The 144,179-nt window shown below is 40.5% G+C and overlaps 4 protein-coding genes across 6 annotated transcripts in view; all 4 read left to right on the top strand.

Annotated features, from left to right (window-relative positions):
• The window catches only part of FMO3 (flavin containing dimethylaniline monoxygenase 3), a 22,696-nt gene extending 6,772 nt beyond the window's left edge, over positions 1-15,924 (top strand). For 2 of the 3 annotated variants that reach the window (XM_060091275.1, XM_060091276.1), the window contains exons 3-9: positions 3,803-3,991; positions 5,003-5,165; positions 5,416-5,558; positions 6,333-6,532; positions 10,758-11,113; positions 13,334-13,406; positions 14,105-15,924. In XM_060091275.1, the coding sequence (XP_059947258.1) occupies positions 3,803-3,991; positions 5,003-5,165; positions 5,416-5,558; positions 6,333-6,532; positions 10,758-11,113; positions 13,334-13,406; positions 14,105-14,447 (1,467 nt within the window). In that variant the 3' untranslated portion in view covers positions 14,448-15,924. Of the gene's footprint in view, positions 1-969; positions 1,036-3,802; positions 3,992-5,002; positions 5,166-5,415; positions 5,559-6,332; positions 6,533-10,757; positions 11,114-13,333; positions 13,407-14,104 lie in introns of those variants that run through there. The other variant, XM_060091277.1, reaches the window with a different exon arrangement.
• A 12,628-nt stretch (positions 15,925-28,552) lies between these two features.
• Positions 28,553-42,597, top strand: FMO2 (flavin containing dimethylaniline monoxygenase 2). Its single transcript, XM_060088585.1, has 7 exons — positions 28,553-28,735; positions 30,761-30,923; positions 32,403-32,544; positions 37,173-37,373; positions 38,954-39,309; positions 41,418-41,490; positions 42,246-42,597. The coding sequence occupies exons 1-7, from the start codon at positions 28,610-28,612 to the stop codon at positions 42,595-42,597; spliced, it is 1,413 nt and encodes a 470-aa protein (XP_059944568.1). The 5' UTR covers positions 28,553-28,609.
• Positions 42,598-63,906: 21,309 nt separating this feature from the next.
• FMO1 (flavin containing dimethylaniline monoxygenase 1) lies at positions 63,907-88,665 on the top strand. The gene is given in 9 exon segments (XM_060088584.1): positions 63,907-64,041; positions 73,976-74,164; positions 76,973-77,135; positions 80,390-80,546; positions 83,289-83,483; positions 85,441-85,740; positions 85,742-85,794; positions 86,460-86,532; positions 88,332-88,665. Coding segments are annotated over 9 exon segments (1,596 nt in total). The 5' UTR covers positions 63,907-63,909.
• Positions 88,666-89,729: 1,064 nt separating this feature from the next.
• Positions 89,730-127,208, top strand: FMO4 (flavin containing dimethylaniline monoxygenase 4). Its single transcript, XM_060091274.1, is given in 11 exon segments — positions 89,730-89,764; positions 93,835-93,893; positions 97,191-97,330; positions 99,100-99,288; positions 99,916-100,078; positions 110,516-110,658; positions 111,549-111,748; positions 112,821-113,173; positions 118,945-119,014; positions 125,121-125,475; positions 125,477-127,208. Coding segments are annotated over 11 exon segments (1,773 nt in total). The 5' UTR covers positions 89,730-89,735; the 3' UTR covers positions 125,549-127,208.
• The last annotated feature ends 16,971 nt before the right edge of the window (positions 127,209-144,179 follow it).

Raw genomic sequence — 144,179 nt, 5'->3', positions numbered from 1 at the left:
CCTTTGTTGGTTTAATTTTATAAATGCTATCTCTAATTCAAACCCCAGGCCATCCCACAGAATTCTCTCAACATGTTTAAACACACAAGGTGTTTCACCAGCTTAATTCTCCTCTCAACTATCTCTTAAAGATACTCTTTCAGATTGTCTTCCTTCATTTCCCTAGGCTAGCTACACTGCTTTACCCTGGGTAACCCTATTTTCTGGAAACCTTATCTTTCTACTATTTTGTTTATTCTCTCATTTTAGTAGACTATATGAGAGTACATCCTCAGTAGTTTTCTGAAAAATTATATATGTGAAGTAAAAGATTGCAGACTTTGAATGTCTTAGAGTAGCATTATTTGATCCAGATTCCCAGTTGATTAGATCTAGTCTTACCTTTCACCTTTCTTTGGTCTGTTAAGTCAGTTATCACTCATGCATCTATGTTCTACTTTCAAAATATTGTTGCTCTTTCTTGTTTGCTTTTACTTTTTTTTCTTTTTTTTCCTTGTGGGTTCATACCTCTGATACCTTTACAGTAATTTTTGTGGAAAAAGAGTTAAATGCATCTACATAATCCTTCATGTTTAATCAGAAGTCTGGATTACTTTAGTAATCAAAAATAAATAAATAAAGCTACTTCCATAAATAACCAAGGTTTGGTTCTTTGTTGAACACTTGCCCCACAAAAAGTTGATATTTGAAAATGTAATTTATGACTCTATAGTCATTCTCTTATGAACTTCTTATATGATCAACTTAAAATAATCAGTCTATAAACATGGGCTCTGAGATACACTATAATACCAAATAGGAAAAGTAAGATGTTCATGACATATTTTTGTGTGTGTGCGTGTGTGTTTTTTTCTTTTTTAAGCAAGTCACAAGTGATGTGGTTAGTTGATGCTGTAACTCCTCTCTCATTAATCATGGCCTTTTCGGAATCCAAGAAAAACTGAAGACCAATCAGCTCAGCATTGCTAGGGGGATTTACTGAATATTATCCTGAAGCAACCAAAGTTGCAAAAGCACCTCAAACCTGTCTCAAAGGTTTGCATCATTTTTATTATCTGAAACTCCTCCCTTGTTGTTACATTACATAATTTTCCCTGACTTTGGCTTGCTCCAAAACCTTACCTTTGGCCTTGTATTAGTTTTCTATTTCTGCGTAGCAAATTACCGCAAACTTTAGCAGCCCAGAACAACACTTACTTATTACTCTCATGTGTACAGATCAGAAGTACAGCATAGTTCAGCTAGGTTCTTTGCTTAGGGTTTCACGAAGTCAAAAATAAGCTGGTAGCTGGGCAGGGCCCTTATCTGGATGCACAAGGGAAGAATCTGCACCCAAGTTCATACAGGGTGATGACTGAATTCAGTTCCCTGCTGTGGTAAGATTAAGGTCTTTGTTTCCTTGCTGGCTGTAAGTTGGGATTGTTCTCAGCTCCTAAAGGCTGCTAGTATTCCTTGGCATATGGCACCCTCCATCTTCAATGCCAAGAACAACAAGCTGAATCCTCCTCATACTTTGAGTGATATATTTACAGGTTTCATCTATACTCAGAGGGCAAATGACTGTACAAGGATGAGGCGCACTAAGGGTCACTCTTAAAATTCTGTCTACCAAATGCCTCATGCTATAAGTTGAGGGAAAGTCATGAAGCATGTCAGCGAACCCTAAAACTCTCACTCTGTCCTGGGAGATCCTCTCCCATTTTCTCCTATGAGTTCTTGATATTTTGCAACGTTTCGTCAGTAAGTAATACTAGATTACTAAGTGTTCAGGTCACTCGTTTATGCCTAGCATAAATAAGACAACAGACAAATATCCAGAATTACATAGAGAGAAGCATAAAAGCATTCTAAGACACAAGGAGTACCCCCAGTTGACACAGCTTAATCTTTAGGTCTCTTCTGGATCAATGCTCAGTCTTTCAGGTCCCCTCCTTGCCCCTCAGCTCTTTCCAAAATTGTATCTGGGCTTATGGAGAAGGAGAACTTAAATGATCTTGTGGTAAAGGGAAGCCAAAGTTTCCCAGATTCAAACACAGGTCTTGGGACTGTCCTCTGGCCTCTCTGGTCTCCTGATGTTTCTATTCTATTTGGTTACCATTCACACTCATCCTTCAAGAGGATAAGACAGCAGTTGATGAACCTGGAGACTGTCCTCTCTTAGCTTAATCAGGAGCCACTGAAACTCCTTGCTGAATAGACCTCACTTGCTAGGTCCAGTTTTCTCACTGAGTCCCTGACCCAAGTGGTCCACTCTGCATCTCTCCTAAAATGTCACTTAGCTTCCTCCATGGCAACTCTCTGGTAAATTACCTACTAAGATTCTCAGATAATTTCTGCATCCCTGTTGGGAGCAAGCAGGACCTCCTATGTTTTGTTCAAACTGAATGGGTTCAAGAGAGCTAAACTAAGGTCCTATCTCTTCCTAATCATTGCTACTTGACTTTCCTGTGTCAACCTCCCCCTACCCAGGTTGGTTCAGGGGGAACCTTTGATATCTATTCTGATATCTTACCAGAATTTCAAATGTTAAAACAAAAGCCCCTCTTCCCTCAGTGTTCCCCTCAATCTATCTAACAGGAGGTTATGTTAATTTCAGAATTCCAGAATAAAGCTGAGGACTTAAGTAATCCACCATTACCCCTTTTTCTGCCTCTATTCCCCTTTCTCCTTACCCAGTTCCTTTAAACCAATGTTTTTCAAACTGGAGATTATGACTCATTAGTGTGCTATGATATAAATTAATGAGTCAATCTGCATGTTTAAATGGAATGTATAGAAAGTATGTGTGCAACTCATCTTGTTGAAAATGATTTATTTCATAAAACTTTTGTCCCCACTGTGTGTGTGTTTGTGTGTGTGCACGTACTGGGTTGCAATATAAAATATATTACTAACTATAGGGTATGGGCAAAAACATTTGAAAAACACTGTTCTAAACATAACCAAACTTCTCTCTGCCCTAGGTACATAAGAAAATATCATGATCTAATCCACCAGAACTACCTCATGACATGCTAAAGGGAATTGTTTTCATTGTGGTAAATAAACCACAATAAAGATTTGCTGTTTAACCATTTTAAAGTGCATAGTTCTGTGGCATTAAGTTAATTCACATTACTGTGCAATCATACCACCATCCCTCTCCAGAACATTTTTAATCTTCCCAAAGAAAAATAATACAGAAATTAAACAATAACTCTCGATTCCCTCCTCTCCCTGGTCCCAGACAACCACCGCTCTTTCAGTCTCTATAAATGTGATCACTCAGGGTACCTCAGCTAAGTGTAATTATACAGTATTTATCTTTTTGTGACTGGCTTATTTCATTTAGCATATGTCCTCAAAGTTAATGCCTATCACAGCATATATCAGAATTTCCTTTCTTTTTAAGGCTGAATAATACTCCGTTGTATGTATATATCACATTTTGTTTGTCCATGCTTATGTGTTGACACATTGAAATCATGCATGGGTGAATTTTGGAAAATACCTATCACTGTATTTAATGGCTAAAAGGAATAAAATTATTCCAGTTACATGTTCTTTAAAGGACATGATGAAATTCAGAATTTGTTTCCCTTAGAAAAGCAAAGATGTTAAGAAAGATATATTTTTCCACATTCTAAGTTCCTTTGATTATCATCAAGTTGTTTAAGTGAAGTTAATTTATGTCTCATCTTATTTCACTTACTTGTGGGTAAAGGCCGACTGAAAATGAGTGGTAATTATGTGGAACTAGCCCTGACTGTGATAAGTATACTCATTCACAAACTCTCTTCCATTTAAAACCATACTTTCACAGGACCATCCCGAGGAAGGCAGGGCCAGCATTTATCAGTCAGTCTTTACCAACTCTTCCAAAGAGATGACATGTTTTCCAGACTACCCTTTTCCTGATGACTTTCCCAACTTTATGCATAACAGTAAGCTCCAGGAATACATCACTGCGTTTGCCAAAGAAAAGAACCTCCTGAGATACATTCAACTTAAGGTAAGATATTATCAAGAAATTAATTCGGAGCATTACTGTGAGGAATTTTCTTTTTATTAGTAGATTCCCATTAGTTCCTTTCAGTGTCTCTTTCTTACTTGTCAACGTTTTTAACAATGTGGCTTCTCTGACCCTAGATTTAGAGAATATATATTCTTCTCAAGAATACATAGGAAATTTACAAAACTTGACCACATTCCATTAATTTAAGAACTCTTTTTTCCTAAACAATTTATGGGTCAAAAAAGAAAATGCAATGGAAATTTAAAAATATTTAGAGCTGAATGATAATTTAAATTCTACATATCGGTATTTGTGGGAAGCAGAGAGAGCAAAACTTTCATGAAAATTATAAGCTTAAATGCTTATATTAGAAAATAAGCTGGGGCTGGGGCTGCTTTCTCCTTTTAGGCTCTGAAACTTCCCCTCCATCCAGTCTAATTTCTCCACTGGTGAGGAGCCTTCCCTAGATGTGGAAACCTTTCCTCCTTCACAGCTCCCTCTCCGGGCTGCAGGCCCGATCCTGATTCCTAAGGTTTTTCAGGTAATCCTTACGCACACTAAAATTTGAGAAGAACTTATGCTCTGAATATAGACAACATCTTTCATTTTAAGACAATAATGTTAAAAATAAAATGGCTAATGAAATACGTTAGGAAATGTTGTTACTACAAATATTATTGGCCACCAGATTATTTACTACACGTGCTACATGCCTCTTGTAAACTATGATTCAATTCACTGTCATAGCTCCAAAAGGAATCACTCTTCTACTGCAGAAAATACTGGTCATACACAAGGAACCATGTGGGGATAAAAAACATATAGACCATTTAATGTTTTGAATTATTCTGAAGGAATTTTGAATTTGTAATATGTACCTTCATAATGAATTAAGTATTTTTCCTAAGCCACTATTAAAGATGTTTTTCATCCTATTTGACCAGGTTGGTGCTAAACCTACCTGTTAGCATAGGAAAAAAGGAGGTTATCTTTCTGTGTTTCTCTTAGACACTTGTATCCAGTGTAAATAAACGTCCTGATTTCTCAGTCACTGGCCAGTGGGACGTTACCACTGAAAAGGATGGTAAAAAAGAATCAGCTGTCTTTGATGCTGTAATGATTTGTTCTGGACACCATGTGTACCCCAACCTACCAAAAGAGTCCTTTCAAGGTAAGGCCAAAATTTAGGGTGCCATCTACAAATCTGACAGGAATGAATAACCTTGATAATGTCTTTCTTACATATATAAAAGTACAATTTATAAAAGTACAAATTAAATTAAAATACCCTTCTATTGTATCTAACATACCTGGTGTGCTAAAATTCCAGATTACTGCAACTATATTCACCCACAAGATCTGTTACAGCAGTTTTTTAAATGAAAATCAAATGATTCATATGTTTCCCACTTTTCACTCAGGTCTACAACTTTTTAAAGGCAAATGCTTCCACAGCTGGGACTATAAAGAACCAGGAATATTCAAGGGGAAGCGAGTCCTGGTGATTGGCCTGGGGAATTCGGGCTGTGATATTGCCTCAGAACTCAGCCACACAGCTGAACAGGTACGCCTCCGAGATACTAAGGGAGTTATTTAAAGGGACAGACACACCACTTGAAAGGTGTGATAACGAAATGGGAGAAGAGCAGGGTGCTTGATAGGAAGCCTAAGTAGTGTTTCATATAGCTCAACTTCCCTGGTAACTTGTGAAATTTTAAATAGCTTGTTATGGCAAAGGCAGAGCATCAGCAAGGAGTGATGTTGTCATTCAACAATCTTCTTCTTTGGGACATTTAGTGTGTAACATGTGTCCAGTAAACTCCTCCGAAACTAATGGGATCATTTTGGGATCATCAGATAAGCACTAGAAGAAATATGACTAGAATTCAGTTATTGGTCATCAACACCAGAGAAGATTTGATTAAAATATGAAAATTTGCCTGGAGGAGTATGACAGAGTATTGATCCTAAGATGTAGATTATAATGCAGGAAGTTTATTTGGGAGAGCTCTCTGGATGAATACCTCTGAGGGAAGGGAAGGAAGTTTTCCTTTACTTACTCTGAAGCTAGGACAGTCCTTTAGAATTGTCTCTAGTTGAAGTGAGAGGCTGGGCCTTTGTATCCTTCCATTTAGCAGTCACTGAATGCAGGGAATCCAAAAAGAGTATAAGTTACCAAAGTAACTGCCAAAGAGGGCTGACAGCTGAGGGTGTCCTTCTGGCAACACTCCCAGAAGCTGTTATAATAACTCCATTCCTAAAGGCAGATCTGGGGGATATATCGCAATATCCAGTACAAATGGTCACCGCTTTAATGGTTGAAATGGTGTTTTTTAAGGTCATCATCAGCTCCAGAAGTGGCTCCTGGGTGATGAGCCGGGTCTGGCATGGTGGCTATCCATGGGACATGATGTTTATCACTCGATTTGAAACCTTCCTCAAGAACAGCTTACCAACAGTCATCTCTGACTGGTGGTATGTGAAGCAAATGAATGCAAGATTCAAGCATGAGAACTATGGCTTGATGCCTTTAAATGGGTAAAGCAGAGTTAAACATGATATGCCTGCTTATTTTTATTTCAGTGTCAACAACCCTAATGTGTGTTGTAACCCCTAAACAAATCAAAGTGAAGTAATCACCTCTCACATTTCAGAGGATAAAGAATTGCAAAAGTTAGGGGTATTTTCCTATTCACAATCTTCCTCACCAGATTTGCACAGCTGGAAAGTTATATAATATCAATACCTCAGGAATTAGTCCCTAGAGTTATGATAATAGTAGTCAATATGTTTCAAGCCCTTAATACATGTCAGAGTCTCTGACACGCATTATCTCCCTTTATCCTCACAACTATGAGGATGGCTCTGTTATAATCTTCAATCTTTCAGAGATGAGAAAACTGTGGTTCAATGTAGTTAACTTTACCAAAGCCGCACAGCCAGGAAGTTAAAGCCATGTCCAGATCTGCTGACTCTAGAGTCCCTCACTCTTAGCCACCTTGCTCTACTGTCTCTTTCTTAATGACAAAGTTAAGTTAAGCAAAGCAGAACTTTCCCTGTGCTTCACTCTCAACACCTGCCCCTTAATGGAGCCCTCGCACTGATCTATGGCCACAATGTTTACATCTTCAGTCTCCTCCTCACTCTCTCCTATAACATCCCCCAAGCCAGTCACATGATAAGAAATTACTTTGACGTGGGTGAAAACCCCAAGTTATAAGCTGTTTACATCAAAGTTAATTCATTAATTCAACAAATATTTATTAAGCATTTATTATGTGCCAGGACCTGTGTTAAATCCTGTGGATATAGCAGTGAACAAACACATAAAATCCTTGTCCCACATTCTAGTAGTGGGAAACAGACAATGAACAAATAGCAGAAAATCCTATGATGACATGTATCAGGGAGGAAAAACAAAGCAAGCAAGGGGAACAAGGAGTGCCATCAGGACAATTTTAAACACTCCGCAGGGGAGGTCTCACTGAGAAAACTTTTAAGCAAATTCCTGAAAGAGATGAGAAAATGAGCCATGAGGATATCTGGAGAAGAGTATTCTGGACAATGGGAACAGCTAGGACATCACCTCTTCAGGGGTATGACTGGTATGTTCAACCAACTACAATGAGCTTCTCTTCCTGGAGAAGAGGGCTCAGGAGAGTAGCAGGAAATGAAACCAGAGACATCAAAATAGCCAGCTGACGTTGGGTCTTGTAGGCCACTGTAAGGAGTCTGGCCTTTACTCTGAATGCAGTGGGAAGCCACTGCAGGCATCTGAGTAAACTGAAGACCAGATCTAAGTTAATTTGAAGAGATCACTTTGGCTGTTATGGTCATCACTCATTATAGATGGGTGGGTCAAGGAAGGAAGTGGAAACACTGGGTAAGAGGCTACTGTCAAAGAGTGTTATTCCTATGTTTTCCTCTAAGAGTTTACATTCTCTGATATAAATCACAACAAGATCTTTTTTGACCCACCTCCTAGAGAAATGGAAATAAAAACAAAAATAAACAAATGGGACCTGATGAAACTTAAAACCTTTTGCACAGCAGAGGAAACTATAAACAAGATGAAAAGACAACCTTCAGAATGCGAGAAAATATTTGCAAATGAATCAATGGACAAAGGATTAATCTCTAAAATATATAAACAGTTCATGCAGCTCAGTATTAAAAAAACAAACAACCCAATCAAAAAATAGGCAGAAGACCTAAACAGTCGTTTCTCCAAAGAAGACATACAGATGGCCAAGGGACACATGAAAAGCTGCTCAACATCACTAATTATTAGACAAATGCAAATCAAAACTGCAATGAGGTATCACCTCACACCAGTTAGAATCGGCATCATCAGAAAATCTACAAACAACAAATGCTGGAGAGGGTGTGGAGAAAAGGGAACCCTCTTACGCTGTTGGTGGGAATGGAAATTGATACAACCACTATGGAGAACAGTATGGAAGTTCCTTAAAAAACTAAAAATAGAATTACCATATGACCCAGCAATCCCACTACCTGGGCATATACCCAGAGAAAACCATAATTCAAGAAGACACATGCATCCCAATGTTCACTGCAGCACTATTTGCAATAGCCAGGTCATGGAAGCAACCTACATGCCCATCGACAGGCAAATGGATAAAGAAGATGTGGTACACATATACAATGGAATATTACTCAGCCATAAAAAGGAATGAAACTGGGTCATTTGTAGAGATGTAGATGGACTTAGAGACTGTCATACAGAGTGAAAGTCAGAAAAGAGAAAAACAAATATCGTATATGAACGCATATATGTGGAATCTAGAAAAATGGTACAGATGAACCAGTTTGCAAGGCAGAAATAGAGACAAAGATGTAGAGAACAAATGTATGGAAGCAGGGGTGGTGGTGGAATGAATTGGGAGATTGGGATTGACATGTATACACTAATATGTATAAAACAGATAACTAATAAGAACCTGCTGTATAAAAAAATAAATTTAAAAAAGAGGCTATTGTCAAACATCCAGATGAGGGGGTAGGTGGCTTGAACTAGGATCGTCAGTGCTCAGAAGTGGTCAGATTTTGGATACAGTTTGAAGGTAAACCCAAACAGGATTTTCTGTTAGATTGAATAACAGATGTGAAAGCAAAAAAAGGGTCAAGGATGTCTTCCAGACTTTTGATCTGAGCAAGAGGGCAAGGATGGAGGTGACATCTATTGAGATGTGGAAAACCATGGGAGGAGCAGAAATTTAGTTTTAAACGTATCAAAATTGGAATGTCTATTCGACATTCACACAGAAGCATGTGGAAAAGCAGTGGGATACACAAGACAGAAGAGACATTCAAACCATAAGTTTAAAATGTGAACTGAAACAACAACAAAAATGTGGACTGGTCGGAATATAGATAGTACTTAAAGAAATGAAAACTAGATGACATCTCTTGAAGAATGAATGGAGATGAAGAAAACAAAAGGTATGAGGGCTGAGTCCTGGGGCACATCATTGTTTAGAGGTCAGGAAGAGGAGAAGAATTCAGCAGGAGACACTGAGACAGAATAGTGAGGTAGGTAGAAAGGAATCAAGAGTGAGTGATGACCTGAAAACAAAATGAAGACAGTGTTTCATGGAGGAGGACACCATCAAGTGTGTACTACAAAGTACAGCTGCTAAAAAGTTGAGTAAAATGAGGAGGAAGAGTAGACCATGGGATCTGGCAGCTTGAAGATCCTGGTGGCCTTGACAAAAGAAGTTTCAACATGGCAGTGGGTTTAAGATAAACGGCAGGTAATTCGAGCAGTTGAATCCAGCCTTTTTCCAATCAGCATTCCAGCCAATCTCATTGTCTGGCTCAGTTTCCTCCCCAGTGGAGTCTACCTATGGCTCTCTCACAGCTCTCACTGTCCTATAAGAACAAAGTCTTTTTCTTCAACACTATTCGGTTCACCCCTAAGTTCAGATATATGTGCACTCACTAGAGATGTTACTGAATAAAAAGTAATCAGAAGCTCTCTCTTTCCAGATTTCCAGTGGCCTCTTCCTTCTCCTGGCCTTATTTAAATTCCTAGATGCTCCCTCCCTCACCTGACTTGTGCCTTTGTCTGCACGGGGCTCACACTTCACATTTTAAGATAGAACCTGACTGCAGTCTTCCCACCTTTGGCTTCCTTCCACCTATCTCATCTTCTTTACATCATGATGACCACTTTGGAGTATGCTATGTTAAGAATAGTGGCTAACATTTCGAGCACTATGTATGTGCTACAAACTATGCCAAATTCTTTATATTACTTAGGTCTCCCAATGACCTGTGGTAGGTATAACTTTATTGCCACTCCAGATGAGAAAGATGAGGCAAGAGAAATTAAGAAAACTTAATTTGATCACGGTTCATAGTTGATAAGTAGCAAAGAAAAAAATTTAAAGACCCAGGAACTCTGACTTTAAGAGTTTTTCCTGATATAGGTTTTAACACGGGAAAGGGCCTGGGTGCTTATTCTGGGATTTAGAGAGAGCTCAGTGGAAGAGAGGAGAAAGATCACAGGAAATAGAGAAGGGATCGGCAAAAAAACAACTTCTCTTACTCCACAATGTTGCCTTACATCAGTTTTGTTCTTCAACCATATTGGTGACACTCCATGGCACATTAAAAAATCTTGAGTCGTTTCCTCCTTCCTTACTAATTAACTATTAACAATCATTAATTAATTATTATGGACCAATAAAAGAAACAGGAAATGTTATTGTTCTAATGGTCATCTCTGTTTTCCATACAGCACCCTGAGGAAAGAGCCCGTGTTCAATGATGAGCTCCCGGCTCGCATTCTATGTGGCACTGTGACCGTTAAGCCAAATGTGAAGGAGTTTACAGAGACTTCGGCCATTTTTGAGGATGGGACAGTGTTTGAGGCCATTGACTGTGTCATCTTTGCAACAGGCTATACTTATGCCTACCCCTTCCTTGATGACTCCATCATTAAGAGCAGAGACAACGAGGTCACCTTATTTAAAGGCATCTTCCCGCCTCCACTGGAGAAGCCAACCATGGCAGTGATTGGCCTTGTCCAGTCCCTTGGAGCTGTCATCCCCACAACTGACCTGCAGTCTCGCTGGGCAGTACGAGTAATAAAGGGTAAGTAGACAAAGAAGCTCATTGATGGGAAAGATGGAAGCCAATGAGAATGGCTTTGAGTCTTTGTGAAAACAATAATCCTAGTAACAAGGGACAAATCCTAAGTCCCATCCAGTTTCTAGAATCTATAATTCTACATTTTTTGGTACTATATTTTATAAGCAATTAAAAATGTATTACATTGGATTGTCATAAACAATAGTACAAGATATTATTCAAGGAGTAGTTTGCAATTTATAACTCCTTAGAACTGTTAATTACCCAAGACCTTTCATTAAACTTGAGAACACGAGAGCTTCTCATCTTAAATGCATGACAACTTTATAAATTAAGATTTCAAAACTCAATAGAATGACATTTCTTGAAAGGTTAATAAAAGATGTTTCAAAGCCAATATCCAGCCAACTTTAAACATCCACAGTCACGAAAAAAAATTATCATTGCTAGAGAGGAAGTGGATTTCCTGCTCTATTTTCGTCCCTGCCATGGATCATTAGAAGCAGAAAGCACTTGGTGTGGTAGACAGCCAGTCTTTAAGGACTACTAAATCCCTGTATTTTAAAAAGAAAAAGGAAACAACAAACTTGATTGGGGCCGAGCAAAGAAGGCAGGCAGCATCATCCAGCCCTAGGCACTGGGATCAGATTCACACTAAGCTTTAAATGCAGTCGTGGGCCAATTCAGATAATAAGACCAAACAGGGCCATGGTTAAAGAACAAATAGAGATGTCAAAGTTTAGTGTGCAAAGTTTAGTTGGTCTTAAAGGTATGAAAATTATGGATAAGGAATCTTAGCTGGTCTGCTTCTTTTGAAGCCACGTCTAAGGCTTCCAGTCCTATCTGACTTGCTGGGGTTTAAATGTTCTTTTATACTGGTGGTTGGAACCTACAACTACATAGCCTGCATCATCGCCCACCACCAGGCTACTATCCACATCATTACAGTCCTTCATATCAGTGATCTCTCTGAATCTCCTTCACTCCCCGGTCCCCAAGCAGAGATAGGTTGCAGGATGATGTTACTCCAGTGAGGCAGAAGCCAGGAAGGTGAGGGCATGAAATTCTATTTAGAAAGAGCTAAGCTCAGGGTTCAGGTTCAAAGAGACTGGCATTAAAATGTGGGACACTTACTCTCTGTGTGGACAAGAGTTGTAACCTGGGCTCTGAAGAAAGGAGACAAGGCAGATACCCAATCAACAGAGAACTGATGCACAAGGCAAAGACTCAGTCTTGGGGGAAATGGAAGATAAGGCAAATAATCCAATTTGGGGGAACCAGGGTACCAGGACAGAGGGGTCAGCTATAAGCAGCCCAATGGCAATAGCTGGTGGCCTATAGAATATAGCCTCTTCTCCATCTCTCCTCCTGCCCAAGGACAGAATGAGTTCCCAGGTTTGAAACAAGGCCATGTCTACAGACTGTTCACATGATCCTGCCTATAAGGATTTCAGGAATAGGGAGTTAGGCAAGTCATTGTAGGTCTTGAGCAATCAGAGCTAGGCTGGGAATTCTAGTCTTGTTCCAGGTGACCCCAGAATTGCCAAAGAAACCACACTAATTTGAAGCATCTCTGGGTACAAAAGTTTGGGTCTAGATTTCAGAGAATTCTGTAAATTGATGCCAGAAAGAGCCTGAAATCTTGGGGCAGCCCCAACTCAGATTTGGTCTCCTGGGACTTTCCTATGTCCTTTGTGACTTATGAACAGTACATATCCTCAGTCTCATTCAGGAGCTATTGGCTTTTCAGAGAGAACCTTGCGGCTTCACTAAATTCTTTATCTTATCTGCTGGAAATTCCTGTTCCTGGCAAAGCAAGATAACTTCCTATCAAGATTGTTTTTCTTAAATCTTAAAAAAGAGATGCCTATTTACCTTTGGCTATAATTTATTAGATAACATACTTAAAAATAAAGCTGAGAGATTAGGATATATAATTTAATATTTTGAAACTGATTTTTTAAATCTGATAACTGGTTTAAGTGCAAAGATACAAAGATAAACGATTATTTGGGTAATGGCTTTTAATTATTGTGATGAGTATCATCCCTGAGAAGATTGGGAATGACCTGTATGTTTGTCTCAAATTTTTATTTTGCTAGACAGTGACAAAAAATTTGGAAATACTAATGTGATTCATAACTCACTATTAAAAAGGAAACATTTCAAGCTGGTCCTCTGCCAGACTTATTTAACTACTATCATGTCTTTCCCTTTTTATAGGAACTTGCACTTTGCCTTCTGTCAAGGACATGATGAATGATATCGATGAAAAAATGGGGAAAAAGCTCAAATGGTAAGAGCAGCTATTGTAAAGGGGATCTAGAATTTTCATAGAAAAAGCAGAATTTGTGAATACTTGGAACTGTTTGTTTTAAATGGCCCTGAGTGAGGTCATTACGGTGACAGCTATGAGCTAAATTCAGCCATTCAACAAATATTTATATCCAGGATCTATTTTGCACCTGATACCCCACTAAATCCTGTTTTAACCCTCCATAGCTCCTGCAATATATCATAGAAAGGAAACCCAGAAAGATTAGAAGTTAGAGGAGTTTGGGAACATGTGGATGTGGACTTCAATTTTCTAGCCCATAAATCCTCTAAGATGTAAAGGATGCTTTCCAACAGATGGCTCTGATAAAATGAGAACTAGTCAGAAGAACTGGGCTCCAGTCCTACCTCTGTCACTAATTAGCTCAGTGGCCATGAAGTAATAACCTCACTTGAGCAAGAGACAATTTACCTACTTGTAAATGTGAATAAAAATGCCTTTCTCAGCTGCCTTGCGGTGTTGTGGAATGTCCAAATGAGATCAGTATGAAAGTCCTTTAGTAACAACTACAAAGTACAGGATAATGAGCAATAGTCTCCTTACCAACACAAAGGACAGATGTTGATTCCCATGGATAAAAAGGTGTGAGGCACTTTCCCTGTTCTTGTTCCTACACAAAGCGTGGATAACCACAGTCTTGTTTCCTCTCCCGCCCCTAGGTTTGGCAAAGGCGATAGCATACAGACGGATTATATCGTTTATATGGATGAACTTGCCTCCTTCATTGGGGCAAAGCCCAACATCCCATGGCTGTTTCTCACAGATCCAAAGTTGGCCTTGGAGGTTTACTTTGGCCCTTGCAGCCCATATCAGTTTAGGCTGGTGGGCCCCGGGAAGTGGCCAGGAGCCAGAAATGCCATCTTGACCCAGTGGGACCGGACATTGAAACCCACAACAGCAAGAATTGTTGGGAGTCCTCTGAAGCCTTGCTTATTTTGCAGTTGGTTCAGACCCATTCTTATTTCTGGTCTGTCAATTGCTGCTTTCCTTGTGTTGTTCTAATCATCATTCCCTCTAGGATTCTGAAAGTTACTAACACAACCTGAGAAGAAACTTTGCTATTTAAAAATTAGGAATTTCACACCTCCTACTTTCCTATTTAGCAGGTGTTAGTCAGTAAGACAGTACTATTTCTAGGCCTTTAAATAAGCCCCTGTAAGAATCATGTCATGATCTAAAGAACATTAATCAATTCTCTTCAGGTTCCACTAACATTTCATAGTTCCATAACATTTCCATAACATTTCATAATTAGATATATTCTCTTTATCTCTAACCTAAATCATCTCCTGAAACATTTGACATGATCCCTTTTCTCCTTAAACAATGTTTGAAATATGTATTTCAAATCTAAACAAAGAACAGATTAAGCAGAGTAGTTGCAATATGATAGTCCCAGCCTACTTCTACAAACTATTTGCAGGATCAAGGGGAGAATTTGGCTATTATATTCTATTTCTGTCCTCCAGGCGATTCCTCCTGTCCCCTGGCCAAGAAACATAGCGTGGAGACCCCATTTATAATGAAAGTTAAAAAGAAGTAACTCATTTTATTTAGATTCTCAATAAGGAACTAACTTTCCAACATGTAGCAGCAAAATAATGATGACAATAGCAATAATAATGAGTAGAGCACCAAATATACCTCTTAACTGAATGGACAGTCTTTTAAAAAATTAAATATTTAGCCAAAGCTATGACCCAAGCCTAACAAAACCTGATACAGATCATATAAAATTATATACTCTTATACAATGGGGTGCCAGAATGAATCTAAAATTTTATTTTTAAAAGCATTATTACACGTTACAATTAAATTCTGATAGCTAAAGATTTTCAAGTTTGACATTATGGAGCCGATAAAATAATCTGTCAGCATCACCAGCCACCAGAGGGCTCTGCATGTTGTTAAACTCCGTATTTCTTACTATACCTTCATTTCTTTTTTGTTTTTCCAAACAGACTTTATTAAAAAAAAAAAAAAATCTTGTGCTATACTTGGTTATAAAGGGACAGTCACAAATTTGGGGGGGGGAAAATACCATTTTATCTTTCTTACTCATTATTCCTTTCTCTATTATGCTTCTTTAGACGAAATACTCCTTACAAATCCTGGCATCCATACTCCTTATGAAATACTCCTTACAAAATTTCTAACTGAAGTCATTAGAGCAACAAGAGGAGGAGGAGATCACATTTTTCTCCAAAACTTGCTTTTTTAAAAAATTCTCTTGATATTTTAATCTTTGGAGCTAAGATTTATTATGGATGTTGTTGTACACAACTTTAAATCGTTCCCTTTTCCTAATTGTTTAAGGTAGCAAAATAATATTCTGTTTTTAAGGTCTTCTTACAAGATGTGTAGTATTCCCAAATATTCCCAAGTGAAACAAAACTTTTCTTGAAACCCTGTGGCCCAAATGGAATCAAGTAAACAAATTAAATACAGTACATAAAATTTATTTTGTTTCATGTTATAAATGCTAGTATGCAAAATAAATTGAAGATTAAAATTGATATGGTACAGTTTCTTTTATTCTTCCTCATATGATTCTTTAAGTTTTTGTAAACATTAATTGGCTCATTAATATTCTTCCTAAACTACTGTAGCCAACATACTCTCTTAATAGTCCTATTAGTTAATAGTCCTAATAGTCTTAATAGTCGTATTAACATCTATCTATTCCCATACTAAACTGAACTATTATCAATGTCTTAATTACTTTGGTACGTAACAGTAATTCTCAATCATTCAATTCCACATGTTACTCTGATAAGACTAAATATGTGTGTGTGTGTATTTCAACTGACACACAATTTGAACATATGAAGCACAAAAGATTTTTTTCACTCCCAGTTTCATCTAGAAATTCTTACCAGTTCTTAAAAGTGCATAGTCAGATGTTAAAAATAAAAGCAGGGTTTCCCTGGTGGCTCAGTGGTTGAGAGTCTGCCTGCCAATGCAGGGGACACGGGTTCATGCCCCGGTTGGGAGGATCCCACATGCTGCAGAGCAGCTGGGCCCATGAGCCATGGCCGCTGAGCCTGCGTGTCCGGAGCCTCTGCTCTGCGACGGGAGAGGCCACAACAGTGAGAGGCCTGCGTACCGCAAAAAAAAAAAAAAAAAAAAAAAAAAAGAAATGAAGGAAACTATACCAAAGATCAATAAAACTAAAAGCTGGTTCTTTGAGAAGATAAACAAAATTGATAAGCCATTAGCCAGACTCATCAGGAGAAAAAGGGAGAAGATTCAAATCAATACAATTAGAAATGAAAAAGAAGAACTAACAACTAACACTGCAGAAATACAAAGGATCATGAGAGATTACTACAAGCAACTATATGCCAATAAAATGGACAACCTGGAAGAAATGGACAATTTCTTAGAAATGCACAACATTCCAAGACTGAACGAGGAAGAAATAGAAAGTATAAACAGACCAATCAAAAGCACTGAAATTCAGACTGAGATTAAAAATTTTCCAACAAACAAAAGCCCAGGACCAGAAGGCTTCACAGGCAAATTCTATGAAACATTTAGAGAAGAGCTGACACCCATCCTTTTCAAACTCTTCCAAATATAGCAGAGGGAGGAACACTCCCAAACTCATTCTATGAGGCCACCATCACCCTGATACCAAAACCAGACAAAGATGTCACAAAAAAAGAAAACTACAGGCCAATATCACTGATGAACATAGATGCAAAAATCCTTAACAAAATACTAGCAAACAGAATCCAACAACACATTAAAAGGATCATACACCATGATCAAGTGGGGTTTAGCCCAGGAATGCAAGGATTCTTCAACACACAAAAATCAATCAATGTGATAAACCATATTAACAAACTGAAGGAGAAAAACCATATGATAATCTCAATAGATACAGAAAAAGCTTTCGACAAAATTCAACACCCATTTATGATAAAAACCCTCCAGAAACTATGCACAAAGGGAAGTTTCCTCAACATAATAAAGGCCATATATGACAAGCCCACAGCCAACATCATTCTCAATGGTGAAAAAATGAAACCATTTCCACTAAGATAAGGAACAAGACAAGGTTGCCCACTCTTACCTCTCTTATTCAGCATAGTTTCGGAAGTTTTAGCCACAGCAATCAGAGAAGAAAAAGAAGTAAAAGGAATCTAAATTAGAAAAGAAGAAGTAAAACTGTCACTGTTTTCAGATGACATGATACTATACATAGAGAATCCTAAAGATGCTACCAGAAAACCACTAGAGCTAATCAATGAATTTGGTAAAGTAGCAGCATACAAAATTAATGCACAGGAATCTCTTGCATTCCTATACACTAATGATGAAAAATCTGCAAGAGAAATTAAGGAAACACTCGAATTTACCATTGCAACAAAAAGAATAAAATACCTAGGAATAAACCTACCAAGGGAGACAAAAGACCTGTATGCAGAAAACTATAAGATGCTAATGAAAGAAATTAAAGATGATACAAACAGATGGAGAGATATACCATGTTCTTGGATTGGAAGAATCAGCATTGTGAAAATGACTATAGTACCCAAAACAATCTACAGATTCAATGCAATCCCTATCAAACTACCAATGGCATTTTTCACAGAACTAGAATAAAAAATTTCACAATTTGTATGGAAACACCAAAGATCCTGAATAGCCAAAGCAGTCTTGAGAAAGAAAAACAGAGCTGGAGGAATCAGGCTCCCTGACTTCAGACTATACTACAAAGCTACAGTAGTCAAGGCAGCATGGTACTGGCACAAAAATAGAAATATAGATCAATGGAACAAGTTAGAAAGCCCAGAGATAAGCCCACGCACATATGGTCACCTTATCTTTGATAAAGTAGGCAAGAATATACAATGGAGAAAAGACAGCCTCTTCAATAAGTGGTCCTGGGAAAACTGGACAGTTACATGTAAAAGAATGAAATTAGAACACTCCCTAACACCATTCACAAAAATAAACTCAAAATGGATTAAAGACCTGAATGTAAGTCCAGACACTATAAAACTGTTGGAGGAAAACATAGGCAGAACACTCCATGACATAAATCACAGCAAGATCCTTTTTGACCCACCTCCTAGAGAAATGGAAATAAAAACAAAAATAAACAAATGGGACCTAATGAAACTTAAAAGCTTTTGCACAGCAAAGGAAACCATAAACAAGATGAAAAGACAACCCTCAGAATGGGAGAAAATATTTGCAAATGAAGCAACAGACAAAGGATTAATCTCCAATATATACAAGCAGCTCATGCAGCTCAGTATCAAAAAAATAAACAACCCAATCCAAAAATGCACAGAAGACCTAAATAGACATTTCTCCAAAGAAGATATACAGATGGCAACAAACACAGGAAATGATGCTCAACATCACTAATTATTAGAGAAATGCAAATCAAAACTACAATGAGTTATCACCTCACACCAGTCAGAATGGCCATCATCAAAAAATCTACAAACAATACACGCTGGAGAGGGTGAGTAGAAAAGGGAACTCTTTTGCACTGTTGGTGGAAATGTAAATTGACTCAGCCACTATGGAGAACAGTATGGAGGTTCCTTAAAAAACTACAAATAGAACTACCATAAGACCCAGCAATCCCACTACTGGGCATATTCCCTGAGAAAACCATAATTCAAAAAGCGTCATGTAGGGGCCTCCCTGGTGGCGCAGTGGTTGAGAGTCCGCCTGCCGATGCAGGGGATACGGGTTCGTGCCCCGATCTGGGAGGATCCCATATGCCGCGGAGCGGCTGGGCCTGTGAGCCATGGCCGCTGGGCCTGCGCGTCCGGAGCCTGTGCTCCGCAACGGGAGAGGCCACGACAGTGAGAGGCCCGCATACCGCAAAAAGAAAAAAAAAAAAAAAAAAAAGCGTCATGTAGCACAATGTTCATTGCACCTCTATTTAAAATAGCCAGGACACTGAAGCAACCTAAGTGTCCATCGACAGATGAATGCATAAAGAAGATGTGGCACATATATTCAATGGAATATTACTCAGCCATAAAAAGAAATGAAATTGAGTTATTTTTAGTGAGGTGGATGGACCTAGAGACTGTCATACAGAGTGAAGTAAGTCAGAAAGAGAAAAACAAATACCATATGCTAACACATATATATGGAATCTAAGAAAAAAAAAAGAAAAAAATGCTTCTGAAGAACCTAGGGGCAGGAGACAGGAATAAAGACCCAGACGTAGAGAATGGACTTGAGGACAGGGGGAGGCGGAAGGGTAAGCTGGGACGAAGTGAGAGAGTGGCATAGACATATATACACTACCAAATGTAAAATAGCTAGCTAGTGGGAAGCAGCCCCATAGCACAGGGAGATTAGCTAGGTGCTTTGTGTCCACCTAGAGGGGTGGGATAAGGAGGGTGGGAGAGAGATGCAAGAGGGAAGAGATATGGGGATACATGTATATGTATAGCTGTTTCACTCTGTTATAAAGCAGAAACTCACATGCCATTGTAAAGCAATTATACTCCAATAAAGATGTTAAAAAAAACCTAATATTAAAAAATAATAATATAAATAAATAAATAAGAAATAATGGCTGAAAACTACCCTAACCTGGGGAAGGATACAGACATCTGTCAGAATGTCTATCATTAAACACACACAGACACAGACACACACGCACACACACGCACAAATAACAAATGTTAGCGAGGATGTAGAGAAAAGGGAACCCTCGTACACTGTTAGTGGGAATGTAAATTGGTGCAGCCACTATGAAAAACAGTAGGAAGGTTTCTCAAGAAACTAAAACTAGAACTACCATATAACCCAGCAATTCCATTCCTGGGTATTTATCTGAAAAAATCAAAAACACTAATTCAATAAAGATACATGCACCCCAATGTTCAAAGCAGCATTATTTATAATTGCCAAGATATGGAAGCAACCTAAGTGTCCACCTACAGATGAATGGATAAAAAAGATGTGGTATATGTATATATATATATACAATGGAATACTATTCAGCCATAAATATAGAATGAAACTTTGCCATTTTCAAAAATATGGATGGACTTGGCAAGTATTGTGCTAAGTGAAATTAGTCAGAGAGAGAAAAACAAATACTGTATTATATCACTTATACGTGGAATCTAAAAAACAAAACAAACTAGTGGATATAAAAAAGAAATAGGGCTTCCCTGGTGGCGCAGTGGTTGAGAGTCCGCCTGCCGATGCAGGGGACACGGGTTCGTGCCCCGATCCGGGAGGGTCCCACATGCCGCGGAGCGTCTGGGCCCGTGAGCCATGGCCGCTGAGCCTGTGCGTCCAGAGCCTGTGCTCCGCAACGGGAGAGGCCACAACAGTGAGGGGCCCGCGTAAAGCAAAAAAAAAAAAAAAAAAAAAAAAAAAGAAATAGACTCAAAGATATAGAGAACAAACTAGTGGTTACCAGTTCTCTGGCACCCCCTAGTGGCCACTTTGGAACATGGGAAGGGTGGGTAATTAACATATATTTTGGCACTTTCTCCAGCAATGGGGAGCACTTGCCATGCTTCATCTCATTTTTCTTCACAATACTCCTAGGACGTAGGTGTTATGATTATCCTCACTTACATAAGAAGACAAAACTAACGCTTGGGATAAACAACTTGCACAAGGGAACATAGGTAGTGGAAAAAGAATAAAAGTGAAGGTCTGTAGGATTCCTGAGCCCTCACACTTCATAACCTTACTGAGGTATTGAGAGAGGAAAGTATGTTCTTCCTTCAGCCTCTAACCTGCTCTGCCTCCTCTACTGTTCCTGATACCTATGCTCATACAGAACTTACCGATATATATTGTTTTTTCTTTCCTTTTTACATTTGGATATAAATATGTCTTTATCCCAGCTACATATATTCAATTATTTTAATTACTCCTTGTGTAATAGTCTCTAAACGTCTCTTCATCTTGGTTTTCTTCCTCTAGATTCAATCTGAAATATCACTTTCTCTCTTAAAATGTGACTCCCCCAAGATCCAATGTTCCAAACCAGTTTATCTCCACAACATATACTTTTTTCAGAACCAAAGAGGTGTTTGGCAGTGCTTTAGACAATGGAGAGTGAATCAGACATAATCACTGCTCTCAAAAGCTTTATAATCAATTCGTTTGGCACATTCCCACTATAGCTTATGCTTCCCTTGGTTTGAATGCTACACCTCTACTAAAACAGTTTACTGCTGCAGCAGCTTTTTCAGCATTTGCAAAATTAAAGCTATCATTTATATAATTATTTTCATATGAATTATCTCATTCTATACTCACAATACTCTCCTACATTAGTTATTATTAATTCCAACTGAAAAGTGAGAAAGCCAAAGGTAAGTGGTTTGCCTATAGTGACTAATAAGTGGTAGATGGTAGGTCTTAGAACCAGCCAAGATAATGAGATTAAACTTATATTGGTTTACCATCATGTTTTGTCTCACATAATTCTAATGATTTATACTAAGCTTGGGATCAGTTAAAACCCCTGGGTGTTTTTCATTTGAATCACTGATGACTTGGGTCACTATCTTTGTGAAACTAATTCTTTAATCCTATTTGTAGGAATTAACATTTGTGCATGTTAAACATTATTTAGTTGGTTTTATCTTTAGTCAAAGAGTGTTTATTTGAAGTTTCAATCTTCTGTCAAGTTTGCTATGTAAAAGAATATTAGAACATTTCCCTACACCATATACAAAAATAAACTCAAAATGGATGTAAGACGTGAAACCATAGAAGTCCTAGAAAAAGAACATAAGGCAGAACACCCTTTGACATGAATCACAGCAATATTTTTTTTGATCTGTCCCCTAAGGCAAAAGAAACAAAAGCAAAAATAAACAAATAGGACCTAATAAAATGTAAAAGCTTTAGCACAGCAAAGGAAACCATCAACAAAACAAAAAGACACCTACTGAATGGGAGAAAATACTTGCAAATGATATGACTGATAAGGGGTTAATATCCAAAATATATAAACAGCTCATACAACTCAATAAAACCCAATCAAAAAATGGGCAGAAGACCTGAATAAATATTTTTCCAAAGGAGACACACAGATGGTCAACAGGCACATGAAAAGATGCTTAACATCGCTAATCTACAGAGAAGTACAAATTAAAACCACAGTGAGATATTACCTCACACCAGTCAGAATGGCTATTATCAAAAAGAACACAAATAACAAATGTTGGCAAGGATGTGGAAAAAAGGTAACCCTTGTACAGTGCTGGTGGGAATGTATACTAGTAGAGCCACTGTGGAAAACAGTATGGAGGTTCCTCATAAAATTAAAAATAAAACTACCATGTGATTGAGCAATTACACTCCTGGGTATATATTCAAAAAAACCAAAACCACTAATTCAAAAAGACACATGCACCCTAATGTCTATAGCAGCATTATTTACAATAGCCAAAATATGGAAGCAACCAAAGTGTCCATGAAGAGATGAATGGATAAAGATGCGGTATATATATATAATGGAATACTTGGCCATTAAAAAGAATGAAATTCTGGCATTTGCAACAACCTGGATGGACGTAAGTAGTATTATGCTTAGTGAAATAAATTAGAGAAAGACAAATACTCTGTTATCACTTATATGTGGATTCTGAAAAATAAAACAGACAAATGTATATAACAAAACAGAAACAGACTCACAGATGTAGAAAACAAACTAGTTGTTACCAGTGGGGAGAGGAAGCAGGGAAGGACAGGATAGGGGTATGGGACTAAGAGACACAAACTACCATGTATAAAATAAATAAGCAACAGGATATACTGTACAGCACAGGGAAACATAGCCATTATTTTGTAATAACTTTAAATGGAGTATAATCTATAAAAATATTGAATCACTATGTTGTACACCAGAAAGTAATGTAATATTGCAAATCAACTATACTTCATTTTAAGCGTTTATTTGAAGTTTCAATCCTGTGTCAAGTTTCTATGCCTCCATGCTTTGGGTATATACAAATTTGATCACCTGTATTTGTCTCCATCAAAGTCATTGATTTAAATGTTGATAATAGAAAGATAAGACTGTGAAGCAGGCACGTGGGATATCACCAAATGGAATTTCCCATATGGTGCCATTTGCACACTGACTTAACATATAGTTCATCTATTTTTTTCTATGCCACACAGCCTTTCTTCTGTTTCAACTGGCATGTTCAGTTTAACATCATATAGAACTAGCTTAGAACAAAGAATCATTTCCTTCCCAGAAAAGATAACCACCACCTTACCCTTGTTTTACTTTCAGAAGTTCCCTTAGATAAATTTATCCAAAGAATCAATCACGGCATAATTCAATATAAGTTTTTGTACACTGCTACCCGTTTAACAGAACTAAATTTAACATGTTAGATATTGGTAACTCTCCAGACAATCAAATATAAAATATCATGGTTCTTAAGACTCTTCTCCAGCTGTTTAAGATATACTTTAGTTAGTTTTCCCTAGTATTTTTAAAGATGTAATGTTTGTATGAACAGAATAAAGTTTATAGTATATTAGCAAAATCGTAACATTTTCATGCATAAAACAAAACAAAGCTTATAGCATACTATCAGCAAAACCATTTACTTATTCCCATTACACTACTAAACGTCCATTTTAGTATCATTAAGTCCTGTTTGCAATGAGGGAAAAAAGCTTCCGGTTAACATTACTTCTTTCACTCATTCAACAAACATATTACCTTACTGCATACTATGCACCAGGCATGTACTAGGTACTAAAAAGACCCAAATGCACCCTCCCTGCCATCAAAGGGCTCATTTTTCAGTGGGGTGTCGGTGGGGGGCTGATGGGGTGGAACTAAAGCAAATCTACAGAGTGCAAATGTATAAGGGCTGATACACTAAATGTTACGGAAAGCACAGAATCTCACTCAGCAGAGAATAGGGCAAGCTTCCTAAAGGGTGTGATGCTTTTATTTTTCTTGACAATGTCCAGAGATCAGGTACATGAATATGGAGAAAGTGTTCTAGGCAGAGCAAATGGCATGTGCAAAGGTATGGCAGCTTGTGAAACCTGATACACTTACAGAATAGAAAGTCATGTGATGTGGCTGGAAAGAAGGATGAAAGTGGCTGAGTGATAACTGATGAGGCTGGAGAGAATAGCCAGGGTCTCATTGTGAGGACCTTGTGTCCCATGCCAACGAGTGTACTGTTTACCCTGAAGTCAGTGAAGAAAGTGGGCAATATCTGAGTCAGGGAGTTTAATTAGGGGGCTCTGTCAGTGATCAAGGCCAGAGATCAGGGAAGTACCAGCCTAATGGAGAAACGGCAGAATGCAGTGACACTCTAATAAAGATGGTGTTTCCCAATGTTCATTGTGCATAAGAATCAGCTGGGAAGCACTTGTAAAATACAGATATCTGGGCCCAAACCAGACCTACTCACACTTTATATTTTTCAAATCTCCCCTGAATTCTTCTAATGCAACTAGTCCATGGACTAGCATGTGGGAATGACAATTTTGCCTCTAACTGTAGGACAAGGAAGTAAAAAGAGTTTCAGTTACACTTATTACAAACAATGGAACAGATAGTTATAAAGTCCACCTGAAAGAGTGAAAATATGGAATGATAGAATATTTTCAAAGAAATAAATTTTATTTCCAAACTGGTTAGAGTAACTAGCCATGAGAACAAACTATTGATTGGTAGAGGTCAATATAATTATGTTTCATAATGAAAAAGACTAATTTATAAGATTTTGTATTTACATTTATAATAAGTGAATATATTTTTGCTTTGTAAGTTGCTCCCTCTAGTAGATTAAGTATTAGCCTTATAGTCTTTCTTAAACTTAATTTAGTTTTTACAGCTTTTTATTTTTATAGAGTCAAAGATAAACTTCAGTCCAGCCTAGAATCAAAAGATCATAAATTCCAAATCAGCACTGTCTGAACTAACTTGGTTTTGCTATATAGTCTTCTGACCTTCAGAAAAATTTATATTAAGAAAATGCTTATCATATGACCATTTATCTTAAACAAGCAAATTGTAGCAAATTCTATTTGCTAGGAAATTCAGGCTATTTATCTGTATTTGTGCTTAACTGTCAATTTTAGGCAGTGCTTGTATTTTAAGTAAATATGTGAATTAAATTTATTTGTTTTGAAAACTATGTCTCCTGTCCTTGACTTGGTTGAGCAAAGTCTCTCATCTTATTCTGTCTCCACTTTCCATCTTCAAAGTCCAAATTGATTTCAATTCAATATAACAGTAAGCTCCATAAAGATAGAAGCTGCGTGTCCTGGTTACATCTTATCCCTAACTCCAAGCTCAGGGCCTGAACAGGAGATATGGTTGATATACATTTGTTTATTAATAAGAATCATCTTCCCTTTATAACCCTGGGCAAACTCAATTTCACCCAGATTTGTCTAAACATATAGACATCTACTTCAGCCAACACAGGAAGAAGCACACATGAGCACAAAGCTTTTTTTTTTTTTCACAGCTGTATACCAATCAACCCAAGGATAAAGATTATTACTTGATCTTCAGAAGAATTGTGATGTCATCATCAACTGTGTCAAATTACACAAGTAAAATCCCCAAAGGAAAGCCTTGCCCTGGCTCTGAAATTACCGTAGGGGCTGACATCAAACCAGTTCTCACCACTCGAAATCCCCTTAAGATTGACCTGACAGAGGAGCGAACCACATTTAAAAGCCCATTTAAAGCACCTGAAAACACTAACATGTTGGCTCTAGTGTAACAGTCGATCTTAGTTTAGCTGTTTTAAAACAATGACAGGTTTAGTAAGACTAACTCTAGTGACCAGTAATAATGGCAATGGAGGCAAACATGGACGGAGCAGTCATTTAGAGTTAGGCATTGTGCGAAGCACTTTAACCTCACCAAAGCCTCATAATGATTGTTTAATGTTGGAACAACTGAAGAACCCCATTTTACAGGAGAAAATGAGGATTCTGCCTTACATAACTTGCATAGGTTCTGTGCAAGTACTACACCATTTTATATAATGGACTTGAGCATCCATGGATGTGGGTATCCACAAGGGGTCCTGGAACTAATCCCCTGTGAATATTAAGGGACAACTGTATTATGCAATTTGAAGCTAGTGTTTGAAAATAAAAATACCATGATTTATTCATCCAGAGTTCAGATCATTGTATCCTTGTATATGAGACAGAAAGCACTTCAGACTCGAATACAAACTCCCTTTGCCTTCGCATATGTACATATAGTTAATAATAACACCACACCAAATTAATCACCCAGAAAGCTGGCATACCCTAATCTGACTAATTTTTACCAAGCCACTTAAAACTGTAACAAAGTTATCACCTAAGCCTTGATTCTGGACTAGGAAGGTTAAACACCTTGCTCATGGAAAAAAGGCATCTGACTCCTGGCCTACAGTAGACATGAGGGAATGAATGGATGAATGAATGAGGAAGAAAGAGTGTGAAATGTATGAGGAACATCTTTACAAACTTGGACTTTTTATTGCTCTTAAATGGCATGATCTGAGAGTAAGCATCATCTCAGCTGTGGTAACTCACGTTAGTACGGATAATCTCTGAAATTTGGACACAGTGAAGCCCAATACATATAAATAGCTTTGTTGATAACAGAGGCAAGATCCCACAGTTTAATCTTTTTTAACTCTTTGAAACTGAGTACAGCCTCTGGTAAAGGAAATATCAGAAAACTCCGATGTGATAGTGAGTGTACTTGTATCGCTTCCTTTGGTGTCAGAGCAGCTGCCTGGTTGCCTTTCTTCTACTGTGGTGAACAGTGAGGTGTATCTGACAGCTTTGCTGAAGCGTATAGCTTCCTCCGTAACAATAAACAATACTCTTGAGCACCTAGTACCTCCCTGGTTTACAGATGAGAGGACTGAAGCTCAGGGGTACTGACGGGCCCAGGCTCACACAGTCTGAAAGACATGAACTCAAACCTGAGTCTAACTTCAAAGACCAGCCTCCTTCTGCTAGTCCAGGCTGCCTCTTTCAAGTGTTGCAAAAATGTAAGGAGTCTTGATCTAAAGATTTGGCAGGAAAGTAATGGTTTTCTATGAATAATGATGAGAAAGCAACATATACAACTGATTTATTGCAGTGGTGGGATTAGAGTTGAATATTTACTTTCCTTTATTTACTATTCTGTGAAAGAGACCATAATGCCATTTATGTAAGATTAAATAACTTATTTCAATTAATCTATGGGTTCCTACAACCTTTCCATTTCTTTATATCCTATCCCAGTACTGAGTCATAACAGCAACGACTGTTTGCCTGGATTATGCTTAGTCTCTGCATATGCAGAAGCATCTATTGAGGAGTTCTTGGGTGACATTATTTAAATTTCTTATAAAACTTTCTTTGATAATATGCTGATTTCACAGACACTGAATCACCGTACTTGGCTCTTGTATGATTTAACATTAAATCGTTACGCAGAGCACTTTTGCAGAGGGAGTTAGAAACTCAACCATAGCGTGTGCTGCCTCCTGATTTACCAAAGCATACTCGGTAACATTTAGAATCAAGTTTAAGATTTGATTGGCACTAATACTACTTACCTTTGTCACTTGAGGAAGGTTGATTCACATAAAGCATAAAATAAAGGCAGGGGAGGATTCAAATTAAGATGCAAAAACTTCCTGCCCCCAAAAGTACTCATTTTAATTGAAATTCTCCATTGTAGTCTCTGACCAGTGTCCCAGGGTTTATTGGTTCCTAAAGAGGTGGAGGATGGGTATGGCCTCCCCACGGGGAATTTCAGAAGAGGGCTGGTTGTCACAATGATTGACATTAAACAGGTAGATATCTGGGATGCTAAATATCCTGCAATGTGTCAGAAGAAGGACTGCCCCCACTCCCAATCCCACCAACGGCAATAGCCCCTCCAGTGAGCAACACTGGAAGGCCCCAGCCAGGTCATATCACATAGGATGATGACGCACATATGCTGCACCTCATCAGGCAGACATTTCAGTCACGCTACAGCAATGAAAGAGGTTCATGTCACGCAGGGGTTAGATTTGGAAAAAGAGTAGGAAACCAACGGATTTTTTTTTTAATACAGGATTATCGCTCTTTTATTTCAATAGGAAAATACTGAAGATGGCCTAGCGAGTATCTATCAATCTGTCATCACCAACACCAACAAAGAAATGTCCTGTTTCAGTGACTTTCCAATGCCTGAAGATTTTCCAAACTTCCTGCACAATTCTAAGCTCCTGGAATACTTCAGGATTTTTGTCAAAAAGTTTGATCTACGAAAATGTATTCAGTTCCAGGTATTGTATTTTGGGGAAAGAATGGTTTTCTCTACATTAGTTTAGCTCACATTTAAATAGAGAAGTTACTCTGATAATGAAAGAAATTGGGAATAAAACAAAACATTCTAATTCAATTATTTTCTGAAAAACAACAGCACAGTAGAAAACCCAAAAAGTAGTGTCATTACCCCTGATATTATAGATTATATACATTAACAGAAGAAAAACATCTGTTAAAATTAATGACTTGAATGATTATATTGACGGCGAAACTGCATTTAATACCTATAACCACTGAGGACTCCTAGCCTCATTTCCTTTGAAAGGATATATGAAAAACATACCACATTGTTATTTCATTTTCTTACCGTCTCCATAGAAATGAAATTTCTTTAAAAAACATACTAAATAAACTCAAAGCTCTCCATTCATCTCAGAAGCCTGTAGAAACCACTTTGGCTAATTTTTTGATGCATTCTTTAGCAACAAAAGAACAACCAGACCATTTTGAAATACAACTATAACTACCTTTCCTGTGTTTCCTTGAAAACAAATAATCAACGAGATAAAAAACAATATTCTCATCAAACATCCTGAATTTTTATCAGTAACCTACACTCTGAAAACTAGTAACTGTGCCTAGGAAATAAAATTTAAATTATAGCCTTGAATAAATAACTGTTAGTGCAACTTATTTTTTTTAACACAGCTCATTTTCTCAGTAACTTTAGTTTTGTTCCAGATTTTTAGTACATTAATTTGTAATAGTTGATTTGATAGACATCAATATATGTAAGTACCATTAAAATATCACATTCTATCCAATGTAGTTTTTCCCCAGTTTCCATTACTCTTGTTTATGATTTTACTGAGGTTGTTTTCTGGAGGTTGGAGAGGGCTTAGGAAAACTCACTTCTGTTTACTGGCCTCTGAGTTAATACAGCCATAAGATGACGGAACTCAACTCAAACTATAAAAGGAGGTGTCCTCACTGAGTTCTGTATTAATATGGTGACCTCGTGGGAGGGGAAAACCACCAGGTTGCCCGAGGAGGGGTGAACTGGCTCAGATCAGTCACATTTCTAGTAACTTCCCCAGTGATACTGAAGGTTGGTCCTCAAACCACATTTTAAATAGCAAAAATCCACAGTACTTTAGAGAATATACTACCCAGAACTTCAAATCTGAATCTTTCAACTGAAAATGCCCAAACACTTTATAGCCTTTTCATAAGCTTTATACTAATATTCCATATACATTTTTTAATTGAAACAGCTTCAAACATTGCCAACCCAGCATTTTGAAAAATATATGAAAATTTGAAATGCATGTATAAAGGACTCAAACACTTGCCAACAAGAGAAGCATGCCATTCCTCTAGAAGTGAGAAAAGCTTTGTTTCCTTTGACACTGCTTCTTAAATACAGCAGACACACACATTTATGTACACTTTTAGAAATTCATAAACCTCCAGAGAGCAAATGGCATTCTAAAAAATCATGAACTGATAAATTATTTCATCCAAATGAGATCATGAAGTGTATTGCTAGCATGATGTTTTAAAAATAATAAATATGAACTTACCATTCATGGAGTGATGTCACTGTGCCAGGCGCTATGCAAATTGCTTCACATGGAATATCTTCTTTAATAGAGAGTCTACACGGAGGTCAACACTTTTAAAGCTTCTTGATAAATACTGATTGTGTAATCTCCTGAATGATGAACAAGTATTTTGTATCTGGCCCAGACATTGTCTTGCTTTTTCTCGGTCTCTCTCAAGTCCTTATTCAGTCCTTAACACTGGTAACCACTGCTGAGTCAGGCTTCTCGCACAAAGCACATCCTTGGTAGCACCTGCCAAGGAAGAAGCAGCAGGGTGCACTTAGCCGTCTTTGCCTTAAGTGGCTTGAAATGGATTCAGACGGGACCTGAATGGAATCAGACATTGCACTCTACCCATCTCCACTCCCAGGGCACTGGACAAGGCCCCTGTTATGCCAGAGTAATTCTCAATGACGCCTTCTCTGTGTTCGGTCCAAGACAACCGTCCTCAGTGTGAAAAAATGCCCAAATTTCTCATCCGCTGGCCAATGGGTGGTTGTTACCGAGAGGAACGGCAAGGAGCAAAGTGCTGTCTTTGACGCAGTCATGGTCTGCAGTGGTCGTCACACACTCCCTCACCTCCCACTGGAGTCATTTCCAGGTGAGGCCTGTGGGGATCCCCAGCTTTGGGGAGTAGGTGTCCAGGTACTTTATATTCAGGTTGGATGGTCAGGCAAAATTACCTAGCTACTGCAACTCGGCATAATATTAAGATGAGGACAGAGCTAGAAAGATGAGAGACTCTAAACACCATCTCTGTTCCTGTTGAGCTCTTCGGGTCTTCATTATCAGCCAGGCTCCCCCAAAATCACTAAATATTACTCAGTATTTCAGAGAATTCTCACCCAAGTTGGTTCTCTGTTGGAGAGGTCCTTTCAGCCATGTGCTTACCTTGGCCTTTTTCTATCCTGCCGAACACCTATGACTTTGTTACATCTTTGGAGACTTCCGCAGAGCCATGCCCACAGCCAGGGTTACTGGGGAGAGTTTCTGGAAATAAGTGCTCCTACAGGACAGTGATGTTTCAGGGAGCACAGAGGAAGACGGTACCTCGCAGGCCCTTCCCTCAGAGAGAGTAACTCCTTCCCGCGGCGTTCACGAAAACATCTGATACATGGTTCAGTCCAAACCCCACATTATTCAAACCACCTGAGGAGCTTTTAAAGTTCTAATGACCTTCAAAGATTCAATTGGTCTAGGGTAGGCCTCCGTCAATTAAGGGATACTCAGGTGATTTCAATATTCAGCTGAGATTGAGGCTTACTGATCTAAGTGGAAATCTCAATCAGAATCACCTGGAGGGCTTTTAAAACCACAACTTGCTAGTCTCCACCCCTAGCATTTCCAACTCTGTAGGTCTAGTATGAGGCTGAGAATTTGCCTAACAAGTTTCCAGGCGATGCTGAAACTGCTGGCCAAGGGACCACACTTTGAGAACTAATGATCTAAAGGCTCTTTCAAGCAACCCACCATCAAACACAAATACTTTTAACAAATCATGTTTTCCTGGGAAAAGACAAAGAGATGCTTATCTTCAAAAAGGCTTGTCTAGTAAGTTTCTGACTTACTGCAAAGTGGAAACTTATCCTTCACCTTATAATGTGCCTTGTTTTTAGTTTATTTTAGTTTTTGTTTGCTTTTGCAAAATAAGAATGATGAATGTTATTCTAACTATTACACAATTGCGATAATAGTACTTCATAGTATGTTTAAGAAACATTTAAAAGAATATATGCTATGTGATAATAAAGTATCATTGTACAGTCCAAAATAGGACAATGGGTAGCTGGAAACCAACACCTGACTCTGCTCTATTCATCAAAACCAATTGTTTGTTCTCTAGTAAATATCTAAGCTGCAGCCTCTGAAATCAACTCTTTTGGTCCTGTACCATATGCTTAACCTAACATTTCTTATGTGGTTCATACTTCGAATTTGCCAGTTGGCCTTGATACTGTAACTTCCCTAAGAGGGGAAGAGACAAAACAAATGATTTTCCCCAGAAAGGAAAAGCTGATGGTAGAGTTTTATTTAACTTAACTTGACATAGTTCATGGATTTCTCTTCTCTTCCCCCAAAGGTATCCAGAAGTTCAAAGGCCAGTATTTCCATAGCCGCCAATACAAGCACCCAGAGGGATTTGAAAGAAAATGCATTTTGGTGATTGGAATAGGAAACTCAGCCTCAGATATTGCAGTTGAGTTGAGTAAGAAGGCTGCTCAGCCGGGCACGGTGGCGCGCGCCTGTAATCCCAGCTTCCCGGGAGGCTTAGGTCGGCGGATCGTGGGTGCCCGGGGGTTCGGGACTACCGCGCTGTGTAGAGCGGGCGTCCGCACCGGGCCTGGCACCAACATGGGGCTCCCGGGGGAGCCCGGGGGTACCAGGTTGTCTAAGGAGGGGGGGACCCGGCCCAGGCCAGACACGGAGCAGGTCAAACTCCCCGTGCTGGGCGGCGGTGGGACCGCGCCCGCGAGCAGTGCCTGCAGTTCTGCCCGGACATCCGAAGAGACCTGGTCTCTAAAAAAAAAAAAGAAGGCTGCTCAGGTAAGATGTTCTCTGATTACCTTGTACGGTGGAGAAGAGGAAAATCCCAGCCATGTAACTAAGGCTCCATTACTCATTAATTGGTTGATTAGTTGTTTGGTTGCCCAGTGGGGTATCATAGAAAATCTGGAAATCAAGAAGCCAGAGTTTATCTCCCAGCTTTGCCACTAATCAGCCTTGTAACCTAGAGGGAGTCATTTTACTTCTCTGGGCTATGGTTCCCTCACTTAAGTTTGGACCAGATGACTTTCAGCACAGGAGGCCTTGTTTCTACCCAGGGGGCTTTATGAGTTGACCTGTTCATCTTTGGGGGAGTGCCTTTTAGAAATTTAGTGCATATTTGAATTCTATTTGAAATGTAAATAATCCTTAGCTTCCAAGAATCATTAAAAGAAAGATTAAACAGACAGTAAGACTCCCAACCATAATCACAGATATTCAGGTGCTCCCTGAGGCCTTCCAACCACTGTTATCTTTGCACCTGCTCAGGAATGACACAGCTTAGCTTCCAGAGTCAAACATTACAAGGTACAGATAACGCTGACAGAGGTGGTTGGGAATGGCAGAAAATAAAACCCTTTTAGAAGGGCAGAGCTAGGCAAAGATGGGAAAATAGCTAAGGTTCCTCTCCCCAAAGCATCCCCTCTCAACAGGGCCTGGACCCAGGGGCCCTATCACTCCGATGTAGCCCAGCATCTTCTGGCTACACAGGAGTTGCAGTAGCCATGTCTACAACCAGCAAAACTGGCCAGTCCTGAGACTCACACTGGCAGGGCTCAAGATGCCCAGTAGCAAATGTGATAAAAGAACATAGTGCCTCCCCAGCAGGTTGATGAAGGGGTTCCACTGGGACCTGTCAGAATTACCACCCTGGGGACGAGCAGGTTGCTAACACCAGAAAGAGATTTACTAGACCCAGAAGGTCCTCACCTTCTTTGTGAAAAGAAACCACTTTTCACTTTTCAAAGCTTTTAAGACCTCAGTGTGAGGTGGCTGGACCTAGAGTCTGTCATACAGAGTGAAGTAAGTCAGAAAGAGAAAAACAAATACCGTATGCTAACACATATATATGGAATCTAAGGGGAAAAAAAGTGGTTCTGAAGAGCCTAGGGGCAGGGGACAGGAATAAGATGCAGACGTAGAGAATGGACTTGAGGACACGGGGAGGGGGAATGGACATATGGACATATATACACTATATGTGTATATATGTGGCATGGACATAGATACACTACCAAATGTGAAACAGATAGCTAGTGGGAAGCAGCCACATAGCACAGGGAGATCAGCTCAGTGCTTTGTGACCACCTAGAGGGGTGGGTTGGGGGGGGTGGGAGGTCGACACAAGAGGGAGAAGATACAGGGATATATGTATATGTATAGCTGATTCACTTTGTTATACAGCAGAAACTAATGCAACATTGTAAAGCAATTATACTCCAATAAAGATGTTAAAAAAAAAAAAAAAGACGTCAGTGTGAAGAACAAGTGAGGAGGCAGTAACCGTAAAGTCTTGGAGAAGAGCCAACTCAGGTAGGGAGGCATAAGGTCCAGTCTCTCTCCTGTTGGGAATGCCTGCCAAGCTTGAGGAAGGGAGTATGCTAAAAGGAGCTGACTTAGCTGTCAACGAAGGAAAGTTCCGTACTAGACCACTACATGTTACAGGTCAGTGATTTGGACTTAGAACAGATGATCCAAAGATATCAAATCTTAGATTGCAGGAGTCTATTTCCTTATATGAGCCTTGCCATGTAAAAGCCTGTCAGTCATGCCAGATTCAATATTAAGAAACCACCTTTGCTATATTTGTGTGCCTTTCACCTCATTAATCTTTAAACAGGATGTCTCTTCAATATTTATTGGATTAATCACATAATTGATAATTATGATAAAATGTCTTACACAGAGTACTGCACTCTCAACCCTTCTGCGAGAAGAGGTACATAGGAGCTATGTATGTAAGGGATAGAACCAGGTGCATCTGAAAAGCTTAAAATTATAGCCTAAACTCACCTTAGTCCTGAGTGTGCCCTGCTTCTGTTAAAGGAGGTTCATGTTCACAAGTATATGGCATGCTCTACAACAGTCCAAAGGCACCACTCAAAATACTATGGGATGGTGCTGAGTCATCCACACACTTTCTCACCAAAAACCAGATCTCTGACCCTTGGCCTGAAGTATGCATCTCAGGGAAAGAAGCCTGATCCTAAATCCTGAGACGTATCACACTGTTGCAGCTAGTACAGCGAGCCCGATTAGACTCCCCGCTGTACAGATGGTGACAGCAGAAAGAGAATGAATAAAATAGGCAGAGCTTTCAATGTGAAACATGGATTGATCCTAAGGAAGAAGGGTAGACAATAAGTAATGGAAAGAGACATTCATGGAAATATTTGAAGTATATTATCTAATACCTAACCAACATATTGCCAAGTCAACAAAAGGGAAACATCAGGAGAAAATCAAGATATATGGGTATTACCACACACAGACCAACAATTCAACACCATTATACCATTTATGTAAGTGCTACTTCACAAGCCAAGGAGTTGAGGCCCCAGCAAAACTTGTCTCCAAATTCTGGCTTACTCCAGATACGTGGCACTATATGAAACTCCTCTCCTCCAGGCTAACTTTACAAAATAATAATACCTAGCAGTACTTATCACTTGCCAGGCAATATGTTCAGTACTTTACATATATTATCTCATTTAATCTGTACAATAATTCTATGAAGCAGGTACTATTTTAAAGAGAGAGAGAAATGGAGGCACAGAGAGGTTGAAGTAACTCACCCAAGGCAACACAGCTTGTAAGTAGTGGTCAACCCAGGCAGTCTGGATCCAGAGTCCTAGATCTAGAATCCATGATCTTAAACTCCTAAGTGAATCAGTTTCCTTGTAAGTGAATCTTATGTGTTTATCAAGGACAGCCTTGTACAGCAGAACTCATAGAGTTCTGGCATGTAAAAGTACTGGCATATAAAATTTTAAGAAGCAAGTCAAATATGCATTTGGTCAATGGGGGAGTAACAGTAAACAAGGTAAAATATGTATATTTGAAAAGAGATATAAATGCACACCTTGGTCTTCCCTGGTGGCGCAGTGGTTGAGAGTCCGCCTGCCGATACAGGAGATGCGGGTTCGTGCCCCGGTCCGGGAAGATCCCACAGGCCGCAGAGCAGCTGGGTCCGTGAGCCATGGCCGCTGAGCCTGCGCGTCCAGAGCCTGTGCTCCTCAATGGGAGAGGCCACAGCAGTGAGAGGCCTGCGTACCGCAAAAAAAAAAAAAAAAAAATGCACACCTTGAAAACTAGGGAAATATAAGTATACAAGGTAAAGAATACATATGACATATACACACTACTATATATAAAATAGGTAATCAACAAGGAACTACTGTATAGCACAGGGAACTAACTCCACTCAATATTCTGTAATAACCTATATGGAAAAAGAATCTGAAAAAGAATAGATATATATATATATATGTATAACTGATTACCTCCTATATTAACTTCCATGTAAAGTAATACCTATGAATAGTAAATGTTAGATTTTTAAACTCTGAGTTTTTTAAATAAATTCAAAGTTAAAAATCTGGTAACTTAATCAAGATCTAGAAACTGATGGAAGGAATCATAACATATATGCTTTTAGAATGTATGCAGTAGTTAATAAAATAATGCTACATTTTTTAAAAAAAGAGTACATATGAGAGGGGATTCAGAAGTACACTTGAAGAGAACGGGAATCACAGTATAAGTTCAGAATTTTTAACTTTTAAAATATATAACAATGTTCTTTCAAGTATGGGAAGAAGCTGATTTCCCTTGTTATTCCCTCTCTGGGGATATACAGATCCATATATTTGTGCCTATCTAGACATTAGGCTGTAATCATACATTTCCTAGGATTATAACTGTATACCTTCCCTATAAAAACAACTTGTGGTGGATGGAAAAGGTAAGAGGAGGGAAGGAGCATTGAACCACAGCTTCAAACATGGCAAAAATTTGTGGGTTTTATGATTGGTTTAGCCCAAAGATTTTCTCATGTTTCCATGAAGTTCTCAAGACTATGGTAGTCTTCCTTTATCAGCATAAGTACTACTGGTTCCCACTTGTATGATAAAGCTGCCCCAGAGCAGTGAAAACTAGAAGGCACTTCACTTTGAGGTCAATCATCTTTAAAACAAAGCATTTCAGCAAATTCTGGGGCCATACATGTGATGTATTATCTACACAGTGGGTTCCTCCCAAAAGAGATGATGCCCTAGTTTAAACTGCATCCTTTTTTGCTCACCAGGTGTTTTATCAGCACCAGACATAGTTCCTGGGTCATGGGCCATATCTCTGAAGATGGCTATCCCTGGGACATGGTGTTCCACACCTGTTTTAGCTCCATGCTCCGAAATGTCCTGCCACAAAGAGTTGTAAAATGGGTGATGGAACAACAGATGAATCGGTGGTTCAACCATGAAAATTATGGCCTTATGCCTCAAAACAAGTAGAGTTACTTTGCTTTTTTATGGTATTCTCATTGGTAATCAAGGATGTCAGAGGGGTTTCTTTTTGCAAAGAGCCAAATTGCTAACATGGTAATTCAAACTACAACCTAACAATATGGGTATCATGTAGCTCCTGGATTTTGAATTCCAAATTTGTTCTGTATGCCTTTTAAAAAGTGAATATTTAAGAAGATGAAGTATAAATATTATGAGCTGCTCCAGAAAGTAGAACTAGGATCATGGGAAGGACTTCCTAATACCCAGAGCTGTCCAACATTGGAAAAGGCTGTTTTAAGAGGTTGTGACCTTCCTTTCAGAGGGTGGGTGGGAAAACTGATCCAAATTCTACATCTGTTAATTCATACTTTGCTAACTCTGTACACCATAAGGGTTCTTCCTGTGGGTAGCTTTTGAGAACATACTCACTGCCTGTTAATCTGTTATACATCACTGATCTTATAAACACAAGCAAACAGTAGGGATGTTTATTTTTCTTTATTTGATAACAGGCTCCTTCCCTTAAAAAAAAAAAACAGAAGAGGTTTGCAATCTTTCAACAAATGCAACGTGGCTGCTATCTTCTGAGATCTGATACATGTACCATGTATCCTTATTTTTTTAACAAAATGGTTCTCAAATCTACAAAAAAGGATATTCCAGAAATACAATCAGACTTTGCTCCACTATTTGTGCTATAACATACATAGACCCCACGTATATTTGGGATCAAGAAATATCCCCAAACTTAATTCTATGCATCAATTTTCACACTAATCCCTTAATAAGTTTCAAAACTAATGGGAATTTAACAAAGTTTTCCTTACTTACTTATGATCAGATAGAAATTAAATGGAACATCAAGGTAATTAAAGGTAGATAACATAAAACAACAGAAATATCAATGGGATAGTAACGACTGGAATGCTCAGGAACTGACCATAGGCACTGGCATTTTGTCTAAGCCCTTAGGAATGCCTCCTTTTTTGAAATGTGTTTTGCCCACATCATCTACGTGTTTTTCCTTATTTGTTGAGGTAAGAGACAGGTGACATGAGAATAAAGTCAGAGAGTAAGGCTTGGGGTAGCCCAACTAGTCAAGTTAGAAAGTTTTATGGATATTTGAGAAACCTCTTTATTCCCAGAGTCAAGCCCATAAAATATCAAGAGAGTTCAAGACCCCTCATTAAATATTCCTTCTGGGGCTTCCCTGGTGGCACAGTGGTTAAGAATCCGCCTGCCAATGCAAGGGACACGGGTTCAAACCCTGGCCCAGGAAGATCCCACATGCCTTGGAGCAACTAAGCCTGTGCGCCACAACTACTGAGCCTGAGCTCTAGAGCCCACAAGCCACAACTACTGAGCCCACGTGCCACAACTACTGAAGCCTGTGCACCTAGAGCCCGTGCTCTGCAACAAGAGAAGCCACAACAATGAGAAGCCCCGGCTCACAGCAACTAGAGAAGGCCCGCGCACAGCAACGGAGACCCAACACAGCCAAAAATAAAAAATAAAATGAAATAAATAAAAAATTAAGAAAAAAGAAATACTCTTTCTGAGTGTTTTCTTCTGCATGTTTCAGATACCGTATGAAAGAGCCAATACTAAGTGATGACCTTCCAAGTCATATACTCTATGGAGCCATCAAGGTGAAATCAAGAGTGAAAGAGCTCACAGAAACTTCTGCCATCTTTGAGGATGGAACAGTGGAAGAGGACATTGACATCATTGTCTTTGCAACAGGATATACTTTCTCTTTTCCCTTCCTTGAAGATCCACTGGTTAAAGTAGAGAATAATATGGTCTTGCTGTACAAATACATGTTCCCTCCTCACCTGGAGAAGTCAACCCTTGCATGCATTGGTCTTATCCAGACTCTAGGTTCCATTTTCCCAACTGTTGAACTCCAAGCTCGTTGGGTAACAAGAGTTTTCAAAGGTAAGTGAGTGGGCAAGTGAGTGGCTGAGTGTTTCACACCTGGTGGATTTTGCTAAATAACAAGTTTAGAAAAGGAGGTTGCCAACAAGAAGGTTGCCAACCTTGGCTGCTCTCACAAAACTGACATCCTAAAAAGCTAGCAGAGAATTCACAAAATAACCAATACTGGGATACGATAATAATAAATATCTGCAATCATTCCTTTAAAATATTAGAAAATTCAGAGAATTTCAGTTGGCATAATGTTAAGTAAATATTTTTTCTTGGACTAATGAGAGAACAGAAGGAAGGAAGACATCTATGACTCCTAGTTTTACCTATAATATGTTTATAAATTCCTCAGAATATGCGCAAATCAAGAGACCTAGGGCCTACTCCACACTTAACTCCAAATTAACTCTTAATACCTAAGCAGCTCAACCTCACAGATCCCTACAAAGCTATAAAATTATTAAAATATTTCTCTCTGAGCATTGTGTAGCCCTTTGTACTTCTCAGAAGGCTGTTACTATCTCCCTGATCCAGGGCTCAATTCAGCTCAACAAAATCTTATTGAATACTTAGCCCTGTGCTGGAACTTGGTAGGATAGAGAGAAGTTTAAATGGATCATTTTAAGATAAGACATGTGCTTTGCCAGAGGACTGCATGGCGTGTCTGGAAAAAGAGAAAGGGTGTTTAGCAATGGCAGAGTTTGGATAAAGGAAGGGCATGTGGTCAAGGAAAACTCCCTAGATAACTGGGTTTCCCAGGTGCAGAAAAGGGAATCAGAGCACAGAGGTGTGATGCAGATGAGGAATTATTACCAGATACTTGACATTCCTAGAACATGAGGTGTGAGGCAGAGAGGGGTGAGAGATTATTCTTAGAGAGGAAGGGACCAAGACACAGGAAGCTTTTAAGACATGCTAAGGAGCTTGAATATAAAATGTATATCAGCTCTTCCCAAATTTAGCTACACATAAAAACCATCTGATGGACTCTTAGGGACCCTGATTAAGTCTGGCCTGAGGACCTAGTGTCTCCATTTAATAAAGTTTTCTGCCAGAAGACCCAATGAAAAGTTAAGCAAGGACCAGACATTATCAGATTTTCACTTTTGATAGATTATTTCAACATTAGTGTGAAAGGAAGAGTTGAAAGGCAAAAGGAATAGAGTCTCAGAGACCCGTGAGAAGGCTACTGTAATCGTCTATACTAAAATGTGATACAACCTCAGCCAGGCAAAGAGACAAAGTGGAGAAGAGAGCTAGTTAAGAATCAAACCAGCAGGACGTAATGCTTGGCTCCATGTAGAAAAATTTGAGGAAAAGAGCAGAATCAAGGGTGACTTGATCAAGGCAGACCTCAGGTGGTGGAAACTGGGTGGGGAGCAGTGCTGGGGCTAGAGGGAGCGTGTGGAAGAGGATGCAAGTCTGAGCAGGAGGACTTCAGTGATGAGCTCAGTTTTGGACTCATTGAATCTGAGATGTCTGATGACTAGCCATATCCAGGGAAGCTGACCATTCTTCAGCATGTCTGAAGTTCCAGGGACACCTGTGACAGGAGACGGAATCACAAGCACACAGTGATAACTGACATCAATGTTTCTCTATCCCCACTGCCCTACCTCAGTTTGTGCCACCCCTTCCCTCAGCTGGTTTACTTCAACAACCTCTTAACTTGTCTTGCTGCCTTTAAACTGACCTCCAGGGAGCCCATTTCCCAAAATTCAGCACCTCAAAGAATCTTTCCAAAAGGCGAATCTGATCTTGTCCCCCACGGCTTCCCACCACTTTCAGAATGGAGCTCAAGCCATCTGGCATGGCTTCCCAACTTCTCAGGCTCACCTCTCCTCTCCACCTTCTTCTCTAACCCCCCACTCCCACCTCAGAGTCCACGCTGTAGCCTGGTGATCCCTGGGCAACAATCACATAGAACTCAATGCGAGTGGCACACCCTGGAGTTCAACAACACAGCAGCCCTGACTGGTATCTCATGGGTAAATGGCCAAAATTTAATTGTAGGAATCAATTGATTGTAGGAATCAGTTGATTGTAGGAATCAATCAACTAGATAAAGCAATGAAATTGAATCAAACCCACTACTCAACCAACCTTTTATTTTCTAGGCTTGTGTACCTTGCCCTCCGAGAGAACTATGATGGCAGACATTATCAAGAGGAATAAAAAAAGAATCGACTTGTAAGAATTTTTTTTAATTCTTTACATAGAACAGTGTTTCTCCAAGTATAGCGATCTAACTACTCACAAGAACCACCTAGCTGCTTCTAAAAAAGCAAATTCTTATACATACTACTTTAAGATCCAACTACTTAAAAATAGTAATTTCACCAAACAAGAACATTTATCCTTGACCTAAATTTATTTGTTTTATATGTTGCCCATGTTAGATTCTGTATCCTCTCACACTCCGTGGTAAAGAGGAAGTGGGATGGGGGCACTGGTGGTGACAGTAGCCTAAGTATCTCTGGAAAGTTAGCTGGAGGAACTCCCATCAAAGCAAATTAGAAAGGAGTTGGTGTGAAGTGAAGGCCAAGGATTTACATTTTGTGATGAAGTGGAATGGAGTTCAATAGAGATCAAGTACATTGGAAAGTAGACTTGGGGGCCTTATATCACAGGTAGAGGTTATCTCACATTCAAATTCTAATTCATCTACTACATGCCAGTCAGAGTGCAAGGTACTTTAATAATTTAACAAGCAAATATTGTGCCTCTTCTGGGCAAAACACTGAGCTATGCTTTCATCTGTGTTATCTTGTGAATCTTTGCAGCAATCCTGACTAGTTTTACATGCCAGGAGACTTGGAGAGCTATTCGAAACTCATTTATTCATTCATTCATTACTTCATTCTTTCAATAGCTAATGAATACCTAATGCTCTTATATAACTTAGAACATTTTGTGAATCTGTCCTTTATTCTTTCTTCATTAAGGTTTGGAGAGAGCAACAGCCAGATACTGCAGACCAGATACATCGACTACTTGGACGAGCTCGCCTTAGAGATAGGTGCAAAGCCAGACCTCCTCTCTCTCTTGCTAAAAGAGCCTAAACTGGCTGTGAAACTTTATTTTGGGCCCTGCAACTCCTATCAGTATCGCCTGGTTGGACCTGGGCAACGGAATGGAGCCAGGAGTGCCATCTTGACCCAGAAACAAAGGATATTGAAGCCTTTAAAGACACGGGCTCTAAAAACTTCATCTAATTTCCCAGTTTCCTTCCTGTTGAAAATCCTGGGGCTTCTTGCTGTTGTGGTGGCCTTTTTTTTCCAACTTCAGTGGTTCTAATATGTCATCATAATGCTTTTGGCTTTCATGTCAGTCAGTACCTCTTAAAGAGAAAAAAAAAAAGACTAAGAGAAAAAATATTAAATCTGAAGTCGAAATTTTAGGGTTGAGAAAAACAGAGTGAGAGAGGTAATTGTGGAGAGTTAGCAGACTTAGGGTCTATGTGTAAAACTGAAATTGTGTCATGAAATTTCTTTGCCATTCTACCCTTCCCTCAAGTTCACTAGACTCTCCAAAAAAGACAATAAAATAACACTGGCTAAACAGTGCTGCCAAGCCCTGGTAAAGGAGAGTCATGTGGAAAAATAGTAGAATTACACTGAACGAAAAGCACCCATGGTTTAAATCACTGGAAAATTTTAAGTGTGGGCAAATATTAAAATTCCTTTGTGTTGTTTTTGATAGTCTTCTTATCCGGACTCTATTTGGTAACAAAGTTCTCAGATGTTAGGTCATGCGTCATTTGCTTCATGGGGAATCACTCAAAAATACTGGAGAAAAAAATGAGAGGATAGACTCAGAACATGGCAATGCTCAGAGAGACTTTTAGGGCCTCAAATCGAAAGCTGAGCAAGTAGCAACATTTCTTATATTTGTCTTATATTTTGACAGAAACATTGCTGTAAAAATAAAAATGCCTTAAGAGATAGATATATGTATTTATAATATATAGAGAGAGTACTTATCATAGACCAGACAATTTGCACATTACATGTATTATTTCATTTAATTCTCATGACAATTCTGTGAGATGGGTGCAGCTCTTATACCCATTTTACAGATGATGAAACTGAGACTCAGAGAGTTAGGTAACATGCCCAGGACCAGACAGCTGATCTTGCGATGGAGCTGGAATTGGAGCTTAGGTTTGCTTAACTTTAGAAATGAAGACTTGCCCCATAATATACATTTTTACAAAAACCTCCATTATTAATCAACTACTTAATAACAGTTTATTTATGATCATGTATATGTTACTTTTGGAGGCCCTTTACATAGAATACAGCACTCTTCTTACAAATAAGATCTGATTAGTTTTATTTATAATATTTGGGCTACATTTCAGCTAGATCTAAAATTCATTTGAAGGAATTTACAATAAAAACTCCTATATAATAGCATTTAAGATAATCATTGACATTTTCAAAAAACAAGTGTCGAGGAAGAAAAGTATATCTCCCAAGTAGATGAAAAGTATTGTAATGACTGGACCTTTGTATTTAGCTCTAACCATACAAATAACCAAGGCAAAAAGCAAAACAATATTTAATCTTGGTCATCTGATAAAAGAAAGCATGCTGGCTTGTTAGGAGAGACAAACATTTGCTTAAAACTGAACTTTAAAAATGTCACAAGCAATTCAATGTCAATAGACATTGAGCAACATAATAAACATCTGGTTATAAAGCAATCGCTACAGCCATTCTTTACACAAATTGTGCTTTGGGAGATTAAACTGTGCCTTAAGCCCAGAACAAGACCTTCAAAGAGAGGGAAAATCTCAGAGACTCAAGATTTGGACAAATTTCTCCTCTTATTCCTCCAAAGCCTTTGTGGTCATCACTCTTCACATTGGCCTGGATTTCTCTCTTAAGTGCCTAGAACGATGTGATGGCAATCCCTATCAGTGGAAACTCTTTAAACGCCATTGAAATGACACCAGCACTTAAATACAAGATTTTTTTTTCATTGCTCCTATAAGCAGATTTCTTTGAAAAAAATTGCAGAGGGTATATATACTTAGTTATTGGTTAAAAACTGATTACTTTTCTAATTATTAAAGATTGTTTGCAAGCCATTATATTATTAATAATAATAATAATAGAATTTATCAAGACTTTATAGCAAAAGTAGGCAAACTACTGCCTATAGGTCAAAACCAGCCCACTACCTATATCTGTAAATAAAGTTTTACTGGAACACATCCGTACCTATTCTTTTATTGTCTGTGGCTGCTTTCAAGCTACAATGGCAGCACTGAGTAGCTGCAAAAGAAACAGTATGGCTCAACAAAGCCTAAAATTTTTACTATCTGGCCCTTTACGGAAAGTTTGCCAATTCCTGCTTTGTAATGTGCAATGCATTGTCCTGGTTTTTTCATAACTCATTCTTCATTACCACTACCTGGTGAAATAACTATGGTTGTTATCCTATTTCTACAGTGGAAGATTGAGAATCAATTGTCAGGTTGAGGCTGAATCAGTGGGGAAAAAACTAGCACCATGAGGACAAAATTGTTACTACATTTATATCCTTGAAAAATTTTAGAAAGGAGATGATCCCTTGAAATCATTCCAAGCATTCTGATATCTTTTTAAAACATAAATAGTTCATTTCCAGAGCCTGAGATTGACTAAGGAAGACTCATTCAAGTCTATTCCTTTGCCTCCATACATCCTGAAACATAAACTATCCTTGACTAACCATCTAGGATAGCTTGTTCCAAACTGTGATCCACAGAGATGTTCTCTGCATCAGAATATCTCAGGGAGTTCACAGAAGTGCAGATTCCTGAATAAGATGTAATGATAATTCAGACCTGCTGAATCAGAACCTCTGCTGGAATCCACAGGCTTGATAAGTTCCCTGGAGGATTCTTATGCACATTAAATTTAGGAACCACTGGTTTGAGGCTTCTGAAAAAAAAAACCCACTGCTTTCAGAGATTAGTCCATCACTTTTTCCACACCTCAGGGCCAAATTCCTCCCTAGGTTCAGCCTTAGTGTTTCTTGCTGTACAATGTTTGTTCTTCTCCTGTAAAGGCTCTTAGCTAGCTACTATCTTCTTGCAAAATTTCTCCCTGTGATGGTTCCCTTTCACTAAATTTTAACTATCCTTTTCTAGATGATACCTCCTTGATTTTCTATTCCCAAAGCCAAATGTTTCACATTTGTTCTTTGCAGAGAGATAAAGATTTTTTTAAATAAAACTCCTGGACCATGATATGTAACAAAATTTCAAGTAATAAAGATTTTAAAAGCTTAACTGAGGTAGAATCCAGCATTCACATTATAATGAGGATGGCAAAGGAAGATTCTTCCTTATAACTAGTCTTTCATCCTGGAAGATGCTGCTACTGACCTGCAACCCCCAGTATAGAGCGTTTGGCTATTTCCTGGGAGGGAGAATGTGTTTACACAGAACATACCTCACTTTCTTGTCCAATCTGCCTTATGACCAGATCATGGATCAAAGAGGCTAAAACAAAGGCTCCTGAGATTAGATTCTACTTAATTCAGGTTGGATGCCAGAATGAGATTAAACATGCAAGGGTTTTATTAAGGAAAATAACTGTATGAGGGAAAAGAGGGAGAGTGCAGGAAAAGGCTGAAACAGCTATCAAACAACAGTGCGAGTCTGACCCTGAGTGAAGGAGAGAGGGAAGAAGGGTGGATAGAAACAAAGAAACGTTATAGACAGTTGTGCAGTCTAAAGAAGATACGGCAGAGCCACTGGGGAGTCCTCAAGCCATCAGAGAAGCCCTAGCTCTCCTGTGAATGATCTGCTTCAGTCTCTCTGCCGTGTCCTCACTGACGGAAAGCAGCTCATGGGAAAAGGGGCCTGAGCACAAGCATAGCAATGCATCTCAAGTACAGCAGCTAAGACCCTTGGTTAATTACACCCCCTAGAGTTAGAGATCCATAAAGCACATTCTCAAGGTTACCATAGGTTCATAACATCATTTTTATATTCTTTAATTAATTGAATCATAGCTTTTAAATTAGTTTACCTAGTTCGTCATCAGTTGCTTCCATAGCCATCTCTTCCACGTGTCTTCACCTTACTCCAAAACTTCCAGTCCCTAGAAGCCAGACTTGAAGGCGTTTATGAGAGCACCAACAAAGAGGAGCTACGGAATCCTTTCCTGCTAACACTTGACTCTTTTTCTCAAGAACATCCAGTGGCTTCCCATCACTTACTTTGTTGTTCAAGATCCTCCACACTGGCTGGAACCTACCTTCCCAGCCTTCCTCCCACTGTGATGCCCTCACACCTGCTCTCCAGCACACTCCACACTGCCTCACTAGCTGCCCTTACTTCATGCTATCTGCTCTTGATTCCCCAGCTTCTCGTAGTTAAGATCCCATCCTTCCTGCAATGCTAGGTCAAATACTATTCTCCATCAAGCTTTCCTCAGTCCCTCCAGCCAAAATACATCTCCTTCACCTCTTTGTGCAGGACGCCTGCGTGTCCGGAGCCTGTGCTCCGCAACGGGAGAGGCCACAACAGTGAGAGGCCCGCGTACCGGAAAAAAAAAAAAAAAAGCACCTTAAGTAACATGACAGTTTCTAACTCACTGTTGCAGATTTTCCCACAAAATTCTCATCAAGCTACAAAGACATTTAAGGGAACTTAAAGTCGCTGCTATTTGCTCTAGTCCTTAGATGGCAGAGGTTTGAGTCACTGATTCACCACTGTTGACAGAGAAAAGACCCATTTCAAGCAAAATAATTGGGCTTAAGTAGGCATGGTACTATTTCTACCTCTCCCTTCAGTGTTACTATTCTGCAGGTGTATTCTCACAAAAAGAAAAAGAACAACCTCAACATTCAAGGTACTTAGGGAATTAACCCACTTTAGAAGATGTATATTTTTTTAAAAATCTATTGAGAATGGCATAGGGAGCTTCTTGATGCTTTGGGGGGAGTGGTGTTGAAGGGTAAGGAGTTGTGGTTGTTTTAACTTTTTTTAGAGGGAGAAAGAAAAAAATTGCACTGGGTAGGTCCAGTTTACAACTGTGACTAAAACGAAGTAAATTCTATGCTCTCTTTCAACTTTAAGATTCTATGGCTCTAAATATGAATCAGAGCAGGGCAAGAAAGAAAGGGAAGTAAGACTTCAGAAGATGATTTAAAGGGACTTCCCTGGTGGCACAGTGGTTAAGAATCCGCCTGCCAATGCAGGGAACACAGGTTCGAGCCCTGGTCAGGGAAGATCCCACATGCCGAGGAACAACTAAGCCCTTGTGCCACAACTACTGACCCTGCGCTCTAGACCCTGCAAGCCACAGCTACTGAAGTCCATATGCCTAGAGCCCATGCTCCGCAACGAGAGAAGCCACCGCAATGAGAAGCCTGCGCACTACAACAGAGTAGCCCCCACTCACCGCAACTAGAGAAAGCCCGTGTGCAGCAACGAAGACCCAATGCAGCTAAAAATAAATAATAAATAAATTTATTTTTTTAAAAAGGAACTCAACCCAGTAAAATTTTAAAAATAAACAATTTCATTAAAAAAAAAGATGATTTAGAAATACAATGAAGGAACAAGAAACACCCCTCTAGTGCAACAGTCATTACAAGATAGGTATGACGCATTAACAACTAATTCTCAAATCTCAAGACCTTGAAATAAGACAAAAATGATTTCTCTTTCATGCTATGCACCCATTGGCAGGTAGGCTCTTCTCATCATAGTTACTCACGCATCCAGGCTAATGGAACAGCCATGCTGAAAGTTGCTGGTTACCACACTGAAGGAAAAGAAAGTGCTATGGGATCTCACACTGGCAATTAACTCCTCTGAGCCCAGAGAAGACACCTGTTACTTTGGCTTACAGTTCACTGACCAGAACTAGTCATGTGCTCCCAACAAACCACTAAGGGACCAAGAAGGGACCGTGTGCTCAAAGGACAGAAAGTCCAAATTACTCCCTAAAGGGCATCATCGTCTATCAAGTTAATTTCTCAGAGTCTAGGTTCACTTCAAAAAGGGGCCTGGAGAGCTTTCCCCATTCCAGGGCCTCAAGTACAATTGACAATAAACCCTAAAAATAGCAGAAAGTGAAGGTGCCACTGAAGGCCAGTCTTCTCATTTTTTATTACTATAAGTTTCTTGCTAATTATAGAAAATGAGATGCTATGATACATGATCATGTTTATGCTCAGCAAACACTATACAGTTTTTGTTTCCACTTATGTTAGCAGCATGCCTGGTAAGGCCCTGGGACCTCCTTGGTGTGCTCCAAGGGTGCATGTACAAATCAGTGCAAGTGCCTAAGTACTGCGGTTTGGGACACTTATTGTGGCCCTGGCCATCAAGGTATCCATGACTCAATGTCAAACATATTTTCATTTTTAAAAACACACTTGAACAAATAGTAGCCTTGAAGGCTTAATTTCTGGGTAAAAATTAAGCTTTGACATCATCCAAATACTATCATCTTCACAGCTACAGGAAGGCAGCTGAGCTCAACAGAACAAACAATGCTGTCTCTGTGCCAAGTCTTTAATAAACCGGAAATAAGGCAAAGGGTGAGCCTAATGAGCAAGCAACAGACACAGTGATACAGAAGGCCCTCTGCATGTAGGGCCAAAGGGTGTAGTGATACAGAAGACCCAGTGATACAGAAGGCCCTCTGCATGTAGGGCCAAAGGGTGTAGTGATACTATGTCAAAATTCAGGGAAAAAGGGCCTCCCTGGTGGCGCAGTGGTTGAGAGTCCGCCTGCCGATGCAGGGGATACGGGTTCGTGCCCCGATCTGGGAGGATCCCATATGCGGCGGAGCGGCTGGGCCCGTGAGCCATGGCCGCTGGGCCTGCGCATCCGGAGCCTGTGCTCCGCAACGGGAGAGGCCACAACAGTGAGAGGCCCGCATATCGCAAAAAAAAAAAAAAAAAAAAAAAAAAAAAGAACAAAATTCAGGGAAAAAAAAAAAAGATTTATCCTTCCAGAACATTTCCCCTGCTTGGGTCTTACCAATCTGTCTTGGAGTTTACTCTCTGTACCTGTGGGAGTCATTTCAGTATTGTGAATCAATAATCAAGACAGCTTATCTGGTCTGGCAATGGCATCACCATCATCATCCTCATCGTCATCACCATCACCATCATCGCCATCGCAGCCACTTGCAGAGTGTGTACTATGTACAAGATGCTCTACATAGATTATCTCATCTAGTCCCTACCACAATCATCTGAGGCAAGTATTCTTATGCTTATCTTAAATTGAGGAAATTAAAGCTTAAAAAAGTTACATAATTTTCCCAAGATTAAAAGTAACTGGTGAAAACATTACTTAAACCCAGGTCTTGTGACTCCAAAGGCTATGCTCCTCCCATATAGTTGTCATATTTCCCAAGTGCCTGGGCAATCATCTGTGCTCAGGAAGGCTTTAAAAATTGGGAGATTGGGATTGATATATACATGCTACTATATGTAAAATAGATAACTAATGGGGACCTAGTGTATAGCACAAGGAACTCTACTGAATACTCTGTAATGACCTATATGGGAAAAGAATCTTAAAAGGAGTTGATATATGTATATGTATAACTGATTCACTTTGCTGTACAGCAGAAACTAACACAACATTGTAAATCAACTATACTCCAATAAAAATTAATTTTAAAAAACAATAAGAGGGCTTCCCTGGTGGCACAGTGGTTGAGAGTCCACCTGCTGATGCAGGAGAAACGGGTTCGTGCCCCGGTCTGGGAAGATCCCACATGCCACGGAGCGGCTGGGCCCGTGAGCCGTGGCCGCTGAGCCTGCACGTCCGGAGCCAGTGCTCCGCAGCGGGAGAGGCCCCAACAGTGAGAGGCCCGCGTACCACAAAAAAAACAAAAACAAAAACAAAAAAATTAAAATAAACAGAAAAAATTGAATTTAATAATGTAGGTAATGTATGATTTTAAAACAATAATGATTGTCTCTAAATGAGAAATGGATCAAAACACTTAAAAGTGAATCTTTGGTGTAGCAGTTGTTGTCATGATTGCTTTATTTTATTTATTCCCTCCCCTTGGAAGAATGAAATCTATGAATAATGAAGATGGTGCTGTGACTCCTTAAAATAATTTCTGTTTTGCAGGGAGAAGAGTAAGTCTAAAGTACATATCACCAGTGTTTCTCTTAGCATGTCACTGTTGCAATTAATCAAGTTAAAATATAAACAATGGCTATCCTTAGGTTCCAAATTCTGCATAACATTCCTTATCTCCTAGACAGGGTTCATCCGGTATACGGGGGACTCCTAGGCCAACACTGGCTCAGGATTATCCATTTAGATTTCTGCAAGCTCAAGTTCTAACTGTGGCCAGGACTTGGCACCAGGAATTTCAAGTACATAAAGTAAATAACAAGATATAAGCTCTGATTCCTTTGGATTAGGGAGGTGGGGGGCAGATTTTTCCTGTTTTGTTATTATGCTTCAGGACAAAATCACCTCACCAGAGCGCCACTCTCTTAGTCTGTGGAGGAGCTATAAAGCCACTCCCTGCCCCAAAGTACGAAGAGAGTGGTAAATGCTTGAGTACTTGTAACGGGACAGTAAAGTCAGATATTATCAAGTCTTCTGTGTACACTGGTAAGTACATTGCTAGTCAGATCACTAAGTGGTTAATCAAAAGGGAAAACTTGGATTCCTAATGCAAAGGGAAATCAGTCATTTTTCCTAAGTGCTTCCACTAACAGCTTCTGACATGGTGTCTGACAATGCTTTGGGGGTTTGTCTACCAAATGTTGGCATTTGACACAAGCTGGGAGAGAGAGGCAATCCACACTTTCAGATCTGACTACTTTGTGTTGGCATGTTGTCTCCTTTCCTGTTGTTAAAAGTGCTCCATTCTACGCATTATGACAAAATTTCTTGATTCTCGTACTGTTGTCAGTTCTTTTTGCTAATTCCACTCACAGCTGAATTCACAAGATTATAAACTTTAAGGGTTTCAAAAATCTCTTGTAGACATCCAGTTGAATGCCATCTGATTTACAGATGGAGAAACTAAGTCTGTCCTTTGTTATTTCCTAGTTTCCCCTCCAGCCTAGGGAATATCTATGGCCTTGTAACTGGTACGGTGAATTCAGAGCTGGGCAGAATTTTTCTTATCAGGTGGTGTGTTTAGGAATAGGCTTGAGGAGGTGGGGAACGGCTGCTGGAGGATTGAAATCCCAGAACATGGCCCTGCTCTAACCCGAGTTTCTTACCAGTTTGTGCTCGTTTGCTCCCAAGGGCTAAGTGGGCACCCTCATTCACCCCTAACTGCATTCAACTAAATCTACTATCTCTGATCACTCCTGAAATGCACAGCCCACTTCAGGATATTGTATCATTGTGCAGTCCGTGCCAGTATCCATGTGCTAAGAAAGTGTGTGTGTGTGTGTGTGTGTGTGTGTGTGTGTGTGTGTGTGTGTGAGGCAGAGACGGAGACACAGAGAACATAGGACAGAGAGAGAAAGAAAAAGGAAGAGAGGGGCTTCCCTGGTGGTGCAGTGGTTGAGAGTCTGCCTGCTAATGCAGGGGACACGGGTTCGAGCCCTGGTCTGGGAGGATCCCACATGCCGCGGAGCGGCTAGGCCCGTGAGCCACAACTACTGAGCCTGCGCGTCTGGAGCCTGTGCTCCGCAGCGGGAGAGGCCGCGATAGTGAGAGGCCCACGCACCGCGATGAAGAGTGGCCCCCACTTGCCACAACTAGAGAAAGCCCTCGCACAGAAATGAAAACCAACACAGCCCTAAATAACTAAATTTAAAAAAAAAGAATATAGATTTCTCTAATAGATATTCTTTGAAAAAAAAAAAAAAGGAAGAGAGAGAGAGGGGTGGGTAATGTACAAATAAAGGACTGGATACAAGCCTGACAGCACATCAATGAAGATGGTTTTCTTTGAAATACATAGATGAGTCACACTAGAAACAGTCACACTGCTGGACTAGATATAGTATAATTTGCATTTCCTGACACCAATAGATAAGGTGTCCTGATCAATTAAAAATATACTCAGAAGGAAAGGCTATAACCCAGAGGTTCCCAAACTTCCCAGGTTCAAGGGAATCTTTAGTGTGTAAGTAATTTTTTCACGGGGCCTCCAAGCTGTAGTTCCTCTTATTAAGTAGTCAGGTCCAAACAACTTACATATTTCTGTTCTCTGTATTTGTATTTTTTATCTTTTTCAAATAACCTTGTAGGTGTTTGAAAAAATAATACACAAATTGAAAGGAAAATAGTATTTTTATTTCATTCTTTTTTTTTTTATTATTTTTTTTTATGGTACGCGGGCCTCTCACTGTTGTGGCCTCTCCCGTTGCAGACCACAGGCTCCGGACGCGCAGGCTCAGCAGCCATGGCTCACGGGCCCAGCCGCTCCGCGGCACGTGGGATCTTCCCAGACCGGGGCATGAACCCGTATCTCCTGCATCGGCAGGCGGACTCTCAACCACTGCGCCACCAGGGAAGCCCTATTTCATTCTTGAATAACCACAATCACTTAATAATGAGGTGCATATGCCTGCTACGCACTGCACTGCTCAACCCTTGCAATCAGATCGCACATCGTCCCTTCATTTCCTGTTCTACCTCAACCAATTTTTGTGCACTACTCGCTTTTTAACATTGAAATGGTCAAAAACCCAGCTTTGCAAACATGTAGCATCATCAAATAGAACACAGCCTTATCTGATATAAAAATTGTGAACTACGTCCAGCTAATGCTTTGTTTGGTGTTCAACAGACATGGAGTATTACTGTGCTTTCCTCAAATTTTTAAAATAACTCAGTTCCTCTACACACAATTTGGGGAATGACAGCCCTAGCCTCATGTTCTAACCCCCTATATTATCCTAATAAACCAAAGTGGGCACTCAATCTGACTTCAGTACATTATATATTTGCATCTTACTTTTTTGAAGTAGAGGCAGCAATATAAAATGCCCAAGAAAAGAACAGTAGTTTGTAACCCCATGGTTAAAAATTGGTAACTTTGATGCAACTGACAGTGATTTCTCAACTCATTTAGTAATTTTGTATTGCTTAAGTTATTTTGCTTGATGTTTTTTATAAACTCACTTTCATCCAGTGACACTTCACCAATTTAGTCATATTTTTTATTTTTATTACTTATTTCTTTCATATTTAGTCAGCTTTGAGGAGGCTTTCTTCATTAAAATAATGATGATGATGATGATGATGTTTCACTGCTTTTAAAACCTCCAACAAAGGAATGGCCAATTTTTTTTGAATATTCACATAAGGAGCAATAGCATTTTTAATATTAGTTTTGCATTAGCATGTGAAATAGCACTCCAATAATCTGTGGCATTACTGTACTTTTCACACTAATAAAAGTTCCTACTATGTTTTCAATCACTCTGTCTAAAGAACAGCAGTCACTGACTGGAAATGATTTTTAGTTAAAGGAAATAATAAAAGCAGACAATACTTTTTCTAAAAAGCACTTATTAATTTTTTAATCATTTTGGTTTCATATAATTATCAATACTTAAATGAGTGATTGGAAGCATTAATTTTTATCAGCATTGAAGGCAGTATTTGAGTGTATATGTGTTCATGTATTCTAATGTTTGCTTTTCCAAACATGGGAACAATTCAAACGAGACTACGGTGACACACCAAATAGATCTGAAGCAAAAACTTAAAGAAATAAAGAAAAAGTCCTTAAGCGTGACTTTGAAACCTATTTTTCTCCTTTTTTCTTTTTCTCTCTTTCCCTTTCACCATCATTCTTACATTTCCCTACTCATTTCCCTCACTTGCTAGAAGACACCCTTTACCTATACATGTCTAGTTGCCCCGATGACTCTGAGGCCAAATAAATAAGCCCAAAGTTGTCAAGGCAGATAGCCACAAAAATATCAGATTAAAGAAAAATCTCATGAAGATGTAAAACTAACACAGCAACATCTATTTGGAGATGAGAATGTCCCAAGCACTGTGTTAAATGCTCTTTATATATTAGTTGATTCTTACAACAGGTTCTACTTCTAGCTTCAATTTTAGAGAGAAGGAAACTGAGACACAGAAACAAAATACTTGTGTAACATCATACTTCTGGCAATTAGCCAACACTGAACTTCAAACTCAGGTCTCTGACACACAGCCACCCCACTGTCCCATGAAAAGCCCCAGGGACGTTTACTTCTCAGATAAGGCTGGCTGCATCCGGCCCACACTGAGTAACAGTGGTGACCTGGGGAGAGAATTTCTATTTGTTGCACATTTGATAGAAAGTCATTTTGAAGAAGGAATCTCTCACCCAGGATATTAGCTTCCAGAAGATATTTGCTCAATTATTTTTTTAATTAAAAAGACATAAGGTGGGCCTCCCTGGTGGCGCGGTGGTTAAGAGTCCGCCTGCCAGTGCGGGGGATGCAGGTTCGTGCCCCGGTCTGGGAGGAGCCCATGTGCCGCGGAGCGGCTGGGCCCGTGAGCCGTGGCCGCTGGGCCTGCGCATCCGGAGCCTGTGCTCCGCAGCGGGAGGGGCCACAGCAGTGAGAGGCCCACATACCGCAAAAAGAAAAAAAAAAAAAAAAAGACATAAGGTGATTAATTAATTCATTTTACCTAACAGGAAATCAATCCTTTGCCAAATATTTATGCAATTGCTAGTACAGTCCAAGCATGAAGCTAGGAGCTATGAGAAAATGAGAGACAAGTCAAAGAAAATGACCTATTGTGGGGAAACATGTAGGTCATATGATCCAGTGAATCAACACTGTAATGCAGTCCCCTCATGTGGGGAACATGCTATTTTCTGTACGAGGCAAAAGAATAGCAAGCCCTCTGTGGAGTCAAGCTGTCCTGATGCCTCTATGGACCATCTCTGGCCCTTATAAGGGCCCTCTCAGTTTCCTCCCTTTCCAGTGCACTTCCACCACTCCTCTGCCCACTGGAGTTCTTTTCATCCTTCAAAACCTGGAGCAAAGGACTTCCCTGGTGGTGCAGTGGTTAAGAATCTGCCTGGCCAGAACACTCTATGACATAAATCACAGCAGGATCCTTTTTGATCCACCTCCTAGAGAAATGGAAATAAAAACAAAAATAAACAAATGGGACCTAATGAAACTTAAAAGCTTTCACACAGCAAAGGAAACCATAAATAAGACGAAAGACAACCTCAGAATGGGAGAAAATATCTGCAAATGAAACAACTGACAAAGGATTAATCTCCAAAATTTACAAGCAGCTCATGCAGCTCAATATCAAAAAAAACAAACAACCCAACCCAAAATGTGCAGAAGACCTAAAAAGACATTTCTCCAAAGAAGATATACAGATTGCCAACAAACACATGAAAGAATGCTCAACATCATTAATCATTAGAGAAATGCAAATCAAAACTACAGTGAGATATCATCTCACAGCGGTCAGAATGGCCATCATCAAAAAATCTACAAACAATACATGCTGGAGTGGGTGTGGAGAAAAGGAAACCCTCTTGCACTGTTGGTGGGAATGCAAATTGATACAGCCACTATGGAGAACAGTATGGAGGTTCCTTAAAAAACTACAAATAGAACTACCATATGACCCAGCAATCCCACTACTGGGCATGTACCCTGAGAAAACCATAATTCAAAAAGAGTCATGGACTTCCGGGTAAGATGGCGGAAGAGTAAGACGCGGAGATCACCTTCCTCCCCACAGATACACCAGAAATACAGCTACACGTGGAACAACTCCTACAGAACAACTACTGAACGCTGGCAGAAGACCCCAGACCTCCCAAAAGGCAAGAAACTCCCCACATACCTGGGTAGGGCAAAGCAGAGAGATTCCCGCACAGAGGATCGGTGCCGAGCGGCACTCACCAGCCCGAGAGGCTTGTCTGCTCCCCCGCCAGGGCGGGCGGCACTGGAGCTGAGGCTCGGGCTTCGGTCAGAGCGCAGGGAGAGGACTGGGACTGGCGGCGAGAACTCAGCCTGAAGGGGGCTAATGTGCCACAGCTAGCCGGGAGGGAGTCCGGGAAAACTCTGGAGCTGCCGAAGAGGCAGGAGACTTTTTCTTCCCTCTTGGTTTCCTGGTGCGCGAGGAGAGGGGATTAAGAGCGCCGCGTAAAGGAGCTCCAGAGACGGGCGCGAGTCGCGGCTGAAAGCGCGGAGCCCAGAGACGGGCGTGGGACGCTGGGGCTGCTGCTGCCGCCGCCAAGAAGCCTGTGTGCGAGCGCAGGTCACTGTCCACACCGCCCTTCCGGGAGCCTGTGCAGCCTGCCACTGCCGGGGTCCCGGGATCCAGGGGCGGCTTCCCTGGGAGAACGCACGGCGCGCCCCGGGCTGGTGCAACATCACGCCGACCTCTGCCGCTGCAGGCACGCCCCGCACTCCGTGCCCCTCCCTCCCGCCCGGCCTGAGTGAGCCAGAGTCCCCGAAGAGGCTGCTCCTTTAACCCTGTCCTGTCTGAGCGAAGAACAGACGCCCTCCGGCGACCTACACGCAGAGGCGGGGCCAAATCCAAAGCTGACACCCAGGAGCTGTGAGAACAAAGAAGAGAAAGGGAAACCTCTCCCAGCAGCCTCAGAAGCAGCGGATTAAAGCTCCACAATCAACTTCATGTACCCTGCATCTGTGGAATACATGAATAGACAACAAATCATCCCAAATTGAGGAGCCAGGAGTCAGTGCTGTGCCTCTGAGGTGGGAGAGCGAACTTCAGGACACTGGTCCACAAGAGACCTCCCAGCTCCACATAATATCAAACGGCGAAAATCTTCCAGAGATCTCCATCTCAACACCAGCACCCAGCTTCACTCAACGACCAGCAAGCTACAGTGCTGGACACCCTATGCCAAACAACTAGCAAGACAGGAACACAACACCACCCATTAGCAGAGAGGCTGCCTCAAATCATAAAAAGTCCGCAAACACCCCAAAACACACCACCAGACGTGGACCTGCCCACCAGAAAGACAAGATCCAGCCTCATCCACCAGAACACAGGCAGTAGTCCCCTCCACCAAGAAGCCTACACAACCCACTAAACCAACCTTAGCCACTGGGGACAGACACCAAAAACAACGGGAACTACGAACCTGCAGCCTGCAAAGAGGAGACCCCAAACAAAGTAACATAAGCAAAATGAGAAGACAGAAAAACACACAGCAGGAGAAGGAGCAAGATAAAAACCCACCAGACCTAACAAATGAAGAGGTAATAGGCAGTCTATCTGAAAAAGAATTCAGAATAATGATGGTAAAGATGATCCAAAATCTTGGAAATAGAATAGACAAAATGCAAGAAACAGTTAACAAGGACCTAGAAGAACTAAAGACGAATCAAGCATCGATTAAAAACACAATAAATGAAATAAAAAATACTCTAGATGGGATCAATAGCAGAATAACTGAGGCAGAAGAACGGATAAGTGAGGTGGAAGATAAAATAGTGGAAATAACTGCTGCACAGCAAAATAAAGAAAAAAGAATGAAAAGAACAGAGGACAGTCTCAGAGACCTCTGGGACAACATTAAACGCACCAACATTCGAATTATAGGGGTTCCAGAAGAAGAAGAGAAAAAGAAAGGGACTGAGAAAATATTTGAAGAGATTATAGTTGAAAACTTCCCTAATATGGGAAAGGAAATAGTTAATCAAGTCCAGGAGGCACAGAGAGTCCCATACAGAATAAATCCAAGGAGAAATACACCAAGACACATATTAATCAAACTGTCAAAAATTAAACACAAAGAAATCATATTAAAAGCAGCAAGGCAAAAACAACAAATAACACACAAGGGAATCCCCATCAGGATAACAGCTGATCTCTCAGCAGAAACTCTACAAGCCAGAAGGGAGTGGCAGGACATACTTAAAGTGATGAAGGAGAAAAACCTGCAACCAAGATTACTCTACCCAGCAAGGATCTCATTCAGATTTGATGGAGAAATTAAAACCTTTACAGACAAGCAAAAGCTGAGAGAGTTCAGCACCACCAAACCAGCTTTACAACAAATGCTAAAGGAACTTCTCTAGGCAAGAAACACAACAGAAGGAAAAGAACTACAATAACGAACCCAAAACAATTAAGAAAATGGGAATAGGAACATACATATCAATAATTACCTTAAATGTAAATGGACTAAATGCTCCCACCAAAAGACACAGACTGGCTGAATGGATACAAAAACAAGACCCATATATATGCTGTCTACAAGAGACCCACTTCAGACCTAGAGATACATACAGACTGAAAGTAAGGGGATGGAAAAAGATATTCCATGCAAATGGAAACCAAAAGAAAGCTGGAGTAGCAATTCTCATATCAGACAAAATAGACTTTAAAATAAAGACTACTAGAAGAGACAAAGAAGGACACTACATAATGATCAAGGGATCAATCCAAGAAGAAGATATAACAATTGTAAATATTTATGCACCCAACATAGGAGCACCTCAATACATAAGGGAAATATTAACAGCCATAAAAGGAGAAATCGACAGTAACACAATCATAGTAGGGGACTTTAACACCCCACTTTCACCAATGGACAGGTCATCCAAAATGAAAATAAATAAGGAAACACAAGCTTTAAATGATACATTAAACAAGATGGACTTAATTGATATTTATAGGACATTCCATCCAAAAACAACAGAATACACATTTTTCTCAAGTGCTCATGGAACATTCTCCAGGATAGATCATATCTTGGGTCACAAATCAAGCCTTGGTAAATTTAAGAAAATTGAAATTGTATCAAGTATCTTTTCCGACCACAATGCTATGAGACTAGATATCAATTACAGGAAAAGAGCTGTAAAACATACAAACACATGGAGGCTAAACAATACACTACTTAATAACGAAGTGATCACTGAAGAAATCAAAGAGGAAATTAAAAAATACCTAGAAACAAATGACAATGGAGACACGACGACCCAAAACCTATGGGATGCAGCAAAAGCAGTTCTAAGAGGGAAGTTTATGGCAATACAATCCCACCTTAAGAAACAGGAAATATCTCGAATAAACAACCTAACCTTGCACCTAAAGCAATTAGAGAAAGAAGAACAAAAACATCCCAAAGTTAGCAGAAGGAAAGAAATCATAAAAATCAGATCAGAAATAAATGAAAAAGAAATGAAGGAAACGATAGCAAAGATCAATAAAACTAAAAGCTGGTTCTTTGAGAAGATAAACAAAATTGATAAACCATTAGCCAGACTCATCAAGAAAAAAAGGGAGAAGACTCAAATCAATAGAATTAGAAATGAAAAAGGAGAAGTAACAACTGACACTGCAGAAATACAAAAGATCATGAGAGATTACTATAAGCAACTCTATGCCAATAAAATGGACAACCTGGAAGAAATGGACAAATTCTTAGAAATGCACAACCTGCCAAGACTGACTCAGGAAGAAATAGAAAATATGAATAGACCAATCACAAGCACTGAAATTGAAACTGTGATTAAAAATCTTCCAACAAACAAAAGCCCAGGACCAGATGGCTTCACAGGCGAATTCTATCAAGCATTTAGAGAAGAGCTAACACCTATCCTTCTCAAACTCTTCCAAAATATAGCAGAGGGAGGAACACTCCCAAACTCATTCTACGAGGCCACCATCACCTTGATACCAAAACCAGACAAGGATGTCACAAAGAAAGAAAACTACAGGCCAATATCACTGATGAACATAGATGCAAAAATCCTCAACAAAATACTAGCAAACAGAATCCAACAGCACATTAAAAGGATCATACACCATGATCAAGTGGGGTTTATTCCAGGAATGCAAGGATTCTTCAATATACGCAAATCAATCAATGTGATACACCATATTAACAAGTTGAAGGAGAAAAACCATATGATCATCTCAATAGATGCAGAGAAAGCTTTTGACAAAATTCAACACCCATTTATGATAAAAACCCTGCAGAAAGTAGGCATAGAGGGAACTTTCCTCAACATAATAAAGGCCATATATGACAAACCCACAGCCAGCATCGTCCTCAATGGTGAAAAACTGAAACCATTTCCACTAAGATCAGGAACAAGACAAGGTTGCCCACTCTCACCACTCTTATTCAACATAGTTTTGGAAGTTTTAGCCACAGCAATCAGAGAAGAAAAGGAAATAAAAGGAATCCAAATGGGAAAAGAAGAAGTAAAGCTGTCACTGTTTGCAGATGACATGATACTATACATAGAGAATGCTAAAGATGCTACCAGAAAACTACTAGAGCTAATCAATGAATTTGGTAAAGTTGCAGGATACAAAATTAATGCACAGAAATCTCTGGCATTCCTATATACTAATGATGAAAAATCTGAAAGTGAAATCAAGGAAACACTCCCATTTACCATTGCAACAAAAAGAATAAAATATCTAGGAATAAACCTACCTAAGGAGACAAAAGACCTGTATGCAGAAAATTATAAGACACTGATGAAAGAAATTAAAGATGATACAAATAGATGGAGAGATGTACCATGTTCTTGGATTGGAAGAATCAACATTGTGAAAATGACTCTACTACCCAAAGCAATCTACAGATTCAATGCAATACCTATCAAACTACCAATGGCATTTTTCACAGAACTAGAACAAAAAATTTCACAATTTGTATGGAAACACAAAAGACCCCGAATAGCCAAAGCAATCTTGAGAACGAAAAATGGAGCTGGAGGAATCAGGCTCCCTGACTTCAGACTATACTACAAAGCTACAGTAATCAAGACAGTATGGTACTGGCACAAAAACAGAAAGATAGATCAATGGAACAGGATAGAAAGCCCAGAGATAAACCCACGGACATATGGTCACCTTATCTTTGATAAAGGAGGCAGGAATGTACAGTGGAGAAAGGACAGTCTCTTCAATAAGTGGTGCTGGGAAAACTGGACAGGGACATGTAAAAGTATCAGATTAGATCACTCCCTAACACCATACACAAAAATTAGCTCAAAATGGATTAAAGACCTAAATGTAAGGCCAGACACTATCAAACTCCTAGAGGAAAACATAGGCAGAACACTCTATGACATAAATCACAGCAAGATCCTTTTTGACCCATCTCCTAGAGAAATGGAAATAAAGACAAAAATAAACACATGGGACCTAATGAAACTTCAAAGCTTTTGCACAGCAAAGGAAACCATAAACAAGACCAAAAGACAACCCTCAGAATGGGAGAAAATATTTGCAAATGAAGCAACTGACAAAGGATTAATCTCCAAAATTTATAAGCAGCTCATGCAGCTCAATAGCAAAAAAACAAACAACCCAATCCAAAAATGGGCAGAAGACCTAAATAGACATTTCTCCACAGAAGATATACAGACAGCCAACAAACACATGAAAGGATGCTCAACATCTTTACTCATTAGAGAAATGCAAATCAAAACTACAATGAGATATCATCTCACACCAGTCAGAATGGCCATCATCAAAAAATCTAGAAACAATAAATGCTGGAGAGGGTGTGGAAAAAAGGGAACACTCTTGCACTGCTGGTGGGAATGTGAATTGGTACAGCCACTATGGAGAACAGTATGGAGGTTCCTTAAAAAACTAAAAATAGAACTACCATATGACCCAGCAATCCCACTACTGGGCATATACCCTGAGAAAACCATAATTCAAAAAGAGTCATGTACCAAAATGTTCATAGCAGCCCTATTTACAATAGCCCGGAGATGGAAACAACCTAAGTGTCCATCATCGGATGAATGGATAAAGAAGATGTGGCACATATATACAATGGAATATTACTCAGCCATAAAAAGAAATGAAATTGAGCTATTTGTAATGAGGTGGATGGACCTAGAGTCTGTCATACAGAGTGAAGTAAGTCAGAAAGAGAAAGACAAATACTGTATGCTGACACATATATATGGAATTTAAGAAAAAAATGTCATCAAGAACATAGGGGTAAGACAGGAATAAAGCCACAGACCTACTAGAGCATGGACTTGAGGATATGGGGAGGGGGAAGGGTAAGCTGTGACAAAGTGAAAGAGCGGCATGGACATATATACACTACCAAACGTAAGGTAGATAGCTAGTGGGAAGCAGCCGCATAGCACAGGGAGATCAGCTCGGTTCTTTGTGACCGCCTGGAGGGGTGGGATAGGGAGGGTGGGAGGGAGACGCAAAAGGGAGGGGATATGGGAACATATGTATATGTATAACTGATTAAATTTGTAAAATAAAAAAAATAAAAATATATAGTGAAAAAAAAAAAAAAAAAAGAGTCATGTACCACAGAGTTCATTGCAGCTCTATTTACAATAGCCAGGACATGGAAGCAAACTAAGTGTCCCTCGACAGACGAATGGATAAAGAAGATGTGGCACATATATACAATGGAATATTACCCAACCATAAAAAGAAACGAAATTGAATTATTTGTAGTGAGGTGGATGGACCTAGAGTCTGTCATACAGAGTGAAGTAAGTCAGAAAGAGAAAAACAAATACCGTATGCTAACACATATATATGGAATCTAAAAAAAAAAAAAAAGTGGTCATGAAGAACCCAGGGGCAGGACGGATATAAAGATGCAGACCTACTAGAGAATGGACTTGAGGATACGGGGAGGGGGAAGGGTAAGCTGGGACAAAGTGAGAGAGTGGCATGTTCATATATGCACTACCAAACGTAAAATAGGTAGCTAGTGGGAAGCAGCCGCATAGCACAGGGAGATCAGCTCTGTGCTTTGTGACCACCTAGAGGGGTGGGATAGGGAGGGTGGGAGGGAGGGAGACGCAAGAGGGAAGAGATATGGGGATATGTGTATATGTATAACTGATTCACTTTGTTATAAAGCAGAAACTAACACACCATTGTAAAGCAATTATACACCAATAAAGATGTTTAAAAAAAAAAAAGATCTTAGTGGCTTCGAAATACATATACAGTGTTGGAGACAATCCTCCACGTGTGCCAATGATGACACAATGGTGTCCTAGAAGTGCATCAGGATCCAATGGAGAGAGAAGGGATGATTCCCCATGCCTACCTTTCCACCACACACCCTCTCTCTTCCACTGGTGACCAAGCACTGGCAGCACGTAGAAGGATGGACAGCACAGCCGGAGCCCTGGCAGGATGCTAGGGGCTGGGACTGGCCCGGGCAGTGCTGCAGCAGCCCCTGTGGTGGCCGCAGTGTCTTCTTTCACCACTACACCCATCTGAGCTTCAGCTTCGTATGTTTATGAAACACCATGTTTGACAAGGTGACCATTTCCTGGTCTGCCGCTCTGTTCCACTCTACGGGGAGTGGAGGGAGGCTAGAGGTAGCAGCACAGTCCAGAATGCAAAACTCCATCCACTAAAGGATCCGATTTCAGCCACTCTGCCAAAAGCGACAGTCTTGACAACAGTTGTACTATAATTTAGAACCAGCTCCGAGTGAGGGGGTGGGCACGTACCAAGCACAGGGTTAAACCAGTGACCTGAACATTTCTCTTCTCACATTCACAACACCAGAAACCAGCTACAGAGGATTCGAACGGAGCAAATCCCTTAATCTTTCAAGTTCTTTTTCCTAATTTGCTAGAGCAGCCAAGGATGGGGTGGGGCTTTCACTTGTGAATAAAAGGTTCTGCTTCATTGTCCCCACGCAGGAGAGCATGGCCAAGCGAGTTGCAACTGTGGGAGCTGGGGTCAGTGGCCTGGCCTCCATCAGGTGCTGTCTGGAGGAAGGACGAGAGCCCACCTGCTTCGAGAGGAGCGACGACCTTGGGGGGCTGTGGAGATTCACCGTAAATGGGGCTTCGACAGCTTTGTTGTGTGTCCGTTGGAAAAGGGCTGGACTGGTGCACAAAGAGATTGAATTTCTTCCACAAGGGCTGGCGCCCATAGGCACCAGAAACATCTGCTGAACAGGGGGACAGAAAGGGCCATTGAAAATGATTTAAAAAAAAAAAAAAAAGAAGCAGGGAATAGCCTGAATTGGGGTGGGAGGTGCATCAGCCACCTTGCAAACTTCACCTGGGGCCAAGAGGAATAAAGATGCTGTGAAGGGTAGAAGAGGATGGAGTGGCTGGGACGAGCCAGGAAAGCTCGGGACAAGCAGGGCAGGAGCAGAGCCTGGGGGTCAGAAGCAAGCGACTCCAGTGTTGGGGGCAAAGGTACAAACACAGCACAGGAATTTCTGCCTCGGCCTGAAAGACTGAGCTGCTTATACATGCTTCTTTTTCCAGCTCTGCTCTATCTGAAGTAAAGCGACACAAGACTCAGTGTAGGATGAGTCCTATACTCAAGGTCTTGTTGTCCAGGCAATTCCAATCCATGTCAAGAACAATCGGAGGTGAAGGATGTGAGGAGTTTGGAGACTTTTTTGTTGCCTGAGCAAAAAAAATAATAATATTCTCAGGACTACAGTGTGCATTGGAGAGGGAAAAGGGGTGAGGTAGGAGGAAAGGCAACTATAAAGACCACCCTTGACTGGCCTGGGGTCCAGGGAAACCACAGGGGCCCTGCTGGAGGCCACTGAAACCCTGTGAGCTCCACGGCTCAGCCAGGGAGTCATTTGCATCAGATCTCCCCAAACCTCCTATTTTCCCTTCTTCTCAGGAGAGCAAGAACATATCCCATGAGCTTTAAATGTGCTAAGGAGAAAGCAGTCAGGAAGAGTGAAAAGGAGCAAGGTGTCAGATATCCTGGCCTCAGAGTCCCAAGGGACTGAGAGAAAGCAACACTTAGCATTCCCTTATTATAGAAGGGTAGAACTTGGAACAGGAATAAAGTAATTATTTTCTAATTCAGTGAGCAAAGCTCCAGAGAGGCCAAGGTTCCTAGTTTAGTCCCAGCATAGACCAGCTTGGCTCACATAAAGAAGAACTGCATATCTTGAAATGTGTCCAACCACCAAATGTGACCATCAATGCACAGAGACCTCCCCAAGGGGCCTAGGGAAAAGAGAACATCTGTTCCCATGATTCAAACCACATACATTCCAAAAGGGGAGCAGAAACCTGACACAAATGCCATAACTCTAGCCTCTCATGCCCATTGAAAACATTGCTAATTAAACACTATACCCTTCCCCTAATGAGCCTCAGAATCCTTCTTAACACAGTATTCCAGATAAGTACTACTACTCCATTGGGGTTGAGGGTTAGCTTCCAGGATAAAACTGCCAGAGTAGAGTAATTTGGTTAAAGTAATCTCAATCAAAGCAAAAAGTAAGCCCAGAGACCTTGGCATACCAGACAAAAATTCTCCTAATATAAATCACAGATACCCAATTATTAACACACACACATAAAAAACTATTGATGTAAGAATCAACAGAAATGAGGTCTAGATACAGCTGTGCCCAACTGGCTGTGTGATTGGGCAGGTCAAACACCTATGCACAAAGCGCTGTGAGGGACACAAAAATGAGAAACAGTCATCCTGCCTCAGGGAGCTGTCATTCTGATGGGAAAAGGGCAGGATCTTGTAAGTCAGAAACGGTGCTATGGGTATTTAAGTGAGGTCAGGATTACATTCACTTGTGGGAAGCCAAGAAAGGCTTCATGGAGGAGATGGTGTATGGTGGACTTTGAAGGATTTCAACAGGCAAATGAGATTGAGTGGGAGATGCCAGGGAGGAAACCGTAAAGAAAAAGTACTGGGCATGCTTGGAAAATAAAAAGAGCTTATTGGTGTGTGTGGTACTTGTAAGAGAAATAATGAAAGGGGAAGACAGTGGCTGAATGTTTGGGCAAGGGATTCGTACTCAATTTAGAAAGCAATGGATGATGAGCAGAATTAAGATGTCTTTCTGTTGTTGTTGTGTTTGTTTTGTTTGCATGATAGGAAAACCCATATATGTTTACAGGTAAAGAGAAAATATCTGGATGATAGGAAATGATTGAATATGTAAGCCCAAATTGAGATAAGATCCTGGTAGAAAAAGGAAGAAGTGGAATTGCAGGCCCAAGTGGAAGGATTTGCCTCAGAAAAGTGGAGAGGCACACTTTTCTCAGAGACAGAAGGGGAAGGAAAAAGAAAAATAGAGGCCCTTGTGAGGCACGTGATAGGACAGCAAAAGGATGAGAAAGAGGGTGACCCAGCAGTAGCCTGAGTAAAATGGTACCCAGTTAACAACTTGTTTCAGTCCCCATTACCTCATCTGTAAAGTAAGAACGCAGAGTCAGTTTAAAAAATAGATAAAAGCTAAATTACTAGGTCCTGGGAGGCAGGAAAAACCATCCCCACCTTCATTCAGCAGCCCTCTCTTGACACAGCAGCCTCTTTAAGGCACCTCTGTACTACCTTGAGATTCCTCTAAAGCCTGATTGAAAATCTCTAAACTAAGTGACCTTAAAGGGGACTTCCAGCTCTAAAATGCTATGACTCTCCTGGGTCTTTCTAGAGACATCCCTTCCCCCTTCTACCCCAGCAGATACACACACACACAAACACACACACATGCACGCATGCACACACACACCACAAAAGACTGTTAGAGGTGTCTCTGCAATCAAAGCAAGTGGCCCATTCAAAACCTGCAGAATTAGAGAGTCTGCTCAGGTAAGGGCTGTGCTTACCACAAAATGTACAAAGGGGATCCTTAGTGCCTGTTCTGGGTGAAAGGGGCGTAATGCAAAAATAGACAGGCAAACTGCAGAAACCCAATAAAATACATAGGGAGAAGGTTTCCATTTACAAATAGAGAGATGCCCCCAACATTACAGAGATTATAAACTACTGCACTTAATTCGATACTCACATGGGCATAACTCTGGCCTCTTCCAGACCACAGTCTTAAACTGAGAGGAAGCAGACAAAGGTTGCAATGGAAAAGAAAGTCCATCCTTCATTGGGGCAGGGGAGGCGTTGGCATCGTTTAAAAAGAAAAGGGATACATTGATAAAGAACCCACCTGTGACCACCAACTCAAGTAGCACCAGGAGGTAAGTGCGGAACATCTGTTCCACAACTAACTCTCTCAGGCTCTTGAGAGGAAAGGGAGGCTTAGAACAAACAGTAATGCTATTGGCTGATTATCTCGATTGTAGAGGAATACTTGAAGAAATAAAATGTCAGGAATTGTTCTGTCACTCATAACTAATATTACTCTTAGAGAATTTGAGCATAGGAAGGAGCCTTGAGAAATAGCCTTAAAGAACCACACTGACATCCTCTAGAAGTAATTATACTATGCTGATAGAAACACATTCTGCTTCACCCATCACATCTCTGTAACAATAACCCTCCCTGGAATGACGTGCTTCCTTATGCGCATCGAGGTCTTTTCTTCTGCACATGTAACCTTTCACTTATTCCACATTTATTGAGCACCTACTATGCGCCTTATGCACCACATATTTTTAGATTCAGTGAGGGCAATGATGAAGTGTAATACTCCACCCCCTTAAATCACTAAGGAATTCTTCAGCTATTTCTTCGTTAGGCACGTTAAGCCTGATTCTTACAGGGGCTGAAATGATTTGTTAATTGGTACCATTTTACTTCTTCTTAAAAGCCTTATTTCTAAAAGTTCAGTAATCTTAGTAGGTTTCCTTTTATTCATATATTAAACAAACATTTATTGAATTCATATTATCTTGGAGAGGATACACCTGACAGGCCCCTAACCTCTTGGGGGTTCCTCAAATCTCCTCTGAGGTTTCCCCAGCTCCCCTGTGCTGTAGATCTGAAAACAGATCTACAGACTCTGGACAGATTGTAGACAGTCTGACTCTCCATAGGGAGAGGAAGTGACAAAGTAAAATGTGTTCTGGCTGTTCAAAGGAGAAGAAAAGAAGGAAATAATTGTTCTTAAGAACAAGAGCTGAACTTCCCTCGTGACACAGTGGTTAAGAATGCACCTGCCAATGCAGGGGACATGGGTTCGAGCCCTGGTCCGGGAAGATCCCACAGGCCACGGAGCAACAAAGCCCGTGCACCACAACTACTAAGCCCTGTGTGCTACAACTACTGAAGCCCACGTGCCTAGAGCCCGGGCTCCACAACAAGGGAAGCCACCACAGTGAGAAGCCCGCGCACCGCGATGAAAAGTAGCCCTCACTTGCCACAACTAGAGAAAGCCCGCACACAGCAACGAAGATCCAACGCAGCCAAAAAAAAAAAAAAAAAAAAGAACAAGAGCTGTGAATGTTGTGCATTGAGAGAATGTCTCTATGTATCTATATAGGAGTGACTTTTATTATCATTTTATATCTATTTTTTTAAATGAGAAAGGAGAAACCTCTGACCTGACAAAGGTTTCTTCCCATTGCCTATAATCCTCTCTGGAGGACACAAAGCTTGAGAAAGTAAATTTCCACCGTAACTGTGGAAGAAGAATATTACAAATAACAGTTAACATTTTTTGAGAGCTTACCAGGCACTGTTCTAAATGCATTAGAACTGTCATTTCACTTTATCCTAGGGGTTATGTAGTATTGTTATTCCTATTTATAGAAGAGGGAACTGAGACACAGAGGGGTTAAGAAAATTCCCAAGGTCACCCAGCTAAAAATATAGAGTTTGAATATGAACCCAGGCTGTCTGACTCCGTGGTCTGTGCTGACAAGATCTATACTCCATGCATTTCCAGAGTCTGTGCCACAGCTCAGGAATAAGGGCAGGCAAATCCTGGACTGTCCATGGAATCCCATGAAGTATTCTAGGGAATATGATGTGTCTTTCCCATTGTATTGCAGGACCAAGTGGACCAGGAAGCCAGAAACCCCTCCATTCCTGCCTTTATTATTTTTCCCCTCCGTACAATCCATCTCCCTTCCCCTCTCATTCAGCTTTACCTTCAAGACAAAAATCTTTCCCCTAAGTGCCCCCATCAATTCTCAGGAAAAATGTGCTTCCACATACAGAGTGCCACACAGAGAGTAATTGGCACACACACAGAGACAATGCCAAGAGTGCCTGCAGCCGGGGGTCCCAGCAGGGCCTGAGAATCACTGGGTCAGTTTGTTCACTGAGGCAAACACTGGAGGGGAGGGCTTAGGACCTGCAAACCCCACTCAGAAGTGGCACGGACTCGTACTCTCTGAATATATCTGAAACACTCCAGACCTTGTATTTTACCAGGAGAAACAATCAGTGGGAGGAAAGAGAGACAGACCAAAGTGGTGTTGGATTCCATCCTAAAGGTCAGGTTTCTATACTAAGCTACAGTTTCTCCTCAGCTGGCATCTGTGAAACATTACTTCACATTAGGCTTCAGTGTTTCCTGGAAGGTTTTCTTCTTCCTGCCTTTACAATGATTTTCCAAAATTTTGTGCAGCAGAGTTGTTGGTTTTTTTCTTTTCTATTTTTGTTTGTGGGTTCATTTGTTTTAAGGTCCCCATGGTTCCCTGACTTATCCAATTCCAATGAGTCTCTACTACTCTTTGATTTTTAAACGTGTCATTATAAAATGTTTAAAATTTTTTTGAACTACCTTTATGGAAATCTTTACAACATGATATTATGCACATCTCTACCCCGCTTTTAACAGTATGTATTCCAAATTTAGCCTTTTGTTGTTGTTAACTAGAAATTGGCGTTTTTAACGGAGTATTATTTACAATGTGATGCTCTCAGATGCCAGAGAAAAGTGAGGGAGCTTTGGTCATACACAAACTGACCCCAGAATGTTTATAATTGATGTTTTTCTCCTTTTACTATAGTTTCTTCCCCTTCTGTTTGCTCTCAACTTCTCAATATTACAGCTCTTTAGAGCTATTCCCATTCTCTTTTTCCTATAACCCATAGGAAACTTGATCACTTTTAACTACACCAAACCAGCGCTAAATTTAATTCTAATACTTGGCTTCAAGTTTAAGGATGTTCTAAATCTGTGTTGTCCAATAAGGTAGCCACCAGCCACATGTAACTGTGGAATGCAGTTGATATGACTAAGGAACTGAATTTTTTATTTAATTTAGTTTTAATTCATTTTAATTTTAAAACCAATACTCAATTCAGTTACTGGAGAATTTTTAAGTGTATTTGTTAACAATTTGGGTATGTAAATCCACTTTTTCAAGTGAAAATTTAGCATTTGGATTCAGATGTTTAAAATATATACTAGATTTAGAAGACTTAATATGAGAAAAAAGTTTTAATACTTCATTAATAATTTTTATATTGATTACACATTGAAATTATAAAATTTTGGATATATTGAGTAAAATAAAATATACCATTAAAATTAATTTCATCTGTTCCTTTTTACCTTTTTTAATGTGGCTATTGGAAATTTTTAAAGTGCATGTGTGGCCTGCATCACATCCCTATCGGGCAAGACAGCTCTAGAGTATTGTTATTCAAAGCGTGGTCCATGACCCAGCAGCATCTGCATGGGAGCTTGTGAGAAACACAGAATCTCAGGCTCACCCAGTCCTACTAAGTCAGCATCTACATGTTAATAAGATTCCCCGAGCAATTCTTAACAAGATTTAGAAGCACAAATCTAGAGAGCTGTGCTTCTCAAACTGTGGAGAAGAATCAGGTTTGTTTTAATTTCCAAGAAATTACAGACAATCATATTTGTGAAATATAATAAAATGAACTATTAGAAAGGTGAAAATGAAATAAAGAAAAATTTCAAAACATAAATTCAAACTTCTTTAAAAGTGTGCACAAGGCAATTACTATAGAGAATCACTATTACACTTGTAACTTTTTGCTAAACAAAACCATATGTGTGAAATATCAGTTCTCCATATTAAACACCTGTAGGCACACTTTCACTACACATTGTACATATTAATACTTAAGGTTTATAATGTGATAATTAAGCTTGCTTCTTGTTTGTCATTTTATCTAATCTGGGCTGGATGGATGAGAGCACTCCTCCCAAGAGATAACATATATCTAAACTGTTTCTAAATTTTGCTTAACAACACACATAGCAGAGAAATGAGGCTCACAGAATATGAGAATGGAATGGAAGAAAAGATTTTAAAGAAACCTCAGCAAGCTCAGGATATTCATTTTTTAAACTGTTATCCAAAATGAAGTAGTGCTGTATTTTTAAAATTTAACTTCAGTCCTTTATCAGTAGTCAATTCTGATCATTTATTCTGTAAAATTATAAGCGAATATCAATTATCTTTCAATGAAAGAAAATAATTATAGCTTCTATGCACTTTTGGAAAATAGTTTTCAAACTAACCTTAAAATGTTACACATTGGGGACGTCCCTGGTGGCGCAGTGGTTAAGAATCCGCCTGCCAATGCAGGGGACATGGCTTCGAGCCCTGGTCCGGGAAGATCCCACATGCCACGGAGCAACTAAGCCCGTGCATCACAACTGCTGACCCTGTGCTCTAGAGCCCGCGAGCCACAACTACTGAGCCCGTGTGCCACAACTACTGAAGCCCACATGCCTAGAGCCCGTGCTCCGCAACAAGAGAAACCACCACAATGAGAAGCCCACTCACCGCAACTAGAGAAAGGCCACACGCAGCAACGAAGACCCACACAGCCAAAGATAAATAAATAAATCATTTTTTAAGATTAATTTAAAAAGAAAGTCCTACACTGTAATGTAGTCTTACCCGCATTACTAGTACTCAGTTCAAATCCCACACAACTCATCACATGACTTAGACAAAACCAAGACTGATCTATGTCCCATTCATCACGAAGGAGTCCACATGCCTGGATACTGAGCAATGTCAAATTATAGCTATAAAAGTTTCTAGATGCTTACTCTCACCTTCTGTACTTATATTGTCATAGACTGGTAGTAAAAAGTTCATATCGGTCTGGCTCTGCTGACCACATCTTTGCTTCTTTTTTTTTTTTTAATTTGGTTGTGCCAGGTCTTAGTTGAGACGTGCGAACTCTTAGCTGTAGTTGTGGCATGCATGTGGGATCTAGTTCCCTGACCAGGGATCAAACAGGGGCCCCCTGCATGGGGAGCTCAAAGTCTTAACCACTGCACCCCCAGGGAAGTCCCTACATCTTTGAGTAGCACTGCTTTAGATCTTCCTACAGAATGAAAGATCAGGATTTAAATAGTCATCTTTGGGCCTCCCTGGTGGCGCAGTGGTTGGGAGTCCGCCTGCCGGTGCAGGGGATACGGGTTCGTGCCCCGGTCTGGGAGGATCCCATATGCCGTGGAGCGGCTGGGCCCGTGAGCCGTGGCCGCTGGGCCTGCACATCCGGAGCCTGTGCTCCGCAGCGGGAGAGGCCACGGCAGTGAGAGGCCCGCATACCGCAAAAAGAAAAAAAGAAACAAAAAAAATAAAAAATAAAAAATAAATAGTCATCTTTCTCAGAAGCCATTTAGATTCCAGTTTTCTAGATTTATTCTGGATAAATGGGACTGTCAGATGTGGAGTCACAAATAAGCAAGATAAGGTGAACTCATCAGTTGATGAGATCGGTATCATTAATTCAAACTACAAAGGTATGTTTATAATTTTATTTTCTGTTATCACTACATATTTCATGCAGACCTAGACTCAACCCTTTTGAGGGAACAAAGTAAGTCCTCTCCATATGTGAGGTTTATGTTCATGTTTCTACTTGTTCACACAAATAAAATAATTTTTGTTTCACAGGAGAAAAGAACATACATATACAAGATGGTAAACAATATTAAAATACTAAGGACTTTCCCACTGAAATTAGAACAATTCTTTATAATACATCTAAAAGACAGAGGTAATGTACAAACCTAAGTGAATAACTAAAACTGCCCACTATTCAACCTTGTAGTAGTTGTCTGAGATGTTGCTATTTGCTAGTTACCCAAGTCAAAACTGGAGTGGGAAATTGTTTAGTGTTTTACCATGCTCACAGTTGTCCAATCTGGAAACCTTTGACTTGCTTCCTCTCCCAAACCTTAAATCCAAACAGTTTCACAATCCTATGCATTCTACCTCTCTGCTACCTAACAAATCCCATCTCTCTCAGTTTCAACTGCCACTGCCTTTGCTCAGGCCCTCATTGGCAATCACATGGATTTGTGTTTCAGGTTCTTAACTAGCCTCATTTCCGTCCTTTCCAGATCCCTCTAAGTTATCTTTTGAAGAAACAGAATTATCTTTTTAAAATTTAATATGAATCACTTCCATGAATTTCTATAAAATTCAAATTCCTTAACTTCAGATACAAAATCCTTCATAATCTGAACCCCCTTTCTCCATAATCCTTTCAACAATACCTCATGAAACCAAAGGAATCGTTCATCATCTAGATACTTCCTGGCTCTGGTGTATTTCCATATTCTCCTGTATTTTGCAGTGATGCTGTGTGAATCTGGACAGGTGAGTTTATTCCAGGTTTGTTAGCATGTAATAAATGAAATTGTAATTCTGATCATGATATTCATAGTGGAGTCCAATATTCATCATCTTTCAAGTAAGTGCAGGATAGCAAATTCCATTATAAAGTAGCAGGTAGCGGGCTTCCCTGGTGGCGCAGTGGTTGAGAGCCCGCCTGCCGATGGAGGGGACACGGGTTCATGCTCCGGTCTGGGAGGATCCCACATGCCGTGGAACGGCTGGGCCCATGAGCCATGGCCACGGGGCCTGCTCGTCTGGAGCCTGTGCTCTGCAACGGGAGAGGCCACAACAGTGAGAGGCCCGTGTACCGCCAAAAAAAAAAAAAAAAAAAAAAGAAAGTAGCAGGTAGCATACGTAAATTGTATGGTTCAACGTCTAAAAATTAACATCCATTTCATGTGTGTGCATGCACATGCACACATGCATACACACTCATGTGCATGCACTGTTTGTACAGGAACATGTTGAAGAAGGCAGAGCCAGCCTCTACAAGTCCGTGGTTTCCAACAGCTGCAAGGAGATGTCTTGTTACCCAGACTTTCTATTCCCAGAAGATTATCCAAACTATGTGCCAAATTCTGTATTCCTGGAATATCTCAAAATGTATGCAAACCAGTTCAACCTTCTGAAATGCATTCAATTCAAGGTAAGAAAGGCACAAAACATCAGTTAGTAGTCAGGAAGTGTTTCCTGCCTATTGTCTATTATCTCTCTCTACCCTAGGTTCTGTAGATGAGATAATGAACTGGCAAGATTGCTGACACCAGGTTGGATTCCTTTTCCCCTTTTACTTACAATCACCCTAAGTAAATCTGGAGATACTTTGTCTAAGGATTCGTATGTATAAACTTTTAGTTTGCAATGCTTACAACCAAGTATCCAAATGGACCTTAAAATTGTCAAACCAGATTTTCAGTTTGGGCCAAATGCCTCTACACAGGGACATTGAGAACTTCCTGTCAGCTCCTGGGTACTCTCTTTTTACTATCCCTTTATATGAATGGATGTGTGCACTGGCCTATACACAAGAGAATGTCACTATTTGAAGGAAATCTTTCCTAGGTATCTTAGGGAATAGAAAAATCTTTGATATTTTCTCATTGGCCATACCCACCTCCCTTCCCATTTCAGAGGACAGAGACAGGAGGTAGGTAGAAGGACAAAGGCAAATAAATATATCCTCTTTCTCCTCTTTCTTTCTTCCTTTTTTCCTTCCTCTGCAAGAAACACATGAAAATCCATGTGTTTCCCTTCTATTACCCTCCCTATCAGAGATGGGGATGGTAAGGAATTCTTGGAGAATTACACAGAGAAAGTAACATGAATGGAAAGACTGGCCAAAACAAGTACCATATAAGATTCACATTCACAACCTTAAAAGTACTCCTGATCAAAATGAAGTCACTATCTCAAAGAGATATCTGCACCTCCATGTTTAGTACAGCATTATTTACAATGGCCAAGCCATGGAAACAACTGATGGATAAATGGATAAAGAAAATGTGATAGATGATGGACAGATAGATAGATAGATAGATCGGACAATGGGATATTATTCAGCCATGGTAAATAAAGAAGAAAATCCTGTCTCTTGCAAACACATGGATGAACCTCGAGGGCATTATGCTAAGTGGAATAAGTCAGACAGAGAAAGACAAATTCTGTATGATCTCACATATATGTAGAATCAAAAAAAAAAAAAACTCATAGAAACAGAACAGATTGATGGCTGCCAGAAGTAGATGGGGGATGGGGAAGGGAAATGGGTGAAGGTAGTCAAAAGTAATAGACTTCCAGTTATAAGATAAATGAGTTCTGGGGATGTAATATACAGTATAGTAACTATAGTTAACAGTACTGTATTGTATATTTGAAAGTTGCTAAGAGAGTAGATCTTAAAAGTTCTTATCACAAAAAAATAAATGATAACTATGTGGGGTGATGAATGTTAACTAAACTTATTGTGGTAATCATTTTACAATATACACATATGTCAAATCATTAGGTTGTACACTTTAAACTTATATGGTGTTATATGTCAATTATATCTCAATAAAACTGGAGAAAAATAAAAGTACTCCAGTTGTCCAAAGAATATTTCATCCCACTTCCTTATTTTCCAAGGGACAGAATAAAAATAAAACACTACCATAGTCAATGGATATAATCCACAAAAAATATATTTAATGCATCAGAGTTTCTGAATCTGAAGCATTTCCTTTACTACCTGTTTCCCAAGGCTGTTTTAAAATAACTTTAGAAAACTAGATGTTCACTGAAGTCTTAAGAAAGTACACACAAGCAGCTGTCTGTAAGAGGTTTTGTTTTTCCTCCCTCTCTATACATTCCAAATTTTCAATGATGAACACATTATTTTCAAGATAAAAATAAATTTATTTTGAACGTTTTTTTAATTAACTGAAAGTTTATATTTTAAAAAGATAATTGCTAATACAAACGTAGAACCCAACAAGCACTTCAAATATTATAAACCAGACAGTGAACCATTAGGAGGGACTTGAGAAGTCTGTCTTCTTTGAAAACTGAAGAGGAAAGCAAGGCAGCAAAGTCTCTTGGTCAGTGGCTCATTTATGCTTTTAAACTTGACTTGTAAATTTCTTTTATATATTTTTTGAATCAGAATCTAGTACCCATGGATATACATGTACTCCATGAGAACAAAAATAGACCACAGTTGACCCTGGAGCAACACGGGGGTTTAGAAGTGCCAACTCTGTACAGTGGAAAATTCCCATTTCCTCCATTTCCCAGGTGCCTCTGTATCTACAGTTCCACATCCACAGATTCAACAATTACAAATCCTGTTGTATTGTAATATTTACTATTTTTAAAAATCCACATATAAGTGGACCTCCGCAGTTCAAACCCATATTGTTCAAGAATCAACTGTATTTGAAATTTAGACAACTCCCAACAAATTCAGCCATAAAGTTAGCACTCTTCAGTAGTTCTCTAGATCTGGGAAAACTTCAACATCATAGTCTATAAGACCTTTCATAAACTAAGATACTTGGGACCAAATTTATATTTTCAATTATATATTCAATATTAGCCATGTTTCTGTTAAACAAGCTGTTGTAAAGGAGCCATTGTGTATGAGAACTATACATAACAGAAAAATAATTTTGAAAACATAGAAAGACCTAAGTCATAATCTTGGTTCTATCACTCACTGTAAGAATTTGAGGAAATCACTTAAAAATTCTGGACCACACCACCTCTCTTAAATACCCCTCTACGACTCAACGCTTAGAATACTTCCATCCAGGAAATTATGATCAATCTGATAGTCCAATTTGATTTCTAGGGTTATGCTTATTAATTATGTTTCATCTGTTCTCTAGAACATTTGAAATGTCAATTGGCACGTCAGCCAGCAGGCCCTTTCTGGAACCTTGAAAACTATTAACCATGTCTATGATTCTTTTTTCAGATTAAAGTCTTCAGTGTAACAAAACGCCCAGATTTTTCTGTTACCGGTCAATGGGAGGTAGTCACTCTGCATGAAGGGAAGCGAGAGTCAGCCATCTTTGATGCTGTCATGGTCTGCACTAGTTTCCTTACTAACCCATATTTGCCACTGGACTCCTTTCCAGGTATAGGCTTTTCTGCAACTGACCTTAGTTTGTCTCATGGGAGCCATCCTTACACTGGATTGGTCTGGAAATAAATTCCTACTGATTCCTCCATTAAACAGTTAAGTTGTGAGGTAAGAGGGTTTTTTCCCTAACCAGCACTGTCTGGCCAGTTTTTGGCTTTCATCTGTTTCAAACAACTTATGAGTACCAAAGAGCAGAATGAATAACTACTAAGCAGCTTTATGCTTCACTAAAGTTCAAGGTCCCTCCCTAAGGGACTGGCAGCACTCAGAAAGTCTTCTAAGACTTGGGAGGCCTAGACAAGTTGTGAGCCTCAGCAGTGGTGCATTGACAAAGATGAGTGTAGAGGCCACAGAGGTCAATGGGTGAATAAAGGAAAAAGTAACTTGATTTTTGTTTGTTTCTATGAATCATAGCAATTACCTACATCAGAGGTTTATGGCACTGGATTAATAGTCAGTAGGGGCATGAGCCTTAGGAGGCAAATTAAGACATCTTTGTGTCTCAGTTTCTTTATCTGGCTTTTGTAACCATGATTCATGATAATCTATGTCAAATTTCAATTGGATTACAACTCAGAGGGAATAGAAAATTCAATGGTTTGGTTTATTTCATCTGCAGTAAAGGATTCAAAAAGTTAAAACTTTAGGAAATTTTTCTCTGAATCATCTAAATATGACTTGTAGTGATCCCAAGGCTTGGTTCACAGTTAACCCACGTACTTCTGATGATCCTTTGTCTGCCCCCAGAGGTTACACAAGTCAGGTCAAGTTAAGATAAAGCATATCCTGAAAACTGCCATAGACTATAATCATTGAATTGGAATGCAGTTCAGTCTTCTTCCTGGTGCAGGAAACTCTTCACCATCCTTGAGAAAGACTCAACAGCCTCTGCTTGAACACATTCAACAATGAACTCTTACCACCCCACCCTTTTCTTGCCTACAGAGAAAAATCCCTGAGCAGGCAAGGTACTCCAGACTGCCAGGAAGGAGTACCTGGTACAGGATCACTCCAAGAATCCGGAAAATTTCACGACATAGAGAGTACACTGCATTCATTCGGCACCTACAGTATATTGCACAAGATGCTAAGAATACAGAGGTGGATAAGACAACACATAGCCTGCATGAAAAGAATGAAGAGTTTTATAGGAGTCCAGTGAAGGAATCACATCTACATATGACCTGGAGTGATAGCAATACTCATTTTACAACAAACTCATGTACCTCCAATGATCCTGGATCTGGCCCCCAGATGTTACTCAAGTCAGGTCAGATTAGGATAAAACATACCTTGAAAGCAATGGAGTCAATGTACTCAGTTTAAATAGGATGAGCTTGGGACCCTGGAGGTATACATTCTAGGCTATACAATTAACAAGCTATGTAATCTTGGGCTTTCCACTTAACCTTTCTAAGCCTCTGTTTTCTTTCCTAGAAACTGAGGGGTTTGGACCACCTTACACAATAGCATACATCACAAATCAAGCAAAAAGAACTCTACAGTACTTGCCGTCCTTCTCAATATCCATCTTACCAGCCACTACCAATTGGTCACTTAAAATCCGTGGCTAAATTATTGTTAAGGAGCCTTTGAGCACCAAAATTTCATGACTTTAGACTTGAAATGGAGTCCTCCAAATCTCACCATCTCCCTCTCTGCCCCACAGCAGACTTGCTTGGTCTGTACATACTCTCTAGGGTAGTTGTTAACCATTACAAAAATTAAATTCATTGAAGTTATTCAAAAGTACATGTCATGAGTTCTGGAGGCAATTCCATAAAAGGTGTTCCAAAATGTCTTAGTAAAAATAATAGGTATTACAGCTGGAATAAATACATAACTTCCCAAGGTAACTAATTTTATTAATTCAGATACCATATACATTCAGCTGTGTTTACTCACACAACCACTTCACCTAATAAAAGTTCTTGCTCTGTTCTCCTGTAATATAAGTGGGGAAAGTATTAGCCTGGTAGAAGACTCAGCTACAGAGTCTCATTTTTGTCCATTTGTGGTCCAAAACAGCCTGATCCAGTGAGAATCTAAGATAATCTAACATTCAGGGATAATTCTATTATTCTCACTAAACTTGTCCAGCTCTCCCTTCCTGGCAGTTCTTGGATCCAGATTGGGTCCCTGTGCTGAGTTAATATTTAAACTTGGTTGCATCATTGTTAAATTCTAAATGATCTAGATTGTGGTTGGGTTCTAACTGAGATTCATGTTAGATTTCTAATGATTTAAGATGAAGTAAAGAGCTACTGGGCCTTGGTAAGGCTATGTGTCACAGCATTCATACTCATCCCCTGAGAATCTAGATGTCTTATCACATTTTGTTTAAAAAAAAAAGTTTCTTGGTACAGGACATATTACTTTTGATTGTGTTACACAACCTTGAGTATTTTCCAAAACTCTCCAAACATCTGATGTTTCAATGAGATTTGGCGTCAACTGTTTTGAGATATCTAGCTGGAACAGCAGCTCTAATCCCAGTGTAACTAACATAATCCCTTTTTCTCTGCGCCAACTCTGGCTGACTCAGCAAACCCAGCTTGAGTTACTGTCAGTCACCAAGATGAACCCACAAGGGTCTTTTCGAATAGGGACCATATTTTTATTTATTTCCCATGTCATCTAGCACAGTGACAGGAACATAACAGGTATCCAAAAAAGCCTGCTGAATAGAGTGGAAGCACTGACTCATAGTTCCCTTTAACTTCTCTGCTCTTGCTCCCTGCTTGTGAAAAGTTCTATATAGATCAAATATTAGTAAATAGAATATTTCTGTCCCATTGATTTCTGTCAAACTTTGAAAGGTAATGACTTCTTACACTTTAGCTTAATAAGTCTTTATGCCATGATTTTTTTTTTGATTAGAGAAAGGTTTATTGCAGGGCAAAACAAGGATAATGGGTGGCTTATGCTCCAAAACCTTGAACTCCACAATGGTTTGGGGGGAAAATTTTTTTATAGTGCCATGATATTTTAACTTAGTAATCATCTAGTAAGTAAAACTAGAGGCCTATCTAGTGAGATGGAGTAAGTACTTCCATTAAATAAATAATCACCCATTAATTTCTGTACCTTGTAAAATTATGTGTTCGTGTTTCAGATTTTCTTAAAATTGAGTATGCTATGAAAACAACCTAAATCATCTGTCAAAAGGATGTTATTCACTGAATAATATGTATGTTTCATTCACTAGTCTTATAAATTTTCTATTTGACTTCTTTTTTTTTTCTCTAGGTATAAATACTGTTAAAGGCCAGTATTTTCATAACTGAGAGTATAAACATCCAGATATATTTAGAGACAAGAGAGTTCTTGTGATTGGAATGGGGAATTCTGGCACAGACCTTGCTATGGAGGCCAGCCACATGGCAAAGAAGGTATCATTCTTGATGTTACCTAATGAGGAGATTTATCTTAAGACACATGCCTCAGGCAAACAGTATTTGACACCATGATAAGTGATGAAAGGAAAAAAAATTTCCTAAAACACACACACATACACTGAACAGATTTTTTTAGGTATATTTTTCTTGAATGTTCATAAACGTTACTGTGAATTCCAGGTGTCATTTTTCTTCCAAATCCAACTTCTCTGACTTCCTATTTTTGTCATTTTCCCAGTCAAAAAGAGCTACAGGGGACATCTGTTTCTTACTCAGTCCCATAGGTCAGAAAATTCTGGCAACTTTTCTTGCTAAGATCTCCCATTTGCTCCTTCCTTTCCTTATTGATTGCCACCACCCTCATCAGGTCCATACCACCCCCCACTGAGTCTATGGCATTGTCCTCCTAATAATAATTATGGAAATAGTCAATATTTATTGGGCTTGCTTACTCTGTGCCAAAAATGGCACTAAATGCCTCACTGCATTACCTCAACCAATTATCAAAACAAGCCACAAAGTAGGTACTAGTATCCTTAACTACAGATGAAGAAACTGAGACTTAGAGAAGTTAAATAACCCGCCTAAAGGCATACCACCAGCAGGTGGTAGAGCCAGTCCTCAAATCCTAGTCTCTTCCATTCAAAGCCCCAGCTCCTACTTCTACCCTGACTCCCCGCACTCCTACCCCAGTCCATCCCCCCACACACGACAATCCATCCAGACCCCCAACCACCAACAAGCAAATCTTCTGAAAAGACTGCTCTCATTATGACACTCATGTTAACAAAAACTAACTCCCCCTTACCTAAAAAAATAAAAATTATAATTTGCAGATGTATCAGCCCTGCATCACAAGGGTCTCCATAATCTGGTCCAAATCTTCCATTTTAACTTTATCCTACACTATTTTCCCACATGATCATCAACTGCATGCTGACAGGTCTATTCTGTGCCCTTTCCAGTTCCCAAGTCTCTATTTTCCTCTTTGTTCACACCATACCCCTCCCTTCTGCAGTGCCCTTTTCTCTTTTATTACAATTTAATTTACATTCCCAGATACCTCAACCCAAGACAAAATGATCTCTCGCCAGTATGAATTTATGTAATAATTGTAATTTACACTCCTCGGTCGGCACTTTTAATTCTTAGTATTGCTAATTACCTTTTATGGTATGTATTTTCTTTCCAACTCTGCTATAAACTCATTGAGAGCCATTCAGCCAACAAATCAATATTAGTTGTTGAATTCTACTATACCGAATGTTATGCCAGGCATGAGGGATACACTGGAAAACAGAACAATCAAACAAGATTCCCTCTATCATAGAGCATATATTCATGGGGGAAAACAGATGTCAAATAAATAAATATAAATAATTAAATCAATAACTGCAAGAGTGGAAATAGCTCTGAAGAAAAAGAATTGGGAGTGTGTTCCCTTCTGGAATTTTCAAAAAGGAACTCGATTGATTGATTGACTAATTGACTGCCTTGGAGAGACAGCAATTTGGTGGAGTTATCCTAAAGGAAGGGAAAGGAGGTTCTGAAGCAAAAATTAACACAGGCCTATCCATGATGACCACCACATGTGGGTAACATATTACTATTTCTATTTCTCTAACCACTGGAAATTTCTTCAGTCTGAAAACATGCTTCGGCACACATCATTTCTATATCGACAAAGAAACTCCCCTTGCTTCAGGATATAATTCGTATCTACCAAAATGCCGTATCTGATTCTGCATCATGACAAAGAGAGGCAGGTGCAAATATGTTTAATGTCAGAATCACTGATGTGCTTATAGTTCTTGCCACCATACTGCTCCATCATGTTATAAGGTCAAACAGATGTATAATAAAAACACTAACACTGCAGCTGTGGTCACCCCACAGCTGTGGATGCCCCAGTTTGTTGGAAGAAAAACCATGTATTAAATCAGTTGTTTTGTATCTGCAAAGCAACAGATTTTTGACTAATTTTTTTTATTTTTAAACAGTTAGACAACTCCTTATTGTATAGGTACCAGAACAACTATTAGCTTAGTGAACTCGGTCAGCAGGTAAACTCAAGTAGCCAGATAATCTGTCAAAAGAACAAAAACAAACAAAAAAAAACTACCAAAACTAACTGTATTAGTGAATTTTACTGTCAGTTCTAACAATGGTTTGTGTCAAAACCCTTTGCAGACAACTTTCAATTGCATCCATGCCCTGTTCTCGTTTACAATTATTAGCATACAAAGTTATCACCTGTTCACTGTTTTCTCACATGAGATTCTAAGCTCACTACACCAACCTCAATACATAATTCACCATGGTGTCTAACACTGAGCCTGGCAGATAAAAAGTGCTCAATAATATGTTCTAAGGCATTTTAATACTCTAGATATTCAAACCATTATCTCAAAAGAATAACTTTAAAGTGGGAGTTAGAGGAGCAAAAACTGTCTTGTCAGGGATGTATTTTGAGGGTGGCAGACTTTTTAGTGCCTTTCAATTCACAAAACTTCTCGAATCTCTGACAGAGCCAGCCCTGTTCACTGTGTCAAACTGAGTGACCTGTTTGATTGCTTCCAGGTGTTCCTCAGCACCAGGGACCAGTCAGCCAGCCCTCCCGCCTCCTTCCCTTCTTTTCATTCTGGGACTCTCCCCTCCATTAGGCAGGAGGTGCCAGTCTTGGGAGAAGTTACCTCTGTGGGATCATGAATGACCAAGAAGGATGATGGGATATGCTTACCATTTACTAGAGTTACTGAACACCCCTGGGCGTGGGTGATCAGCCAGGTCTTTGACTCGGGCTACCCATGGGACATGGTGCTCGTGATGCGATTACAGAACATGTTCAGAAATTCTCTCCCAACTCCAGTTGTGAATTGGTTGATAGCAAGAAGGATGAACAGCTGGTTCAATATTGAAAATTATGGCTTAATACCAGAAGACAGGTAAATATGGAGTGTCTGCTGAGAGCTATTAGGGAGAAGGGGCCTCCATCTTTCCAGTGGCATATCCAAACCAGGCAATAATGTGACAACATGACTGAATGTGAAGGAAAATTTCATACAAATTACTTAATCATAATAGCTAACTGTTTTTGACTGCTCGGTAAGTGAAATTATGTAATACATAATTGTCAACAGCCCTTTAAAGTAAGTAGTATAATCTCCCTTTCATGGTGGATATGCTAAGGCTTAGGGAAGTTCAGTCACTTGCCGGAGCTCATTTAGTACTAAGTGGGCTCCGTGACCTTGGCAAGTTACATAAACCTCAGCTGCAGCAATCAAAAGGGAATAATTTGTCTATGACTCTTCTGACAAAAGCAACACACTTGCCTGTTTCACTGTGTTGGAAAAATGGAATCCTTCCCCATGTCTCTCTAAGGGTAGTGCCTTCTTCTCCTTGTCAAGATGACCTTGATTTCAGTCTTGTCCTTTCAGTTACAACCCATGACTTATCCCATTAACAAGAACCAATGGTTTTACTTTCTCATTCATTGAGTCTGTACAATGACATTCCATTACCAGGGTGGCACCACAGCCTGGAGATCCTGTCTGCTCTTCCTCCAGATTCCACTCTGCACCAGCAGGGATCAGGTGGTACCCAAGCCACAAGTGATGGCAGGCAGCCCCCTTCCTACTACATGTACCTCATTCCTCTGGTTCTCTTCATCCTTCTCTCGTATACCTTGCTCTCTCCCTGCATTTTTTCCTTCCTTTTTTATTCCTACCCTCTTCTACTTCTTAACTCCAGGCCTCTTAGGGGTTTAACTCTTTTCACCAGAGCTTTTTCTACCATAAGTTTTCGAATGACAGGCTGAATGGCAGCTATAAAGAATTTTATTTAATCCCATAAACCCTAGAATATATAAAAGGAGCCTGATATTACAAAGGAATTGTAATCTCTTCTCTCTCACAGTTAGCTAATCCTTTATCATCTCCAAAGTTCTTAAATATATACTATTTCATATGTTCTTCGTCCTACCCAATGAACTAAGGATGGCAAATGTTAGTGTCCCTATTTTACAGATGAATAAAAGAAAGCCTACAGGGACCCAATGACTTTCCCAAGCTCTAAGTATAAACATTTGGACACAAAGCCACCCTTACTACCTCCTGCTCCAAAGCTCCTTCCATTTTATCATATTGTCTCTTACTGTGCATTCACCATATGCCAAAAATGGCTCGGCTTACTTAAAATCATCTTGCTAAGTGTTTGTTTTGTGATTCCAAAGGCATAGGCAGAAAAAGATAATTCTGCCCTTATTCCTTTTTTTTTTTTTTTTTTTCTTTTTCCCCTTGTGGTATGTGGGCCTCTCACTGTTGTGGCCTCTCCCGTTGCGGAGCACAGGCTCCGGATGCGCAGGCCCAGCAGCCATGGCTCACGGGCCCAGCCGCTCCGCGGCATATGGGATCCTCCCAGACCGGGGCACGAACCCGTATCCCCTGCATCGGCAGGCGGACTCTCAACCACTTGCGCCACCAGGGAGGCCCCCTTATTCCTTTTAAACACATGCATGTTTCCCTTGTATAGTTGCTTCCTAGGAGGAGAGAGTTTCCAGCAGTTCTCAGCAGATATAGAAGTTCCCAGTCTCCCTTGTGGTCCTTCAGCATTCAGCTATCTCTAAAGTGACAGTGATAGCTGAATGTTGAAATTCAACATGAGAAGCAGGAGCTAGAGAAAGCTCTGGCGGCTTTCTCCTCAGGCTTCTAAGCTCTAGTAAATGGTAAGCATATCCCATCATCCTTCTTGGTCATTCATGATCCCACAGAGGTAACTTCTCCCAAGACTGGCACCTCCTGCCCAATGGAGGGGAGAGTCCCATAATGAAAAGAAGGGAAGGAGGAGGGAGGGCTGGCTGACTGGTCCCTGGCAGGTCTCTTCCCCATCCGTGTTTATGTCTAGGACACAGCTAAGAGAGCCTGTGGTAAGTAATGAGCTCCCAGGCCGTATCATCACTGGGAAAGTGCTCATCAAGCCAAGCGTAAAGGAGGTGAAGGAAAACTCTGTTGTATTTAACAACACCCCAAAGGAAGAGCCCATTGATATCATTGTCTTTGCCACTGGATACACCTTTGCTTTCCCCTTCCTCGATGAGACTGTGGTAAAAGTTGAAGATGGCCAAGCATCACTGTACAAGTACGTCTTCGCTGCACATCTGCAAAAGCCAACCCTGGCTGTTATTGGCCTCATCAAACCCTTGGGTTGGGATAACCACAGGGGAAACGCAAGCTCGATGGGCTGTTCCGGTCCTGAAACGCAAGTGCATGAGCAATAGCAGGACGGATATGTTCAGTTTGCCATATTATTTTGGATACTGGAAATTTTGAGGCCTTCTCCAGGTTCTACCTAAAACGACAGAATTTTTAAAAGCTAAGTCATCTATTGTTCACCAAATTACACTATCACAGTGAATTTGTGTCGTCACCAGCACAAAAGATAAATCATGCATCAAAAAATATCAGCTGTTCGGTTCTTTGTGACTGCCTGGAGGGGTGGGATAGGGAGGGTGGGAGGGAGACGCAAAAGGGAGGGGATATGGGAACATATGTATATGTATAACTGATTAAATTTGTAAAATAAAAAATATATATATATCAGCTGTGTCTACCTGTTATTTTGCCTGAATCAACTGGTTCAATTAAAATTTAAAAATTCAATCAATTGAATGACAAAATTCAGTCAAGCCAGTTGTGAGGGTCTGTCACATCAAATAAGTAGTGAGATGTCCTGATACTTATCTCTTCAGCTGATGGCTTTATCACCACAGCCATCCACTTAGGCTGCTAGTATTTCTGCCAGAAGAACAGATGACTAGCTGGGTACTAAAAATAAAATATGAGTGGTGGTAAAGTATCTTTACCTGCTAAGTAACCACTGAAACCTAAAGTTAAATTGCATTTTTTATTTGTTTTGCTTTACAGGTGTTAATAAATTACCACCATCGAGCGTCATGATAGAGGAAGTTAATGCAAGAAAAAAAAACAAGCCCAGTGGGTAAGTTAAGTACTATGCATTCTTTTTGAATCATAACTAAAACTGGTAAAGCAATAGCAAAGAAAGGTGAGAGTTACACTGGAGAAAAAAGAAGCACCTGAGATTAAGAAGAAAAAAAAAAAAAACTAGGCCTGTTTAAGGAGAGAGAAGAGAAAGGGAAACTGAGGTTTTAATGTCCCAGACTATCACTTTAGACCATGGTCATCTAGCACCACATGGAGTTTAGATTCTAAACCAAAATATAATTAATCCTCATCTACCAGATACTATTCTATACCTTTATCCATAATCAGCAGGCAAACTGTTGTGTTTATCCACTCTGACATCAGAAAGTTCTGCTCATTCATTCATTTCAAAAAATCTGTGTTCAGCTCTATTGTCTTTATTCAGATGACTACTCTAGTGCAGGAGTCAAAATAGGGCCTATGGGCCAAATCTACCGACCATCTATTTTTCTCATTTACAATTTTAAATCATTGGAAAGAAGATTTTTTGATATGTGGAAATGATATGAAATTCAAATCACGGTGACCTAAGTAAAGTATTATTAGAACACAGCCACACTCATTAATTTACAAATTGTCTAAGGCTGCTTTCGCATTACAACAGCAGAGTTGAATAGCTGAGGTAGAGACCCTAATATGGCCCTCAAAGCCTTAAGTATTTACCACCTAGAACCTTTTGCATAATAAGCTTGTTGACACCTTCTCTAGAGGAGAGGTCTCCACTTGTGCTCTGCTCTTTGGCTACCACCAAGGGTCAGGGATAATGGAAGGGAGAGGGCCAGCAAAGAGGGAGACTTGCCCCTTCCCGACTCCTAATCCTAAAACATCTCTGGTTTTATCTGTTTTACTGTTTATCTGTTTCAGACTTTGATATAAATTTTCACTTAAAAAAAAGGGTCTCTGTGGCAGAATAAAAAAGTTTTAAGGGCTTCCCTGGTGGCGCAGTGGTTGAGAGTCTGCCTGCTGACGCAGGGGACACGGGTTCATGTCCCAGTCTGGGAGGATCCCACATGCCGCGGAGCGGCTGGGCCCGTGGGCCATGGCTGCTGGGCCTGCGCATCCGGAGCCTGTGCTCTGCAATGGGAGAGGCCACGGCAGTGAGAGGCCCGTGTACCGCAAAAAAAAAAAAAAAAAAAAAAAAAAAAAAGTTTTAAAATCACTGCATTTAAGAAACATCACTTTTCTCATTCATATGTATTTCCAGACTTCAGTGTTGTTCTACCCTTGTCAAAGGGCTAAATACCAAAAGCACTTTAGGGGTCTCTTCTTCATCCTCAACCTGGGATACGACCTGATCTCCACTATGGAATTCTAGTATAACATAAATCATTAATTAGAACTATGTGATGTAAAAACTTCTGTCACATAGGTCAGTCAAAGATATTAGGGATTAATACCAGCATTACAGGGAATTCCACCCTATGATTTTTGTGGTTTTTCACATTATACAAATCAAGCAATAATTGAGTTCTAGAAAGATGTAGGAATAGTAAAATCATATAAAATCTTTTTTTCTAGAAATTGCTAATCATTTGACAACAGAACTAAAGTAATATGAGACCCATTATCAGCATTTGGAGCACCATAGGTACAGAGTATATTTTCAAGGAATCCACCTTGTATTGAAATAATACTGTAAGACCATTAGACAGCTATGGGCATGGAGGGAAGAATACAGAAGCCAGTCCAAATTTTGTACCGTCATTGTTTACTTCTGGCACTTTTACTTGTTCTAAGGTTATCATTATTTAATCTTTTTGTCTTCCCCTTTATCCCAATCTTCCTTTTATAAAGGTTTGGCTTGTGTTACTGCAAAGCTTTACAATCTGATTATATCCCATGCATAGATGAACTCCTGACCTATATTGATGCAAAGCCCAACCTGTTCTCTCTGCTCCTGACAGATCCACGCCTGGCTTTGACCATCTTCTTCGGCCCATGCACACCATACCAGTTCCGTTTGACTGGCCCAGGGAAATGGGAAGGAGCCAGAAATGCTATCATGACCCAGTGGGACGGAACATTCAAGGTCACAAAAACTAGAGTTGTACAAGAATCCCCTTCTCCCTTTGCAAGCTTACTTAAACTCTTCAGCTTTCTAGCTTTGCTTGTGGCCATTTTCCTATAAATAAAAGATTACCTAAATGGATTGTCAAATGCACAGCGTAGATGGACAGTGCTTTGGTTCCCCCATTGCAACAGCATTGCCTTCACGGCTATAAACCATACCTGAGTAGTGAAGGCCACCCCCTGCCCTTCCCTGGCTGGCTGGAGGGCCACCGCTGGTATTCCTGAGTGTCTCCCAACTCCACCTGCTTCTAGTGCTAGAGGAAGATAACCAAGGTTTCTGTGCATTTGAAGGCTGCTGGAAGGTTCAAGTTTCATTTTAGAAGAGAGAGTTGTCCCAGACAGCACTCTGAGCATTTAGACCTCTTTTCTATTTTCATAGACCTCAACTAAAACTCCCTATTTCACAAAAGATTTGGTTGTACTAAAGTGGTGCTCTTATGATATCAGCTGATTAAAAATAAAAAGAAAGAAACAGCCTAGAATTATTTCAAGTGGTCTTTTATTCTCTTTTTAAGAATTGGGGGAAAGAGAGAGGGGATAAGGAGCCTATTAATAAAGGCCATAAAAGGATGGGAGGGTTCACTGACTTCATCGGAGTGTTTGTAAAGGAATGTACTTGCCTGGGAGTACTCATTCCCCTAGAATGCACTCTGCAACAAAACAGAGCCTCCAGCTGGGGTAATAACAACCACAATCAGATCTACTCCACAGAAAACACGCACCTCCACCTGCTCTTGGAGCCGGCGTCCAGCACCCAAAGGAAAAACACCTCCTGCTCATATACACCTTTACAACTTTGCTTAAAGAGGCAAACAGCTGCCCCTTCTAAGAGTCAATAAAATCCAACTGGAATTCATTACAGAAAAGACACAGCTAAGAAGTCTTTAATAGAGAGATAATAAGAAGAAAGAAAAGACAGAAAATGAAGAGCAAAAGCAAACATCATGTCAAAAGCAGTTTTTGACCAAACTACACCAACCCTGGATTCTCTCTCACAGTTGCACATGTGAGGATGTGACTCAGCCAGAAAATGTTTTGCCTTCACTTCATCTCACTGCTGGGCTTTGATGGGAAACTTCACCTCACAGAGAGGTCCATGATTTGGATAATGGAGGGGATTCAAAAACTATGGAATCAGGAGAGAGTGAGCTCTGTAGGTAAGTAGAGATGCAGGTAACGACTCATCCACTCAGGTCTGTTGAATCAATCAAGGCCAATGATTTAATCAATCATGCCTATGTAATGAAACTTCTGTAAAAACAGAAGGAAAGGGTGGGGTTCAGAGAGCTTCCAAGTTGGTGAACACATAAAGGCTCAGGAAGAATGGTGCCCTTGGAAAGGACATGGAAACTCCACTCCCTTCCCACCTACCTTGCCCTGTGCATCTCTTCCATCTGGCTATTCCTGAGTGATATCATCCTTTTATAATAAACTAGTAATCTAGTAAATAAAATGCTTCACTGAGTTCTGTGAGCCAAATTAGTTCACAAAGCTACTGATTATTTTAGCAAATTAATTGAACCCAAGGAGGGGGATCATTGGAACTTCTGATCTATAGCTGGTTCTCAGAAGCACAGGTGGCAACCTGGGCTCACAATTGACAACTGAATTGAGAGGGAAGGCAGTCTTGTAGGACTGAGCCCTTAACTTGTGGAATCTGATGCCATCTCTGGGTAGTTAGTATCAGAATTGAGTTCAACTGTAGGACACCCAGCTCGTCTCCAAGAACTGCTCGACGGTGTGGGGGGAAAGCCCACACACACGCTGGAATTGGGAGAACACTTAACATAGGAACTCATAAGGAAAAACTGCTCCACTGAATATAATCTGAATGACTTCTTGAAATGCCTTTCTCTCCCGTGAAGCAGAGTTGACACTTCAGCGTTCCTCATGAAGCTGGCTGGGGAGGTTCAGTGCCCAGGGTGAAACATGGCAAGGTAGACTACCCAGGCAGCCACAGGGGCAAACCACGAGGACTCAAGCTGGAGCCTGAACCTAATCTCAAGTACTGAATACATTGTGCCAAGGGACTAAATATACAGACTATGGCCAAACCATCTACAACAATAGAACTGTGACCCGTAACTTCTGCAGCAATCAGATTAGAACACTCAGGACCAGGACTTGGTCGATGAGTGCCAGCTTCTCTAACTGTTGTCCCCACTCCAACTCAGGACCAACAAAGAAGATCAAATATACTCCCCAAACCAGTCACATGTGATGACTTGCTTCTCGTTAGCCCGCCTCCACCTTCCTCATGCCAACAACCTCCAATAAGAGTATATCTGAATCATTCCCCTTTTTTCACTCTTAAAAAAAACTCCCCTGCCTGCCTTTAAATCTCTGCCAAATGCTAGTGATGGTAGCTGAGTTTCTTGCTATAGCAAGCTCTGTCTTCATGGGGAAGGCTGTACTACAGATTTAACAAATAAGAAACAGGCAAGGAAATATCAATTGATTAGTCCAAGGTAAAAGAGCTCATAAGTGGCCGAGTCAGGACATAGATCTGCAGAACATACATCCAGGGCTCTTAACTTCACCATTTAAGCCTGTGGTCTCCAATGTTCAAATAAAGGACTTCAGAAGTCTTAATAGTGATATCGTGAAAGTCACATTACAAGGATATTGCTCCATGAAAGCATCCGTGTGTCTCCCTTTCTCACTCTGCCTATGAGTGTGTATGGACCTGCCTCTCTATCCACACACATCTTTCCTGCTTTGAAGCTCTTTTCCATCATGTAGACCACTAGTTTCTGAATCTCCACATGCATCTTTTTCCGGGTTTATCCCTCCTTCTTCTCTGACCATGACTATTCCAGACGTACTCTGTGGCCATAGTGTAGAACAGATTCAACAGAAAAAAAGGGGCTCTCATTCCTCACCTTGGAATTATTCCATAAATCATACTGGGAAACAGTTTTGTCCCATTCATAAAGATAACTGAATTTAGTTGTGTCCCAGAAACCTGGCAAAAGAGAAAACATATTACACACTTCGGCCTCTTGCTCATCCCTTAAATCAGAAGGACTTCTAAGGCATTTCAACTTAAGAGTAATTTTACATTTTCAGAAATTCTTTTTAGTGTATACAAATAGTACCACCTACTGGGCCTAACTTTTTTTACAGTCCAACACTCCAGGTCTTTCAACATGCCCCCTTGGGGGGGTTGCATAGAGAACTGAAACCACTGCAGAAGTTCCACCACCTACTAGCTGTGTGAACTTCAGCAAGTTATGTACTTTTTCAAAGCTACAGTTTTCTTTTCTACTGCATAGAAGTTATAACACATCCTACCTCGTAGGGTGTTATAAGGATTAAATAGTGTAATCCACATAAAGTACTTAGCATAATTCCTAGTAAGTATTTAATAACTGACAGCTATTATTACTATTATTACCTAAGCAGGATGCACATTTTATTGCTTGCCTTATTTCTTCTGAGCCACAGACCTAGCGCCTCAATGGACATTTCAAACAGAATACGCCATGAGCTTCTCAAATGCAATATGTACAAAGTTAACCTCATTATCTTCCCCAAAAGCTCCCTTACTCAGTCCCTGATATCATCCTCCTTATCCTCTGCAGGGAAAAAATGTGTTTCAATAAGTAATTATGTAAAATTGCACAGTTTAAAAATAAATGGTGGGCTTCCCTGGTGGCGCAGTGGTTGAGAGTCCGCCTGCCGATGCAGGGGACATGGGTTCGTGCCCCGGTCCGGGAGGATCCCACATGCCACGGAGCGGCTGGGCCCGTGAGCCATGGCTGCTGAGCCTGCGCGTCCGGAGCCTGTGCTCCGCAACGGGAGTGGCCACAGCAGTGAGAGGCCCGCGTACCACAAAAAACAAACAAACGAACAAAAAGGCTGGGGGTGTGGGGAGATCCCAGATTTGTAGTGTTTGCCAGTTTCCATGATGTAAATACCCCCACCATGAACAATGTCAAGCTATTGTGTAGAGTATTACTGTGTGTAATGCCAAGCTATCACTGAACTTGGAAGAGATGCATATTCTCACTCTGCAAGCCAGCTCCAGTACACCACTAGATAAGAACATTTTGGGGACAACTGGAGAAATTTGAAAGTGGACTGTATGTTGGATGATGTTATTGAATTTATACTGACTTTCTTAGTATAGAAAGGGAGAATGCCCTTACTCTTGTGAAATATGTGCTGAAATATCCTGATGGCATCCTGTTTGAAAACTACTTTCAGATGTGTGTGTACAGGTGTGTGTGTGTGTGTGTTTGTGTACGTGTGGAGAAAGAGAAAGAGAGAGGGGAAGAAAATTTCAATGTGTCAAGTGGTTGCTAGTTGATAAATGGGTGGATACATTAGTGTGCATTAATAAAATTGTTCTTTCAACTTTTCTGTGGGCTTAATATTTTTCAAAAGAAAAATTAATTTGTTGCCAATAGAAGATTTTATGTAAAAATCTGAATTTGCAGTTTCTATTGAAAGGAACCTAAAACCTTGCAATCTGGGGCTTATGCTCTCAAATTACACCATTTAGCTGAACCTAATAGATGGGGGATGTGCTTTCCAGTCAGATCTTATCCCGGCCCTCTTCCCTCATTTGGGTTACCTTCCTGACCCCTGTGGGCATCTGCATTTGCACCCCTGGTCTAGAAACTGTTCAATGAGCTTAAGATGGTATTTTATGCTTGTTTCCAAGCACTCAATGGAGAAGAAAAAAAAAAAAAAAAAAAGATGTTGCCTATTATTATTATTCCCAGTGCTTGCTTCTGTAATTATTCCTCTTCTTAGATATGAGCCCTAGGCTAATACCTAAAACCAGTTTTACGCTTTTTCTAACAGGTTTTACCAGCTCCCTCTGCTAACCCTTTCCAAAAGGATGAAACAGCTTAAATTCCTTATAAGTTCTGAATTTTGAACTCATACTTCTGGAGTTAGGGAACTCTAGACATGGGAGAACTTGATGACGTGATAGTCACCTAATTGACTTTCTCCTATGGATAGTTCCTATGACGGTTCAAGGGACTAATTCAAGAGTCAGAATTTAGTTAAGTAGAACGTCTGTTTCACTGGGGATTGTGGTTTGGAACGACTTGGCGCCCTCTAAAGGCTACAATGAGAAGAGCAGTCGCTTACCACGTGCTCCCCTTTAAGTTTAGGGCTCCGTCGGAACTGTGACGTTTAGGAGGGTGGGGAAAGGGGCAGAAGTCGTTTGTGGCCTTCGAATCCGAAGGCTTTATTCTAACTCGTCATTTAGCCCTCCTTCGAGAACACGGAAGTATCAAGCTGGTGCCCTACACAACTTTCTTTTCCTCGGTGAGTATACTTTCTGCTGTCACTAGCATGACAGGAAAAACGGATGGTTTTTGTTTTAAACCGAGAGTACTTTGATTAAAGTCAGCATTGGTTTATTTTTTATTTTTCTTTTAGAACAAAGAGTTTGTGTTTGGAATTTTTCTTTTTTAAAGACAAACACTATCTTTGTCTTTGGGCTGTGAGAAATAATTTGTCAAAATATCTGCTCTATGCCAACAAGGTAAGTGTCCTGGATTTTTTTTTTTTTTTCATAATGGGGAAATGTTTCCAGAAGCTGCTTTCACAGAGGATGAATACTTTCCTTGGTGAGTACACTCCTTAAAAATGAATGTGATCTTCTCCCTCGAGAGCCTCTTGATTAGGGTTAAAGCAGCAGAATTAGAGAAAACCAGGAAGCAAAGGAACGTGCTAAGGAAACAAAGTTATGTTGTAGGGGAAAACCACCCTGAAGGAAGGTGTGGGTGAGAATAACAGAATCATGGGACTGTCTGTGATTCCAGGCTCACTTCTGATTTCATCTTTTGGATGAGATGGAATTGTGAGGCACTGGGAAACACAAAATACTCCACAAGTGTTATGTTAGGAAATCCCGTAGCAAAGGAAGAGCACTGGTAGAGTGATAATACGAAATATAAATAGATCCAAGTCCAAACTCATATAAATCATAATCAGCTACATAATTTGCTAATCATCCAAGTCTCTCCGTGTCTCAAAAATGATTCCTGCATTTTCTGGTCTGTCAGGTATGGAGTGGGGTTTTCATGTTGTTCAAAAGTCCAGTTCAGTAGTTTAGGGCTTCTTTCGATTTAGGCACTAAATGTCAGCAGCCTTTGACCTACAATGGACCTTATGTTTATAGCCCACTTTACAGTTTACAAAGAGCTTAACACACCTTATGTCCTCGTACCCCTCCAAGCCTGCAGTCTTCTCTACTGCCTTTCAATTCACATCTATTTTGGACAACAATTATTTGGCACTTAGACAGTCTCTAAGTCAGTCTGTAAAGGACAAGGTGGTTTTGCCCAGGAAATATACAGCCTACTATGTGTCTCTAGCTAGGTCTCCAGGCATAGCTGAGCAGCCCAAGAGTGTCTGCAAGCATTTGTACCCAGAGCACACTGCTATTACAGGACGTACCACATGGGATCATGTGTGCCAGCCTCTCTCCATATAGTGGCATCTTCCTGTGGACAGTCACTGGGTCTATATTTATTACTATTACTTAAGTCACTGGCTCTTAACCATCTTGGGGGTCCCCACGCTTGGCTCAGTACTTGCCCTTAGAGGTACACAGGGTGCATCTGTTGAGTGAATTAATTTGCTGCCAGTCTATTCACTGCAGCCCATTTTGCATTTTAACCAGATCAATTAACAACTATTTCTTTCATATTATTGTGCAAAAACACAGCACAGAGGGATCTGCCAATTCCAGACCTCTCCCTAGTGCCCTGGAAGTTTAAGTGTTCTTATTGGTGGAGGCCATTTATTTCTGATTAAAAGCCACCTAAACCTTTTACTCAATCCAAAGGAAGTCATAGGTATGTTTGCCTAGATGTTTCCAAACTTGTTGATAAATTTTATCTGCATGAGCTGTCTTTTCCAGGAAGAGAGGAAAGGAGAGAATCAGTTAGGGAGGTGGGAAATGAATGCTGAGTAAGTATTTGGTGCTAGGCAGTTTTGTGTAATTATTATCACTGTTTAAGACCCAAACAATCCTTCAATATAGCTATTTTTCTTATTTGCAAACAGTAAATCTTAAGGCGTGTAAGTGGGTTGTTTGGGGTCACCCTCTCATCCTTGTTGCAAGTCCCTGCCTAGATCCTCCTCTGGAACCAGGTGAGTCCGAAGGGTCCAAGGGCTCAGCAGTCTTCTTCTGCCCTCTGTAAAGTCAGTAACTTCACTTTGGTTTTGTGCCTGGGGGTTCTGATCTGGCTAGGAGGCAAACTACAAAACCAAAAGGACAAAATCCCCCAAGCCCAACCAGAAGGTGTGGCAGCAAACCTGAGCTCAGGCAAGGGAAGAGGCTTAGTAGCAGGAATCACAGGACACTTCAGGCTCTCAGACCAATGAGATGTGCACATCCAGGCTCATACTCAGATACCCAAAGTCTCTCCAGACTCAACCTCTTATTAGCAGAGTGGCCTTAAGTCGTGTTCAGTGATGATGCTATATGTTTTCCCATTTACCGGTATTCAGGACTCAAAAATATGTTCTCCCTAGGTTCCTCAAGGCAAACACCATTATGGTAAATGTCATGACACTACAAAAGTCACATAAGAGTTATACAGCAATATCTCTCCTCAAAAAGTACCATGTCTTTTTCATAGGCAAAGTCAAATCAGTTAAGTATATTTTATAAAGCAAATACTTTGAGGTCTCAACTACTCTTTGTGTGTTTCTCAGACTGGCCACGAGGGCTGAGGGAAAGGCAGCACTTGAGAATGAGGACACCTGACACTTCAAAGTCTTCCGCGTGACATAAACCTGATTTGCTGAAATCAACTCGGTGGTTAGCCCATCTGATCAAAGCAAAAGCTATATTGATGTTTGCAGAAGCCCAAAACATAAAATCAAGAAAAACTGGTTATAAATCCCCATGACACATTCACACTTCCTCCAATCTTTCCTGACAACATGGCATCCCCATTTCCATATGACCATATGACCACAGTTCTGTATTATGGTCAGTCAACCTTTCTCTGTGCAAAGTTAAGAACCTCCCCTAAACGCATGTAATATCTTTTTTGCTGGCAGGACATGGCCCATGACTAGCTATTCTTTAGAACTTTAGATGCTTTGAATAAAAACTAACATTTTTGCTTGTTGCAATTCCTAGCATTTCAGAGGGACTAGGTGTTAGCAAAGAGTCCCTTTAATACTGAGAGGATCTAAAGTCTTAAGGGGATCAAGGTTCTGGCTACACTAGCTAATAATAAGAGCAAAATTTAATTGAGCACTTACTATATAGCAGACACACTTCTATAACCCTTCCAACATATCTCAGTCATTTAATTTCATAACAAATATTTTAAATTGGTATTATTACTTCCACTCCCATTGTGCTCATGAGAAAACTGAGGCACAGAGAGGATAAACAACTAGCCTAAGGTCATACTGTAAACAAATGAAGCCAGGATTCAAACCAAACCAGTGTGATTTGAGCCCTCATCTTTAAACAAAATGTGATTCTGCCTCAGCTCAAAGATGAAAGGATCACTGTAAAAGTTGACTTCTATGACAAGGGCTCCCTTCTAGCTTTGTCATATAAAGAAGCTCTGCTCAACTTATCTCATACAGAACACGCCATGGCCAAGCGAGTTGCAGTGATTGGAGCTGGTGTGAGTGGCCTGTCCTCCATCAAATGCTGCTTGGATGAGGACCTGGAGCCTACCTGCTTTGAAAGAAGTAATGACATCGGGGGACTGTGGAAGTTTACTGTGCGTAGTTCATACCTCCCACTTCCACCAATCATAATCTGGCCGTTTGCTTTGTTTGTTTGCTTTGTGTAATATTTTTCACATTATCAGAAGAAAAACGCAGGCACTAATCCACCCTTCTTAGGAGTGTATTATGCATCCTAGTGGGGTATGCTCAAGGCTAGGCCAGCTATTAGGTGACTTGAGCATCAGGAAGTGAGGCTGGAAATGACTAAATACCCCCTGCCTCTGGCCAAAATTGGTCCTGGTTACTGGGAATAGCAGGGTCTTCAGAGGGAATAAAGGGACCTGCCCCAGTGGTAGGGTATAAGGTGTCAGAAGACGGGAGGCCCAAGTATTAAATGCTTTGGTTGGGTAGAGAAGAGCAGCCTTTAGTGGGAACTCAAGGTTGGGGAGGGTGCTTCAAACTGGTATGAATGAGGGAAGCCTTCTTGGAGTAGGCAGCATTTGCCAGTCTTGATGGATGATGAAGAAAACAGAATAAGCAAATGCATGTAAATGATCACAACCCTAGGATTATAGCATACTGGGGAAAAATAATATTTTTCTGGTGTACTATGGGCCTCTTCAAGCCACCAAATGTCAATGTGGAAGAAAGTATTAGGTCTGCTGTTTGACCCCATGGTTGGTTTGGTTTCCTTCTCCTATTGTAAAGTGATACAGATTAATTTTAGAAAACAGTACTGAGTTAAACAAAAGAAAAATACAAATTAAATAGAATATCAATTCTCATGAGTCAGCACTAACAAAATTTTGATGTAATTTTTTCCAGTCATATAAATACTATTTTTTTTTTCAAAAATGCAATTGTAGTACTCATTTTCATTCATTCAACAAGTAGTCATGTTGTCCCTCTACCAGGACCTATGGGAAACAAGATGGACAAGGACCCAGCCCTCCTTACTGTCTGGTGGGGAACAGAAACAGTAAACAGATCACTACAATGCAGTGTGATTGGTTCTGGGCTCAAAGTACAGTGTGCTGGGGCAGGGCACAATAGCTACCTTGTGAAGATCTGTTGGGTTATGGAAGACTTTTTAGAGAACATGATGGTGAAGGAAGAGACTTGAAGAAGAAAACTTCCGCCACGAGAAGTTCACCGGTGCCTTTAATACAGATCTTTTTGTTTTGTTGTTTTGTTTTTGAGTGACAGAGATCGAGACAAAACAACAAGTTGAGGAGTCCAGGAGAAAACAGAGGCTGCCAGTATGTGATGATTCTTTCATGACGACTGAGATAAGACAGAGAGAGACAAGGCTGGAAGGGGATACAGGTTGAAAGGGAGTTTTGTTTTGTTTTGAAAATTTGAGTCTTCAGTATTTTAAGTGTGGATGGGAAGGAGCAATAAAAAGAGAGCGGTTGAAAATATACATAGACAATAAATAGAAAAATTAGTGAGGAGTTCCTTAAACAAAGGCAAGAGGAAGAGGTGCAGAGCATGAGTGGGGGGAATAATCACGGCAAGGGAAGAAGGAGAAGATAAGCAAGATAGACCATGGGCCCGTGTTCATGGAATTACTTAAGGGCAGTGTCATTCTTGGAGAGCCCTATTAAATGTTGTTAGCTTCTTTGTAGTTTGAGAAAGATACCGTATTTAACAATTCCAACCCCACCAATGATTTCTGATAACTATAGCATGGGGACCCAATGCTAACTTTTCCAGGAATTCTTTGGAATTACACGTGGAACGCTAACTGCTGATGGTCTCTATTCTCTTCCTCCTTTCCCCCCCCAACCACCCCATCAAGCTAACTGTGCTTTCACCACAGGAAACTTCTAAAGATGGGATGCCCAGGGTCTACAAGTCATTAGTGACAAACGTCTGCAAAGAAATGTCATGTTACAGCGACTTCCCCTTCCAAGAAGATTATCCCAATTTCATGAAGCAAGAAAAATTTTGGGACTACCTCCAAGAGTTTGCTGAGCACTTTGACCTTCTGAAATACATTCGGTTTAGAGTAAGATACCTTGGGTTATGGAAGGTTAATGAGTAGGGGCTGGCCCATTCACCAATCTGATGGAAATGGGATACTTAAGTGAACTTCTTCCTGACTTTCTCTATATATGAATAAGGCAGATAATAATCCTGCTGGTCATGTTTTACTCAAATAAGTCACTAAAATACTGAATTTCCTGGTTCTTCCTCTAAATCCAGACTCTCATTCAGGATAAAATTTAGAATGTTTTTGAGAGGAAAGGAAAAATGGATTTTGTTCATGAAACCCACTGGGAAGAAACGACTAGAAGTCTGAACCACAGATACTATAATGGGTCAAAACTCATTTTCCTAAATTTTTTCAACATTTGGTGTTTTAATTTATCTCCTTCTCACCAGGAATAAAAACTGAATGTTTCTTCCTTGCAGTGAAGGCATTCAGATGTTTTGGGTCCTAATCTATGTGACCACTTTTGAGACTTTGCACAATTATTTAACTTCTCTAGGGAAAAGATAAGCCAATGTTAACAGACCTCCTATCGTGGGACTGACTTGGCCCACTTGAAATAACAGACACGGTTACCATACAGCCATTGTATGAGGTCCCAAGATGACTGATGGAAAGCGAGTGTTTGTCTTTTGCTTTCAGACCACAGTGTGCAGCGTAACAAAGCGTCCTGACTTCTCCGAAACTGGTCAGTGGGATGTTGTCACAGAGACAGAGGGGAAGCTGGACAGAGCTATCTTTGATGCTGTCATGGTTTGCACTGGACACTTCCTGAATCCCCATTTACCTTTGGAGTCATTTCCTGGTGAGTCATTTCTACCTGAAACCATGCCTACTCTTCTGGGTTCTTCTAGAAGTTACTGATTTGTAATTGGAAATACTTCCTCATGATTATAGACAACTTTATGTTTACCCTCAGAAATAATATGTACAAAATAACTTTGAAAGTTATAAAACACTATAGAGGTGTCAGATTTTATTATTTACTTATTAATATAAATGCTGACGTTATCATTTGAGTTTTATCATGCCTGTCTGATTCAAGCTCAGTGATCACATAAGGCTCAAAACTATCAGATCGGTCATGAAAAAAAATAGGCTTTGAATCTTGTCATTAAATTACAGGTCATTTGAATCAGGAGTGACCTGTAATTCAATAACTTAAAGGAAGTGAGAATACAAGGAAACTTGACAGAATTTTTTTTTAAGAAATAGACCAGAAATAATACATACAAAGAAATATTGTCACCCTTCAAAATAGTCATCACAATAATAATCCATCCACCTCTTAAAGCAGGGCTATCCACACAAAGGAGTTTTAGAAATTCCCCTTTGGAAATGCTTTTGATCCAATGGCACATTCTTTTTAATATGCTCACAATTGGAAAATCTCCATCTTTTGAAGTCAAGTGAGGATTACTAAAATGTAGTGAAGCTACTCTTCTTCCGTTACTCATAAGTGGCCCTAAAGGCAATTGAGTATGAAGTTTTGAAACTTCTTTTAGGAATTAAAAGAACCTTTAAGAAACGAAGATGCGAAGAAGGAAGTTTGCAAACCTTAGACAATAAAAAATGAAATATAAATCTTAAAACATAATCTCAAATTAACAAACTATTCTATTTTCAAAATGTGTTAGGGACCAAGGGAGAATTCAGTACATAATTTTACAAAGAAGCAATATTGTAAATGGTGGGTCAGCTTCAGGCTTGCTGCTAGTCTATGGGCTAAATACATAATCACATAGTACTAAAGGAATATATAACTGCCTCTATAACAATGTTTCCATGAGGAAATGTGTCACAAGTGCCAAAGAAGAGATGCTTTTGGAATTAAGTGTCTTGTCAGGTTTGAGGTGGCTAATCCTTTACTCCTAACTACCTTCAGTCCCACTGTGACTATAACTAAAGAACACTGCTGCAAAGGAGCAATCAGGAGCTGAGGGGTGATGATCTTTGTAGCAGCATGAAGTGTCCAGACTGGCAGAAGTGGTCCCAAGGAAAGAGACTGGCTAAACATAAACTAGAGTAGCAACATAGTTTAGTTTTGGATCAGCTTGAGAGCAGACATTTCTACATACTTTAATGACCTCAGGGAGGTGGGGGAGGAATAATTGTAGTAGAAATATTGACGTGTCCCTTTCTTTTGCCCTAAAACCCAGATATGGGAGAAGGAAGAGACCCACACACGTAGATTTTAGAGACTCTCCCTGAGGGGGTCTTGGTTTATGACCAGACTTTGGAAGAATCTGTTATGGGGGACAGCAGGACAGATAATCCCAATTTCCTCTGTGTTTCCAGAGTGAGGTATCTTGGTGAGTGGATACGATGTAAGCTTTCCAGGAAGTTCTGGTCTGCTACAGTTCCCTGCAGGCCGTGGCCCTGGATAAGTAGCATTTAGCTTAATGGTTATGAACAAAGCTCTGGATCCAGACCCTGTGCCAGTTACTTAATCTTGGATGAACGTAACCTCTCTAAGCCTCAGCAAAGTGGAAATATAAGTTCCCGTCTCAGAGTAGTGATGAGGATTAAATGAGATCATCCATGTAAAATACTTAGCATAGTACAGAGCACACAGTAAGCACTCTATAAACAATAGCTACTACTGTTATGAATCATGACCTTTTGTAAGCTATTATCCACCATCTGAGAATTGCTTGGAAGAACAGGTGCATCCCCCAGATGAAAAAGTATTTCTCCCTCTTAGTTAAGTTATAACCCCAGTTATAAGCCTCAACAGCCATTCCATCTCAGAGTGCTGGATCCTCCCAGAGCCCATACAGGAGTCACGGGATGGGTGGCACAAAGTGCAGTTCTGCAGGTCACCCCTCTTCATTCTTCTCTCTCCCACACTCAGAAGTTGTGTAAACGTGACTCTCTAAACACACATCAGTTGTAATCATTAGTTACAGATTAGTGGTCGCAAATGCCTAATTATATTTGATCAATTATTAACAAATGTTCTTAAACTTTGTGAGCGTTGTGCATGGACTTCAAGCTTCTGGTCTTCCTTCTCCTAAGGTAGTTGCTAAGCATTTTTCAACACATAACGGTAGGGGAATAAGTATAAGATGAAGAAACCACAATAGCAAACTATTCCAGAGATATTTGCTGACAAGGCAAACTAGGTCCTGTGCCTCCTAGCAGACCGCTTTTTTTTCTGAATTAGTAGTTTTGATTTACCAGATAGATTCCTTTGGGGCAGGGGAGGGGGCAAGGCATTATTGACATAATCATTGATTCAGAACTACCTATGCATTCCATACTTTTTCTTGGGTCCCCTGCTCAAATATGCAATTATGGAGAACCTGTTATTTGAAAAGCATTGTGTTAGGTACATACAAAATCTATGAACCAAGGTTGAGCCCTCAGGAAGCTTCTCTCCAGCCAAACCTCAGTGAATGGGTTGAAGCCCCACTCTCTAATGCATCCGGGGCATGTGCTCTTCCCCCTTCTTGAAACCCTCTTAGGGCTTCGCTGTTCAAATTCCCAATCATCTTTCTAATGTCATTCTTTGAAAAAAAAAATAAATCACCTCCTCCAGGATGACTTCCCTGGCTCAGTCTAGGCTGATGCCCCATTGAAGGCACTGTAACACCTCCTGTTCTGGGGGGCAGCATAGTATCATGCTTGACAGCTGAGCCCAAAGTCAGATGACCTGACTTCCCGTCGGGCTCTGCTACTTACTGTATGGCCTTGGGCAAGTTGCTTAACCTCTCTGTGCCTCCACTCTCAGCATTAGTAAAATTGCATCATAATATTGTTCACCCTATGGGGTTGTTGTGAGGTTTAAATTAATTAATATGTATAAAGTCCTTAGAAGAATGTCCGGGACTTGCTAGTAAGGTCTGAATAAGCGTTAGTTAGCTATTGTCTGTTTACCTATTTCTCACTCGAGGATGAACTCTTTAAGGGTAGAGACTGCCTTTTATTCTCACATCTCCTAAACCTAAAACCTGCAACAGTGCCTTGGGCTATACAATGTTGAAAGTACAGGTCATGTAATGTAGAGTTATTAACCAACTGTACTTTTTCTTGTAATGTCCCTGCAGGCCTCATCTGTGGGGCTTGTCCTTCTCCTGCCCTTGGTTGCAATTTCAGGCCATTCCCACCGCTTTTCTGCTCACTCTCAAATAATGAAAAGTCCTCCTCTGTCATCTTTTTTTTTTTTGGCCGTGCCATGCAGCATGTAGGATCTTAGTTCCCTGGCCAGGGATGGAACCCGTGCCCCCTGCAGTGGAAGCACAGAGTCCTAACCACTGGACTGCCAGGGAAGTCCCCCAACTTCTCATTTTTATGGCTGAAATGTTCTGTCTCGTGTAATAGTATAAACTGGCAATTACCTGTATAACTACCTGTAATGATGAAGCTTCTCCCCTCCCCCAGCTGGCTCCTGCTTTGTGCTGACAGCCGCAGTGAGAAGAGATGGTGCGCTTGGCTGCTCCCTTCCTCTGCCAGTTCCTCCTCCAAACCTTTCACTCACCAGCTGCAGTCTCTGGCCCTTCCAGAATTGGAGTCAGGGCAAGGACAAGAAGAAGTAAGGGGGCAGGAAAAGTCTTTCTTGACCGGCACCAACCAGGTGCTAGTTCTCTCAGGCCTTGGGGGTGTTTAAGATCCATGCTTTGTGGGGTGCTTTCCTAGGCTCTGCTCCAGAGAGACGCCCCACGACTAGGGTTCCGTGCAGCTCCTGTTGCTACAGACCAAGCACTCTCAGACAGGCCACTTTACAAGTCCCTAAACCCTAGCTCCTTCCCAGGTCATTTCCATAGACTATCTATTAAGGTCTCATTGCCAGTCCAGATGGCTACCTTGTACAAAGTCCCTTTAAATTGGCATCAGACAGGCTCTCTCCTACATGGCTTTCATCTGGTCCACATGAGACATGTATCCACACTGTCAGCAGTAGATGAAAAACTTGCTACTGGTGCAGCCACCCCTTGCAGGCAGCTCCAGTCACAGCCTTGCAAGCATGGGTCACACACCAGTCTCTGTGCTCCAAAGACTCCAAGGGTCGAGGTCTCGCAGGGGTCTCCCAGAAGCCCCTCAAATATGGCTTCGTGTCAAGGAGACAAAAAAATGCAACAGCACTTTAAATCCTTTCCTGAAAGTCTCCAATTTCCAACCTCTGGCCACTCTGACTTCAATCCCTGAAAGTCAGTGAGAGGCAAAGGATCGCAAAACTGGTCTGCATACACCTTCTTTGCAAATTCTGCCTAGTGGGTTTAGCACCTCCCTAGGACTGTGGCAACTATTTGTTGCCATATTTACTGCATTTCGTTTTCAGCTTTGGGGGCCTCAGCAGGCAAAGACTCCAATTAAAACATTGTGTTAGGGCTTCCCTGGTGGCGCAGTGGTTGAGAGTCCGCCTGCCGATGCAGAGGACACGGGTTCGTGCCCCAGTCCGGGAAGATCCCACACGGCTGGGCCCGTGAGCCATGGCCACTGAGCCTGCGCGTCCAGAGCCTGTGCTCCGCAACGAGAGAGGCCACAACAGTGAGAGGCCCGCATACCACAAAAACAACAACATTGTGTTATATATAGTAGCTCTTCAATAAATGTTATTGAGTAAATGAATGAATCAGTGACTGGTAGGAGAATGATAGGTTCCAGGAGACAGTTTCATCTTTTTACATTAAAATTGCAAAAGTACTTGAAGTATTGGGGTGAGAGGCTGAGGAACCCTCTAAAGTGCAGCGCCTCCCTTTCCGATTCATTGTCAGTGCTTCATCTCACCGGTCACGGAGTCTGAAGGTGGCTGGACCCATCGCTGTTTGTTTCCTCTGCCACCTCTCATTGCTGAAGCTGTTACCACCGACCCTTTCGAGCTGGTCCCCAACGAGGGTCCTCCTGCCCCGTGCTGTTAGAGCCAAGAGACCAAATTTGGTTCAGAAGCAGAGGAAAGCTTTATTCTTTGATCAGAGAGTGGACCGGTGCGAGATCTGGCTCTAGAGCAGGCGCTCCCCAGGAGGGGACGCGGTGGGGCTGCTTTGCAGGGTTCTGTCAGCAGGGACGGGGCAGAGACAGGCACAGGCTCACACTCCAGATGGAGGTTTGGACCCAGAGACTCTGCACGCAGCCCATCACCGCCACCGCCTTCAACTGAGGGTCACACACTGCGCTTCTGCACGCTCCCCCGAGCTGAGGCATCAGCGCAGCCGTTTCACACTAGGAACTCAGGTCTGAAGGGCCGGGAGCGAGGCCTCTGCACGCAGCACCCTGTGAGCAAGTGACACTAGACTAAGCACAAAGGAAAAGACAAAAAGGTTAAACTTTATCTTATTACCCAGACTAGGCTCCGCTGGTGACAAATCCCTCCTCTCTTTTGTCCTGCTCCTCATTCTTGAGGGGCGCTAGGGGGCGCAGGTTCATCTTTTGTACCCCCCGGAAGAGGACCAGACTTCTTCCCAGATGCCTTTAGATGTGTTTGACGGTCACCAGGCCTCAACCCTAACTGTTCGTATTGCTGAGCAACCATCATTTATCTAACCCTTTGGAGACAAAGGACACCAGATAATTTAAGATACATGGCCCCAATATTAGCAAGAGCAAGTTTTTCCTAAAAATGCAGGTATCTAGGCCTTTTGCCTGTAGGCAAACGTGCCCTGATATGGAGGCTTACTGCAGTGGCCTAAGTATCCCTGGTCACACTTTGTTGTTTTTTTGGAAGAAAAGCTTCAGGTCAGAGAGAGGTTCGCATGAGTCAGGGACCAGGTTGTCTCTCCAGAGGTAGGGTTTAGGGTCCTCTTCACTCAAGGGTGATGTGCCCACAGAGCGATCCCTGCAACGTCAGGGCAGAGTAGGTGGTTAGGGTCACCGAGTGGGGTCCGTTCCCCTTAGGACTGAGCTGGTCTTGCAGGCTGCTGGTTTTCCAGGTTTTTAGGTGTCCCCAGTCTCCTGGCCAGAATGGGTGGAGGGCCAGGTTGGTGGGTGCAGGCAGCACCTGGTTTCCATATTCCATGAAAGCTTTCATAGTTTCTCCTCCCTGGAGGGCACACTTGAGTTGTTCCATTTCAAGTTAAGGTGTCCCTCCTCTTGGGCTCGGGTAGTGGCTGTACCATAGATGAGTTCAAATGCACTTAACTTTCACTTATCCCTTGGAGTTAATCACATGCGGAGCAGGGCACTTGGAAGCAACTTAATCCAGTCTTCTTGAGTTTCTGGACATAGCTTGGCTAAGGCCCATTTCAAAGTCTGATTGGAGCTTTCTACTCTCCCCAACAACTGAGGTCTCTAAGCTGAGTGCAAAGTCTGTCCACAGTGCTCGTTATCCCCTTCGTCACTTGAGACACAAATGCTGGACCATTATTACTTTGTAGGGAACCTGGAAGCCCAAACCTGGGAATTATTTCTGTTAGTAACATTTCTATACACCCATAAAAAGAGTCTACTAGCACCAAGAAATACCTGAAAATGCCAGGTACTCTCACCATGCCAGTGAAATCAGTCTGCTAATCTTCCCCAGGATATGTCCCTCTGGTCTGAATGGGCCTTACCTGGGGGCCGCTAGGGGGTCTGGTGTTGGAGTTGTTCATTGTGCAGATGGGGCATGTCTCAACTATCTGACTGATTATACTTTTAATGCCAGGAGTTACCATGACCTCAACTAGCCAATTATATACCTGTAGTGAGTTCCTTGATGAGCCTCCCTGATGGCTTGACAAGCTGCAGTTTGGGTGAAGAAGCATTGCCCGTGTTCATTAACTAGCCAGCCATGGCCTCCTAGATCTCTATCGAAGCCCCATTTTCAGGCTCTGTTTAATTCTTCCTTTGTGCAGATTGAGGAATAACTGGATGGATCTGGCCTTTAAGGTATGAGGGGTAGTTGCCAAGTTACTGGTTCTAGGGCTGCCCTTTCAGCAGTTGCATTGGCCTTGTTGTTTCCCTTTATTACCTCTGCATCCTTCTTTTGGTGACCCCTCAATGAATCACTCACATTTTTTGGAAGCTGTACTGCTTCTAAGAGCTTCAGTATATTTAAGCCATGTTTCACGTGTTTATTCTCCACAGCAGGCATACTTCTTTCCTTCCAAATAGCCCTGTGTGTGAAGCATGGCATATCCTGGGAATCTGTGTAAAATCTTCCCTGTCTAAGACTCAGGTGAAGACTATCAGCTAGGCCTTTTGGGCAGAAGTCCCTGGGGGTAGGCTCCTTGCTTCTATGACTTAGGTCTGGGAGGTCACTGCCTATCCTGCCAGGCTTTTTCCTTCTATCATAAAACTGCTCCCATCTGTGAATCATTCCTCTTCGGTGTTTGGGAGAGGCTCACTTCCTAGGTCAAGGCAACTGGAATAGATCGTGTCTATGGCTTCTATATAATTATGCTCCAAGGGCCCTATTTCTGTGGGTAGCAGGGTAGCAGGATTTAGCCTGTGACAGTCTTTTTATGGTAACTACTGGGTTGTCTAAAGGCATAGCCTGAACTTGAATCGACTTTCTGGGGGTTAGCCATTCTGTTCCCTTAGAACTTAACTGAAGCCTGAACCCGGTGTGGAGTCCGTATAGTGATTGGCTGACCAAATGTTAACTTTTCAGCCTCCTTTAGTAGGGTTGTAGTAACTGCTATTGCTGGTAGACAAGGAGGCCATCCCTTAGCAGTTTGATCCAATTGTTTGGAGAAATAAGCAACCACCTGAGTAAGGGGTCCCATTTTTTGAGCTAATACCCCAAGGGCGATTCCCTTTCTTTTATGAATGTAAAGGTCAAAGGGTTTAGCTAAATTTTGGAGGGCCAGGAGAGAAGTCTGAAGTAACTGCTTTTTCAGTTCTTCAAAGGCCCCTTCACATTCTGAATTCCATTCAAAAGGATCATTATCTTTTCTTTTCAACTTTTCATACAGAGTCCCAGCTATTAAACCATAGTTAGGGATCCAGATGTGGCAAAACCTGGCCATCCCCAGGAAACCCCTAAGCTGTCTTTAGTTTTAGGAGGGGTGAGGCAGCAAATGACTTCTTTCCTTTCCTGGGGTATGCTTCTCTTGCCTTCTGTGAGAATGAAGCCTAGGTAGGTCACCCTAGTTTGTGGTGTTTGACCCTTTTTCTTGGATACCTTACATCCTTTATCTGCTAGGTTGTTCAGGGTGGTTACAGTATTTTTTTCAGAGGCCTCCTTAGTAAGGCTGGCAATCAGAATTTCGTCTACATACTCGAGGAGGGTTCCCTCCTCCAGATGTAGATCTTTTAGGTCTTTAGCTAAAGTTTCCCCAAAGATGGTGGGAGAATTTTTGAACCCTTGAGGCAGGACTGTCCAGCAGTATTGTTGGTTTTGCTGCATGTTTGGGTCCTGCCACACAAAAGCAAAAATTTCTTGTGGCTCTGTGGTTAATGGAATACAGAGGAAGACATCTTTTAAATCTGAAACAGAGCCCCAGGTCCTGGTGGACGGTAGAGCGGCCAGCAGGGTGTAGGATTAGACACTACTGGGTGTATATCTTCAGTGGCTTCATTGACTGCCCTGAGGTCCTGTACCATCTGCTATTTCCCATTGGGTTTCTTTACAGGGGGAATGGAGGTATTACAGGCTGACTGACATGGTCTAATAAGGCCCTGGTCAGTTAGGCCCTGTGACATGGGCAGTTCCCAACAAGACCTCCCAGCAGAATGGGTACTGTTTTCTATTGGGCCATGTATGTACAGATTTTAGATGGACTATCATGGGACTGGCTCCTACAGCTCATCCCACCCATCTCTGGGCCCAGACCTCAGCATTTATTCCAGGGAGATCAACTTGCTCTGTCTGGGGAGGTTTGTCCTCAGCCATTAACATTATCATCTTGTGCCCTTTGTCTAAGGGGACACCAGTCTCCAATTTGTCTCCCATTAGGTGTATAGTAGCCCCCAAGATACCTCTTCCTAGCAGAGGTATGGGGCACTCGGGAACATGCAGGAAGGAATGGGTGAGCCTATGTTTGTCCAGTTTACATTCTGATGGTTCTGTGAATGCCCGTTCTTGGACCTTCCCTGAGACCCCCATAATTTTACAACTCTTGTGACTGAGTTTACCTGATCTGGTGTTCAGAACTGAGTAAGTGGCATGAGTGTCAACTAAGAATTCAACAGGCTTTCCCCGCATGTCCAATATTAGCTGGGGCTCCTAGGGGTCAATTGGTGTGCCAGCTTAGCAGCCCCCTGGCCCCATCATTCTTCATCTATCTGGCATTCCCTTCCAATGACTCAGGGTGGGTGGTAGTATAGATTCAGAGGCATTTCCTGAATGCACTTCTGCATGTGGTCTGCTGAGCTGAAGTGTCAGGCACAGCCATTTCACACTAGGAACTCTGGTCTGAAATGCTGGGTACAAGGCCTCTTCACATGGTATCCTATGAGCAGGTGAAACTAGACTAAGTACAAAGGAAAAGAAAAAGGTTAGACTTTATTACCCAGATTCTACTTTTATTTCTTGGGAATTGTTAATGGACTTTGCCAGTGACACAGCCATCACTGTAAATAGCTCTGCTTCCACTGTTACTACCATTCTTAGTTTATATGAATCCATGATTTATGTCTGTTATTTATGCCAAGGAGATAATTACCAAAAAAAAAAATCAAGAGGGGAAATAATTTGGTAGCCCTTTTCATATATAGTATATCAATATCGTAATAGTGATACTTCCATTGACAGAGTGTTAGGACCTTGAAAGATCAGTCAGAAATACAAATATAAATAACAAAAGAATAAAGTATAAATAAGCATACAGTATAATAAGGCATTAAGCGTATAATAAGTCACAAAGTAAAATAAGCATGAAGTAACAAGCCTAAATCACAAGAATAATTACTTTATTTACATGAGAACATGCCACACAATTTCTTTTTGTAAAAAAGAAAATTTCTTAATTCAATTTGTAAACATGTTATATACATAAATCACATTCTGATAGACTATATCTATGGGGTAAAATTACATGCATCCACAGTCTACTTCTTGTCTAGGATGTTCAGGTCATGCATGAGATGTTTCTTATTATTGTCTGCAGTAAGCCTGATTTCCCTAAGTAATTGCTTTAAAACGGAACACGCATGAAATATAAGCTCTCCTGTGTTTTTAACAAGGCATGTTGTACTAAATCAGTATCTGGGCTTACAGCATCCAGTGGGATAGGGGATGAGATACTGGTTCTACTGCCTGCAATTGGGAGCAAGAACAAAGGGCTGCCGTATTTCTGGGACTTCCCTTTTCCCACAGACCCTATGCCTACCAACGAAGGGGTTACAACTCTAGATATTTCTGATCCCTCTGTCCCTTCAGGAATCCATAAGTTTAAAGGCCAGATCCTGCACAGTCAAGAGTACAAGATCCCAACAGGCTTTCAGGACAAACGCGTCTTAGTGATCGGTCTTGGGAACACTGGAGGAGACATTGCAGTGGAGCTCAGTCGAACCGCAGCTCAGGTACACCATCTCTGAATCTGCACTCCCACCCCCAGCATCATTTCTGGTGTCTGGAGAGTGGTATTCAAGATTATAAAACACACCGGCCAATCGCTAAATTATGTGGACACAGGGTGAGTGAAAAAAAAACCTTGAAAATCCTTAAAGCCTCTCGTAACGCACGCTTTACAGAACTGAACCATCTCCAAGAAGGGTCTAAGAACATTGTGTGGATGCCAGACCACTAAGTATTTTCCAGACGTACTCTCGGAACGAGGTCAAATGAGCAAATTGTTCTACCCATGCTAACTGTCTTTCTTTCACACTCTCTCTCTGTAATTCTGGAAAAACCCCCATGTAAAAAGAGAAAGGGGAGGTTGTTTCTGAACATCTCCAAGTTTTCAATTAGGAGTCAGATTTGTACTTCGTTCTGAGGTAAAAGCACCCGTTACGTTGCCCAAGAAGTATGCATAATGATTTTAGAAATTCCAAGCATAGATTCACAAATTAGAAATCTATTCCACTTTATCATAAATTATAGGACAATGATTAGATTTAGAAATAATAGATTTTAATTTAATTTAGTTAAAATTGCTTTCTCAAAACCTCACTTTAAATCCTATATTATTTACATGTAAAAAATTGCCAGCTTAATAGCACATGTCTACTAGTACTATAATTCTTTACTTTAAACATGATGAAAATACTTAACTGATACACAGATCAGGTCAAAGTGATTTATGAAAATAATGACAGCAGTGGGAACAGCTAGTCATTTGTAGACCTAGGTACAACTTCACCAGTCCTCTGTTGTTATAAGACCAGAATGTTATAAATCGTTTGAAACATATTGAAGAAAAATACTACAAAAATGATGCACATGTATTTATCCTTCTTGCCTTACTTTTTAGGTTCTTCTCAGTACTAGAACTGGTACCTGGGTCATCAGCCGCTCTTCAGATGGGGGCTACCCATTTAATATGATGGCTACAAGACGACGCCATAATTTTACTGCACAAGTTCTGCCTTCATGTGTACTAAAGTGGAGTCGAGAGAGGGGCTTGAATAAAAGATTTGATCATACGAATTATGGACTAAATATTACTAAGGGGTACTTATATTTTTATTTAATGGTAAAGTTATTTAATCAATATTTCTCATTCTATTTTATTCAGAACTCAAAATGTTCAATAATTGTGACATTGCCTTTGTTTATCCTGTTCTAAGCTTATTCTTTTAAGACAATGTCTATCAGTACCACAGAAGTTCTTGAAATAGGAGTTCTCTCTGTCTGGTAGCAAAATAGTAATTGATGAGGCTAGAAGAAAATGAAGGATGGAAACTTTATTTCCAGTTTGAAAATTACAAAATTTAAATTGGCCTTGAGGATTCACAGGATGGCTGCCATCCACAAATAGAATATTTGCAGCACCAGTGCGTGCAGATGGCCAGCTCTCACTAACCTTTAATAAATGTCTACTCTGTCTGAACGATTAGAGGTATGAATTGCCAATAGGAATTCCTAGAGTTATATATTTTAATACACATCTATATAGAGCTGCACATTGGCAAGGAAAAGGAAAACTTTGAAATGCATGTAAAGTCATTAAATGTGATTTTTATTATATGCATGGCCCAAATATTTTTTCTTTGGTAAGATGGCTTTCAACTTACAAAGAAAATTAATAACAACGAATGATTCCATATGTAAATTTTATAGACATTATGTCTGCTGCAATTAGGTAGAATGATGTTCATAATGAAAATATTTATTATGAAAATCTATGAATAGATTCAATTTTTTTAATCCAAAAATGTTTTTGTAATTTCCTCTTTGCCAAATGCCAATCCTTTGAGGCCTGGGTGATGTGGACCCAAAACTGATTATCAAATGGATTGTTGTGTACTTGATCCTGACATTGCTCCAGAAATTAGACCCAAGAGATAGAGAATTTTAAACCCCACAGGAAAGAGTAGGTTTAGTCATTTTCTACATGCCTTCTACTGGGAGCAGGAAAACAAAAGATGTTATAGACACAGTAAGTCGGATAGACAATTTTGAATTAGACATTGGTCAATTTACTCCCTTGACATGGCAGATATTTTGAATTGACTAAATAAATCATTTGCTGAATGTCTTATAAATATAACCACAGTGAATAATTTTCTCCTCTGTGTCAAAGGAAAAAACCAAAAATAATTGTGAACGATGAGCTGCCAACCTGTATCCTCTGTGGGACAGTCACTGTGAAAACCAGCGTGAAGGAGTTTACAGAAACCTCTGCTCTCTTTGAAGACGGGACAGTGGAAGAAAACATCGATGTTGTGATCTTCACTACAGGATACACCTTTTCTTTTCCCTTTCTGGAAGAACCTCTCAAAAGCCTTTGTACAAAGAAGATATTCCTGTATAAGCTGGTCTTTCCCTCAAACCTAGAGAGGACAACACTGGCTATGATTGGCTTCATCAGCCTTACAGGATCCATCTTAGCAGGCACAGAGCTCCAAGCACGATGGGCCACAAGAGTATTCAAAGGTACCTGGACTCTATTTAAAGCCCTATGTGAACAAATGAGTCTTGAAACCAGTCCCCTGAGATTTAGCTAAAATCGAACAAATGTGAGTTAAAGTAACATAAAACATCCAAAAAAATTTTAGTGAAGAATTAATTTTATATATGTGTAATATTATGGTGGGTGTGCTTATGTCATTAATGTGACTGAGTGGAAAAAGAGGCTTTGACTCTGTGGATAGAATAAATTTGGACAACAAAATAAAATCACATTTCTCAAAGTAACTGAAAATATTAGAAGCTTCAGGATCCTGTTTTATACTACTCTAGTCAAATCAAGTCTAGTTTAGTCCATTTACTCTTAAGTCTTTCCATTTATGACTATCAGTAGAGTTTTATATTGCTTCCTAAGAAAGACATTGAAATAATATACACTGTGAATAAAGTTGGGATCTAAGGAGATAGTGACTTTTAAGCAATGCCCATAAAAACACTGTAGACACTGGACACAGATTGCTATCAGTTATCACTGTAAGAGCAGAGGTGATAGAGTCAGGGCTACTGGGGTCCAATCCCAACTCATTACCTTTGCAAGGACCTCGTTAAATCTCAGTGCCTTTTTCTGTAAAATGAGGATAATAAAACCTGTTTCACAAAGGTTTTGTAAAATGAATAACGTCTACAAAGCAATTAGCACAGTTCTTGGCACAGAGTAAATGCTCATTAACTTATAGCTGTTGTTCTTATTATTGCTATTATTATCATACCTCTGTAAAGTAGGGAAAACTTTAGATTCATAAGCATTTTAAAGAATTCCATTTGTAACTGTATTATTGCATTTGTAAAAATGTAAACAGCAATCACAGTTGAGCCAACCAGCTGTCCTTTAGCAGAATTTTACCCTTAATAAATAAAAACGATCACCAATAATTTATAAATAGCGTACAACACAATATTAAGTAGTATTCATTTCTGTCACACTGTAAAAATGTATTAGATATCAACCATACTTTAAAATGTTCTCCTAAATTGACAAACATGAGATTTTAACTGGGAGGGTGAGGAGTGGAGGGGAGGAGAAGGTGATTAGGAAATCCCATTTATTTGTATTACAGAAAAAATTCCATGGCATTTGTGATTAAATTATCACAAATGTTTACTTAAGGCTACTTAAAGTGCTTTCACAGCATTTTCCAATTATATTAAAACAATATAGCAAAGATCAATAAAACTAAAACCTGGTTGTTTGAGAAGATAAACAAAATAGATAAACTATTAGCCAGGCTCATCAAGAAAAAGAGGGAGAGGACTCAAATCAATAAAATTAAAAATGAAAAAGGAAAAGTTACAACGGACACCGCAGAAATGCAAAGCATCATAAGAGATTGCTACAAGCAACACTATACCAATAAAATGGACAACCTCGAAGAAACAGACAAATTCTTAGCAAGGTATAACCTTCCAAGACTGAACCAGGAAGAAACAGAAAATATTAACAGATGAATCCCAAGTAATGAAATTGAACCTGTGATTAAAAATCTTCCAACAAACAGAAGTCCAGGACCAGATGGCTTCACAGGTGAATTCTATCAAACATTTAGAGAAGAGTTAACACCCATCCTTCTCAAACTCTTCCCAAAAATTGCAGAGGAAGGAGCACTCCCAAACTCACTCTGCAAGGCCACCATCACCCTAATACCAAAACCAGACAAAGATACTACAAAAAAAGAAAATCACAGACCAATATCACTGATGAATATAGATGCAAAAATCCTCAACAAAATACTAGGAAACAGAATCCAACAGCACATGGAAAGGGTCATACACCATGATCAATCCCAGGGATGCAAGGATTCTTCAATATATGCTGATCAATCAATGTGATACACCATATTAACAAACTGAAGAATAAAAACAACATGATCATCTCAACAGATGCAGAAAAAGCTTTTGACAAAATTCAATACCCATTTATGATAAAAACTCTCCAGAAAGTGGGCATAGAGGGAAACTACCCCAACATAATAAAGGCCATGTATGACAAACCCACAGCAAACATCGTTCTCAATGGTGAAAAACTGAAAACACTACCTCTAAGATGAGGAACAAGACGAGGATATCCACTCTCGCCACTCTTATTCAACATAGTATTGGAAGTCCTAGCCATGGCAATCAGAGAAGAAAAAGAAATAAAAGGAATACAAATTGGAAAAGGAGAAGTAAAACCGTCACTGTTTGCAGATGACATGATACTATACGTAGAGAATCCTAAAGATGCCACCAGAAAACTACGAGAGCTAATCAATGAATTTGGTAAAGTTGCAGGATACAAAATTAATGCACAGAAATCTCTTGCATTCCTATACACTAACAACAAAATACCAGAAAGAGAATTAAGGAAACAATCCCTTTCACCACTGCAACAAAAAGAATGAACTACCTAGGAATAAACCTACCTAAGGACGTAAAAGCCCTGTACTCAGAAAACTATAAGACACTGATTAAAGAAATCAAAGGCAACACAAACAGATGCAGAGATATACCACATTCTTGGATTGGAAGAATCAATATTTTGAAAATGACTATTCTACTCAATGCAATCTACAGATTCAATGCAATCCCTATCAAATTACCAGTGGCATTTTTTACAGAACTAACAAAAAATCTTAAAATTTGTATGGTGACACAAAAGACCCCGAATAGCCAAAGCAGTCTTGAGGGAAAAAAAAAGAGCTGGAGGAATCAGACTCCCTGACTTCAGACTATGCTACAAAGCTACAGGAATCAAGACAATATGGTACTGGCACAAAAACAGAAATGTAGATCAATGGAACAGGATAGAAAGCCCAGAGATAAAGCCATGCACCTATGGTCAACTAATCTATGACAAAGGAGACAAGGATATACAATGGAGAAAAGACAGTCTCTTCAATAAGTGGTGCTGGGAAAACTGGACAGCTACATGGAAAAGAATGAAATTAGAACACTCCCTAACACCCTACACAAAAATAAACTCAAAATGGATTAGAGACCTAAATGTAAGACCAGACACTATAAAAATCTTAAAGGAAAACATAGGAAGAACACTCTGTGACATAAATCACAGCAAGATCTTTTCTGACCCACCTCCTAGAGAAATGGAAATAAAAACAAAAATAAACAAATGGGACCTAATGAAACTTAAAACCTTTCACACAACAAAGGAAACTACAAACAAGATGAAAAAACAACCCTCAGAATGGGAGAAAATATTTGCAAACGAATCAACAGACAAAGGATTAATCTCCAAGATATATAAACAGCTCATGCAGCTCAATATTAAAAAAACAAACAACCCAATCAAAAAATGGGCAGAAGACCTAAATAGACATGTCTCCAAAGAAGACATACAGATGGCCAAGAGGTACATGAAAAGCTGCTCAACATCACTAATTATTAGAGAAATGCAAATCAAAACAACAATGAGGTATCACCTCACACCAATTAAAATGGGCATCATCAGAAAATCTACAAAAAACAAATGCTGGAGAGGGTGTGGAGAAAAGGGAACCCTCTTGCTCTGTTGGTGGCTATGCCAATTGATACAGCCACTATGGAGAATAGTATGGAGGCTCCTTAAAAAACTAAAAATAGAATTACCATATGACCCAGCAATCCCACTACTGGGCATATACGCAGAGAAAACCATAATTCAAAAAGACACATGCACCCCAATGTTCATTGCAGTACTATTTATAATAGCCAGGTCATGGAAGCAACTTAAATGCCCGGCGACAGAAGAATGGATAAAGAAGATGTGGTACATATATACAATGGAATATTACTCAGCCATAATACGGAACGAAATTGGGTCATTTGTAGAGACGTGGATGGATCTAGAGACTGTCATACAGAGTGAAGTAAGTCAGAAAGAGAAAAACAAATATCGTATATTAACACATATACGTGAAACCTAGAAAAATGGTACAGATGAACCAGTTTGCAAGGCAGAAATTGAGACACAGATGTAGAGAACAAACTTATGGGCACCAAGGGGAGAAAGTGGGGGCAGGGGGGAGGATGAATTGGGAGACTGGGATTGACATATATACATTAATATGTATGAAATAGATAACTAATTTTTTTAAAAAGCCACAATGAAATATCGCCTCATACCTATAAGAATGGCTATTATCAAAAAAACAAAAGATAACATGTGTTGACAAGAATGTGAAAAAAATGGAACCCTTCTACACTATTTGTGGGAATGCAATAGTGCAGCCACTATGGAAAATAGTATGGAGGTGGCTAAGAAATTAAAATTAGAAGTACCATATGACCCAGCAATCTCACTCCTGGGTATATATCCAGAAGAATCGAAGTCAGCATCACAAGGAGATATCTGCACTGCCATATTCATGGAAGCATTGTTCCCAATAGTCAAGATATGGAAACAACTTAACTGTCCATCAGTGAATAAATGGGTAAAGAATATACAGACAATGAAATATTACTCAACCTTAAAAAAAAAAGAAATCCTGCCATCCATGACAACATAGATGAACCTGGAGAACATTATGCTAAATGAAATAAGCAGTCACAGAAGGACAAATGCTGCATGATCCCACTTATATGAGGAATCTGAAATAGTCAAACTAATAGAAGCAGAGAGTAGAATGGTGGTTAGCAGGGACTGTGGGAAGGGGAATGGGGAGTTGTTGTTCGATGAGTATAAAGTTTTAGTTATGATAGATGAATATGCTCTACAGATCTGCTGTACAGCACAGTGACTATACTTAACAATACTGTATTACACACCAGAAATTTTGTTAAGAGGGCAGATCTCATGTTATGTTCAATAAGAAAAGAATACCATCCCAAAACAAAAACACAGAAGACTCTTAAGTACCTGGATTTTTTAGGTATTTTATGATGAGCTCAAAAATGCTTATCAGAATGACAGAGCTCAGCCCTCCCCCTCTCCCTCCCCGTTCAGGAAAAAAAAAAAAAAAAGGAATGACAGAGCTGAGAAAACAAAAACTTGATTAGATCACACCATAGAAGTGATTGCAAGCCTCTCCAGAGAGCCTCCAAGAGGCAGTCTGGGAACCACCAAGTGAAGTCTTTCCAGCTTTATACAGGATAAAATGATCCCAGTGGCAAGTATACTACAGAGCTAAGTCAGACCTTTCTCAGGTAGGTTAGTAACCCCCCACCCTGGGGTCAGCAACTTGGCAACTGACAAGGGCAGGACTGGCCAGAAGAGACTGTCCGTGTCTAGGTGGATTATTGAGAACAAGCACATCCTCACAACAGCTCAAGCAGACAGAGCCTTTGTGAGACTGAGAGACTGCCAGGCCCCTTCCATGCCTGAGCCTCCCCATGTAACAAAACGAAGACATACCAAAGCAGGGTTATAAAAATGGGATCATTTTAAGTGTTTACAGTTAACCAGCTAATAGTTTTAATGCACACACACAAATATAATGTGGAGGTATATATACCATATAATATAAATAATATTATATGTCAATATATGTAAAGTGCAAGCAGATGAAGAGGGGCAGGTTCTGATGACCAGTGCAGTGCAGGCTCGGCATCTGTCCTCACAATTCCAGCAGGAGAGCACCCTGCTTAAGTGAATTCAGAGGGGGAACTTACCTCCAAAAAATTACCCTCTGCACTCTAATTCCATTCTAAGCTTTGATGATCACATGTCTTGAGGTTGGAGCAGTGGGGGGCCAGAAATGAGGGGGAGGAGAACTCAAAGGAAGAGGCACATGTAACTTTAGTGTTGTTTCTGACTTTTCTTACAGGACTCTGTAAGATACCTCCATCTCAAAAATTGATGGCTGAGGCTACGAAAAAGGAGCGGCTCATAGAAAGGTATGAAATATAGCCTGCTACCAATATATTCCATTACAAAAAAAAGAAAGATTTTCAATATAAAAGCCATTCCTAGAGAAGCAATGTGGCAGGATGGAAATAATTGCATTATGAGTCAGAAGAATATGTTTTCAGTCCTAACTCTTCCACCAACTAGATTTGTGGCCTTAGATGTGTCCGGTGGAGGCAACAGGTCACTGCACTGAGCCTGGCCCAGAACAGATGGCAATCCTTTGTTCACTTGCCCCCAAAGCCCTGTTCTCTTTGTTCTCCTCCTACTTCTCAGGCTGCTCTTTCTATGCATTTACAGGTGTCTCCTCTTCCTCACTCCTGAAAAATGGTGAACCCCAGCCTTAATCCTCAGACCTCTTCTCACTTCTTTTAACACTCACTCCTAGGTGGCCTCACCAGGCCTGTGGCTTTAAATGCCATCATACACTCATGGCTCCCAAACTTGGATCTCTAGCCCAAATCTCTCCTCAGAACTCCAGCTGTTAATCCCACTCCCTCTAGATAGCTCCACTGAGATATGTAATAGGTGTTTGAAATTTAATATGTCTAAAAACTAACCCTCGACCTCCACCTGCACATGGGCTGCTCTGAGACTTTCCCCTTCTCAGTCAATGGCTACTTATTCCAGTTGAACAGTCAAAAACTTTGGCGTGATCTTTTTTTCCTCTTTTTCTCTCACATCCTCAGCAAATACTGTCAACTCTTACCTTCAACTAAATTCAGAATCCAGACCCTTCTCACGACCCTGGCTGCCACCACCCCAGAACAGGCCACTGTCATCTCTCACCAGGACGCATGCTGTCACCTCTTATCTGGTCTCTGTACCTCCCGTCTGCTATTCTACAGTCTAACCTTGACGCTGCACAAGAGTGACCAATGCTAACATTGCTCTTCTGTTGAAAACCCTCTGACTGCTCCCCATTTCACTCCCAGAAACTTCCCTGCAGCTCTGCACCCCTATAGGTAACCAGCTACCTCTGTGCCCTCATTGCCTCGTGTTCTCCCACCTCACCCATACTGCTCCAGTCACTCCAGACAGCTCCCTGCTCTTCAAACATGCCAAGCATAGCCCCCTCAGAACCTCTGCACTTACTGTTCCCTCTGCCTGGGGTGTTGTGCCCCCACCCCGTACCTGTAGGTTCACTCTGCTCAAATATCACCTCGTAAGAGGGAAGCCTTCTCTGAGAACACTGTATAAAATGGCAAACCACTCAGTCTCACCATTGCCTCTTCCCCTTTACCCTCCTTTATATTTCTTCATAATTCCTATTACCACTTGATATATTCTATATCTATTTGGCTGGGGTTTTTTTTCCTACAGCCTGCTGATTTTCCCTGTTAGAATGTAAGTTCCTTGAGAGCAAGGACGTTGTTTTACTCACTGTTGAACTCCCAGCACCTAGGATGGTGCCTGTCATGTGATACACACTTAAGATTGATTGATTACTTGAAGGAAAGAATGAATAATTGAAAGAATGACATTGGCACATCATGAAGGTTTACTAACAACAGACATAAGTGGGAATAGAGCCTTCATATACACTATACAGTTGACCCTTGAACAACACAGGTTTGAACTGCGTGGGTCCACTTACGCGTAGATTTTTTTCAATATATTGGAAAAATTGGGGGGAGGTTTGTGACAATTTGAAAAACCTCGCAGATGAATCACAAAGCCTAGAAATACTGAAAAAATTAAGAAAATTTAGGTATGTCATGAATGTGCAAAATAAATGTAGATACTAGTCTGTTTTATTATTTCCTACCATCAAATATACAAAAATCTATTTTAAAATTTATCAAAACTTGCACACATAAACACAGACCATGCATGGCACCATTCACAATCAAGAGAAATGTAAATAAATGTAAAGATGCATTATTAAATCATAACAGCAGAAACTTAACTGTAGTATATACTGTACTACTGCAATAACTTCGTAGCCACCTCCTGTTGCTATTGTGATCAGCTCAGGTGTTTCAACTATCTGCTTAATATGTCATGTGATGCTAATCATCTCTGCAAGAGCAGTTCATCTCTCCAGTAAATTTCGTGTCTCAGTAAAAAGTGATCTCTTGCAGTTCTCACATATTTTCCATCGTATTTAGTAAACCTTGAATAACACCACAGGACCCATACAAAAGTGTCACTAGTGATGCTGGAAATGCTCCCAAGGAGGAGAAAAAAGTCATGACATTACAAGAAAAAGTTGATATGTACAATAGATTGAGGTCTGCTAGCTGCAGTTGCCTGTCTTTTCAAGATAAATGAATCCAGCATAATGACTGTTATTTAAAAAAAGAAAATTTGTGAAGCCATCGCTGTAGCTATGCCAGCAGGCATGAAAACCTTGCACTTTTTGTGAAATACCTTTTTATATTGTATTGAAAATGCAGCTTTTATATGTGTGCAGAATTACTATAAGAAAGCCATAGTTATAGACTAACATAACTTGAGAAAAAGTGAAGTCATTACATGACAACTTAAAGCAAAAGAAAAGTGAGGAAGATTGTAATGCCAGAGAAGGATGGTTTGATAACTTTAGAAAGAGATTTTCCTTTTAAAATGTCAAGATAGGGGCTTCTCTGGTGGCGCAGTGGTTAAGAATCCACCTGCCAATGCAGGGGACATGGGTTCAAGCCCTGGTCCGGGAAGATCCCACATGCCGTGGAGCTACTAAGCCCACGCGCCACAACTACTGAGCCTGTGCTCTAGAGCCCACAAGCCACAACTACTGAGCCCGCGTGCCACAACTACTGAAGCCTGTGTGCCTAGGGCCTGTGCTCTGCAACAAGAGAAGCCACTGCAATGAGAAGCCTGCACAGCACAACGAAGAGTAGCCCCCGCTCACCGTTATCTAGAGAAAGCCCGTGCGCCGCAATGAAGACCCAATGGAACCAAAAATTAATTAATTAATTAATATTTTTTTAATGTCAAGATAATGGGAGGAGCAGCTTCTGCTGACCAAGAGGCAGCAGACAAAGTTCCAGGACACCATTAAGACAATCATTGAAGAGAAAGGATACCTGCTTGAACAGGTGTTTAATGCAAACAAAACTGCCCTATTCTAGAGGGGGAGAAAAGGCCACAAAGGACATTTATTAGTAAAGAAGAGAACTGAGCACCAGAATTTAAGGCAGGAAGGCGTAGGCTAACTCTACTGTTGTGTGTAAATGCAGTCAGGTTTATAATTAGGACTGCCCTTATCTATAAAGCTGCTAACCCCAAGCCTTGAAGGGAAAAGATAAATACCAGCTGCCCATCTTTTGGTTGTACAACAAGAAGGCCTGGACAATGAGAACCCTTTTTCTGGATTGGTTCCTTCCATGCCTTGTCCCTAAAATCAGGAAGTTCCTTGCCAGTAAGGGACTGTCTTTTAAAGTTCTTTTGATATTGGATAATGCCCCTGGCCACCCAAAACCCATGATTTCAACACAAAGCACTGAAGTGCTCTATGGAAGGAATTGTCAGTGCTATGGAAGAAAATAGAACATCAGGAAAGTCTGGAAGGATTACACCATTGAAGATGCCATTGTTGTTACAGGAAAAGCCATGAAAGCCATCAAGCCTGAAACAATAAATTCTTGCTGGAGAAGACTGTGTCCAGATCTTGTGCGTGACTTCACAGGATTCACGACAGAGCCAATCAAGGAAATCATGAAAGAGATTGTGGATATGGCAAAAAAAATAAAAAATAAAAAGCAGGGGGTGAGGGTTTCAAGATAAAGATCTTGGAGAAATTCAGGAGCTAATAGAGGGAGGGCTTCCCTGGTGGCGCAGTGGTTAAGAATCCGCCACCAATGCAGGGGACACGGGTTCAAGCCCTGGTCCGGGAAGATCCCACATGCTGCAGAGCAACTAAACCCGTCTGCCAGAACTACTGAGCCTCCGCTCTAGAGTCCACAAGCCACAACTACTGAAGCCCGCATACCTAGAGCCCGTGCTCCACAACAAGAGAAGCCACGATAATGAGAAGCCTACGTACCGCAATGAAGAGTAGCCCCCTCTCGCCGCAACTAGAGGAAGACCCAACACAGCCAAAATAAAGAACTTAACAGAGGGAATTCTCTGGCCGTCCAGTGGTTAGGACTCTGTGCTTTCACTGCAGAGGGCAAGGGTTCGATCCCTGGTCTGGGAACTAAGACCCCGCATGTCACGCACAGCGTGGCCAAACACACACACACACACACACACACACACACACACACACACAAGAGCTAACAGACACCACACCAGAGGAATTAACAGAAGACAACCTGATGGAGATGAGTACTTCTGAGCCAGTGCAAGATGATGAGGAAGAAGACATAGAAGAAGCAGTGCCAGAAAACAAAGGGACATTAGACAATCTGGCAGAAGGGCTCCAATTATTTAAGACTGATGTTGACTTATTTTATAACATGGACCCTTCTATGATACAGGCACTGCAACTAAAGCAAATGATGGAAGAAGAACTGGTACCTTATAGAAACATTTTCAGAGAAATGAAAAAGCAAACAAGTCAGACAGAAATTACAATGTGTTTCCATAAAGTCACACTACATGTACCTGCCTCTTCGGCCTCCCCTTCATCTCCGCCACCTCTTCTGCCTCTGCCACCCCCAAGACAGCAGGACCGAGCTTCCTCTTCCTCTGCCTCCTCAGCCCACTCAATGTGGAGGTCACGAGGATGAAGACCTTTGTGATGACCCACTTCCCCTTAATGAACAGTTAATAATTATCATACCCTACTGTCAATAGATTGATCTGTTGTGTGTGTGTGTGTGTGTCTTCGTGTGAAAATCTAAAAACTGCACGGCAAGAACTGTATGAGAAGTTTTTGTGTCATCATCATCATCATTGCCTAAGTACTTGTCATGCAGAACATCGTGTGTAAGACTTGTACTGAAGTGGATAGCCCATCCTTACATAGGTATAAAGTGAGTGATATTTACAGTAATATAAAATTAATAATGTGTTAGTTTTCTTACTATTTTCTAACTTTGCTTTCAAAGAATTGCATTACTGTACAGTATGCCTCTTTCTCTCATATTTGGAGAAACTGTCTATCAGCCTGTCATCACAGGTAAGTGGGGTTTTTTTATGTAACAATGTTTCCAATACTGTACTATGAATATGACTGTAATGCTGTATACCATAAAAATTTTATAATGATTCATTCATTAGTATATAGGCTAGGGTTCCATGAAATAATCATATTGCTGCTTCTTTTTCATTATCAATGTATGATTCATTATACTTGTAAATAAATATGAATTTCTTTTTCACATTAGCTTTTCATTTTTGATGTCTAGTGTTAGGGATACAAACAACATCTACAGTGTTTTGTATCATATAATATTGATGTAGTTACCAACAGACAATTCATCTTATAAACAGATGACATAAACTTATGGTATTGATGAGTACAGTACAGTACTGTAAATATATTTTCTCTTCCTTATGATTTTCTTAATAACATTTTCTTTTCTCTATCTTACTCACTCTATTATAAGAATACAGTGTAGAATCATACAACATACAAAATATGTGTTAATCTACTGTTTATGCTTTCAGCATGGCCTCCAGTTAACTACTAATAATTTATTAGTAGTTAAGTTTGAGGGGAATCAAAAGTTGCATGTGGATTTTCAACTACATGGTGGGTTGGTGCCCCTAACTCCCTCGTTGTTCAAGGATCAACTGTACTTATATCTGTATCATGTTCAGTACTGCTATACCAATTCAGTCCTCTCAACTCACAATTAACATAAGAATAATTTAGGTAGCTATATATGTGATGCTTTCTGATCATGTTTATTTATTCAACAACTATGATATTTGAACTGATCTGATTTTACCCTCCTATCAAATTCAAGAACCTAAAACATTATTTGAATCTCCTCTTCCAATTGCCTCCTTCTACCATCTCCTTTAACAAAATTAATTATGCTCACAAATACCCTCTGCAAATAAACTCCTCTTATTTTTTTCTCTTCAACATAGAAAAACATTCCTGACATGGTTTGACTCCAATAGAAAGAAACAAAATGGTGGGAGGTGGGGTAACTCATAACTTGAAAATCAAAAGTGATCCATCTTCTTCCCTATCAGGGGTTTGATGCAAGATACCACTGAAGACAAACTTGACTACATTTCCTACATGGATGACCTCGCTGCCTGCATAGGCACGAAGCCCAACGTCCCACTTCTGTTCCTCAAGGATCCCAGACTAGCTTGGGAAGTTTTCTTTGGACCATGTACTCCTTACCAGTATCGCCTAATGGGCCCTGGAAAATGGGATGGAGCCAGAAATGCCATCCTGACCCAGTGGGACAGGACACTGAAACCCTTAAAAACTCGAATAGTTCCCGATTCCTCCAAGCCTGCCTCCATGTCACGTTATTTGAAAGCTTGGGGGGCACCTATCCTGCTCGCCTCCCTTCTACTGATCTGTAAATCTTCACTTTTTTTTGAAATTGGTGCCAGAAAAACTATGGGACAGAATTTCTCCTTACTTAATAAGTATTTGGCGAGGATAAATCTGCTTGGTTATGAGGGTTGTACCAAGTCATATTAATTCTATTCCCAAATATCTTGTGTTTTTCACTTCTCCTCTCCATCATAACTGTTATCATCCAAGGTTAGGTCTAATCATCCCTTACCTGAATTATTGTACTATCTTTCTCTCTAGTCTCAGTATCCCCCTTTTTTTGCCTCCTTTACCTAAGCAATTATTCTAAAATAAAAAATATTGTCATTGTTTCCATCAAGGTCCTGGCAGGAATAAGACAGAACTCAAATTAGTAATTTAGTATAAAGATTATGTCAAGTGGTTTGGGCAGAGTGTAGGGAAATCATACCTAGAATGAAATTCTGCCAGACTAGTTAACCGTGAGGTGCTTCTACCATCCGTAGGCCTAATGAGGCAAGGGGAGAAAACAATTATGAATGAGAGAGAGGGAGAGAGAGAGGGAGAGAAATTATGTAGAGAGGGCCACCTCTCAGGAACTATGACCTCCAGCTGACCAATGAAAGCAGTCCATGGTGACCCCAAAAGTACTAGGGAAATTAATTGCCGAATCTTAGGCTCTTCCCCCCCCGCTGATCATCTGCCCATGCTCCCCAGTGGCCTAACCCAACCAAAATTTAGAGGGCAAGGTTACTGACTATTGTGGATTTAATTGCACCCCCCCACACACCAAAAGATATATTCAGGTCGTAACCCCTGGTACCTGTGAATGTGACCTTACTTGGAAGTAGGATCTTTGCAAATGTATATACGTTAAGATGAGATCATACTGAAGTAGGGTGAGCTAGATCCAGTATAAAAAGAGGATCCTTATAAAAAGAGGATAAGACACACAGAGACACAGTCACAGTGGAGAATGCCACGTGAAGACAGGCAGAGATTGGAGTGATGCATCTACAAACTAAGGATCACCAAGCAAGCAAACACTGGAAGGTAAAAGAGAGGCACAGATCAGATTCTCCCTCAAAAGCTCCAGAGGTAGCAACCCTACCAACAATTCCAGACTCCTAGCCTCCAGAACTGTGAAAGAATAAGCCACCCACTCTGTGGTACTTTGCTATGGCAATCCTAGTGTTACCAGTACACCACCTGATGTCTTAGGAGGTGAGCCTCCTAAGCCACAGAGCAAAGCAAAGATGATGGGGAGTGTATAGGAAAGGGCAACCAGAAAGGATCCAGAGCAGACATGTTACTTTCCAATGTAAAAATCCTTCGAAGTTTGTCCCTTGATTAGAGATAATAAATTCCTTAGCCTGGAAGAGGAGATTCTTCATGACCTGAGTCCCTTTGCCCAGGTCACCAGAATCCTGTCCTGCAGCTACCCCTCCACTTCAAACCCTGCCATCTAGTACTACCAGACTATGGACTGTGCTGTACCTCCTCACTTTGGCACAAGCTGTTGCCTCTTCCAGCCCCTCGAATCCATACCTGACTGTCTTTCTAGAGAGAGCTTGATCATCTCCCTCTGTGAAGCCTTCCCTGAATCCCCAAAGCAGAGTTGCCCCTTCATAATGATTGTGCCTCATGTACTACTCTGCCACTGTTCTGTTCTTACTATAGTATAATTTTCTTTTTGTGTCTGTCTCCTAATGAATGGTGAGCTCTTGAGAGGAACCATGTTCTGTTCAGCTAAAACACCGCCTGATAAAAAGACTGAAAAATAAATATTTGATGACTGAACAGTGACCTCACTGGCTGACTTCCTTGTCTCTCCTCTTCTACCCACAATCTTTTCTTCTGCCAACTTGATAAATTACCTCAGATTACCTCAGCTCTGCAAATGAACAAGGACAGTCCACCAACACCTATTTTACAGACAGTCTATGTGGCAATCAGAATAAATACAACTAACTAATCCATAACTGGGAATCAGGTGTACTGGTTGAAAGTGCTAACTCTAGTATTCAACCTGGATTATAATCCCAGCTCTTCCATTAGAATAGTATCACCTACCTCATAAGTAAACATTAAGTGAGACAATATAGGGTGTTACTTACACAGTAAATTACCTATTAACAGCTGAGGAGTCTGAGGACATTTTTAATTCTCTGAATTAAAGGATTTGAAAATGATTGCCTGTTGCCTAATCACAGAGTATGGCCTTTGCTCTCTGTGGATTGTCTGGTAGCACTTTCCAACTAGGATTACTCTTTTGTCCTTGTGCCCCACCCCCACCCAAACCTTGAGGTCTGCTGCCACGGCCATCGCTGCCACTATCACTGCACCACCCTCATGCTTCTCAGATGGACCTTCCAGGATGCAGCAAGCAAATAATAGCAAAGGAAGAATTATTCTCAATCATTAAGAGTGGACCTCCTGTCAGAAGAACCTAGGGGCAAGATGGGAATAAAGATGCAGACCAACTGGACAATGGACTTGAGGATATGGGGAGGGGGAAGGGTAAGCTGGGACAAAGTGAGAGAGTGGCATGGACATATATACACTACCAAACGTAAAATAGATAGCTAGTGGGAAGCAGCCCCATAGCACAGGGAGATCAGCTCGATGCTTTGTGACCACCTAGAGGGGTGGGAAAAGGAGGGTGGGAGGGAGGGAGACACAAGAGGGAGGAGATATGGGGACATATGTATATGTATAACTGATTCACTTTGTTATAAAGCAGAAACTGACACACCACTGTAAAGCAATTATACTCCAATAAAGATGCTTAAAATAATAATAATAATAAAAAAAAGAGTGGACCTCCTGATATAAGTTGTTGATGTGTCTCTAGGTTTTTATTGGCAACAACCCCCAGTCAGAGAAGCACCTAATTCCAAATCTTCAAAACCAACTAAAGCTGTCCAACAGGAGCAGTGCTGCTGGAGGATGGAGGAAACAGTGCCCACCAAACTGAGAAGGCATCTGGAGACTGAAAAATAAGGCAGGCGGCTCCATATCATCAATGGATCAGTTTATTATAGGGTAACTTACTCACAGAGTGGGATCTGAATCAGGCAGACAATGATCTGGAAGCATTCACAGCTGCACTCCATACCACCAAGGGGCCTTTGGAACAATTTTATAGTTTACCTAGGGTTATGAGGGGGTACGTGCTTAGATAAGGGACATGCATTCCTAAGCTAAGATTTATGAACAGGTTAACTAGTCTCATGAGCACCAGAATATGTCAGGGAAGGCTTTCATTATTGTTTGGGGACTAACGGAGCATAGAGGCCACCTGGTCCTAGTGATTATTAAACAATATCTATTAACTACAAAGCCCTTGACAACAGAGAAGTGATTCACTGCACAGTACAGTCCTGGGTAGGGTCAGTGAAAGGACAGGAGAAATTGTAAGGGCGCAAGATGACACCAGTTCTGGCTAACAGCCATACATGTATCATATTTAAGCTATCTATACCCAAGTTCTTGAAGGAGAAAACAAAACTTAGATGTCTTTATTACCTCATTATTTTTAGTGTTGCTATCTTTTTCCATGTAGTGATCTTTAGATGAGAAATCAAAGACTCATAGAAGTTAAGTAATTTGCCCTGATTCACACAGCAAGTAGAGGCCGAACAGGGATTTGAACCCATATAGTTGTAACGTTAAAGCCAGGCTGCCTCACTAGTTGCCTTGGGAAGCAACTCCTCTACTTGCTGCTTACCACCGCAATTTGCTTGTCGACGAAGCCCAAAGCTGGACACCTCCTCCTTCAGGAAGCCTTTGTCTTCCTGCTGTTTTCCTTCCTCTACACCTTGAATAGACTTCGAAACATTGTCCCAGTTCTCAAAGAACAAGTGATACCAGGAAAAGGCTACCGCGTAGGAATCATTTTAACTGGGAATCAAATTTTCATGGTAAATAGTTGGAGAAACATCAGGTTTTATCAAGTTATCAACTTAAGGGGCTTCCCTGGTAGCACAGTGATTGGGAATCCGCCTGCCAATGCAGGGGACACAGGTTCGATCCCTGGTCCAGGAAGATCCCACATTCCGCAGAGCAACTTAACCCGTGTGCCACAACTACTGAGCTTGCGCTCTAGAGTCCACGAGCCACAACTACTGAGCCCGTGTGCCACAACTACTGAAGCCCGCGTGCCTAGAGCCCATGCTCCACAACAAGAGAAGCCACTGCAATGAGAAGCCCGCGCACCGCAACGAAGAGTAGCCCGCTCTCGCCACAACTAGAGAAAGCCTGCACGCAGCAACGAAGACCCGACGCAGCCAAAAATAAATAAATAAATTTATAAAAAAAATAAGATATCAACTTGAGAAATGAAACATTATGAAAGTGTTTGCTTTGTCTTTTATTGAACCAAATTTTAATTATAATTGCAACTATGTATGAATGGGAATTACCTCATTATCTGAAAATTTACATAACAGCAAATAAAACATCCTCCACCTCATACATTCTCACAACAGTGTACATGGAATTTAATTTCAGAAATCCTCAAGTCCTGATAGTGGAGAAACAGGGATCTGCTTTAAGAAACTCAGCCCAGCTCTAGTCTGACTGTTCCCGATCAAGTATTTCTGATCAGATCTCACACACAGGGAAGGAACGACCAATCAAGTGACTGACCTGTTGTGCTGCAGTTCAATGGAAGAGGTTGGAAAATCCAGCTAGGGCTCTGACTTGGGCCTTTAAAATGGTCATGGTTCCAGCTGATGCTGAAGCAGTCTCCCTCAGAAGGGGCGGTGAGGAGTCTCTCCATCTCCTCGGTTGAGAATGAAACATAGGTCCCAAGGACGATTCATAATCCTATAACATTTAGAAATATTATTAAAGCCATTTTATCTTCTATCACTTATCATATAATTCAGGTTTTAAACATAAAATTATAATTTAAATGAAAACTACAGTATTGAGAAGCATTATGAGGCAAACCATATTTCACAAGTTCTTTCAAGGAAATTAAAAATAAACCAGCTGTGGGCTTCCCTGGTGGTGCAGTGGTTGAGAGTCCGCCTGCCGATGAAGGCGACACAGGTTCGTGCCCTGGTCCGGGAAGACCCCACATGCCGCAGAGCAGCTGGGCCCGTGAGCCATGGCCGCTGAGCCTGTGCGTCCGGAGCCTGTGCTCCACAACGGGAGAGGCCACAGCACTGAGAGGCCCTCGTACCACAAATAAATACATACATACATACATACATGCATACATACATACAAAATAATAAAAAAAATAAACCAGCTGTAAAAGTGTCTTGTTCAACAATAAAATGTGTGCAGGGGGACGAGGGGAAGATGGCGGAAGAGTAAGACACGGAGATCACCTTCCTCCCCACAGATACATCAGAAATACATCTGCACGTGGAACAACTCCTACAGAACACCTACTGAACGCTGGCAGAAGACCTCAGACTTCCCAAAAGACAAGAAAGTCCCCACGTACCTGGGTAGGGCAATAGAAAAAAGAAGAAACAGAGACAAAAGAATAGGGACGGGACCTGCACCAGTGGGAGGGAGCTGTGAAGGAGGAAAGGTTTCCACACACTAGGAGGCCCCTTCGCGGGCGGAGACTGCGGGTGGTGGAGGGGGGAGCTTCGGAGCCGCGGAGGAGAGCACCGCAACAGGGGTGCGGAGGACAAAGCGGAGAGATTCCCGCACAGAGGATCGGTGCCGACCAGCACTCACCAGCACGAGAGGCTTGTCTGTTCACCCGCCGGGGCGGGCGGGGCTGAGAGCTGAGGCTCGGGCTTCGGTCAGAGCGCAGGGAGCTGACTGGGGTTGGCGGCGTGAACACAGCCTGAAGGGGGTTAGTGCGCCACGGCTAGCCGGGAGGGAGTCCGGGGAAAAGTCTGGACCTGCCGAAGAGGCAGGAGACATTTTCTTCCCTCTTTGTTTCCTGGTGCGCGAAGAGAGGGGATTAAGAGAGCTGCTTAAAGGAGCTCCAGAGGCAGGCGCGAGCTGCGGCTAAAAGGGCGGACCCCAGAGACGGGCATAAGACACTAAGGCTGCTGCTGCCGCCACCAAGAAGCCTGTGTGTGAGCACAGGTCACGCTCCACACCCCCCTTCCGGTGAGCCTGTGCAGCCCGCCACTGCCAGGGTACCGGGATCCAGGAACAACTTCCCCGGAAGAACTCACGGCACGCCTCAGGCTGGTGCAACGTCACGCCGGCCTCTGACGCCGCAGGCCCGCCCCGCACGCCGTGCCCCTCCCTCCCCCCCCCGCACGCCGTGCCCCTCCCTCCCCCCCCGCACGCCGTGCCCCTCCCTCCCCCCCGCACGCCGTGCCCCTCCCTCCCCCACCCCTCACGCCGTGCCCCTCCCTCCCCCCCGGCACGCCGTGCCCCTCCCTCCCCCCCGCACGCCGTGCCCCTCCCTCCCACCCACGCACGCCGTGCCCCTCCCTCCCCCCCGGAAGCCGTGACCCTCCCTCCCCCCCCCCGCACGCCGTGACCCTCCCTACCCCCCCGAACGCCGTGACCCTCCCTCCCCCCCGCACGCCGTGCGCCTCCCTCCCCCCCCGCACGCCGTGCGCCTCCCTCCCACCCCCGCACGCCGTGCGCCTCCCTCCCCCCCCCCCCGCACGCCGTGCCCCTCCCTCCCACCCCCCGGCCTGAGTGAGCCAGAGTCACCGAAGCAGCTGCTCCTTTAACCCCGTCCTGTCTGAGCAAAGAACAGACGCCATTCGGCGACCTACACGCAGAGGAGGGGTCAGATCCAAAGCTGAGCCCCGGGAGCTGTGCGAACAAAGAAGAGAAAGGGAAATCTCTCCCAGCAGCCTCAGAAGCAGCGGATTAAAGCTCCACAATCAATTTGATGTACCCTGCATCTGTGGAATACATGAATAGACAACAAATCATCCCAAATTGAGGAGGTGGACTTTGAGTACAAGATTTATGATTTTTTCCCCTTTTTGTGAGTGTGTGTGTGTATGCTTCTTGGTGAGATTTTGTCTGTAGAGCTTTACTTCCACGATTTCTCCTAGGGTTCTATCCGTCCGGTTTTTTTTTTGTTTGTTTTAATTTTTTTCTTAATAATTATTTTTATTTTAATAACTTTATTTTATTTTATCTTACTTTATTTTATTTTACTTTATCTTCTTTCTTTCTTTTTTCCTTCCTTCCCTCCCTCCTTCCTTCCTCCCTCCATCCCTCCCTCTCTCCATCCCTCCTTGCTTGCTGTCTTTCTTTCTTTCTATCTTTCTACTTCTACTAATTCTTTCTTTCTACTTTCTCTCCCTTTTATTCTGAGGGAGAATGGCTCTTGGATGAAAGGCCTGTGGATGAAAGGCTCTTGGTGCTGCAGCCAGGAGTCAGTGCTGTGCCTCTGAGGTGGGAGAGCCAACTTTAGGACACTGATCCACAAGAGACCTCCCAGCTCCATAGAATATCAAATGGCAAAAATCTCCCAGAGATCATCTCAACACCAACACCCAGCTTCACTCAACGACCAGCAAGCTACAGTGCTGGACACCCTATGCCAAACAACTAGCAAGACAGGAACACAACTCCACCCATTAGCAGAGAGGCTGCCTAAAATCATAATAAAGCCACAGACACCCCAAAACACACCACCAGACGTGGACCTGCCCACCAGAAAGACAAGATCTAGCCTTATCCACCAGAACACAGGCACTAGTCCCCTCCACCAGGAAGCATACACAACGCACTGAACCAAGCTTAGCCACTGGGGACAGACACCAAAAACAATGGGAACTACGAACCTGCTGCCTGCAAAAAGGAGACCCCAAACACAGTAAGAGAAGCAAAATGAGAAGACAAAAAAACACACAGCAGATGAAGGAGCAAGATAAAAACCCACCAGACCTAACAAATGAAGAGGAAATAGGCAGTCTACCTGAAAAAGAATTCAGGATAGTGATAGTAAAGATGAACCAAAATCTTGGAAATAGAATACACAAAATGCAGGAAACATTTAACAAGGACCTAGAAGAACTAAAGATGAAACAAACAATGATGAATAACACAATAAATGAAATTAAAAATACTCTAGATGGGATCAAAAGCAGAATAACTGAGGCAGAAAAACAGATAAGTGACCTGGAAGATAAAATAGTGGAAATAACTACTGCAGAGCAGAATAAAGAAAAAAGAATGAAAAGAACTGAGGACAGTCTGACAGACCTCTGGGACAAAATAAAACGCACCAACATTCGAATTATAGGGGTTCCAGAAGAAGAAGAGAAAAAGAAAGGGACTGAGAAAATATTTGAAGAGATTATAGTTGAAAACTACCCTAATGTGGGAAAGGAAATAGTTAATCAAGTCCAGGAAGCACAGAGAGTCCCATACAGGATGAATCCAAGGAGAAATATGCCAAGACACATATTAATCAAACTGTCAAAAATTAAATACAAAGAAAACATATTAAAAGCAGCGAGGGAAAAACAACAAATAACACACAAGGGAATCCCCATAAGGTTAACAGCTGATCTTTCAGCAGAAACTCTGAAAGCCAGAAGGGACTGGCAGGACATATTTAAAATAATGAAGGAGAAAAATCCTGCAACCAAGATTACACTACCCAGCAAGGATCTCATTCACATTTGATGGAGAAATTAAAATCTTTACAGACAAGGTAAAGCTGAGAGAGTTCACCACAAAACCAGCTTTACAACAAATGCAAAAGGAACTTCTCTAGGCAAGAAACACAAGAGAAGGAAAAGACCTACAATAACAAATGCAAAACAATTAAGAAAATGGGAATAGGAACATAAATATCGATAATTACCTTAAATGTAAATGGACTAAATGCTCCCACCAAAAGACACAGATTGGCTGAATGGATACAAAAACAAGAACCTATATAGGCAGTCTACAAGAGACCCACTTCAGACCTAGAGACACATACAGACTGAAAGCAAGGGGATGGAAAAAGATATTCCATGGAAATGGAAACCAAAAGAAAGCTGGAGTAGCAATTCTCATATTAGACAAAATAGACTTTAAAATAAAGACTATTAGAAGAGACAAAGAAGGACACTACATAATGATCAAGGGATCGATCCAAGAAGAAGATATAACAATTGTAAATATTTATGCACCCAACATAGGAGCACCTCAATACATAAGGCAAATACTAACAGCCATAAAGGGAAATCGACAGTAACACATTCATAGTAGGGGATTTTAACACCCCACGTTCACCAATGGACAGATCATCCAAAATGAAAATAAATAAGGAAACACAAGCTTTAAATGATACATTAAACAAGATGGACTTAATTGATATTTATAGGACATTCCATCCAAAAACAACAGAATACACATTTTTCTCAAGTGCTCATGGAACATTCTCCAGGATAGATCATATCTTGGGTCACAAATCAACACTTGGTAAATTTAAGAAAATTGGAATTGTATCAAGTATCTTTTCCGACCACAATGCTATGAGACTAGATATCAATTACAGGAAAAGAGCTGTAAAAAATACAAACACATGGAGGCTAAACAATACACTACTCAATAATGAAGTGATCACTGAAGAAATCAAAGAGGAAATAAAAAAATACCTAGAAACAAATGACAATGGAGACACGACGACCCAAATCCTATGGGGTGTAGCAAAAGTAGTTCTAAGAGGGAAGTTTATAGCAATAGAGCCCTACCTCAAGAAACAGGAAACATCTCGAATAAACAACCTAACCTTGCACCAAAAGAAATTAGAGAAAGAAAAACAAAAACACCCCACAATTAGCACAAGGAAAGAAATCATAAAAATCAGATCAGAAAAAAATGAAAAACAAATGAAGGAAATGATAGCAAAGATCAATAAAACTAAAACCTTGTTCTTTGAGAAGATAAACAAAATTGATAAACCATTAGCCAGACTCATAAAGAAAAAAAGGGAGAAGAGTCAAATCAACAGAATTAGAAATGAAAAAGGAGAAGTAACAACTGACACTGCACAAATACAAAAGATGAGAGATTACTACAAGCAACTCTATGCCAATAAAAAGGACAACCTGGAAGAAATGGACAAATTCTTAGAAATGCACAACCTGCCAAGACTGAATCAGGAAGAAATAGAAAATATGAGCAGACCAATCACAAGCACTGAAATTGAAACTGTGATTAAAACTTTTCCAACAGGGCTTCCCTGGTGGCGCAGTGGTTGAGAGTCCGCCTGCCGATGCAAGGGACACAGGTTCGTGCCCCGGTCCGGGAAGATCCCACATGCCGCGGAGCGGCTGGGCCCGTGAGCCATGGCTGCTGAGCCTGCGCATCCAGAGCCTGTGCTCCGCGACAGGAGAGGCCACAACAGTGAGAGGCCCACGTACAGAAAAAAAAAAAAAAAAAATTTCCAACAAACAAAAGCCCAGAACCAGATGCCTTCACAGGCAAATTCTATCAAACATTTAGAGAAGAGCTAACACCTATCCTTCTCAAACTCTTCCAAAATATAGCAGAGGGAGGAACACTCCCAAACTCATTCTACCAGGCCACTATCACCCTGATACCGAAACCAGACAAGGATGTCACAAAGAAAGAAAACTACAGGCCAATATCACTGATGAACATAGATGCAAAAATCCTCAACAAAATACTAGCAAACACAATCCAACACCACATTAAAAGGATCATACACCATGATAAGTGGGGTTTATTCCAGGAATGGAAGGATTCTTCAATATATGCCAATCAATCAACGTGATACACCATATTAACAAATTGAAGGAGAAAAACCATATAATCATCTCAATACATGCAGAGAAAGCTTTCAAAAAATTCAACACCCATTTATGACAAAAACCCTGCAGAAAGTAGGCATAGAGGGAACTTTCCTCAACATAATAAAGGCCATATATGACAAACCCACAGCCAACATCGCCCTCAATGGTGAAAAAGTGAAACCATTTCCACTAAGATCAGGAACAAGACAAGGCTGCCCACTCTCACCACTCTTACTCAACATACTTTTGGAAGTTTTAGCAACAGCAATCAGAGAAGAAAAGGAAATAAAAGGAACCCAAATTGGAAAAGAAGAAGTAAAGCTCTCACTGTTTGCAGATGACATGATACTATACAGAGAGAATCCTAAAGATGCTACCAGAAAACTACTAGAGCTAATCAATGAATTTGGTAAAGTAGCAGGATACAAAATTAATGCACAGAAATCTCTGGCATTCCTGTACACTAATGATGAAAAACCTGAAAGTGAAATCAAGAAAACACTCCCATTTACCATTGCAACAAAAAGAATAAAATATCTAGGAATAAACCTACCTAAGGAGACAAAAGACCTGTATGCAGAAAATTATAAGACACTGATAAAAGAAATTAAAGATGATACAAATAGATGGAGAGATATACAATGTTCCTGGATCAGAAGAATCAATATTATGAAAATGACTCTACTACACAAAGCAATCTACAGATTCAATGCAATCCCTATCAAACTACCACTGGCATTTTTCACAAAACTAGAACAAAAAATTTCAAAATTTGTTTGGAGAAACAAAAGACTCCGAATAGCCAAAGCAATCTTGAGAACGAAAAACGGAGCTGGAGGAATCAGGCTCCCTGACTTCAGATTATACTACAACAGTACAGTAATCAAGACAGTATGGTACTGGCACAAAAACAGAAAGATAGATCAATGGAACAGGATAGAAAGCCCAGAGATAAACCCACGCACATATGGTCAACTTATTTTTGATAAAGGAGGCAGGAATGTACAGTGGAGAAAGGACAGCCTCTTCAATAAGTGGTGCTGGGAAAACTGGACAGGGACATGTAAAAGTATGAGATTAGATCATTCCCTAACACCATACACAAAAATAAGCTCAAAATGGATTAAAGACCTAAGTGTAAGGCCAGAAACTATCAAACTCTTAGAGGAAAACACAGGCAGAACACTCTATGACATAAATCACAGCAAGATCCTTTTTGACCCACCTCCTAGAGAAATGGAAATAAAAACAAAAATAAACACATGGGACCTAATGAAACTTCAAGGCTTTTGCACAGCAAAGGAAACCATAAACAAGACCAAAAGACAACCCTCAGAATGGGAGAAAATATTTGCAAATGAAGCAACTGACAAAGGATTAATCTCCAAAAGTTATAAGCAGCTCATGCAGCTCAATAGCAAAAAAACAAACAACCCAATCCAAAAATGGGCAGAAGACTTAAATAGGCATTTCTCCAAAGAAGATATACAGACTGCCAACAAACACATCAAAGAATGCTCAACATCATTAATCATTAGAGAAATGCAAATCAAAACTACAATGCGATATCTCCTCACACCAGTCAGAATGACCATCATCAAAAAATCTAGAAACAATAAATGCTGGAGAGGGTGTGGAGAAAAGGGAACACTCTTGCACTGCTGGTGGGAATGTGAATTGGTACAGCCACTATGGAGAACAGTATGGAGGTTCCTTAAGAAACTAAAAATAGAACTACCATATGACCCAGCAATCTCACTACTGGGCATATACCCTGAGAAAACCATAATTCAAAGAGAGTCATGTACCAAAATGTTCATTGCAGCTCTATTTACAATAGCCCGGAGATGGAAATAACCTAAGTGTCCATCATCGGATGAATTGATAAAGAAGATGTGGCACATATATACAATGGAATATTACTCGGCCATAAGAAGAAACGAAATTGAGCTATTTGTAATGAGGTGGATGGACCTAGAGTCTGTCATACAGAGTGAAGTAAGTCAGAAAGAGAAAGACAAAATACTGTATGCTAACACATATATATGGAATTTAAAAAATGTCATGAAGAACCTAGGGGTAAGACGGGAATAAAGACACAGACCTACTAGAGAATGGACTTGAGGATATGGGGAGTGGGAAGAGTAAGCTGTGACAAGGCGAGAGAAAGGCATGGACATATATACACTACCAAACGTAAAATCGATAGCTAGTGGGAAGCAGCTACATAGCACAGGGAGATCAGCTCGGTGCTTTGTGACCACCTAGAGGGGTGGGATGGGGTGGGTGGGGGGGAGGGTGACACAAGAGGGAAGAGATATGGGAACATATGTATATGTATAACTGATTCACTTTGTTGTAAAGCAGAAACTAACACACTATTGTAAAGCAATTATACTCCAATAAAGATGTAAAATAAAATAAAATAAAATGTGTTCGAAGCTCAGCATTACAATTAGATACTTCTGTTATGCAGTTTCTGAAGATTTATCTTTCCAAAAGGAAATCTTCCAAGTGAAGGGGGGAAGTCACTTTTTAAAAAGGAGTAAGCTTCAGAGATTGTATTTTCTAGTTGAATAACAGTATGTACATATAATAACTTAAGACGAAATAAATAAGCTCAAAAACATTATTTTCTTGGACTCCTCTTATGCATACAAGTTCTAACAGCCTCTCCACATTGAGCTCACTATAATTCTTCAAGCCAACTCTTTGAGTCTTCATGGGAGTAGTAATCTGAGCACCTACCATTCACTCTGTAGGACAGAAACAGAACTATATTCACACCCACAAATCCATTACAGTCACTTGACCTTACTTTACTTGTACCAGGCAATCTGGCCTCCCTCAGCCACCCTCAGTTAACTTTCAGGTAGCTGGCACGTGAAAAACAGGCAAAAAATCAGATGTAATGGTTCGCTGGCAGCAGCCAAAATAATAACAGACAAAAGCAGAAAAGACAAGCAACCAAGAAGGAAGACAAGCAGAGGCAGGAGCTCCAACTAAAACAGCAGAGTCCTCTAGAGTGGTGTGGGAGAATTAAACCACTCCCAATAACCTTTCTTGGCATTTTTGGAAATTTTGAGTTTTATTTTATTTAGTTTTTTTACAGCAGGTTCTCATTAGTTTTCCATTTTATACATATTAGTGTATATATGTCAATCCCAATCTCCCAATTCATCCCACCACCACCACCACTTTCCCCACCGCCTTCCCTGCTTGGTGTCCTTACATTTGTTCTCTACATCTGTGACTCTATTTCTGCCCTGCAAACTGGTTCATCTGTACCATTTTTCTAGATTGCACATATATGCATTAATATAAAATATTTGCTTTTCTCTTTCTGACTTACTTTACTCTGTATAACAGTCTCTAGATCCATCCACATCTCTACAAATGACCCAACTGTGTTCCTTTTTAAGGCTGAGTAATATTCCATTGTATATATGTACCACATCTTCTTTATCCATTTGTTTTTCGATGGACATTTAGGTTGCTTCCATGACCTGGCTATTGCAAATAATGCGGCAATGAACGTTGGGGTGCATGTGTCTTTTTTTTTTTTTTTGCCGTACGCGGGCCTCTCACTGTTGTGGCCTCTCCCGTTGCGGAGCACAGGCTCCGGATGCGCAGGCTCAGCGGCCATGGCTCACGGGCCCAGCCGCTCCGCGGCATATGGGATCCTCCCAGACCGGGGCACGAACCCGTATCCCCTGCATCGGCAGGCGGACTCTCAACCACTGCGCCACCAGGGAGGCCCGCATGTGTCTTTTTGAATTATGGTTTTCTCTGCGTATATGCCCAGTAGTGGGATTGCTGGGTTATATGGTAATTCTAATTTTAATTTTTTAAGGAAGATCCATACTGTTCTCCATAGTGGCTGTATCAATTTACATTCCCACAAAAAGTGCAAGAGGGTTCCCTTTTCTCCACATCCTCTCCGGCATTTGTTGTTTCTAGATTTTTTGATGATGGCCATTCTAACTGGTGTGAGGTGATACCTCATTGTAGTTTTGATTTGCTTTTCTATAATAATTAGTGATGTTGAGCAGCTTTTCATGTGCTTCTTGGCCATCTCTATGTCTTCTTTGGAGAAATGTCTATTTAGGTCTTCTGCCCATTTTTGGATTGGGTTGTTTGTTTTTTTAATATTGAGTTGCATGAGCTGTTTATATATTTTGGAGATTAATCCTTTGTCCATTGATTTGTTTGCAAATATTTTCTCCCAATCTGAGGATTGTCCTTTCGTCTTGTTTGTACTTTCCTTTGCTTTGAAAAAGGTTTTAAGTTTCATTAGGTCCCTTTGTTTATTTTTGTTTTTATTTCCATTACTCTAGGAGGTGGGTCACAAAAGATCTTGCTGTGATTTATGTCAAAGAGTGTTCTTCCTATGTTTTCCTCTAAGAGTTTTATACTGTCCAGTCTTACATTTAGTTCTCTAATCCATTTTGTGTTTATTTTTGTGTAGGGTGTTAGGGAGTGTTCTAATTTCATTCTTTTCCATGTAGCTGTCCAGTTTTCCCAGCACCACTTATTGAAGAGACTGCCTCTTCTCCATTGTATATCCTGGCCTCCTTGGTCATACATTAGTTGACCATAGGTGCATGGCTTTATCTTGGGCAGATAAAGCCTGTTCCATTGATCTACATGTCTGTTTTTGGGCCAGTACCATATTGTCTTGATTACTGTAGCTTTGTAGTATAGTCTGAAGTCAGGGAGTCTGAGTCCTCCAGCTCTGTTTTTCCCTCAAGACTGCTTGGGCTATTTGGGGTCTTTTGTGTCACCATACAAATTTTAAGATTTTTTTGTTCTAGTTCTGTAAACAATGCCACTGGTAATTTAATAGGGATTGCATTGAATCTGTAGATTGCTTTGGGTAGTATAGTGATTTTCACAATATTGATTCTTCCAATCCAAGAATGTAGTACATCTCTCCATCTGTTTCTGTCATCTTTTATTTCTTTCATCAGTGTCTTATAGTTTTCTGAGAACAGGGCTTTTACCTCCTTAGGTAGGTTTATTCCTAGGTAGTTCATTCTTTTTGTTACAATGGTGAATGGGATTGTTTTCTTAATTTCTCTTTCTGGTATTTTGTTGTTAGTGTATAGGAATGCAAGAGATTTCTGTGCATTAATTTTGTATCCTGCAACTTTACCAAATTCATTGATTAGCTCTAGTAGTTTTCTGGTGGCATCTTCAGGATTCTCTATGTATAGTATCATGTCATCTGCAAACAGTGACAATTTTACTTCGTTTCCAATTTGTATTCCTTTTATTTCATTTTCTTCTCTGATTGCCATGGCTAGGACTTCCAAAACTATGTTGAACAGGAGTGGTGAGAGTGGACATCCTTGTCTTGTTCCTGATCTTAGAGGAAATGTTTTCTGTTTTTCATCAATGAGAATGATGTTTGCTGTGGGTTTGTCATATATGACCTTTATTATGTTGAGGTAGGTTCCCTCTATGCCCACTTTCTGAAGCATTTTTAATCATAATTAGGTGTTGAATTTTGTCAAAAACTTTTTCTGCATTTATTGAGATAATCATATGTTAATATGCTGTATCACATTGATTGATTTGTGTATATTGAAGAATGCTTGCATCCCTGGGACAAATACCACTTGATTGGGCTTCCCTGGTGGCGCAGTGGTTGAGAGTCTGCTTGCCGATGCAGGGGACATGAGTTTGTGCCCCGGTCCGGGAGGATCCCACATTCCACGGAGTGGCTGGGCCCGTGAGCCATGGCTGCTGAGCCTGTGCATCCGGAGCCTGTGCTCCACAATGGGAGAGGCCACAACAGTGAGAGGCCCACATACCGCAAAAAAAAAAAAAAAAAAAAAAAAAAAAAAATCCCACTTGATCATGGTATATGATCCTTTTAATGTGTTGTTGGACTCTGTTTGCTAACATTTTGTTGAGGATTTTTCCATCTATATTCATGAGTGATACTGGTCTGTAATTTTCTTTTTTTATAGTATCTTTATTTGGTTTTGGTATCAGGGTGATGGTGGTCTCATAGAATGAGTTTGGAAGTGTTCCTTCCTCTGCACATTTTTGGAAGAGTTTGAGAAAGATGGGTGTTAGCTCTCCTCTAAATGTTTGATAGAATTCACCTGTGAAGCTATCTGGTCCAGGACTTTTGTTTGTTGGAAGATTTTTAATCACAGTTTCAATTTCATTACTTGTGATTGGTCTGTTCATCTTTTCTATTTCTTCCTGGTTCAGTCTTGGAAGGTTATACCTTTCTAAGAATTTATCCATTTCTTCCAGGTTGTCATAGTGTTGCTTGTAGTAGTCTCTTATGATGCTTTGTATTTCTGCAGTGTAACTTCTCCTTTTTCATTTCTAATTTTATTGATTTGAGTCCTCTCCCTCTTCTTCTTGATGAGATTGGCTAAAGGTTTATCGGTTTTGTTTATCTTCTCAAAGAACCACCTTTTAGTTTTATTGATCTTTGCTATTGTTTTCTTTGTTTCTATTTCAATTATTTCTGCTCTGATCTTTATGATTTCTTTCCTTCTACTAACTTTGGGTTTTGTTTGTTCTTCTTTCTCTAGTTCCTTTAGGTGTAAGATTAGATTGTTTATTTGAGATTTTTCTTGTTTCTTGAGGTAGGCTTGTATTGCTATAAACTTCTCTCTTATAACTGCTTTTGCTGCATCCCATAGGTTTTGGACTGTCCTGTTTTCATTGTAATTTGTCTCTAGGTATTTTTTGATTTCCTCTTTATTTCTTCAATTATCTCTTGGCTATTTAGTAACGTATTGTTTAGCCTCCATGTGTTTGTGTGTTTTTTACGTTTTTTTCCCTGTAATCCCATAGTGTTGTGGTCGGAAAAGATGCTTGATATGATTTCAATTTTCTTAAACTTACTGAGGCTTGATTTGTGACCCAAGATATGATCCTGGGGAATGTTCTGTGTGCATTTGAGAAGAAAGTGAAATCTGCTGTTTTTGGATGGAATGTCCTATAAATATCAATTAAATCTATCTGGTCTATTGTGTCATTAAAAGCTTGTGTTTCCGTATTAATTTTCTGTCTGGATGATCTGTCCATTGGTGTAAGTGAGGTGTTAAATTCCCCCACTATTATTGTGTTACTATAGATTTCCTCTTTTATAGCTGTTAGCAGTTGCCTTATGTATTGAGGTGCTCCTATGTTGGGTACATATATATTTATAATTGTTATATCTTCTTCTTGGATTGATCCCTTAATCATTATGTAATGTCCTTCCTTGTCTCTTGTAACATTTTTTATTTTAAAGTCTATTTTATCTGATATGAATATTGCTACTCCAGCTTTCTTTTGATTTCCATTTGCATGGAGTATCTTTTTCCATCCCCTCACTTTCAGTCTGTATGTGTCCCTAGGTCTGAAGTGGGTCTCTTGTAGACAGCATGTATATGGGTCTTGTTTTTGTATCCATTCAGCGAGCTTGTGTCTTTTGGTTGGAACATTTAATCCATTCATGTTTATGGTAATTATTGATATGTATGTTCCTATGACCATTTTCTTAATTGTTATGGGTTTTTGTCTGACCTTTTCTACTCTTGTGTTTCCCACTTAGAGAAGTTCCTTTAGCATTTGTTGTAGAGCTGGTTTGAGGTGCTGAATTCTCTTAGCTTTTCCTTGTCTGTAAAACTTTTGATTTCTCCCTTGAATCTGAATGAGATCCTTGCCAGGTAGAGTAATCTTGGTTGTAGGTTCTTCCCTTTCATCACTTTAAGTATATCATGCCACTCCCTTCTGGCTTGTAGAGTTTCTGCTGAGAAATCAGCTGTTAACCTTATGGGAGTTCCCTTGCATGTTATTTGTCATTTTTCCCTTGCTGCTTTCAATAATTTTTCTTTGTTTTTATTTTTTGCCAATTTGATTACTATGTGTCTTGGCGTGTTTCTCCTTGGGTTTATCCTCTGTGGGACTCTCTGTGCTTCCTAGACTTGAGTGGCTATTTCCTTTCCCATATTAGGGAAGTTTTTGTGTCTAATGTCTTTGAATATTTTCTCGGGTCCTTTCTGTCTCTCTTCTCCTTCTGGGACCCTATAATGTGAA

This window comes from Mesoplodon densirostris, chromosome 2 (assembly GCF_025265405.1).
Source record: "Mesoplodon densirostris isolate mMesDen1 chromosome 2, mMesDen1 primary haplotype, whole genome shotgun sequence".
Classification (NCBI taxonomy): domain Eukaryota; kingdom Metazoa; phylum Chordata; class Mammalia; order Artiodactyla; family Ziphiidae; genus Mesoplodon; species Mesoplodon densirostris.
The sequence above is the reverse complement of the archived record's forward strand: the minus strand, read 5'-3'. Positions and strand labels throughout refer to the sequence as shown.

What these genes read in the sequence shown, in the direction of transcription:
- FMO2 (XM_060088585.1), top strand. Translation starts at nt 28,610, where the DNA reads ATGTCCTGTTTCAGTGACTTTCCAATGCCTGAAGATTTTCCAAACTTC. An exon ending in GAAAATGTATTCAGTTCCAG is followed by an intron (nt 28,736 to 30,760) that starts GTATTGTATTTT and finishes GTTCGGTCCAAG; the next exon opens with ACAACCGTCCTCAGTGTGAA. An exon ending in GGTAACAAGAGTTTTCAAAG is followed by an intron (nt 39,310 to 41,417) that starts GTAAGTGAGTGG and finishes TTTATTTTCTAG; the next exon opens with GCTTGTGTACCTTGCCCTCC.